The sequence below is a fragment of the Aotus nancymaae genome, unplaced genomic scaffold, assembly GCF_030222135.1.
Source record: "Aotus nancymaae isolate 86718 unplaced genomic scaffold, 86718_ANA_hifiasm-v0.15.2.pri h1tg000108l, whole genome shotgun sequence".
Taxonomy (NCBI): Eukaryota; Metazoa; Chordata; class Mammalia; order Primates; family Aotidae; genus Aotus; species Aotus nancymaae.
The window spans coordinates 10337774-10459669 of NW_026988523.1; the positions used below are offsets into that span (position 1 = coordinate 10337774).

Genomic DNA, 121896 nt, shown 5'->3' on the forward strand with positions numbered 1-121896 from the left:
GGCATGGCCACACTCACATCAAAAAACCCAGCGAATTAGGACAGGGAGGGTCCTCAATTCTCCTCTAACAAACCTTCTTATTTTACAAAGAGGAAAGTGGAGTACAGAGGGAAGCGACGCAGCCAAGGTCAGAGTGGCCTCATTGATGGCAGATGGACGAGACGGCAGGTCCGGATACCCTTTCCAGGGTGTTCAGTCAAATCTAACGCAGCATATCTCAGCAAAAGATGCTGATCAACATCCAGCCCAGCGCCCTGCTCAAAACAGGCTCCACAGCCGGTTAGAAATATGCAGAAGTTTTCCGCACCACACGTGGCAGTAACAAGTGGCTCGGAGCAGTGGTGCCTGAGATGCCTGGGCCCAGGAAAAGCGAGGCAGAGAGTCAACCATGCAAATCAACACCAACACACTTGACTCCACTCAGGAACCCTGCACTGACGTTGCTCACAAAACAGCAAGAAGAAGCACCCACGGGAGTCTGAGGCGTTATTTGGGCAACATTGATGTCTGAAGCAGCTCGTTTGGATTCTTAGAGCCAGATAAGCAGCAAGAAGACTTACCCTTCAAGCCACAGCTATAACACTACCTCTTCCAGGAAGCTCTCGCCAAACCTTCCCTCCATTCAATCAGAAGCAAACCCTCCCACCTCTCAAAACACTCAAGTTGTATCATTTCTGTGGCACCGTATTGCCTTGTATAATAATCACTATTGGATTCACTTTTGCTTATAGTGTGTCTCCCTTTCTAGATTATAGTCTATGTTTTAGGTGTAGATATAGAACTAGAGGCTGGGCACAGTGGCTCACGCCTGTAATCCCTGCACTTACAGAGGCCAAGGTGGGTGGATCACTTGAGGTCAGAGGTTTGAGACCAGCCTGGTCAACATGGTGAAACCCCATCTTTACTAAAAATACAAAAATTAGCTGGGCATGGTGGTGGGTGCCTGTAATCCCAGCTACTTGAGAGGCTGCGGCACAAGAATCACTTGAACCTGGAAGGCAGAGATTTCAGTGGGCTGAGATTGTACCACTGCACTCTAGCCAGGGCAACAGAGCTAGACTCCATCTCAAACAAACAAACAAAAAAAGAAATAAAAAAAGAGAAGAAATAAAGGAAAGAAAAGAAAAGAAACAAAAAGTTACAGATGTAGAGATGTGGTATATATTTTAGATTCTCCTTCAATGTCTAGAACTGGGCCCTGCCCCAGCATAGACTTAGTCAGTATTAGTTGAATGAATATTCTTATGTAAAATCTATCAAGGGAAATAAAAGATTACAAATGATTCAACAAAATAGAATTCAAAGAAGAGAAGTCTTTAAGCATTGATTTTTTCCCCTAATTCCAAAAGCAAATCCTCCTCTTGGAATTCAGAAAGTGACAAGAGTTGTTGACGGAGGAATACGGGGGAAGAAGGAGTTGTTAAATCAATCAGGGATCAGAGCAAAAGTCTTTATTCACCCAAGAGTCCCTTGGCCTCTGCAGGATGCTTTTTAGGAGAAAGAGATTTCACTTCTCAGAGATGATCCCCATAGAAGTGGCAGTGAAATTCAGTTGAAAAGGTAAATAAAAATAAAAGAGTTAAAAGAACACAATTGGAAAGGCACATAGAACTCCCAAGTCAGACTTCTAACTGGTCAGGCAAAATAGGATGGTGAATAGAGCAGAAGGCTGCATTGCAAAAGACCCTCAAGCTGCCAACAGGAATTTGAAATTCTGAACACTGAACACCAGGCAGGTTGGGAAGAAAATGCTACTTCAAAGTTTCCTAGTAAGACCTTTTTTACCCATCTGGAGAGACCACACACACACGCACGCACTCACACATACCCACATACGCCTGGGACGAGAATGTTCCCAGGCCTTGGTAACCTTCCAACAACCATTGTTGCCAACTGCTGTGCCCTTTGGTCCCAAACCACCTGCTTGATGCAACGCAAGCCAGAAATTCCAGCTGAGCATCCCAGGACCATCAAAGTTCATAGTAGCCAGGTGACTTGCAAGCCTGAGGGAACAGCCAGCTCAAACATTTCACTTGGGATCACGCCAAAAAGCAGCTGCCTAAATAACAGGACCATAAGCAGCTCCAATAAGATTTCCCCTCTGTATGAGAAGGGTCACTGCTGCAGCCAGGATATGGGCTGTGAGGCAGGAAGAAATATTCAGGTAAAAGAAGCAGAGAATGTGATAAAGTCTATGTATGTCTTTCTGCGGAATTTCAAACCGTCTCAGACACAAAGACCTAGACATGACCAGTGACGTAGCTTCTCTTTGCCACTCTATAGCTATCCTAATTCCTAAGACGGCTCGAACTTATCCAAGATCGCACAGCTCTGCAACTCTCACTCTTAAGCATATACTATACCGTGTCTCGCCTTAAGATCCCAGGGAAATCCTCATAGTTTTTATCTCACATGCTCTCACTGACACAGAGTAACCCCTCAATCTCTCCACTGGGATATATGCATGTTCCTGAGTATTTATCCAATTCAGTAAATTAAATGAAGCCTTATTCAGCACCTGCTAGGTGGAAATCAGGACTAGATGCAGGGCCAGCTCCCTCTGGTGGCAGGAGTCAGGGCTCGCCTCATCGCAGCTGGCCCCAAGGAGAAGGTGCTTGGGACACCCCTGGCCATAATGCTGGGTGGGATGTTCTGTGCAACGAACAAGAAGTTAAACCCTCTTGCATCCTTGGTCTGCTCTCTGCCTGCCTTGTTTAGTCTCTGTCTTCATTTCCAGATCACGTCCTCATATTTGGTTCGTGTGGTAAATTAAGCCTTCAGCTTCCTACCAACCGCCACAACCCGATGCCTCAGGGGTATAACTTAGGCCAGTTGTGCTCTAGGCTACACTTCCCTAGACCATCTCCCCGTTAGATTCAGCTGTCTTCTTCCTTCCTACCACCAGGGTGTTCAAGATCTGGGGATGGGCTTCAGAACAAAAGACACAGGAAGTCAGTTTTTAGTCCAGTTCCTGAACTCCTCAGGATGCAAAGAGGATGCTGTGACTCACACGTGGTGAAGCCAGCTTGCCCAGGCTATGAGTTCCATGTGGGCTTTTAGTCACCACTCCGTAGTAATAAATAGCGTGCAATTGTCTGACCTCATCTTCATGCATCTTCACCTCAAAACCAGGAGTGGTGAACGGCGACTGAGTGAGGATTCTGGTTTTCAGGATCTCACCCACGTCTATCTCCATTTTAAAGACACAAAGATCAATGAACCATGGTCCTCCCCTTCCTTTGAGGAGCATACAATCTAGTGGAGACATAGATTTCTGGCAAGTAGTCAGATAAAAGGTAGTCTGCGCCCTGGGGACACAGAAGAGGTCAGGACGGATTTCAACTAAAACATTAGAAGAGGTTTCACAGGCCTTGAGGGATGAATAGGACTCTGATGGCAAGGAAGGGAATATGGTCCAGGTCAAGGGAACACACGAGCAGAAACTACGAAGCATGAGAGGGTGCGCAGTTTTGACTCTGACGCACTGGGTGTAGGAAAGTCGACGCACTGGTTGTATGAAAGACTCCATATTAAATGACTTGGCTTTTGTTCTTTAACAAGTAAGCAGACACTATAGGTTTGGAGTATTTATTTTCTGAAAACCTTTCCCTATCTCCCCTTAAACTCTGGACTAGCAAATCCAGCTCATGGGCTTGGCATGCCTCTACTTGTCATGGTCACACACATCTCAAACTTAATGTGTCCAAACTCTTCCTTGTCGCCCCAAATCTGCTCTTCCTGAAGTCTTCCCCATCTTTCTGCTGCTTGAGCCAGAAACCTAGGAGTCAGGTTACATTCCATTCTTTCTCTCGCACTCCATAGCCAATTCATCTGCAAATTCTAATAGCTTTAGCCCGAAAACATACGCAAAACCCAACCACTTTCTACCACCATCCCCATGGTTACCACCTTGGTCCAGTCACTATTATCTATTGCCTGAATTATTGCAAGAGCTTCTTGTCTGCTTACCCAGAGTCTAATCTCCACTCAGAAGCCAGAGTGATCCTTGAAAAATGTAGGTCAGATCGTGTCAGTCACTTCTCTGCTCAAAACCCTTCAGTGGTTTCCCCAACTCAGAGTAATGGCCAAAGTCCTAACCTTGGCCTCTGTGTCCAAAAAGACCTGTCCCTACCATCCCCTCTGAGCTCTTCTCCTACCACAACCTCCTCCTGCCTCACCCCCACATGCCGGCCTCCTTGCTCTTACTCATTCACCAAGCATACTCTGCCTCAGGGCCTTTACACGCGCTGCTCCCTTGGCCTGGCTGGTTGCTCTCAGGTACCTGCACAGTTCACTCTGTCACTGCAGCCAGGGCTCTACTCAATCACCTCCTTGTCGGAGAGACCATTCCCTGGCCTTCACATGTGAAAAAGCAACTCCTCCAACAATCGCTCTCTTCCCCTTACCTTGCTTTATTTTTCTTTGTGACATTTATTGCCACTTGATGTATTATACTTTGTTTTTCATCTATCTCCTTCCACTAGAATGTAAGCTGTATGACAGCAAAGACTGTTGTATTCACAGATGTATCTCTGTGACTAGCATGGTGGCTGGCACATAGTAAGTGCTCAATAAATATGTATGGTGAATAAGCCCAGAAGTACACTCAGTGCTATTTTGTAATGTCTAGATCAAGAAGGTTCATGTCTAGAGTCAGAGACACCATCAAAGATCACCGAAGAGGTTCTTACAATGATCCACGACAGTCATGGCTGAGGTCCGGGGCAGATCCGGGACTTGCATGTGTTTATATACACACTCATGTTATCAGAAGCATAATCTAGTGGGTCTCTGGTCACGTCTAGTAGCTTCAAGTCACAGCAAACCCAACTCAAAGGGACTAGAACACTAACAGGGTTCTTTGTGTCCACCAACAAGCATAGAGAGAAAGCTTCCAGAGACATTAATTTAGCAGCTCACTGATAACATTAAGGACCCAGTTTTTTCCATCTTTCTGTTCAGACATTCTTAGCATTTTTATTTCGTCCTCAGACCTGTTCCCTCATGGTCACAAGACAGCTATGGCGGCTTCAAGCATTACATCCACAACTAGCAATTCCAAGCATCCAGAGACTATTTAAGAGAGAGCATCCCAGGGCCAGACGCAGTAGCTCACACCTGTAATCCTAGCACTTTGGGAGGCCAAGGCAGGTGGATCATGAGGTCAGGAGTTTGAGACCAGCCTGACCAACATGGTGAAATCCTATCTCTACTAAAAATACAAAAATTAGCCAGGTGTGGTGGCAGGCATCTGTAATCCCAGCTACTCAGGAGGTTGAGGTAGGAGAGTTGCTTGAACCCAGGAGGCAGAGGTTGCAGTGACCGAGATCGCACCATTGCACTCCAGCCTGGGTGACAGAGCAAGACTCTATCTCAAAAAAGAGACAGAGAGAGAGAGTATCCCTTTCTCCCTTTCCTAGTACCAGTTTAAGAATGAGAGGAGCTCTCCAGAAATCACAGAGCAAATTTCTCCTTCCATACCATTGGCAGAGTTGAATCCCATGCCCATTCCTAACTAGTGCCTGGCAAGGGAATGGGAGAGCTGTGACAACCCTGGCTTAATCAAGATTTATACTAGGGCTGGGAAGGACCACTGTCCCCTGAAACCAGTGTCTTAGGATCCCTGAACCAAATCAAGGTTCTCTTACGAAGGAAGGAGGGAAGAAGAGCTATCGCCTGTTTGTGACAGAATGAATAACAGCCTGAGAGACATCCGGTTCCTCATCCCTGGGGCCTACAAATGTTGCTTTCTATAGCAAAAGGCTTTGCAGATGTGACTGAATCAAGGATCTTGAGATGGGGAGATAAACCTGGATTATCCAGGCACAGCCAATGTAATAAAAAGCCTTCTTAAAAGAGGGAGGCAGAGGGAAATTGGATAGATAAGAGAAGAAGGCCATGTGATGAAAGAAGCAGAGGTTGGAGTGATGCGGCCACAAGCCACCGGAAGCTGGAGGAAGCAGGGAACAGATTCTCCCCTGGAGCCTCCAGTAGGCCCAGCCCTGCAGACACCTGGATCTTACCCCTGCAAGACTCATTTCAGACTTCCGGTCTCCAGAACTGTAAGGTAATAAATGTATGTTTCGTGAAGTTACCAAGTGTGGCGATGTGTTACAGCAGCCACAGGAAGCTGATGCAGCTGGGGAACCAATGATGTCTATCACAAGTAGAAAAGCACTGGAATCTTCAGGAAGCCTTTCACTCAACACCAGGGGCTTTAACAGAAATTCATCACAGCCCCGCCTGCTTCTGGCTTCCTCCCTAGCGAGATGTTGGAGGCTGAGGCCAGCCCTGGGCCAGTTCTCTTCAACTTGGCTTGGCCTCTTGTATAGCAGTAGCTTTAGGAAATACTATTTTCAGACCTGACATAGAAAAATCATCTTATTTTTTAAGAGCATTTGCATCACTGACCTCCCCTTGACCCCCATCCCCCACCCGACCCCATAGAGGAATTACAGCCTGTTGGGGGAACCCTCTGCTCTGGGTAAATATTAGACTCTTTGCTGTTTGATACCTTTCTTTATTTTTTCCCCAGAGGGAGGAGGAGAAAGAGAAGACTTCATGCCCTGAAGTAGAGATAATTACCTTCAGGATTTTAAGACCTCATTCCTACTGCTTATGCCATTCTGATCAAAGTCAATCACGAATTAAAAACAATTTGGGGCCCTCTATTCACTATTTCTTTAAATAGTCTTTCTTCCTCTCCCCTTTGAGGAAAAAAAAAAAACATTATAATCCGAAGACTACCATTAACCATAATGATCATGTTTCACGTTTATATTCTCAGAGAACATCAGCATCATTAGGCAGTTGATGCATCTGCCACTTTTCTTGGTGAGGCAGGTCAGTACCATTCTTCTCTCTTAGCAACAGCCATGCAGGTGCCATGAGATTCAGCACTCACTCATCAACTTGTCATCCATCAGTCACAGAGTCAGGGCTGGAAACCAGGTCGGCAGAACCTCAGATCTTTCCAACAAACATAGGACCAGTAAGGGTCAACGGCCTCCGGACAAGATTGAGATTAAAAAAAAAAAGTTTATCAATTAATAACAGGATTTAAATGGATTATTCCCATTCTTTAGGAGAGATCAGATTTGTGTCTAATAAACAGAGAATAGAAGACAATGTAAAATCCAAGTGCTACATTGTATGGCATAAGGCAACAGAGCTGCAGCAATTCCGAGACAGGAGACGGGACTGAGGAGGTACGTCCCTGAGGAGTTCTCTTTTTTCCGCGTTTTATACCAACTAGAATTGTCATAGCTCAGAGAGAGCACATATATGTTCTACCTAGAGATGAAACAGCGACTACATCCATGGCAGAAGAGAACACATTAGACGCTGGTAAATCGGGCCTCTGTGCCCCTCTGCTATTGACTGACTTGGATTTAAGAAATTTCCTATGTCTTAGTTATGGCATTGCTGCAAGCCTGTGACCCACCTGGATCCCTGCTCTGAAGAGACAACACAGAGAGGGCCTTGCACGACTTAAAGCATCTTCTCATTTACTGAAATGTGCTATTCCTTCTCAGGAGCCCAGTGTCTCACTCAAGGCCAACAGGTGATTTCAGTGAATTTCCTTCAGAAAAGACAGAATTAAGTCAGTGGTTAAGTCACTGAGTTAAATCAGTGGTTCCAGACTTTTGGATTTTATAGACTCATGAAACATCCTCTCCTCTCCCTCTCAAAAAAATGTGGGTGATTCAGGAACCTGCAAAAAATTAGGAATTTTGTTGTTTTGCCAAATAAAGGGACTTGAGAGAGAAAAAAAGCAGCAGCTATCATCTTTTTAAAGAAGAAACTTTAATGCCAAACAGAGTAAAAGGACCTAGTCTCAGAATTCTAGCAGAGAATACATTTAGCTCTATGAAAATCTCACTCTATTGTTTTTATTTTTTCATCTCATTGCAGATGGGTGAAAACCTTGCAGTGTTCTGGCATGAACGCACACGTGCATTTGGAAACCACCAGGGCAAATGCTTCCTAGGGTCTCTTACAGCTCTTATTTTATAAGATCCCATTTGCCATTTTATATTTTTATACAAATTCAAGAAAAGCCATGCCACATACCTATCTTGTTCCTTCAGGCCACAGAGGCAGACTGTGCCTGCAGAGGACGGTTCCTGAGAGAACACTTTTATCCATCCACTTATCTACTCATTCATTCATTCATTCAACATTTAATAAGTACCTTCCGACCATCGAGGATTATATTAGGAAATGGAGAAGCAAAAAGGAATTTCCAAGTCCTACAGACACACAAATCGTGAAACAAGGAGACAGAGTTGCAGGAAGACCTACAAAAGCGGTGCCAGAGCCCATCCGGGTATGATGGTCGGAAGGTGAGGGGCTTTGGGGAACAGGGAGGGCGAAGGAGCATGTACATTCTGTCCCCACCAAAACGTTCATCTTTCATTGTACATACCCCGGTAGTGACGCTGAGCTGACAGCAGGCATATCTTCAGATAAGCAGACAATGATACATCCCACTCTTCTAATTCTGGAACTGCTATGCCACCTCATTAATATGTGAAAATGTGTTAAAAAGCTGCTGATAAACAGCTGCACAGAGGCAGAAATAGTGGCTCCCATCACATTTGCAAGCTTTAGTGGCTTTCCAACATGGCGTAAGAAAGGAAGCTTTGCCTGCATGTATAAACTGGGTAATGTGCTATAATGCTCCACTTTATTGGTAGACATTTTGCCATATCATGTCTCCCCAACCACAGTTTAAGGACACTTCTGTTTTACACAGCTCTGCAAACTGCCTCTTTCTCAGGAAGAACTGTCATGTTGACTAGCAACGTTGCTTTAATATTCCAATTTATCAATAAAATAGAAGATTGACTAGCTTCCATGCATTGCACAGTTTCTAACAACTGAATTTCTACTTGCTCGGAGAGCATTTGATTAAGGAATTAGGTGCTAGTTATATATGAATCAGTGCAAGCCCTGAGTTGACTGAGGCCGTGGAAAGTGCAGTTCTTAGGCAAGGGGAGCAAAATTTTATCCTAATGCAAGACCGGCCCAAGTTAGAAAAGAGGCTCATCCAGACTGTTACAGCCAGAGAAGATTTTCAAACCTCAAGGGCACCACTTTCCAGCTCCAGGAGCAAAAGTCCCAATTTACCTGACCTCGGGGATGGCTCCACTTCGTATTTCTCCAGCTACACTTCCAGATAGAGAAAAAGTCCCACTGAAGCACAATCCAATTACCTCCTTTCTCCCGCCACCTCTCCCCTTCCTGATGACAGATTGATGGGCTCCTCAGGTGCCTCCTGAGTGTGCCCTGAGACCGGGGACAGAAGCATTGAGCTCACTGAATTGATTTCCACCTGCTACCTATTTAGACCAGCCTGTGGAGGTAATTTTCATCACTGACCTCCCCTTGACCCCCGTCCCCCACCCGACCCCATAGAGGAATTACAGCCTGTTGGGGGAACCCTCTGCTCTGGGTAAATATTAGACTCTTTGCTGTTTGATACCAGGTGGCAGCTGCTCCCTTTCTCCCGGGTTGGGGATTATGTATTTGTATAATTTTTATATTATGTTTGTTTTCTTGGGGGATGTTTATCTCATTATTGGGGTGGCATGGTGGAAAGAAGAAGGGTGTAACTCTAGGGACATGGTCTGCTTGACAAAAGGCCGATCATAAAAATGTGGATTATTTTAACACAGAGAAAGTGAAACTATGTAATTTAACCAAATGCTAAGAGCCTTGGATCCAGCAATTATCCAAGCAATGCTTGGAGCAGGGTCACTTAGAGACAGGATTTTTTTTCTAGAAGCGTTTAGATGACTCGCCTGGCACACACATCTCCTTTGGCCTAGTTCCCCTCAACCCCCACTCCCACTCTACCCCCTAGAAAAGTGCCGAAATGGGCTTATCAGGTTATCCCAACCCCATCTCTAAAAAAATGTGAGTGCTTCCTGGCAGTGCCCAGAGAAGGGGGACTTAGAATTGCAAATACAGCATTCATTTTAAGCCCTTGGTATAAAATTTGACCTAATTAAGACACTAGTGGGGCAAAGCATTCCAACAGCAATTACACAGGTTGTAAAGGGGTGAAGCAGCTTTTAAAACCAAGAAATGCTTTCGCCAGAAATAAGTGCCCCAAGGGTCAAATGAGGAATTATGAATGCAGGACATCACTTGCCTTGACCTCAAGTAGGGGGCTTCCCTTCCCTCGGCTGCCCCAATGTCGCTGGCCTGGGGACGAAGCACTAGACTCTGTCTTCCCTAGACTTCCATCATCTCTTTCATAGACAGTTTCTCAGAAGCTACGAGGAGCCTTTCATTTCACCCGTCCTTACTAAGCCAATCATCCCTTCACGGATTTTGTTTGAGCACTTACCATACACCGACACCTGTATCAGCTTCTCAAGATGCAGAAAAGGATCTAACAAGAGAATGACTTCACGTGATACTCTCTAGACCAAATAGAATTCGTGGGCATTTCTTGCAACTTCTCCTGAAGTTCTCACGATGGGAAATTATTCACTCAGTTCTGTTTAGAATATTGAGCCTTTATTAGGCATGAGTACTGAGCAAGGTGCCAGAAATACAAAAATGAGTAAGTTATAATATCATCCCAGTCCCTGAAAGTTGTAAGTCTAGTGGAAAAAAAGAGGCATACACATAAACACTTGAGACAACAAATAATATCCCTTGGTCATACTTGGGAAAGAGAGGCACAGAGAATCACCCCAGCTGAGACAGAACAAGACTTGAAAGTTCAGTGGTCCTACAGCTTCACCCACTTTAAATTAAGTGAACCAGAGATAAGAGTAGAGGCCAGACTGTATAAATTCAAATACTAGGTCCACTTTCCGTGTGTGGTTGTGGGGTAGTTACTTGCCTTTTCTGTGCCTCCATTTCCTGATCTGTAAAGTGAGCTAATCCAACCCCCTCTCTGAGTTGTCGTCAGGATTAAAGACAACATATGTAAAGCACCTGCCTTGACGCTCGCCCAGTTCCATCATTAGCTGCGTAATGTGGGATGAGTTATTTGAACTCTGTGCTTAGCATCTTCAAAATATCTACTTCCTAGAGCCATTAAGAGAATGTAATGAATAAACACATGTAATCTCATATATAAAATGCCTGGCACAAAATCTCAGTTATTAGTATTGATGTTTTTATTAAACACAAATATACCCTCAGTGTAATAATAAAAAAGGTTTACGTTTTAAATTATGTTCTCCTATTCAAAGGCAAAGACCATCAGCCTGGAAATCAGAACTTTAAGAGGATTTAGGAAAATTGATTCACCTCTCTAGACCACAGTTTTTTCATTGACGGAGTCTCCTCCTTCGGAGCCTTCCTGACAAACTCCTTCCCTGGTAGGCCGAGTTGGGGGCCACCATGACGCAGCAGGAGCACCTGGAGGAACAACTATCCTGGGTTGCACTGGGTCACCTACTAGTTTCCTAATTTATCTGTGAGCTCTTGGAGGGGTGGGACTCTGACGTCACCTATGTATCCCATAGAAGGTCTAAAGAAATGTTTGTTGATAAAGCAAATCCCAAGTTTTCAGCTGAGATGTTTGGGGGCACTGAGAGATTCAACTGACTTAAAGTCAACCATCTAGCTAGCAGAAAATGTGAGCCTGAAAGTCTCCTCATTCTTACTACATCTTGCCCCAAAGCTACAAAGTCAGCATCTACAAAGTGAGAACGAGGAAACGATTGTTTTCTTTGCAAACAACTCTTCATGTTAGGGGTTTAACATCAATTGCCTTTAAATTGCAAGCTACTCCAGTGCATTTAAAAATGAATTTGATTTAGGAAATGTCACTGAGCCTGCAACTCGTCTGTAATATACCTGTTGCTCAAAGCAAATGAGACCAGATCCCGACTCACAGGCTTAATTGATGAGTATTATTAGGATGACTAACACCATCTGTGGGCTTGTGGCTGGTTGGCTGGTTGGTTGGTTGTTGTTTGCAAAGAGAAGCAGCTGAAAAATTAAATAAAGAAATCATAACTGTAAGGCTCTCATTGGTTCTTACTTAATTCATGAGCATTTATTCAAATACTTGAAGTAGAATAAAATCTTGAAGCATAAAACTCAAATTATTTTCACTCCAGGACAATGAGGTTTTCTCATGACCCCAGGTCATGATTGTAGAACATTAAAACAATAAAAAAACAGTGATTACCTTTTACATTCCAAAATGGGCCCTTAAAACTCAGAGACAAGTTTTAAAAGTCAAGGCCTTGGATTTCTAAGAACCCAGTTGTGGGAAACATAAAAATTAGTTAAAATTTTCTAGCCAAAAGTCTGGATGTATTGACACACGATCTGTTCTGTCCTCTGCTGGTAAGTGGGACTTCACGGAGTCTTCATGGTATCGGCCAATTGGAAGATGCTTCATGGAGAAGCTGTCTTCTGGATAATTCTCTCTTGGGAATAAAGATTAATTGTGAGGAAGAGGACGTTAAAGAGGCAAGGACTGGAGATTTGGTGAAGAGAGACATTCTGAAAGGTGCCTCACAGATGGCACCCACGTATGTGCACACACACGAAACCATTTACACTCCTCACTTGGGCCCTTGCCTTCAAACACGTTCCACTGCAACATTCACAGTCCTTTCCTGCCTCCAAATCAAGAGCATGGAGGAGCAGGAAGTTTGGCAATTTGGCAGGTCTAAGTCAGATCATCCTCCTTTCATAGATCACGGCGGCATTTGTGATCACAGTACACTATTACCCTTGTTCATCCACACTTTGTCTGTGTCCACCACAACTTAATGCCACTGTAAACTTGGCCAACAGGTATGCTACCCTACGTGGCTAGCAGTGAACTTCACCTTCATCTTAACCTATAGGGATGATATCGTTCGAACATATTATATATTTCCCCAAAAATTACATAAATCTGTGAAATTCCTATATTATTAAGGGATGTGAAGCCACAAAGTTATCTGTACATATATTTAGTAATAAACAGTTCTCACATTATGCAGAAATTGTATAAAACAGTTCTCACATTATGCAGAAATTTCTGTGTTTACATGTCTGTCTCTCCCACTAGACTAAGTATTTTAAGTGTCAGAACCATCTTTGTTGAGAAAACAGAGCAATGTCTGACATGCTATTCAATTAATATTTGATAGGTAAGTGAACAAATGCAGGCATGTCCAGGGACAATGTGGCTAAAAGCCCAGATTCTGAGACCAGACTACCTAGATTCTAATTCCAGCTCCATCCTTACTAGCTATGTATGTTTGGACAAGTTACCTAACCTCGCTATTCAATTTTTTATTTCTAATATATGTTGAAATCACAATACTATATACTGCATACAAAGTATACGTGCATAGAATGCATGTGTCTGACACAAAGTAAATACTCAGTAAATGTTACACTATTATTATTGAAATCCAGAATGCCTGACCACTGTAGCTACCAAAAGACCCAAAGCATTTGTCTGGCTTAATCTCCAACGCTACTGAAGAAAAGCCCATTTTGTAAGACTTCATTTCTTCAGCTGAGGCATGATTCAAAGGCCTTCCAAAATGTGAACGAGTTCCTAGGCGCAGGTGGTGGCGAGCAGCTGTTTTCCATCTCTGCTGAGGACCAGCTAAGAGTCTGAAAGAGCCACATGAGTGATATGGGTATAAAGTATGAGAAATTGCTTCCTAGTGTTTGAGGAACCACGGGCTGAAACCTCAGAGGAAGCCATGGAATCCCACTCTATGGAGATTCTTAAAAAATTGGGTAGGTAACTGGCTCTCTCTAAGATGGGCAGGGGCCAGGAAAACATCTCACAGTGAAATAACAAGCAGTTTCCAAAGGTCAGTTGAGTTTGAGTTAAACTGCTGTTGGCCTTGATAATCTGGAAACACGAATAAACAAAAAGGAAGAAAGCATGGAAGCAGATTTCTCTATGATTGTAACGAAAACATTTTCATATGCTGTTAGTTCTCATTCAGAATAACTTTAAATCTCATTAAGAAACCATTTCTAAAGGACCTGAAAGAATGATGCCTGGTATAAGCATGGCCAGTTAAGGAAATGAAAACAGGCCTTGTTGAGGCCACATTTAGGGGCAACCTCAGTTAAGTACCTAACATTCTTTTGCTTGCAAATCATGCCTCATGCAATTTCCAGCTTAAGAGAGCAAATAGAAGAGGGAAAAAGTCACTTCTGCTCCACTCTCTGGGGGAAAAAGTGAGAGAGAAACTCATGTGATTGGAGAGACCCAAATTACACACTTATTATTCTTTTCAAGCAGAAGAGGGTTTTGAATATTCCCTCTTGGGTAGAAAATACTCTGATTTTAGTGAAGAAGCAGATTCAGTCTCTTGCTCCTCTTCTTGGTTGCTCCGAGAAAGAGACCAGAAAGAATGCAGCTTTCTCAGGGAAAACAAAGCTAGCAGAGGCTTCGATCCTGAGCGACCTGAAGCCTGAGGAAGGGCTGAACAGAGAGGACACACAGCTGACTGAGGACTCAAGGCTCATTTACAGTTCTGCAGCCACATGTGGGGAGCAGAGGGCTGGAATGGTAGCATGTGATAAAGACCCTGAAACGGAATGTAATGATTTGTTCACTTTCAAAATTATATAACATTAAGTTTCAATGTTTTTATATAAATATTGAATTATATGTACATAGCAGAATTATAAATTTGCACACTGCTACTTAGCTTTCAAGGAAACTGTGGCTTATTTCCTATGACTGATCTATTCTTCCTCCAAGCTTGGACCCTGTTGAGAAGCAGATGAAAAAACAAACTTGCCAATTAGTAATACCTCAGGCTCCTCCCTTTCACACGGTGTCTTTTGGTAATTCCTTTTTTCGAGAGAGAAAGAGAATTCTGTTCACCCCAGATAGCTCATGGTGATGGAAAACAGGGCTGTGGCCTTCACGGTGTGCCCTATGCGTTGCTGGCGGCTGGTCTGGCCCACTCCTGACCTTTTGCCTTTTGGGATCCTACCTATCCCATCTGCCCTTTCGGGTCATTATGCAATTATTCCCTGCTAGAGTCTACACTGCAGCAGGTGCAGGGAGCTCGATGCTGTGCCTCAGATCCCCAAGGCCAAGCTGCTGTGGCTCCCCAGACACACTGGACAAGTTGCCAAGCCAAGGCTGGCTTCTCCTCAGGTCTTGCAGTCTCCCTTCCCAAGGCTACCAGGTGAGCTAGAAGAAAGGGCCACTAGCTCGACGCACTCCCTTTCCTAGCAGTGTATACCCGTCACAACCTGCTCTATTTCCAAGCCTCCGCCTTATAAAAGGAGGAAAACAATATTTTCTTCTGACAGCTGCATTTGCTTTGTTCCACCACCGCACAGCTTAACCAGTTGAAGTTGTAAAGCAACCGTGACCTTGAGCAATACCACCACCCCTCCCCAAACAACACGGATGAGCAACTAAGACCTCTGAGTGACCCCGGTTCCTCAGACCCTTACTGGACCTAACATTCCCAACCAATAAGCAACTGGTCTTGTTTTAACCAAGCAGACACAGATTAATAGACACATTCTGACTTTGCCAGAGTAAAACCTTTCTATTATGAATTACCATAAACACCAGGAACCTCCTCCCTTTCTAGTGCATAGAAACCCCTGACTCTTCCTCTTCAGAAAATATGTTCATTGTTCTGTATTCCTTTGGCTGGGAGGTAACTAAACTCAGTGCTTGCTTTGTTGAGCATGATAGTAGCCACTGGTTTTTCCATGAATTCTCTTAACAGGAAGGGTAAGTGAGGACACAGGCGTCCCACATCTGCACCTTCCTCTGTGGTTCACACTCTCCTCCCCTAAAGTGCTTTTTTTCTAGGAGAGGACCAGTGGATAGGACCCCGCTATGCCATTGTTCCCATGGCACTAAGCCTCATGGCCTCATGTTGGTATTAGAAGGGATGCAGGAAGAGAAACTGACTTGCAATGACACATATTGAGAAGTATTTTTTCATCATTATTCCTGTCATACACAGATATCAAGAATGAAAAATCTGCACTCAGATCTGGCAGGCCAAAAAGAAACCAGTTCAGATCTTATTAGATTGCAAATTAATAATAAAAGACACTATACTATAATAAAGTATAGTTGAACTGTGAACAATGTGGACATTGGGGCACTGAGTCCTAGAAAGTCAAAAATCCACTTACGACTTTTGACTCCCCAAAAACTCAACAACTGATAGCTCACTGTTGACTGGAAGCCTTATGGATAACATAAACTGTCAATTAACACATATTGTATATGTTATTTATATTATATGCTGTATTCTTATAATAAAGTAACAGAGAAAAAAACATGCTTAAGAAAATCACAAGAAAGAGAAAATATATTGACTGTTCATTAAGTGAAAGTGGTTCATCATAAAGGTCTTCATCCTCATGGTCTTCACATTGAGGAGGAGGAAGAAGAGGGGTTGCCATTTTGGACAGGCAGAAACAGAATAAGGTCGGAGTATAAGCAGACCCACACAGTTCAAACCCATTTTGTTCAAGGGCCAACTGTACTTAGCACATACCAGGTCCTTTTAAGGGCCTAACTCATTTAATTTTTGCAATGTCCCCATAAGGCAGGTACTTTGATTATTATCAACTTTATTTTATAGATGAGAAAACTGAAGTGCAAGACAGTGATATAACCTTGCCCAAAGTTACAGGGTGAGCTATGGATGAGCCACGCTGCACGACTAGGCAGTGTGGTTCCTGTGGAACTCACACACTAATGCCACAGCACCGCCACTGGGTGTCAGCATACCGAACTGAGGCAGCAGCAGCCTTCTAAGGAAAAAAGGAGAACAGCATTTACTGAGGGCCTTCCAGGTACAAAACGTTCATGCATACATTTTCTAATTTAAGAGGTTTAAACAAACCTTTTCTGCAACAAAATATACAACACTTAGTTTACTTAGCAAAGTGACTGACTTGCATCAGAAGAGCTTTTTGTTCAAATTTTGTAAATTGGGAAAATAATAACATTAGCATAGACTTAGAAGTTAAGAGGATCTGTCCCTAGATTCCTCATTAATAAAGGGCTCCTTCCAGCTATTCACACTTGATCACACAATAAAACCATTATTAAAAAGACTTCAGGGAAGAGACCACCAATGTACTTTCTTCCTCTGTAAAAATCAGCCAGAGACAAGCATTTGCTATAAAATTATCTGGGTTTAATTACCATCAACATCAGAACTACAGAACATTAAATTTCTAAACCTGTATTTACAATTACATGTATAAAAAATGTTCTTTGTGAGGAGCAATTTCCAGCAAATCTGACAAACAGCAAGTCATTCCTATTTTGGGTCTGAAAAGAGAAATGGAAATTTCCAAGACGTCCCCCTCCTCCCTCTCACTCCAGTGACCCTCTGAACATCAATTTGCAGAGGCCTGAGGTAGAAAGGGAGGTATTAACAATATCAGGACTCATTCTTCCCCTCTTATGAAAGGGATGGATTTTAGGAACCGTTTTCCATCATTTATTATACTGATGTGCCATCCATCTGCATCATTAGGTTCAGTAGTTACCATGACAATATGATGCCTACAGCACTCTAACTTGATAGCCACATGCCAGAATGTGAAAAAATAGGACCAGCTAAGAAAGTGAGAGAAATATAATTAATCTGAAGCACATTAAAAAAATGTGCACAAAACTAGGACCGAGAGGGAAACTGCTGAAATATCATTGAAGAGGAAATTATGAAGGGCAGCAATAATCAAGTTTCAGGATAGAAACTTTGCTAAGTAGAGTCATGTATTGGTCTATTAGTAAGACAAGAAGAAATCAAAGTTGGTCTAGAATATTGTTCTGAGCCCCTGCCCCTCCCCCCACCCTGTTTTCTGCTACAGGACCCTGTGGTATCATCTTTGACTCTAGCCGTTAGGGCTCTAATTTCCCTGAGGCTCTCAAGCCACCACTGTAAGTGCCACCACCATGTCACTCTGCTCATGTGCAGTCTGCTATTAGACCCAGACTTTCCATCTGCTGAAATGATTTCCATCGTTCTGAAGCTAATCTTAAGAGACTGGACTGCGCTGTGTCTTGAGAGATCCTGTCCTGTTGCCTTCTAAGTGCCCAGTGGCGGCATCGGGCTAGCACAAACCTCTCGAGGGTCCGAACATGGCAGAGAGGGGCTGGGAGATTGAGAAAAGGAGAGCAAGAAAAGTTGCACTCCTGGGAGATGAGCCTGAGACGTGTGTTCATTCTCAGCATGGCTGGGTGGGATAGCGGCGCTGAGCTAGGCGATTTGGCCGATTCAGGCTAGTGGCTGTGGGCAGCTGGAAAAGAAGAACAAATATGATACTGAGTACAAGCCCAAACGTGACTCTGCCCAGGGCTGATTGGATGGATGCGCTAGGGCACCCTGAGCCTCCGTCTAGGACATTTCCCAAGGCTGTGTTCTAATTATCTACCTCCACCTAACACCTTCACTTAAATATGGTGAAAAGAAATTTGAGTTTATAAAGAGAGGAGGCCAAATGAGACACCAGCAGAGGTAAGTCTGCCCAGGTTGCTGAAGAACAGGGCGCTTAGCTTCTCCCAAGTTTCCAATGATCCCTTTATCCCCAGGACAGAGTGCCAGTGCACCCACACTACTGATACCAACGCTGACTGTGTCTTCCACATCTCAAGAGCTATTAAAAGTTAAACATGTATTAATAACAACTACATTTATTGGCCATTTTCTGAGTTCCAGGCCCTTCATATACATATCTTTGAGCTAGCTGCTACTAACCCCATTTTACAGATGCAGAAACTGAGACTTGGAGAGGTTAAAGAATTGCTCAGGAACTCACATATAGTAAATGGTAAACTGGGATGATAAACCTAGGTCTCCTTAATCCAAAACCTGTGCTCCTGGCCAGCCCCTCCCCCTGAGGGCTTCCTTACCTGAGGGACCTGAGATGGGTTGTAAAGAGGAACAGCCCCTTTTATGGCAGGTGGAGGAAGCAGAACACCAGGGTTAGAGCAGAGCTCAAAGGAAGCACTCTGTGATGGAAAATCATAGAAAATCCCATCAGTGCCCACCTCCCAGATTCCAGAATGTTGAGGCCTTCAAGAAGCATATCGGGATTATTTGTTTTTTTCTTGATTTCTTTGAGTTCCTTATTGACTCTCCAAAGGACATGAATAGGTATTTCTCAAAAGAAACATATAGAAATGGCCAATAAACTAACAAAAAGTGGTCAGCATCAGGGAAGTGCAAATTAAAGCCACAATGAGATACCACCTTATTCCAGCAAGAATGGCCATAACTAAAAATTAGCCAGGCATGGTGGCGGGTGCCTGCAATCCCAGCTACTTGGGAGACTGAGAAGCAGGAGAAACACCTGAATCCGTGAGGCAGAAGTTGCAGTGAGCAGAGATGGTGCCACTACACTCCAGCCTGGGCAACAGTGTGAGACTCCATCTCAAAAAAAAGAAATCATTATATGAAAAAGACACTTGCACTTGCACAAGTATGTTTATAGCAGCACAATTCACAATTGCAAAATGTGGAACCAACCTAAGTGCCCATTGACTGATGAGTGCATTAAAAAAATGTGGTACATATATGCCATGGAATAGTACTCAGCCATTAAAATGAACAAAATCATGTCTTTTGCAGCAACTTGGATGGAGCTGGAGGCCATTATTCTAAGTGAAGTACACAGGAGTGGAAAACCAAAAACCGTATGTTCTCACAGTGGGACTTAAGCTGTGAGTACGCTCATGGGGCTTCACTCTGTTGGCCAGGTTGGTCTCAAACTCCTGAACTTCTGTGATCCGCCTGCCTTGACCTCCCAAAGTTCTGAGATTACAGGCATGAGCCACCGTGCCCGGCCCATATAATGACTTTTTTGTCTTCGGGCCAATACCCAATGGTGGGATTGCAAAGGCATACAGAGTGACAGAATGGACTTCAGGGATTCAGAAGGGGAAGGGTGGGAGAAGGGTCGGGGATGAAATGCTAAACATTAGGTACAACCCACATCCATGCCAACACTACTGGGGTGATGGGCGCACTAAAATGTCAGCATTCACCACTGTATAATTCATCTACGTAACCAAAAACCTTGTACCCCAAAAGCTACTGAAATGATTTAAAAGAGAAGCATATCAGAAGGGCTTCTTAACAGAACTCAGGGGCTCTCAAGCAGGAAAACATGGTTCAAGTGGACACAATCAAGCCCTGGGTCTGGAGCAGCAATGTGGATAAGAAGACAAAGCTTCAACGAATCACCTTGATACCATCATAAACAGCAACCTAGCCTTCAAAGGACCTAAAATTCTACAAGAGTGTTCTAACCAGGCTTCGAGAAATAAAAATGTTTTCCTAGCAATAGATATGAAATCCATACTGATATGGACAACCCATCAAGAATTTATCACAGCCCTGGCCAAGGTCCCCAATGAACTCTGGCTCCTCCTGGGACAGGGAAAAAAGACAATTCCCCAGCCTTCACCTAAGGAAGCTGTTATAGGTTGAACTGTGTTTCCAGAAAAAAAATCACATGTTGAAGCCCTAGCCCCCAGTACCTCAGAAAATACATGTTTGGAGAAACATGAAAATACAATCTTTGGAGATGGAGTCTTTAAAGAGGCAATTAACATAAACAGAGGTCATATGGACAGCCCAATCCAGTGTGACTCGTGTCCCTATTAGGGGAGGAAATCTGCACACAGACACACTCAGAGGAAAGGCCAGTGAAGACGTAGAAAGAAGACGGCCGGGTACAAGCCAATGAAAGAGGCCTCAAAAGACACGACCCTGCTGACACCTGGACCTCAGCTTTCAGTCTGCAGCACTGGGGAGATCAGGTTCCTGTGGTCTGAACCTCCGTTCTGTGGTACTGTGTTATGACGGCCTGAGCAAACTAACACAGCAAAGAAGCGTTCTTCGTGTTCCCCAGGAGTCAGCGCTGCCCAGGGCACACCTCCAGCCCGCACTGAAAGTTCAGGCCTCACACACAGGTGTCTGCTGGGGTCCAAGCCTCCAGCCCAGGGGCTGCTCACCTCAGGCCCAGACAAGCCTCCAACCCCAGCGCCCGTGGCTGGTCCCCCACTGGATACGGGTCCTCGGCCTTCACCCTCTCCTGGAAAGCAATGAGTCAGAGCTGTTTCATCTGCTCAGGACTGGGGTCCCCACTCCCAGAAGGCACCCCACCATTAGGAGCACTGAGGGGACCACCCATGGCCCAGAGGACATGAGGGTGGCGGTACCTGTGTCCCTGGAGAAGGCGCTAACCGCCAGCAGAGGTGGGGACTCGGGGGAAGGTGTCAGTGAGAGACTCAGGCCAGCCTGGTGGGGAGAAGATGCTCTGGGGGTTTCCTGCTTTGTGGAGAAAGAAAGGCAGCACTGGCGACATTGGTGGTTAACAGATTCACACCCACCCACTTGTGTTCGCACACTCACTATGGCGGCCTGGCTGCAAACCACCGCTGGGTACTCCCCAAAACCCCCTCCTCATTCCACTCTTCTGCTCAGTAATCCACTCTAGCTCCCTACTACTGACCCTCTAAAGTTACATTTCTTCATCCTGACTTTTTAAAGCCCTTTATAATCTGCCTTTGCCCTCACAGGACCATTTTATTTCTCACCATCTGCCATCACAAAACCTCTGTCTCATGTGGCCTGGCATAGAGTCAGATGCCAGCGCGGAGAGCGCGTAGGTGCTGAGCCAACTCCCTCTGAAAGGCCAACAGAGAGGGGCATCATCCCCGCCACAGAGCCTACCTCAGAGTCAGGACTGTCCGATGAGTCCTCGTCTCCAGAGGGCGACGCATTCTTGGTGGGCTTAGACCGAAACCAGCTGAACCAGCCAAACCCTGAGCTCTGGAAGGGGAGGAGGACACTTTATGACCTGTAGGTTTGCTTCTCCCCCTGACCGTGAGGTCAGCCCGCCCCAGTGAGACAGGCAGAGCCCAGACTTCCACACCTGCACCACCCTCGAGGAAGGGAATGGCAGGGGAAGAAGGGCGGGGAGAGAAGAACTAGCCCCTCCACCTTTGTGTGCTCCTTCCCGTCTCCGAGCGTGCCTCTCTGGGCAGTATTCTGGGGAGACTTTTCTTCAGCCTCGTCGGAGGACTCCTCCTCACGCTCCCTGACGGAATTGGTGGAACTCTCAGAAATACTTCGTGCTCTGGCAGCCACTGGTGTCTGGAATTAAAGAAAAGGACTCATACTTGGACGGCACTTGACAGGTCACCAAACACACTTGCATGTACTCCCGCACCTGAGCTGCGCCTAAGGCAGTGGGATTGTCCGTCGGGATCATGTTTTACTGAAGAGGAGGTAAGGCTCAGCCGTGAAAAATGACTCGCCGAAGGCCGCAGGGTAAGGTCAGAGCTCAAGCCCACGTATCCCTCATCTTACAGACCTTTGCCTGTTGTGCAACCTCTCCAGAAACACAGTTTTCAGAGCTGTGCTGAGGCCTGGGACACGGGGTATGGACTGCTACTGCCGGAGATGAAGCGGGCCAGAAAACACCCCACAGAGGCCCACAAGCCCGAAAAAGCAGAGAAGGTAGCAACCGCCAAACCTAACTCACCTGACAGCTCAGTTCCTAACAGACTTGCTCAAGATCAACTGGGAACACATGCACCAGAGGGGGTAAAACACACCCACATCCCTTCACATTAACGTTTTTTGATTGTGGCAGAATATATACAGCATGAAGTTTGCCATTTTAATCATCTTTCAATGTACGCACAGTGTCGTAGGGACCATCACCACTAGCCATGTCCGGAACGTTTTCATCACCCCCGTTACATGACCCCCCACTCCCCTGTCCCCAGGCCCTGGTCGCTGCCATTCCACTTTCTGTCCCTGAGTTTGCCTATTCTATGTATCTCATGTAGGTGGAGTCATACAACATACTGCCTTTTTCTGTAATGTTTACATTTTACACTCTCAATATAGCATAATTGATATAAACCTTAGGAAATACTTTGGCAAAATATAGAAAGAAACTTTATTTTTCACTCAAATGAGTATAGTGTTATTTTGTGCCAGGCACTGTTCTAAGGGCTTTATATGTAGTGATGCATTTAATGCTTACGATAGCCCTATGAGCTAGGTGCTATTATTATCTCATTTTATCTATGAGAAAACTAAGGCACAGAAAGGTTAAGCAACCTGTCTAAGGTCACACAGCTAGGAAATGGCACATCAAAGTTAAACGTAGGCTGTCTGGCTTTCCTTCTAGGAATTTCTCCTAAGTGAATGATTCAAGACACAGATGAGGGCTTATCTGCTGTGATACCCAGCACTGTGTGTTACATATGAGTGAGAAAAGGAAGGAGGAACAGAGGGAGGGAGAGGAAAGGATGCATCACTCACAGTAATGAGCAACAACATGAGAATGATCACCCAGAGGGCAAGCTCCTTACCGTGGTGGTGGAGGCCCCGTCAGCCTGCCCGCGCTGCCCTCCTCCCTACTGCTCCCCACGCTCAGGGCACAGTGACACCCTTGCCCTCCCTTAACTACACCAAGGGAGCCACTTCAGGGCCTTCACTCCTGCTGTTTGTCTGCCTGGAACACCTGTCCCCGGGATATTCACCCGGCTCATTTCCATGCTCCATCCTGACGTCCACTTGAAGGCGTCCTCAGAGACACCTTCCTTGGCCACCCCTCTAAAGTGAGAGGCCTTGTGTGTATAGTTCTATTTTAGTCACTTCCACTAGACTTGAGCGCCTGAGGCTAGGCTTGGTCTGACATGCTGATGCCTCCCCAGTCCCTGTGACAGGGCCTGGCACATTGCAGGAACTCAGTGGATATTTGCAGATGAACAGATGAATGAATAGCGGCACGTTCATACAATGAATTTTGTCATGACAATATTAAAAATCATATTTATGAATGACATAGAAAAATCTCATTATATAGTGTTAAGTAACAGGAAATAAAGCCTTGTATATGCATGTTCTTAGCCATTTAAAAACATGTATGTGTGTGTAATGTATATACAGATATACATATACTTGTGTATACATATGCATATACAGAAAAAATAGTGTAAGAAAATAACCAAAATATTTTCTCTGCTGGATTGAGTGATGTCTGATTCTTTATATGATACTTCACTTTTAGATTTTTCTATAACAATAATGTACTACTTTTCAGTCAGAAAAAAAACAGAAAAGTATTAAAAGTTCATTAAGATCTGTACCCGTTTATCTACTTACTAAAATTGGCCATGTGCTATGGCTCCCGTCTGTAATCCCAGCACTTTGGGAGGCCAAGGCAGGTGGATCACAAAGTCAGGAGTTTGAAACCAGCCTGACTAACATGGTGAAACCCCATCTCTACTAAAAATATAAAAATTACCCAGGTGTGGTGGCACACGCCTGTAATGCCAGCTACTCAGGAGGCTGTGGCACGAGAATCACTTGAACCTGGGAGGCAGAGGTTGCAGTGAGCCGAGATCGCGCCATTCCACTGTAGTCTGGGCGACAGAGTAACACTCTGTCTCCAAAAAAGAAAAAGCGTAGGATGTCACCCTCCAACCAGAGAAGCTGAAGAAAATCTTAGGTTTGGTACCAATGCTGCCCATTGCTGAGGGCAGAGTTACGTCCAATCAGAGCTAGAATGATTCTTCAGACACCGTCACCTCCAAGACCTCACAGCCTAGCTGAGGAGAAAAGACAAAGGCAGGCACTGTCACAGCTAGCACAGATCTTTCTTTGAAATAAAGCCAGGTAAAAATTAAAACAAGGAAGTATCAACAGTCTTCCATGGCAGGGCAGGGTATGGCAAGCGTTTTGTGCAGCTGTGAAAAGATATCAGAGAACAGAGATCAGAGAGGCCAAAATGAACCAGCTCAGCTGCTCCCTCTCTCCCCACGGACACAGGTTGGTGGGGTTGAGTGTACACAGGAAAGCAGCCTCCCGCCCAGCTCCCGGGAGTTGGTATAGGAAGAAGCAAGGCGCCATGTGGAAGAAAGAGCTGCTGCAGCACTGAGGAGGAGCTTGCATGTGGCCTACAAACCAGGCAACCGGTAAAAGTCAGAAGCATTCAGGTGGGCAGCCGCATCTTTTATGCTGTGTGCTCTCACCTGTGGTTTGGAAATGACCTCTTGGCCATCAGGAGGCTGGGAGGTTTCTTGAGACACTGTGTTCTCTCCTGCGTCACAAACAGAAATGAAAATAGCAATTGGAAGTTGCGCTTTTCCCATCTATCCTGAAGAAAGATAACGGGGATACAATCAGCTTTCTTAACTGCAGCGGAAGCTCAGAGCCCGTAACCCTAAGCCAGTCACAGCAAGTGCAAAGAATGCTCGCATGTTCACTCAATCCCAGCCACCCCAGGACATGCTGTTCAACTCATCCTCTACTGTCAAAGCCACTCATCGGGAATCTTGGAAATCAGAGCAACATCAAGCTAGGTCACAGGGATCCTCCACCACCTTGCTCTCCATCTGAGTCTCCAACTTGGACAGGACCTAATCCTGGCAGGTCTAAGATCTAATCATTCTAGGTGGTTTCCAGCATCTCCCTGGCATCGCTCAGCATTGCTCACCCACACTCAGCCCTTGTTGTCGAAGGTCTGATGGACCTGAAAAAACTCGGGACCAAGACAGAAACATGGGTTTCTGCTGGAGACGCTGAGAGTAAGCTCTTGGGTGCGGGATGATTGTAGAAAGAGGACTTGGCCTACATTTCTCCACCCCATAATCTCTCTCCTAGAAACTGTGTAATCATTTGGATGGCAGGAGTGGCTCCATTTGTCCTGCCATGCACAGGGGAGAGATGGACTGTGCTGGAAGACAGCAATCTCCAGATGTGTGCAAAGCAGCAGCACAGTGGCTGAAAACTAGCAGGCCCTCCGTAACAGGCCCAACCCCGCATCCGTGTCTTTCCCAGGTGCAATCCTACCTCCTCTGACTGGTCTCAGCACCTCCCTTTCCTGCTTCCTCCCCACCCAGACCCTACACTCAACGTGGCCCCACTAGCTACCAGGTCTTACCAGGGCCCAGGTGTGTCTGCAGCGTTTCCTCCCAGATTGTTCCTCCAGGAGCCCCTGTCGCTGCCACGTTGCTGCCAGTCCCTGGTAGATGGGTCTCAGGAACTGAGTAAAGAGGTATCGATGCCCCTGTCTGCCCCGCACCCCCTCCTGCTGGGTAGGAACCCGGCTGGAGGGGAAAAGGCTGCTGTGAGCTGGGCTGGGGCAGGCAGTTCTGCTCAGGTGTCAGCCACAGGGCTGAGCGGTACCCAGGGGCTTCTAAGTAGCCTTGACGTCCAGAAAAGTCCTCGTAGAAAGTGTTTTCTAAGGACATAGAGCAAAGGTAAAGAAATGGGACCTGAAATGTGGCATTTGCAGGCTGATCACACCAGAAACATTCCTGCTCATGTCTTCTTTGGAAAGCAGTCACAAGGACAAGCTGTCTAATGTGACTTCCAGCAATGTGATGACAAGTAAAACACAGAGTGATTGGAACACCCTCATTGCTGTTTACAGAATTGTTTCCTTCACTAGCGTAGACTAAACATAAAATCCCAAGCCCCTCCATTGACTGAACAGACTCCCTCTTGGCCAAGGGGACCCCAGAAAAACCTTAAAAACTGAGTTCCCAGCCATAACAGGATGGGAGGTGAGACACCCCTCATTATACCCAGTTCAGACACAACTGACCAGCATTAATGCTAAAACAGAGATCTTAAGACTAACAGAAAAGACTCTGGGTGGCCATAAGATACCAAATAATACACAGAACCTAAAGCCCTGCCAGGCAAGGGTTAAGCCCCGCACCCCTCCACCTTAAGAATAAACTGTGTTCGAACCACCACAAGGTTTTTCTTTTTCTCTAGCAGCTAAACAAGCACTGGCCTTGAAATGAGCAATGTTCAAACAATTACAACTCATTCAGCTCACAAATGCTGACTAAATGAGCCTCTGTTCCACCAGCCATGACCACAGCTTTGATTGGACAAGACTGATTTCAGTAACTTGCTCCAGATAAGACCACCAACCATGAACTAGGGTCTGGCTAGTTTACAGAGGCTCTGCACTTGAGTGCCTCTGTGTCTCAAAAAGACCTTTAGATGCATAGGGTCTAACTGTAATATGCTTAAAGGATAAGTCTCCACCCCAAGGTGAACATGGGTCATATGTTACATGCATGCTAGTTCATGATGCATGTGTGAGGACCACCTTCGTGAATAGTCACAGCTCCTCCTGTAACCTGTTAAATATGTATGTTTGGTCAACCCATTCAACTTAAATTCTTGTCTTATCTCTCCTTCCCTCAAAGTGCCTGGCTATACTTCCCAGACTTCGGGATGGCCACCTTGCAGGCTGGAACAGTTTGTAAAAAATCGTCTCCTTTCCAAATGTGTACATTGTATGACATCTCTTCTAACTTAACACTGCCTTGTATGATCTCTGAGCCTTTAGCCAGTGGGCTGGGGACAGGAAGGGGCTGAAATTACCATCCTATCTAACTCCACACCTTTTTATTTTTTGATCAATTATTTTTGGACTTCCTAATGGACCTGAGTATTTAAAACTTAGAAAGCTTCCAGTTAAAAACCCAAATCGTACCACAGAAATTGCTCTTAAAGAATCAAAGTACATTTGCCCTGGAAGAGCTCTTACTGATAAGAAACTAAGGTGTGGACCTATAACACGACTGGTCACAGGACTGGCATGGGCAGCCGACCTGCCTGCTCCATCGGGCACCAGGAGGCAGGGCTGGGGGAAGCACCAACCACAGGCACCCAGCCTGGCCTTCCGCCACCCGCCACCTTTACAGATCCTGCTACACAGTGAGAAACAGAAGCCAAGGCTGACCCTGCCCTCCCTTCCCTCTGTTCATGCCTGAGGAAGAGAACTGGGCTGGAAGAAAGGAGGGCCCTTTCCTGACCCTGCCGTGGGGGAACCTGGGGAAAGGGTACCGAGTTAACTAGGGATATGGTGCCTGCCAACCCACCACTGGGAAGCATCCCAGGGGAAGAGTAGAGATGCCGGGAAACACTGAAACATACTTATTCCACAGTCATATGGCAATCGCTAGCTCAAGACTCTGAAGGACTTCTGACATCCCCAACACTAACATAAGATACAGATGAACCACAATCTCTGGACTCGAAAATGTATCCAGCTGGAGAGATACTGACACAGGAGAGAGAATTAGCTAACAATACACTGCAACACAAAAAACACTCAGGTATTTAAAAACCTGAATCGTGAAGCAGCAGCCGTTAGACTGAGGGGACTTAGACGTGTCGGGGATGTGAGGCTGCTGGGAGCTGCGTGGAGGAGGTGCCTGGACAACGGGGCAGACTTACGCAGGCAAGGCAGGCACCCTGGGAAGGGAAGGGCGAGTGCTTTCGTGAATTACTTTGTCTCGTAGAATTGGATCCTGAGCGTCCGCTATGGATATGCTCAGTTCATTGTTCTGGGTACCTGTTGTTGTTCCTCTGGCTCCCGAAATATCTGAGCGAGCAGGATGAGGATCCCCGATGTCTCCTGCTACCTTTTGCTGTTTAAAATGAAGTAAAATCTTTTTAAGCATCACAAAGGAAAAACAAGAACAGGGAAACAAAGGGGTTCAAAACTTAAGCCAAAAAGAAACTTCCAGTGGGATTACAAGGTAGGGGAAATGCTTGTATGCTTAGGGGCCTGGGGAGTCATGTGGACGGGGCTGCCAGCTCTGCTCAGAGCAGGCGGAGATGGCTGTAGACCAGTCATCCACCCTCCCCTGAAGGAACGAGCACATGAAAAGAATTAATCTGCAGGCCTCAGCACCTACCGCAGATAGAAGGGGTAGAGGCTGTGTGTGCTTTAAAAATCCACCCTGTCTTTTCTTCAAAGCGGAATGGGAAAAAGAAAATGGAGGAGGCCCTGTTCCAATTACTGTTCCAATTACAACCAGCAGCTTTTGCAATTGTCAGAACAAAAAGAAAAGGCCCGGAAGTCTTTTAAGCAATTGCCCCATATTACATGAAAGTGACACTGGTCCACTGTGATCCATTGTTCCTAGCAGAGATGGGGAAGCTTTGATGGTCATGAAACATATTCTCTGGGGTCCCAGGGAGGGGTGGCAAGAGTGACTGGGAAGAGTGGCATGTGAACATAGGAAAATGCCTTCATACGGGGGACAAGCAGTGGCAGGGAAGCTCAGAGTCTCATGCCCTCCCCAGACACCTACTGTGCCTCATGCGTGATGGGAGAGACCATGGCGAGACACGGGGAACAGGGACTTGCTAATGTCAGCGCCTACCTGTTCCATGTCTAGGGGAGAGAAGAGGGAAACAAAAGCTGACCACCCCCTCACCAATGCCCTGGCTCCTACCCCACTCACCTGCAGCTGCCTCCGAAGTCGCACCAGCCAGTCCGGCTCCAGGTCCCTGTTTCCACTGCGTCTTTCGAAAACCAGAGGATCTGACAGCTTCAGTTTCTCTGCTAGCTGTACCAGGTTTCCAGATGGGTTAGGGGCAGAAAGTAAGACAGAGGAGAGGAAAGAGGGGGAAGAGAAAACAAAGGGAAAGGAGAAAGAGAACCTTAACTTACTTGTAAATTACATTATAAAAAATCATCAAAAAATAGCAAATTCAGCAGATATCCTCCCAAAATTGCAAAATACATAGAAAATTACCCCATCCTGGGTGTTAGATTCTAAATAAAATATGAGGAGAAACACTAACTCAGCTTCATTTCTCTGCAAAGCTGTCTGCTCTGTAACAGTGTTTCTCAAAGTGTGTCTGTGGGAATTTTGTTAAAATTCTAATTGTAAACTTGTTAAAACACTAATTCTGATTCCAGACATCTGGGCAGGGCCTAAGAGAGTGCATTTCTAACCAGCTTCCAGGTGATGCTAATGTTACTTTATATTTTAATGATTTATTCCATAAATAAGTTTTAGTTACCCAAACTTTTCTAATCATCCATTCTGGATCCCTGAGCTCCTTGCAACCATCAACCTGTTGGCAGAAATTTCAGGGTATGGGGAGGCTCACCACCACAAATTTTATAGGTTAAAGAATCCAGCACTTGGGCCTCATCTAAAGCAAAACAAAAATGTAAGGGTAGGCTGCTTTTTCACTCTCTAGCTAATAAGTTTTTCTTCAACTAATTGAAACAACTATTTGTCTGATTGTTGTTTTCTTCCCTGGGAACTAAAGGTTGATATGTTTCTGTTTTCTATTTTAAATGTATCTCACATGTGATAAAATATTCCATGCATTTAAAAGCATTTTAATAAGGATCATTTCCTCTTTTAATCACTAAAGTATATTTTCTAAGCCCAGCTTTTGTAATTAGAATGGTTCACCATAGCATGTAGTTTTACTGTACCAGAAAAGCAGACGCAAGAATGAATTGCTCGAGTAGCACACACATGGCTTCCAGGCTGCAATCCCACCACCGCCCACCCAGAGAGCCTCCTTCTTTCTGTGGCCTCTGCTTATCGCATCTGGGCATGCATACATGGTCAAAGCCGGCCGTGGGCTCCGATTTTACGGCATGTTCAAAGAAGATGAAATGTACAGTCTAAGCTGCTCTACAATGGCTTTCTCTGAATAGTGAAGATAAAACAACTGCACAGAACCCTTTGAGAGGCTCACCTTGATGAGTTCCACTAATAGCACAGGGTGGCTGCTCTCTCCCTGGCCCAAGACAGCTGCACCAATGGCTTCGCAGTAATGCAAGGCCTGGGACACGAGGCCATAATCTGCCAGACGGGAAGCATAAAGGAGCTTATACACCTGTGAAGAGAAAAGGGTCAGCGACTAGTCCACCCAGGCAGGGAGGGAAAGACGGAGAAATGCAGATAAGACTTCTTGGAAGTCAGCTGACTGCCAGCTTACACTAACTCTGGCATCCACATATCAAAAGGCTTGTGCCATTTGGAGCATTTTATCTGTGCATGGGCACAGATCCAAAGCCAGCCTGCAGTTCCGGCGTTACAGAGAAAAGGACAGGAGTCCCATCCGCTCAGCCTTCCTAGGTCCTGGTCACCATGTAAAGTGCACTGGGGTTCTTGTTTATTGGGTAGCCCATATCTCCAGAAAGCCTGATGTACAGGCACAGGACCAGGCACAAGAGGGACATTAAAAGCAGCAAAAACAGGCTGCCACCGTGGCGCACACCTGTAGCCCCAGCACTTGGGAGGCCAAGGAGGGTGGATCACTTGAGGTCAGGAGCTCGAGACCAGCCTGGCCAACATGACGAAACCCTGTCTCTACTAAAAATATAAAAATTAGCTGGGCATGTTGGTGCATGCCTGTAGTCCCAGCTACTCGGGAGGCTGAGGTAGGAGAATCGCTTGAACCCAGGAGGCAGAGGTTGCAGTGAGCCGAGATTGCACCACTGCACTCCAGCCTGGGTGACAGGTGAGACTCCATCTCAAAAAAAAAGCAGCAGCAGCAAAAATAGACCCTGGTGCAAAGGGCATAAAGCTAATGGAGAGTACTGAGAAAAGTAAGCTCTTGTGGAAGCATGAGTGGCAGGGCAGGATCAAGTGTGAGGGCTTTGGTATCAGACAGACCCAAGTTCAAATCCAAGCTCCATGCCAAGTGGGAAACATTGGGCTAGTTACCTCATCTCTCTGTGCCTCAGTTTCCTGTCTACGACATGGGAATACTAACACTACCTATGCCCTTGGTTGTTATGAAGATTCAGTGAGATAATTCAGGTAAAGTATGGAGAACAAACAAGAGATGTGAGCTGATAGCACGTAACACCTCTGGGCCTCTGTTTTCTCTTTGGTAAAAGAGGGTTAATCAGGCCGACCTCACAGGATTCGAAATAATACACAAGCAGTGTAAATGCCACAATGCCGGGCACATAGAGCACATTCAGTAAAACTAGTTAATCTCATTACTATCAGCCCGAAGCAGCACCAAAAGAGCCAAGTGCTGGGATGAATAAAGAAGGGAAAGGAAAAGAGACCAAAGGGCCAGTCAGGGACCTACACAGAGGAGCTCACTGAGCAAGCTTTCGCTGGAAAAGGTGGGTCTTCGGCAAAGCCCTTAAAGAAGAGAAGATGCTATAGGACAAATGCCTAATGCATGTGGGTTTAAAACCTAGATGATAGATTGATAGGTGCAGCAAACCACCATGGCACACGTATACCTGTGTAACAAACCTGCGCATTCTGCACATGTATCCTGGAACTTACGGTAAAAATAAGAAGAGACGATGCTAAGTGGCCCATTTCTCTATGACACAGGAATTCCCTTTCAAGGCTTTGTGTTGTGTGTGCATGTTGTTGTAATTACTGTTGCTGCCGCTGCATGCACCCTCGACACCAAGCACTGAAGGAGAAACGAGGAATTGCTGGAAAAGGTCTCTGCCTAAAGAAGATAATTAAGGCAGGAAGATAAGGTACCTGTGCATGAAAGGCAAGAAAACGCAAGGCAGCGAGCGCTCAGTGTCGGGGGGCCCTGGATTCAGCCGTGGGAGCCACACTGTGCCCGCCATGACCTCAACGCTGAGAGCAGTTGCCGTGTGCCAGGCGCTGTTCTCATGCATTAGAGAACCTAACTCATTTTCATGCCAGCTCCATTATAAGGCACCGCTCTCGTCCCCTTTTATAGCTGAGACCACTGAGGGCTACTATCTCAGTCACACTCGTGAGCGTGGCCCAGGGAGCCTGCATGGAGGAAGAGATGGTGCCGGATGTCAGAGCTCACGGAGGATTTAGACGGAGGAGGACACGATGTCAGCACTGGACTTTACGAATGTAAGGTGACAATGGCATCATGTAGAGATGCTGAGAAGAGAGGGCGGAAGCCGCAGTGTGGACAGCACCCACACAGCTTAAGCCCTGGGAGGGGCGAAGAAGGGTGAGGGCCAGGGCTGAGCACAGAGGGATGTCCAGAGGTAGAGGACAGAGGAGTTCAAAAGAGGCCGAGAAGGAGCGGGCAGCAGAGGGAGGGTGAGCAGCAAGTGGGCTGGGCTGTGCTCCCACTGCCTCCAGCAGGACAGCTGCAGAGGCTGAGAAGAAGAAGGGATTGCTGTCTGGAGAGACAGGGCGAGGGAGCTGGCAGCAGGAGTGAGGTGTGGGCCAGGGCAGCAGGCGGGACGTCCAAATGTCAGCAGTGAGGCAGGAGCCTCCAGCAGAGAGGCCTCTGCAAGGTTTTACCTTCATGTTAGAAAACGCAGAACTTTAAGGGACATAAAAAGAAATCCTACACCCTCCCACGCTTAGGCTAATGAGGAAAAGTTCAGTAGATAACTTAGCCCCAGGTACTAAGTGCCAAAAAGCAAAGCTGGAAATACAGCTGCATGCCGCTGCCTGACACAGTGACGGTGGCCTCATCTGGGCTCAGTTACCTGGAGAGAAGGGATGAAGGATTTGGGGTGGCCCAGCATCTGACAGTACTCGAAGATTTCCGTCCTCTGGATCGCCTCAGTTGTTGCAAATTTCAAAAACTCTTGACTAAAACCAGGGAATAACAATAAAAGAGATTGAGGAGTGGGGGCCGCGGGAGTTCAATCCCAGTGGATAGCCAAACACCAGCTGCAGCCTTTCATGGGAGAGTTTCCATCCTGGACTGATCCCTGTGGTGGCTTCAAGAGAAGAAAAAGACTCTGGGCTCCCAAAGTGAGTGTTTCGCCTCCTCCTCCTCTCCCTCCTTGAGGCTGACAAAGGAAGAAAACAGAACTCGGCAGGAGAGGAGGCGCTAGGAGGCGGAGGCTGTGGAAAGAGGGTGCTGCCTGCCTTCTTGTTGAAGGGTAACTCAGCAAGGCAGGCTACCTTGAAGGGCACTGGGCCCTCCTCTTAAACACACAGAGAGCTGACCCCCATGCCAATAAAGCCTGTCGTGCATCTGTGAAGGGCACCTCTAGTTGGAGCAAATTCACACAAAAGAGGGGAGCCATGTAACACTCCAGGAGCACTGATACCAAAAGGCATGGCAGAGCAGGCGAGCACAGCTGAGCCAGAAATCAAACCAGCGTCCGTACACTGGATATTCATTCCACCAGTGAGGATGAGGATGGAGTGAATGTGATCTGGTCGTGGTAGGTGGCAGAGGGGGGCACAAAAGTCTCATGTGAGCCAAAATCTCTCTCGTCAACAGCTTGCCATGGTGTTCAAAATCACCAGGTTATTCCTGGGGGCTGAGCAGGAGAATCGCTTGAACCCGGGAGGTGGAGGTTGTAGTGAGTCAAGATGGCAACACTGCACTCCAGCCTGGGGACAGAGCGTGACTCCATCTCAAAAAAAAAAAAAGAAAAAGCGGCGGTGGGGAGTGGCTTTGCAGCCTGACTGCCTGGACTCTGAGTCCAACTCAGCCACACCCTAGCTGTACCATCTTAGACGGGTTATTTCACCTCCCTGTGCCTTGGTTTTCCTCCTCCATAAGTGAAGATTACTTCACTTCTTCATAGGGTAAATATGTAACAATTAAAGGAAATAGTGCAAAGAAAACGCCTGGCACGACGTAAGAGCTTAGTGAATCTTAACTCGTATGGGGAGGGGATGGAGAGAGACAGAACAGGCAGGACCACTAGGGAGCAAATCATGCCGTCCCTGCATTCATGCGCTGTGAGAGCTAATCCAGGGTGTCCTGTGGGAAAAGCCTAATGCTATGGCCACAGAGAATGTGACCAGAGGGACTCTAAGTCCTTACCCATAGCTATTTGTAGGGATGCTAGGGCCCCCAAGAGGGACTAAACAAACTTCTTCCACTCTCCAGTTTTGCCCGGGGTGGGCTCTCAGAACAGGCCCAGGACTTCCACACAGAAAACATGGGGTTTTCTTTTTTTTTTTTAAAGGAACAAAGTCAGCTTGTGGAGCCATAATGCCACCCAGTGGGCAAAGGGCACAATACAACACAAAGGCATCAGCCCACCTCTTTTCAGAGCAGGACCTGGGGCCTGAGGCCCCTGCTGATGCTGTAATGTGGGACCCACGGGGCATCTCCTTACACAGACCTGCACAGATAACAATCCCAGATAAGGGGGCCAGCGGTAGCTGAAATTCACATGAGAAAATGAAAAACGCATCCATAAAACCCAACCTGGGCTAAAACAATCCCGTGGAAAACGTCCTTCCCGTTTCCTTCACCCAGGTCACACACCTGTGGCTGCTGCCCAGCAAGACCAGATGGTCAGTCTTCACGGTGTAGTGGCCGAAGGGCACATGAGCCACGAGGTAGCAGAAGTGAGCTGCCTCCACAAGCCCCTTCCCAGCTGCGGGAGGAAGAGAACAAGACCCAGTCACGGAGCACACCCGTGTGGGGACGCATCTTCTGGGTGGATAGGAAAGAGATGCAAGAGTGGCCTCGGGGGTCCGAGGGGAGAAGCTATGGGGGTATAGATGAATGAGCCTCTCATAGCATGAGTCACAGGCCCCCACACCCCACTCCTTCTCCTGCCAGCCCGTGTGGCCTCAGATGTTACACTTCTCTTCAGCCAGGATAAGGCACAATTTCCCCTTCTCCCTAAAGGATTTTTGATGAGGAATTCTCTAAACATTTTAGTCTTTCTTGAGGGTGAAAAATGAAATGCCTGCACCTGAGCGAGGAAGGAGCCTACTGGGAGTGACCGTTTTAAAACTAGGGTTCCTGGGGCACCGTTGCTTTCCCTGCTAAAGTCAAACATAAAAATCACATTCATTACCAACACATTCCCAGTTTTGAAACGTTCCCCCATACGTTCTCCATTGCCTCAAAATTGAGTTAATTCAACTAGATACAATACCTAGCACAGCGCCTGGCCCCCAAGAAGGGCTCAACAAACATTAGCTCCCTTCCACTCAGGGTGCTGCGTGGCCTCCATCTGACTTGGCACAGCCTTACCCATAGCTATTTAACAGAGCAGTATTTTTTAAAGCCCCATGAGAGCACCATGGTTTCTAGATGCTCTGCTTCTTGGCTAAATTTGAGAATCACTGATCTGAAATATTCAATAGCCCCTAAGTGTTTATAAGGCCACATTCACAGAGAGATGATGGAAAGCAAGACTATAGGGTTACCCAGGGTGGTTCAGGCAAAAAAGAATTTTCTATCTGATTGAACTGGGTCACTGAGAGATTTACAGCAACAGGAGGCAAGGTGTCCTATGCATTAACTCCATCCACAGGGAATCTGACCCAGGGCTAGAAAATCAGCTGCCAAGAGGAGACTCCCACCGCAGCAGAACACCAAGTCTCAGGGGCCAGGCCTGCATTCACTCACAGCAGAAATTCCACGAAACAGAGAGGCAAGAAGGACCCGTGTTTCCCTGGAGTTTCTTCCCCAAAACATGGAGGCTCCTGGGTCCAGGAAAAGCCTGGCGCATAGACTCTGGCCCTACCCAGAATCTGAGACTCTAAGGGCAGGATGTTTAAAGCTGGCCTGGACACCTTCCAGAGGAGAGTAGAGGGACAGTGCTGGTGTCACTTACCCAGGGTGTCCCCCATGGTGACAATCGCACGCTGATACAGCTCTGGGTCCCCAGCCTGATTTGACAGAATCACAGCCAAGTGAGGCCTCCAGTCTCCCCACTGCTTTTCTCCACAACACTGAAAAGCAGCAGAAAAATAAATGTACAATCATTTAGGAATGGCCAAAATGTACATAAAGAAGGAGGTTGTCTATTTCCTGGTTCAGAAGTGGTCAGAGAACGCCCACTCTACCACCTGCAAGGCTGCCATTCATTGATTCAGAGTTCTCATCTTTAACAAAGCAAAACTTTCAGTAGGACACAGATAGATACACATACATGCATACATACATACATTCGCAGGGATATTGGAAAATGGATAAATAAAATGACATTGTTCACTTACTATTTTTCACATTTCTCCCCAGTGCCTGGCCCTCAAGTAGCTAGAGACAAAACTCAGAAAAACCCTGATGCTTCAGTGGGAGAAGGAAGATCAAATATCCTTGGCTCATAAGTAGAAGAGGCCACAGCCTGTCACAGAAGTCAGGGGAACACGGGCCTGCTTTAATGTCTTACTAAATGGCTTATGTTTTCTGGCTTTACAAAGCCCATTCACACACTTCCTCTTATTTAATCTTCAAAGCAACCCTATGAAGTCTAGTTCCTATTGCCACTTAAGGAATAAGAAAATCAAGCCAAGTGGCCCAGCTAGGACAGTGCAGAGGCAGCATAATTCCACCAGGGGGCAACAGAGAGTAAGCAGCGTGGTGGAAATGTACAAAGCCCCGCAAAAACGGTGTTTTCCCTACCATCTCTCCCTAAGACTGTTCTACCAAATGAAGAAGAATTTCAAGGCAGAAAATATCAATAAAGAAACAATATAATATAATGGAAACAACAGGCCCCAACTCGAGTCTTGCATCTTACTAGCTTACTTACTTTGAACAAGTTTCTTAATGTCTTTGAACCTTTCATTTTCTCATCCCTAAAACGGAGATCATAATTTCTACCTAACAGGGTTATTGTTGAAAATAAAATAAGATAGTTGTGTAAAGCACATTGCATGGTGCTTCACATTTTGTTTGCACTTTATCAATTACATGTAGATAAAAATACAGACACACATGCACACACACAGTTGGAAGCTCAGCCAAGGAAAGAGATGATTTGCACACCCGTCTACCTTCCAATAATAACTAAGATTTGGAGGTTAAAATTACTTGGTCTTTGTAAGTATCCTGGGGAATAAAAGATGTTTTATCCAACTCAATTTTACACTCACTCCTTGTTGATCTGGTCAATGCAGTGTGAAGAGGATGATGACAATGATGGTGATGATAAATCACAATAATAATAGCAGTTCTCATGTGTCACATAGAACCATGAGCCATATCCTGTGCTAAGCATTTCTCCTACTAACAATCACATGTGCTAAGTACTATTATGACCCACATTTTAACACATAAGCCAAGCTCCTTCTTGCTGGATCTATAGAAACCAGCAAAAGAGAAGGAAATCCCTGGCTAAACACACACAGAAAAACACACACAAAGAAAAACTTAGAGGTCATTATTCTGTCTCCTCATTGGTGATTTGAAAAAGATCACTATAAATCAGATCAATGGGGAGGTGAAGGGGGATGCAGAGGGGAGAGAGAGCGAGAGAGAGAGAGAGAGAGAGAGAGAACGCACACCCAAATTCAATGGGCCAAGGATGGTGGTTGATATGTACAGATGTTTTCTCTCCTTTAATTTTCACAATAACTCTATTAGTTAGGCACCAAAATCCCCATAAGATGCAAAACTGAGGCTCTGTGAGATTAAGAAACAAGGCCAAATTCGCTGGCAGACAAGCGTACGGAGTCTAGGTTAAACTTGTGTGAAATCCACACAAGTCTGTGCTGTCCAGTTGCTGTGATTTTCCACCACCCCATCCATCACATGGAACTGAAGTCCAGCCCTTTAGTAAACACTAAAATGCCGGGAAACTCCCTAAGATCAAATACGGCATTGGCACATCACCTCTGGCTCCTCCGTTTGCTCATCTAAAAATAGGGGAAATTTAGCTAACTCTACTATTACAAAAAACCCAATGGACCATAGCTAATGATATCATTTCCTGCATTTAGTGCTCCGTGACATAATGCCATTCCATTGTGGAGCACAGGCCATTCCGCTGAACTGTGAGGCACACTCTGTGCTACAAAGCAGCCAGTTGATTTGATGATGGGGCATGAAAATCATTTCTCTTTTCTTGGAATTTGCCACAAGCAATAAGAAGGACCAAAAAAGGAAAAATGTGAGGTCGATTCTTATTAAAACTAGTATTCACCAAAAACCCAAGCCTCAAGATCTGAGAAGCAGCAGCCAAGAGTAATGGAGATGGGACAGAGGTGCCTCCACGGGGAAGCTGAGAGGACACAAGAGGGAGAGGACCCCACAGCTCTCCCCACTGGCTGCGGGGCAAAGGCACACATGGAAAACTGTGGGTCCTGCAGAAAATGCCAGATGGCCTGGAATATGGCCTGGTCTGTCCTCTGCACAAACCTAATATAAATAACTGGAAATACATATCCAGGAAAGATTCAACTCCTTTAAAGACACGTAATATGAGAAAACAAGCACAGAATGTGTGTAAATACACCGTAAGACAGAAGGAGGAAGGTATCATGAGAAATAAAGGGAGCGAGAACATTCACCACAAAAATGTCACCACGAAACAAATGAAAAATTGTCACCAAACATTTTGTCATGAATTTAAGTAAAATAATGAAACAATTGCTTATATGAAGCAAGAGCATAAATCTGAGTTATAAGAGCTCAGGAAATAGATGGTGGATAACAGGAGATGAATGGAATGTGCAGAGCTCAGGAAAAAATAGAGGAAAATTGAAGAAATAAAGACAGAAACACAAGAGCATGAAAGTAAGAGACACTGGCAAAAACATAGTGACAGAGGAAGGAAAAAAAGGAGGGAAGAAGGAAGGAGGGAATGAAGGTGGGGAGGGAGGGAGGAAGGAGACAGGGAGGAAAGAAGGGAGGGAAGGAGGGAGGGAGGAGGAAGGAAGGAAGGAAGGAGAAGGGAAAGGAAGGGAAGGGGGAGGGAGGGAGGGAAAGCAAAAGAGGAAAAAAGAATAAAAATTATTAAAGAAAAAATTCTAGGTATAATTCATATGTGTATGTATGTGAAATATGTGTACATGGAATTCCTGAAAAGGAAACCAAAATAATGGAACAAAACAAATATTGAAGGACATAATCCAAGAAAAGGTTCCTGAGCTCTAACATATGAACGTACATATTAAAAGGGCATGCTATATATGCCCCAGGAAGAAACGATTCAAACAGCCAACACCAGGACATCATCTAGCAAAGTGATTGGCCGTCAAAGGTAAGGAAGGAATACACTGGTACCAAAAGATCAAGTCTCCTGTGATGGGAAAGCTACCAAGCTGGCCTCAGACCCTCAGCCACATCAACTCTAGAAGGTTGAGATCAAGTATGTCCAGCTCTGAAGGGCCAGCGTGCAGTGGTGGGAAGCATCCCTCCAGAACTGCCAGGGGAAGCCTGCAGAATAAGCACAGGTCCTCTTGCCGTTCACAGCACAGCAGGCAGCTTTGACATTTTGGGAAGGTCGAGGTCTTCAGAGTCAGAAAAACCCAGACAGATCCTGACCCCACTACTCACTATCTCTGGTCTTGGATAACTTTACACCTCTGCAGCTCAGTTTCCACATCTGCAACAGAGAGAATAACTCCTACCTCCATGCACTAAACCAAATAAGACGCATTAAAGCACTTAGCACAGGGCCTGGCGCATGGTAAGTGATTAACGAACTATTAATATTATCATCACGTTTCTTCCTGAAAGCCATCGCTGCGTTCCTGAGCTGTCCCCACCCCCTCAAGCCCTTGTGATGCCAGGGTGGCAAAGGAATCCTGTCATGGGGTACCGTGGCTGCCTGTGGAATCCTCCCCGACATGAGCTGGAAGAGGGTCTGCAGTGGGTCGTTGAGCGCCAGTGTGCTGGTGAAGCTGTGGGAAGAAGGACGGTCAGTGAGGACTCCGCCCAGGGAACATCTCGACTCACTGTCCACGAGGCTCAGGGCCTCGCAGAATTCTATTAGATTTTGGCAGCTTCCTTAGGCACGTGAGCATCTCCTTGCTTTCTGCTGTGCCTCCGTCATATCCTTTGGGAAGAGATGTCAAGGTCTTCACTCTACCGCACACCCCAGCTAGATCTCATTGTTGGGGGTATTTTCTGCACCTTGGTCTTGATGGCCTAACTCTGGAATAATCATTTCCGTAGGCCTTCTTCCATCACTGAGATGACCCACTGACATCTCAAAGGCCCCTGGAGAGCCGCAGCAGTGTATCCGGAAGCTCTTCTCCATGGGCCCCCCACTCTCAGCCACCCCAATCTCCCACTCCCTGCAGCCCTCCTCCGCGCCAAGCCCACAGCGCTCAGTGCCATTTTTCTGGCTCATCAAGAGCCTGGGTCTGTAGTGCTTTTGCTCACAAGCACTAAATAGCCATTTTCAGTAACCAAAGAGGCGTGGAACAGGGGCCCGAAATGATCCTGCTGATGACAAACCATGGGATATGCTTAACAAGGATATAATAAGCTCTACAGCTGATTTGAGATTTAAGCTTACTCAGTGAGAGGTATTTTTCACAGTTCACTGGGCTCCATCAAAAATCAATGGCCCAAGGCAAAAAAATCTGTAACAGAGATGTATGCTACAACGTGGGGCTGTGGGATGTTCCTTTTCAAAACCCGAAGGAAAATCATACTCAGAACACTATCCTTTATTTAACAACACCCTTGCCACAGGAAGTCCGAGCACGTATCATAATACAACTTTGGTGTTCCTCACCATTGCAGTCTCAGAAGACAATAAAGTGCACCGCGGATCTGCAGGAAGACTGAGGAGTGCAGTCGTCATGAGACAACCGAGGCCATCATTCAGAATGCGCCCCCGCGGTGGTGCAGCCATCAGGCCCCCCAACTGACCTTAATGTGGAAGTATCTTTTTTTTTTTTTTTTTTTGAGATGGACTCTTGCTCTTGTCGCCCAGGCTGGAGTGCAATGATGTGATCTCTGCTCACTGGAACCTCCACCTCCCGGGTTCAAGCAATTCTCCTGTCTCAGCCTCTTGAGTGGCTGGGATTACAGGGGCCCGCCACCACACCCAGATGCTATTTGTATTTTTAGAAGAGATGAGGTTACACCATCTTGGCCAGGCTGGTCTCGGACTCCTGACCTCAGGTGATCTGCCTGCCTCAGCCTTCCAAAGTGCTGGGATTACAAGCATGAGCCACCGTACCTGGCAGAAGTGTCATCTTCTAATTCAACCTTTGCCCAACAGGATTTATGGCCAATTCAAATATAAATGAAGCTGAGAGGGTAGTTTCACAGCTTTAACCAGCACTAGAAGCTAAACACTTTGAGCGAGCATCTTTCTTGTTGTCTGACCCAAGTCTGCCCCTTACAGGAGGGTCCCTCACCCCACCCACACCGTATGCTAGGTGGAGCCTGAAGGGCGCATTCAGAAACCCTTCTCTATCCAGCACCCCTAGACCCGCCAGCTTCATTCGATCCTGGCTCTTTCGCTCTGTTCACTCTGTTTCATGTCCTTATTCCAAACTCCTGGCTACGGACCCTTGCTTCCATCCCTGGCTCATCCTAGTTTGGGCATTTTTCCTGGTCCACGCTGGCAGCCAGATCACAGTGTGCTGGCGTCATTTCTGACTAAGCACACCCCTTCAGTCTCAACACCTCCCACTGCTGACGACGCAGACTTCTGGATCTAATTGCCAGTCCTACAACTCCTTTTCCCACCACAGCTCATGACGCTGCTACCCCACACCCCTACCCTACTCTCAGTATCCAGAACCTCATCCCAAGAATAAGCCTTAGGAATTGCTTACATCAAAGACCCTCAGTCCCAAGGCTCTATCAGGTAAACCGGAGTGATCACCTACCCCTCATTATCGGAACGAGCTACAACAGCCCCTCCCAAAGAGAGAAGGCTACTGCAATGTAAAAACCGACTTAATATTTATGGGAGCCACAGTGGCTAGGCCTGTTGTCCTGGCGCTTGAGGAGGTGAGGCTATGTGTTCAAGGCCAGCCTGGGCAGCATAAAAAACCCCTCATCCATTGAAAAAAAAAAAAACCTACTTAATTTTTGGAAACTCTGACCCAGGCCAATTTTACTAAAACTTTTTATTCAATTTAGCAGGTAGAAAGAATGTATCTGTGACTAAAACAGAGAAATGCTGTGTCCAGCTCAGAAAAGAGAACATGGAAAGATCCCTGGAGTGTGAGGCTCCTCAATGCATCCAGCATTTCTCCACACCCTCATCTTCCACCTTTGGTGAGGAGGCCTCTCTGCCCCACTGGTCTCTTGTTAAGTCCCGACTCACCCACTCATGACCCAGCTGTAGGTCCTTGGGTCCATCTTGCTGGACAGGAACAAGGCGTGACCCCACAAGTGGTTCTTCATGGCCCACTCCAAGGCTTCCTGAAAACCAAAACACCACATTCAAGAGTGCCTTTCCCACCTTCCACTGACGACAACAAGCCCCTGTGCTTAGGCACTGCTGCCGCCTGAGCAGTTGAGGCTGGGCTTCCAGAAAACCCTTAGCGCCTCACACAGGAACGTGGACAGCCAGGAAGTTGATGATGTCGCCTTCACCAGCCTTCACCTTATCAACATCCACTGTGCTATTTCATCAGCTTCCCCTCAGACATGGTTGCTGGTTAGCCTCATCTATTTAGCAAAAGTTTCGTAGCACTTGAACATCATGACTACAGTAAATACCAACGTACAGTATACTTGAAAAATACTAAGAGAAGAGATTTTAAGTGTTCTCATTAGAAAAAAACATGATAAATATGTGAGGTAATATATATGTTAACTAGCTCCATTTAGCCATTCCACTGTGTGTGTGTGTGTGTTTATATAGAGAGAGAGAGAATATATGGTATATTCATATACCATAAATATATACAATTTTTATTTATCAATAAAAAATAAAAGCAAAGGTACAAAAAACAAGAAATTAAATATTTAAATGTAAAAATTAATACCAAAAGTACTTCAACTTCATTTTTATGAATTAATTTTGAAGTAGGAAAAGCCTTTCTAACTATGACCCCCAGAAACTTAACGATTTTACACAGAAAGTCCTAAAAACATAAAGAGCTCCAACAAATCAATAAGTGAGGATCAAAGACTCAATAGAAAAATGCAGAAAATCTATGACAAATTCACAGATTAAAAAATATTCAACTTCACTGAATTCATTTTGAATTGCATTGGATTGAATTGAACATATTCATTTCAATAAGAAATTCAGGCCCAGCACCATGGCTCACACCTGTAATCCCTACACTTTGGGAGGTGGAGGCTCACTGGAGCCCAGGAGTTTGAGACGAGCCCTGGCAAGACACCATATCTATAAAACATTTTAAATTAGCTGATAATTTTTTATTTCGAGACAGTCTCTCTCTGTCGCCCAGGTTGGAGTACCATGCCATGATCTCGGCTCACTGCAACCTCCACTTTCCAGGTTCAAGCGATTCTCATTCCTCACCCTCCCGAGTAACTGGTACTACAGGCTATGCCACCACGTCTGGCTAATTTCTGTAATTTTTGTAGAGACAGGATTTCTCCATGTCGTCCAGGTTGGTCTCAAACTCCTGGCCTCAAGTGAGCCGCCCACCTTGGCCTCCCAAAGTGCTGGAATTACAGGTGTGAGCCGCCATGCTCAGCCTTTATTCACTTCTCAGATTCGCACTTATCAAAGAGTTTGAAACACACTGTGGTGCCAATGTAGGAAAATAGCCACTTTTTTTTGCATTGCTGGTAGAGTGAACTGGCATAACCTCTAAAAGGCAATTTGTCAATATCTATCAAAATTACAAATCATATCCTTTGACCCAACACTTCTTTCTCTAAAAATTTATCTTACATATATTCTCTCATACTGGGCAAAATGACAGTGGTTATTCATTACAACATTGTAATTGCAAAAGATTGGAAGTACTCTTAATGTCAAGCTATAGGGGGTTTAGTTAAATTAATTATAATTTATCAGTAGAAGACGATGCCAACATAAGAAATAATGAGAAAGATATTTACATAGGCTATACAGAGGTCAGCAAAATATAGCCTAAAGGCCATATCCAGCACACTGCCTATTTTGGAACAGCCCATAGCCTCAGAATAGTTTTTACCTTTTTAAGTGATTGGAAAAAATAAAAGTAAATAAATTTCATTATGCATTAAAGTTATATGGTAATTCAAATTTCTATGACCATAAACGAATTGATGGAAACATGGCCATACCCATTCATTTATGTATTTTCTGTGGCTGCTTTCACACTCTAAGGGCAGAGCTGAGTAGTTGTAATAGAGACTCTGGCCTGCAAAATGTAAAATGCTTACATTTACAGTTTTTACATCTGTCCACTTATAGAAAATGTTTGGCAACCCTAATAAAGAGTGTTTTCTGAGATATTTTGTAAAATGAAAAAGGGAAGGTACAGAAATGGCATATACTATGCTAATTTAAAGGAAGAGAAAATAACAATATATGCATAAAATTTCTCTGGATATTTCAGAAAGAGAAATTGGGTGACTAGGGGAGGTGGCAGCATCATGTCCCAATTATGTCTTTTTTATATTTTAATTTTTGAATTAAATTGATTCAAATTTATTTTAATCATCTATCCAAATACTTAAATTTATATGAATTTTGTAAAGTAAAATCTCAACTTCAGAATTAAGCTAGAAATCAATCTTCATCTGTTTAAAGTACGGACAGTCCCTTCTTTGTGAGTTTTTGACTTTACAGTGGTGTGAAATCAATACACATTTAGTAGAAACTGTACTTCAAGTGCCCAGACAACCATTCTGTTTTTCACTTTCAATAACATATTCAATAAAATCACATGAGATATTTAGTACCCTATTATAAAACAGGCTCTGGGTTAGATGATTTTGTAGGTTAAGGTAAACGTTCTGAGCACTTTTAAGGTAGGCTAGGCTAAGTTATGATGTTGGGTTAGGTGTATCAAATACATTTTCAACTTATGATATTTTCTATTTAATGATGGGTTTATTGGGATATAAACATTGTAGTCAAGGAGCATATGTATTTAATATGAATAGGCAAGCCTTAGATATAACAGCAGGGATATTTGTAAACAAATTTCCTAGAAATTAATTTGGTGTATATATAAAAAACCTTTTAAGAGTGCATACCCTTTATTTACCCAATAATTTCACTTCTAGGAATATGTACTAAAAAATTTAAAAGATCAGGAAAGACTTATGTAACAAGATGTACAAATGGTGTAATTTATAATGGTTGACAAAATTGTAAATAGTCTAAATATTCAATAATAGTAGAATAGCCAAATAAAATATGATACATTAATATGATGCAATATTGTGTAACTACTTTTTAAATGGTGCTATTGGAGCATATTTAATGCCATATCATCTTAAGTTTAAGAAAAGAAATATGGCTGGGCACCGTGGCTCATGCCTGTAATCCCAGCACTTTGGGACGCCGAGGCAGGCAGAACACAAGGTCAGGATTTTGAGACCAGCCTAGCCAATATGGCAAAACCCCATCTCTACTAAAACTACAAAAATTAGCCGGGAGTGGTGGTAAGCACCTACAGTCCCAGCTACTCAGGAGACTGAGGCAGGGGAATCACTTGAACCCAGGAGGGAGAGGTGGCAGTGAGCAGAGATTGCACCACTGCACTCCAGCCTGGGTGAAAAAGTGAGACTGTCTCAAAAAAATTTAAAAAGAAGAAGTGAAATAAACAATTATATATGCAATTTTATTTTCTTTTTACTATATATGCATGGAAAAATGCTGGAAGTAAATATATCAAAATGTTAACAGGTATTACCCTTTTTCTTTTTAGTTTTTTTTATTTTTAATTTTTATGGGTACATAGTGGGTGTATATATTATGGAGTAAAAAGATGAGATATTTTGGTACAGGTATATAATGTATAATAATCACATCACGGAAAATTGTGTATCCATCCCCTCAAGCATTTATCCTTTGTGTTACAAACAATCCAGTTATGCTCTTTTAGTTATTTTTAAATGTACAATTAAATTTTATTGACTATAGTTCCCCTGTTGTGCTATCAAATACTAGGTCTTATTCATTCTAACTATTTTTCTGCACCCATTACCCCTCCCCTCCTCCCTCCCACCCACCCCTACTGCCCTTCCCAGCTTCTAATAACCATCCTTCTACTCTCTATCTCCATGAGTTCAATTGTTTTGATTTTGGGATCCCACAAATAAGTGATAACATGTGAGGTTTATCTTTCTGTACCTGGCTTATTTTACTTAATATTTCATTGTCTTTTAATGGTAGGACTATGGGTGTTTTTATTTTCTTCGTTGTGTCTTTCTGAACTTCTCGCATCCTCCCTGAAATGAGTATATGCTATTCACATAATTGGAAAAGGGGTGAGTGGCGGAGAGGGATGGTGATTGCTTTTTCAAAACAAGTATGGGGGAAGGGCATACTTGCCTTCTTCCTTCCATAGTAGAGCAGTCTAGTGAATTTCTCCACCATCTGCACAGGTGTCTCCACACTTGGGGGGATCTCTCCAGTGAGCAGGTTCGGGGTCCCAGAGCTCAGCACTGGCCAGTCCTCATCGGTCAAGCTGATGAGGTTGGCCACAGGGGGCTGCCGTTTGTACTTCTCCAGCTTCTTGCAGTCTTGCATGAGCAGCTCAGCGATGTCAGACCCCACCATGGACTGTGAGGCAAAGAGGATCATCGGGGGAGAATCCTCTAAGTCCTCAAGCTGGCAGCTCCAGCTGGAGATAGAAGGCACCAGAGCCTGCCTTCTTCACAAAGAGGCCAATTATGCAAGCATAAGGCAGTCCTTTCTTGGATTGCTATATTTCAAACTTGAGTATCATTATCGTGGTTGTTTTCTGCCTGTCAGGAGCTACAAAGCTTACCAGGAACATTCACAATTTCACAGGTATATTATTTGGCTGGTGCAATGACCCAGAAACTGTACAATATTCCCAGACCAAGGAAGAAGATCGTCAGGGGAAAGATTTGCGTTAGCAAACTGGCATCAACATTTGAGCAATTTTTTCCCTTGGGGCAATTTGTGGCTTCTTTCATACTGCTTTTCATAATCATGCCATAAACAGAATCTTATCTATCCCAAGAAAACTTAAATTTCAGCCTGCACCTGCTCTCCCACCAAAACAGTAACTCACCCCATTCTGGCGACAGAGGAGAACCAAGAGTTGCCACAGTAGAGCTGAGTCTCTGCTCCCCAGTGTCTCAGATTTGCAGCTCTGAGCTGCTTTCTGCTGGCAAAACGTCATAATATCCACCTTATGTACATCTTCCCTAAATGGAAAAATTTTAGGGAGCGAAGAGTGAGCAGGCAGATACTTCCCTGTTTCGGACCCCAGGCTCCTCCTAAGTGTGCAAGTGCCAGCTGGGCTGAGGTTGAGATGGAAGTCTGACAAGCTAAGGCTAAGGTAATGAGGCTGTAGCTATAGGATAGTTGTTTTCTTATAGAACAGGAAGAAATTTCAGAGATTCTCTCATGCACCCACCCACCCCCATTTTATAGATGAAGAAACAGAGGCTCAGAGACCTGAAGTGACTGCACAGGATAGCAAGTAAAAGCAGACTCTGGAGTCAGACAATCCTGGGTCTAAATCTGGGTCTGCTCCTTCTCTGTTTAGACAAGTTTCTTACCTCCTCTGAGCCTCAGCTTTGTTCCCTAACATAGGGACAGTAAAAGAACCTACCTCCATACAAAAAGAAATTAGAAAATTGTGGGGCATATATTAAGGGATCAGTATGATTGGCATTATGATTTGCTCAAGATCATCCGATAATGTCAGAGCCAAGTTAGGCTTAGTACCCCCCGTCTGAACACCCGACTTGCTTTTTTGCCCTATATCTGTACACCTATGTGTAAGAAACAGAGACAACACTCATTTTTACTTGAAGGAATTGTCAAATACCATATGGGGAATATTTTTGTATAGTAGTGATGATACTTTCCATGTAAGATTAGTCTCAAGCATAATCTCACTTGAGACTCACAGGCAAGCCTTGGATTAGGAAGAGCAGGTGTTACACCACTTCTCAGGGTGAAAACTAAGGTTCAGAGAGGGCTAGTTGACCTGTCCACCATGGGACTCTGAGTCAGTAGGATGCCCTGAGCCTGAGACCCAGGTGGGCTGTCACCCAGCAAGGACTCTTTCCTCAACAAAGGTGCCCTGAGTTACATTTATCAGAAACATGAGACATTTAAAAGCAGTCCTGGCTCAGTACGGCAGAGGGCTCACTTGCACACTGTTCTGTAACTTGAACGCTGCCGATCTTATTTACTTCTCCAGGAAAAAGCCACTGTGACAAGAATTGTTTCTGCTATGATCCACTTGTCAGTGACTTCCCAGGCTATGCTCCACTTTTCTGCTAACATCTATCAGCACATGGAACACCAAAACTTCCTACCATGCAGCCTCTGCAAAATGGAACTGATTTCAGATTTCTAAACTGTCAAGCTAATTTTTCTTTCTGGCTTTCAACTATTGAATGGCTTGTCAAAATGGCTCAGGCCACATTTGGTTCTATCTTGTGGTACAGAGAATTCCACTCCAATAAGGACAGACATTTTTTTCCAAGGAAATCAAGAACAAATCTCCAAAATGCTGATCTGGGCAGGAAGATTCTCTAGGTTTCCAAAGTTCTTAGTCAGCAGCTCTTACAGCATTTTACCTAATCAAGGGTCCTGAGAAACTTCTCATCTCCTCTTGCTCTTCAGAGTCATTAAGAATAACCTGGAATTAAAAAATCAGATTTTTGTCTTTAAGACTGCATCCACCCCGGGCCCCTATTAGTCAAGTCTAGTATCAGACTCCAGGGTCCTAGGATGGTCCTAGGATGTGGCTCAAGGCCTTGTGGAGAAAGCAGAAAGAAAAAAGGAAATCTTGTTGCTAAAGATGAGCCACTGGCAGCTCAGGAAAAACATAACTCTAGCATCAATTCTTTCAGAGAAGAGCCCCTCCCATTCCTGCACCCCCTAATTCAGGGGGTACATGGCCCAGTTTCCCACAAGAGTGTCCCATTCCTGGAGATGCCCCGACTCAGGCGCAGGAAAGCAAGGTAAGCACGTCAGGAGTAGTTAGGTGAGCAGTGTGCTGGCATTTCAGGGACACTGGGTCTTCTTTACCTCCATGCTGTGCACTTCAACAAGGGCTGCTTGCCCGTCAGTGAGAGAGCTGGGACCCACACACACCAACTGACCTCCTGGCCCAAAACTCACAGGAACATGAGGGACGTAGAACTTCATGGGTACTTTGGGACCAGCTGAGGAGACATACTCTGACCAACAGACACAGATGGACATTGTTAGCATTACTTCTATCACTGTTCTTTAGATTAGGAATATGCCACAGACGTATTTCTGCCCAAATTCTGCCTGAACCAAAATAAGATTCTGGGTGGGTTGTGTAATCAGAAGAAGCCCATGTTCCCTGCTCCAGTCAGATTTAAGCCTCTGAGAACATGTCAGAATACAATGCATGGGCTTGATGATTCAGTCCAAATGATAATGCACTCAGCCCAGACTCTGTGATGTTGAGAGCCCTAGGAGTCTCTGGCTTTTGTGGCCTCTATACTCATGACAAGGTTCCTACATCCAGACAAAGCAATGATGCTTTGTGTCTTCCTTTCGCTTTTCCTAATTCTCTCTGCTCTTCACTTGTCTTAAAAGCACCACTGAGTGCCTCCTTCCCCAATCTGATGATGGATAGGGGCAGTGTTCCCTTCCGGGAATCAGCTATGATGCAATTACTACTGCTAGCAAAAAGATAGAAGATGGAACCAAAGTTGACCTCTCTGCCCAGGAAATCTACATAAGCAAATGAGGCAGACAATGATCCATCTTAAGGCTGACTTTCCCAGACACTTGCCACCCGGCCTTTCCACATAATATTCAAGCAACTCTTGTGATCATCTTAGAACCCACCAGCCTGAACTGGACTCCAAGCTGCTAACGCTGGAGGATCATCCTGCTCGGAGGCATCTGTGATGTACTGACTGAGCTCGTAGCTGCTGGAGCTGAGACCGGACTCACGCTGCTGGAGAAGGTTGGACTCACTAGCCAATGATGGCTGAAAGTTAAAAACACATAGCAAGAAGTTTCAGAGAGCTGATCTTCTCAAGCGTTCCTTCAAAGAAACAAAATACATACAGTGAAAGTGGATGTGTTGAAAGAAGAAAAAGAGATAATCAAGTTGACAGGCATTTCCCAAAAAGATGTATTATGACCCAATGGAAAGAGTGCAGGCCTTAGGGTCAGGGGGCCTTGAATTCAAATCTCAGCTTTATCTTATACTCAGCTGCTGTGCCCTTGGACACATAACTTAGGCTCTCTGAGCTCAATGCTTTCATCTGTGATATAATCATATCTGCCCTATATACTTAAAGCAAGTCATGTATTAATTCACCAACTATTTAATGAGCACCTATTATGCTCCAGGTACCATGCTCTCCCTTTGGATGCTGGTGTAAAGAAATTCACAGGGCCAGGTATGATGCCTCATGCCTGTAATCAGAGCACTTTGGGAGGCCAAAGCAGGAGGATCACTTGAGCCCAGGAATTTGAGATCCCAAATTGCAATATAGCAAGACCCCATCTCTACAAAAATAAATAAATAAATTAATTAATTAATTACTTTAGCTGGGCATGGTGGTGCACACCTGTAGCCTCAGTTACTTGGGAGGCTGAAGTGGAAGGATCTCTTGACCCCAGAAGTTCAAGGCTGCAGTGAGATCATGCTGTTATACTCCAGCCCAGGTGACAGAGCAAAACTCTCTCTCTAAATAACTAGAGAAATAAATTCATTGAATTTACATCTTGTGTGCATACAAGTAAAATAATGGGTTCAAAAGCTCTTTGGGCCAAGCACAGTGGCTAACACCTGAAATCCCAGCACTTTGGGAGGCCGAGGCAGGAGGATCACCTGAGGTTAGGATTTCCAGACCAGCTAGCCAACATGGTGAAACCCCATCTCTACTCAAAATACAAAAATTAGCTGGGTGTGGTGGAGCACACCTGTAGTCTCAGCTACTAGGGAGGCTGAGGTGGGCGGATGACTAGAACCAGAAATGTGGAGGTTGCAGTAAGCCTAGATCAAGCCGCTGTACTCCAGCCTGGGTGACAGAGTGAGACTCACCCTCAAAAAAATAAAATAAAATAAAAAATAAAGCTCTTTGTACACTGTAAAGTGCTATACATATGTACATGGCTGCTGTCATTGTATTGTTACTATTAATCATAATACATGTCCTACCCTATTAAGCACTCAGAATACAAAAGAAATTGACCTCAAAAATCATACAGACCTAATAAGAAGACAAGATTAATAAAGACTTTCAAAATTAAGAACCTATCCCTGGCCAAGCATGGTGACTCATGCCTATAATCCCAGCACTTTGGGAGGCCAAGGCAGATGGATTACGAGGTCAAGAGTTTGAGACCAGCCTAGCCAACATGGTGAAATCCCATCTCTACTAAAAATACAAAACTTAGCCAGGTTTGGTGGTGGGCGCCTGTAATTCCAGCTACTTGGGAGGCTAAGGCAGGAGAATCACTTGAACCCAAGAGGTGAAGGTTGCAGTGAGCCAAGATTGCGCCACTGTACTCCAGCCTGGGCAACAGAGTGAGACTCTGTCACACACACACACACACACACACACACACACACACACACACACACAAAACCATCTCTGTAGTATATTTGCCAATTTTTCACAAATCTAAAATTATTCTTAAAAAAAGATTTTTTTAAAAAAGATCTCCATTTTGTGGCCCAGTTGGTGCATACAATAAGATTTTTTGAGGAGAGAGATGAATGAAGATTTAGAAAAGGTTTCAAAGCCCTGCTTCTCAAACCTGAATTCAAAGATGCTAGCAACTTCCCACTTCCTGGGTTAAACCAAATTGCTAGTCCCCTGGGTTCTCTAACACCTAACACCTGGTGACAGCCTCCTCTCTATCCCAGTATGTTGGAGTAAGCTGGGTAACATTTCTTGATCCTGTCAATTTGCTGAAAATGCAAAGGAGTTCAGTTCAGGGCGTTGGATGCATAAGACTGAGGCAGTAAGGAGGTAAAAAAAGGAAGGCACGGGCAGAGGTTCTGTCAAAAGGGAAGGAATGGCCACGGGACACCCATCCCCAAGGGCCCTGACCTGCCACTGCTGACAGTGTCAGCTGCGACACATGGCCAAGTCTCCAGCCCCCATGTCACTTTAGGTTACCTTATTTTTCTGGGTCCCAGCAGGCAGGCTCCCTGGAAACAGCTCCCCAGGCCACTCCTGTCCAGAGCTGGAAGCAGGGCTGTCTTTATAAGGGTTTCTACTGTTAGATCTGCAGCAAAATGACAGGAGCAGTGAGCAGGGTCCTGAGAAAGCCAGCAAGGCTGAGGCGCTCTCCACTAGAGGCTGACCTGCTCCAAAGCGGGGGTAGGTACCATGTCGGCCTGAGTGCCATAGGAGAAAGCATTTTCCTCCCACTTGCCACCTCAGTCTACTAATCCCAGCAAAACAGGAGTGCTTGAGTTCCACAGCTCAGTGGCTGGAAGTGGCCTCAGGCCCTGATGAGAAGGCCTAGTCTCTACAGCTTGACGTTCTGGAGTGACTTAAATCAAAGTGTTTAGGTTGGTGAATTCCAGGGCCTAGAGCACCAGGAGAGATGCTTGGGCAAAACTCTCTTCCCTGTCTTGTCTTATCACAGAGAGATGTCCCATTGCCAGGGCTCAGGAGTAGGCTGAGGAGAAGCACCCCAGCCCAGGTAAGTTCTCATGACCTAATCACAAGAACTTTTGCTAGGCCATATCTGTTCTAAGGCCAACACAGAATGAAAGTTCTCTTTTAGGACAGACCTCAAGTAACCTCCCAGGACTCAGACTCACCAGAACTTGGAGCCTGCAAGTTTATATCTGCTTTACCTAAGGACGATGTTTTTAAAGTTCCCATTCATTCAACAGACATAGTAATAGCTGGCCAGGCCCATCCTGGGATACTCCCATATCCCTGTGCCTAAAACAAAGGTACACGGGCTTCTGGAGGTGAGAGGCCAGCAACAGACGCCGTAAGATTTGCCCAACATAGTCTGAGCTTGACAACATCATGTCAAACTGGCCTTTCCTTTCACACTTACTGGAAGTGGGTCTCACTGTTTGTTCCAAATGAACTGTGCTGGTTGTCATAATGATGTTCATCAAGGTACTTTTGATCTTGGTAATCTTCATGCCAGATATAAGGGCTCCTTTGCCTTGGCACTGCACCCTCAGAGAAAACAAAATCAAGGCAGGTCACTTCCCGTTTCTGAAAGTTCTTAGAAAGATATTAGTGAGCTGTGAGGACTTACTGGAGCACAGTAGGTCTAAAAACATATTTTCCAAATTGAATAAATAGATAGGTGAGAGCTAATGATGAAAGTCCACAGGATGCCTCTCAGTCCCCTCTGAACCAATTAGCATGACTCTATACAACTGCACAACAATGGGGATTTGTGTGTGTGCATGTGTGCGTGTGTGTGTGTGTGTTCAATGTTGAAACAGGTTTATCTTTGCTAGCAGTTCAGAAGCTGCCATTAAGACACACCCTATACCTGTTATTATAGGGTAGAACACTCCTTGGGTGCCTATCTGCTGCTCTCAGGGTGAAGTGATAGCCCAGCAGATGTCCGTAAGAACTGACTTCACTGTTACTTGGTCAAAGACTATAATCTGGGCTATAATGCAAAGTAGGAGAAAAAACGTGGATACACTGTGGATACTACCACAGCACTAGTAAAAGTACCATCATCTATGCATACAAAGGAAGACAACTCCGTTACATCTCAGGACATCTAGGAGGAGTGCTACTGCTGCGGTCTCGTCTGGCCAAAAAAGGATGCCCAAGGTGAGGTCTGAACATGGCTCCTTTGGTCTCTCCCCTGCCTCTTAGACCAGCTGCCCCATCCCCAATCCCAAAGGCTTCTCGGAGACTTTTCCGTACCTCTTTCTTCCTGCAGCCGCTGCGGGGGTCCATGATAGTAGTAACTTCCATAAGCATATTCCTCCCTCAGTACGGGAGAGTGATAGCTCTGATATGAATTCTCATAACCTGGCCTAAAATATCACAAAGAAGGCCGGTCAGTGGAGGACAAGAGTGGTAAAGAGAGAAACCAATGGAGGATTTGACAAACTAAACAGTTTCAGAGGACAGAGTTGTGACCCAAGCTAGAATCTGCTTGAAAGCCATAGTTAATTCTAGATCCTATAAAGAGAATCAGAGGAGTCAGGAGTTTATTGCTTAACAAGAGCAGAATTTTTATAGTAAAATCTTTTTTTACTTCAAACTCTTTTTCTAAAAACATCTTTTTTATTTAAAACTTTTATTTTATAGTAAAACCCTCACTCCCCATATACATACATCTTAGAAAACTCTGTCCTGACATCTGAGAAAACCACTTCCTGAGATGACTGTGTTAAGTCTCCAATATACCATTGTAATTTCCATGCTTGTTCCAGATGGAATTGAAATTAAAAAGTCCAACTGGACTATCTTAAGTCTGATTACTTTTATTGCCTCTGTCCTGAACATGCCTCTCTTTGAGAATTCAACAATCCAAAAAGATTGGGGAGAGGAACATCATAATATTAATGTTTTTATCAATTAGTAATTTTTTTTTTTTTTTTTTGAGACAGAGTCTCACTCTGTTACCTAGGCTGGAGTGTAGTGATGCAATCTCAGCTCACAGAAACCTCCACCTCCTGGGTTCAAGCGATTCTCCCGTCTCAGCTTCCCGAGTAGCTGGGACTACAGGCATGCACTACCATGTCCAGCTAATTGTGTTTTGGGTTTTTTTTTGTTTTTTGTTTTGTTTTGTTTTGTTTTGTTTTTGTATTTTTAGTAGAGATGAGGTTTCACCATGTTGGCCAGGCTGGTCTCAAACTCCCGACCTCAGATGATCGCCCACCTCAGCCTCTCAAAGTGCTGGGATTATAGGCATGAGCCACTGCACCCAGCCCAATTAGCAATTCTTCAGTATTTCTTAGGGAAAAAAATTCTTTATAATAATTGTCGTAATTTCAACCCCAAATCTAAGCAGGTAAATATCACCCCAACTGGAAAAGCTAAAGAAGAACATAGATGGCTTCCAACATTCCATGAAATACTAAGTCCAGTGCTACAGACCAGGGGAGCAGGAATTCCAGAATCTCCAACCCAGATAGAATGACCTCACTGCAACCTCTTCCTTCTGAACTTGGAGCCTGCAAGTTTATATCTGCTTTCCCTAAGGCCAATGTTTTTAAAGTTCCCATTCATTCAATACAGATTACTGGTATGCCTGTTACACTCCGGGTACTGTTGTAGGCACTAGGACTCTTCTTGGTGCTGGTAGCGTCATGCTAATCCCAAGGCAGAGTGGTCTAGTGACGATGAGAAACTCCTTAGAGGGAGCTCCAAGAAAAGCTTTTCCATAGTCTACATATACTACCTTTTGCAATCCCAGAGCAAGAAGGTTCCATTTGCTGTCTTGAATTTCACCACTTTTTCTTCCCTCTACCCCGCCCCTGCTTCACTAGCCCTCAATACCCAATCACATTTTTGATGGCTTCTTTAAGAAGCTCCACTAGGGGATAAAGAGGAAAGAAATACTATCTTTGATATTATCCCCACCAAAAACCAATTTAGGAGAGGACAGGGTTTAGCTAAAGAAATGTAGTAAGAGAGAAAAAGAAAAAAAAAGCGGGGGGGGGGGGGAGGGGGGAAGAGAAATAAAAGGAAAAGGAAGAAGGAAAAGAACACTCTATTCATAAGCGTTTAGGAGAGTTGCATTCATTCCAAGCCCTAAAGCCATACCTTGAGTACAACTGATTGGAATAACCACCTTCATAATAGTGAACCCCAGGCACAGGCTGATGCCAGTCCCCAGGCCTGGATGCATAATAGGGCTGTTGATGGTCTGCCCTGGGCCCCTGCTGTGGCTGGGGGCTCCCGCGGTTGTCTTGCCATTGGTGGAACCTCTCTCCATTGTGCCGAGCCTGAGGGACAGACCGATGATGTCCATCTCTCTGAAACCCGCGGTCTGGATCCTTTGAGGGTGCTGTGGCCCTCCCTCGTGTCTGGGGTGGCCTCTGGGGAGCCCAAAGTTCCATCCCTGATTCTCTGAATTTGTCTTGGGTTTTGAGTTAGTTGTGTAGTTATTTTACCTTCCTGCAGACACAGGAAAAAGGAGAAATCATCATTTGAAGCCTGTATCCTAACATGGTGGTTGATTAGGTTTTGTGAAAAGAACAGCTTATGGTCCTTGAAATCTATCTAAAACAAACCATATGGGCATGGATACTGAGAAATCTGAAAAAAAAAATTCTCAGATACATGAAGCAAATAACAGACTAGACCATTATACTGATATTGCTTAAAAAATTAAAAAGTACATTCGGAACAACGACAGATGTGGGAGGCATGGGAGACAGATAGCAGTAACAGGTACAGCTAAAAATGCGATCAAGGAATCCCAGTTGATGTTTCTTCACATATTCCCCCAGCAAGTGTTTATTTAACACTTACAGTGGAGGCTCTGTGGTATCAGAAATAGAGTGGGTCTTGGAGAGAGCTAGATCAGAGTTCAAATCCTAACTCTGCGCCTTAACTAGCTAGTTCATTTTTTCAAGCTTCAATTTCCTTACCCAGGAAATGGAGACTGTAATAACTACCTTGCAAGGTTATTCACAGAGTTAAGATAACTTATGCAAAGTGCCTAACATATGACCTGGTATACAGTAATTGCTCAATAAATAACAGTGCTATCAAGGATAAAGATTGGGTTGGTATGAGTGGCTGAAGATGTTTATTAAACAACAAAAAAGTTTTCACTGACCTCTTCAAGATGCACCTTTTCTGAATCCTTACATTAATGCCCTCAGAGAATAGAACCTATGTAATATGGTCATATCTGTTCCTCCTCCAGAGGAGCCAACAAGAGGCAAGTTTGGGACTGTTTTCATAAGAAAATAGCCATGTCTCAGGATTCTTCCTGGCTGGAGATTTTAAAACCTGGAAGTCTCCCTACGGCCAAACTAATTTTCCCCATGTATTCCTCAAAATGAGAAACTGCTCCAGGGACTGATTACCTTCCAGGTTCCTCTGCCCATAGCACATGGTGGTGGGGTGTGGGGGTTGCACCCGCGAAAGGAAAGCACACCTCAGACCTTACTCTTGCTCAGGGATTTTCTTGTGTCAGGAGCATCCACAGGCTAGGTCGGCTCCGATTCTTTTCTTCCCTAGGAACTGTTTTTGGTTGCAAGATTCTGATCAAATCAGTTAACTTGTTTCCACTACTGAAGCTCCCAGCCTCATATAAAAATTCATATCAGAACAGAAGGTCAAAAGGGTGGGTGTTGAAATCAAGACGTCACTCTGCTCAAACACCAGGGAGCCAAGAGCTATGAGACAGCAGAACACACAAGAAGAGCAAGGTGCAGAGAGGGCCTCCCGCCTCAAGGTCACTCCCAACCCCGGGGGAACCTGTGGCTTCCTTCCCATGTCAGCTCACTCCCTTGAAAAAGCCAGGTGCAATGACAGCCTTTGCCAGCAAATCCCAGGAAAGGCCAAATGTCCCAGATAAGGGGAAGGGCACATACGCCTTTTCTGAAGGCCGGTGGAACTCAAAAGCATTTGGACCACGTAAGCAGAATGAGAAGAAAGCTGCTTTCCCCTTGTCCCCAGATTGTCCCACTAGGCAGCCCTTCTCCCACTGCAAAGGTGCAACACCCAATCTTTCCACTGAAATCACATCATTTTGCCGTGAAGAGACATCAACTCCAGCAAATTAGTCCTCAGATTGTATTTAAGGACGCCAAATAAATAGCCCCTTCAATTCTCAAAATGAAGGAATTACATCTATGATGACAAATCACACTCACAACATTCACATAAATGACCTTTCCTAGTACCAGTAAGGGCAATATTGCCTTTCCTAATCTGACAGCACAGCACGTCCAGCTCAAAGAAGGAAAAGAATGGAGGGAGTGTTCCCACACACCTGCTCTGACGGCTTCCCACCTTCCTTCAGCGCTGCTCCAGGGACCTAGTCCAAGAGTGCCTCCTCTCCTCTTGGAGATGGTCGAAGTCCAGGTGCCACATCTACCAAGACTCACTGGGCCCTCAGATCTACAGCATGTTAGTTACCTTTGCAACTGCCCAGCCTCCATGGAGCTGATTCATTAGGGCAAAGTACAGCCCAGATACTGCAGTCTGGGACCAGCCTCACTTGACGAATTTGCTCTGAACCCTGTCAGAGACTGGAGCTTCTCTTTGCCTGAGCCTGGGCTGAGCCAGGTTCATTCACATGAGCAATCATCCAAGTTCCCACAGCAATCACAGAAGAGAGACACCAGGAAGAGGAAGCCCGGAAGGCCCCGGGCAGCCTGGTCTGGTGAGAAAAGCACCACATTTGGGGTGTTAACTCTTGGCTCTACCACTAGCTGGTTCTGTTGCTTTACCTCTCCTAGTTTCAGTTTCTTTTTCTTTAAAATGGGAATGACAATGCTTAGCTTATGAGGGTCATTACCAGGATTAAATGTTGGTAAAGCAGCACATGATATATAGATAAGTATCCTCTGCAAATCAGTATTATCTTTTCCTTTCCAAAGAGACAAGTTAATTCCACTGGCTGAGGCCCATGGGGAAGGGGGCACACTCACTGGTGGGAGTAAACACCTGGTTTGCCCAGTGCGGGTTTTTCTCATGTATGTTTCTCTCCATTGGGCTCTGGTTATGTAATAAATTATGTTATCTAGCTAGAAGGCCGATTTATATGACCGATTTTTGAACTGAAGGCACTAAAAAGTTTTCTATTATAACAAGAAATTAGTTTTTCACTTTTGAAATATACATTTCTGGTCAGGCGTGGTAGCTCACACCTGTAATCCCAGCACTTTGGGAGGCCAAGTTAGGTGGATCACCTGAGGTCAGGAGTTTGAGATCAGCCTGGCCAATATGGTAAAAGCCCATCTCTACTAAAAATACAAAAAGTTAACCAGGCGTGGTGGTGGGCACCTGTAATCCCAGCTACTCGGGAAGCAGAGGCAGGAGAATCGCTTGAACCCAGCAGGTGGAGGTTGCAGTGAGTCAAAATCGTGCCATTGCACTCTAGCCTGGGCAACAAGAGCGAACTCGGGCTTGAAAAAATAAAAAAGAAATATATATTTCTTCTGCATTATTAAGGTAAACTCAGAGAAGTACATGACTACTTCTGAATTAACATTTTAAAATTCTGAATCTGCTCTTTTAAAAAATCCCAACGGTTTATTCTTTCTCTCAACAAATGCTTACTGTGCTCCTATTAAGGGCCAGGATTGGACACATAGAAATATAAAAGATACCTAAGCTTTCCTTTAAAAAGCTTAAAACAAATTAGCCTCTCATGTCTGTCATTACTAGTCCGAGGAAAACCACCCCTCTTGGATCTGTCCCGTGGTCGGATAGGGTCATGTATCTAAGCTACAAAATTTTCTCTCAGGCCCTCGGCTGACTCTAGAACCCAGAAACTGAGTGTAGAATTCTCTGACTGTAGCTAATGGTTTCTTTTTTTTTTTTTTTCCAAGATGGAGTCTTGCTCTGTCACCCAGAGCTGGAGTACAATGGTGCAATCTCGTCTCACTGCAACCTCCATCTCCCAGGTTCAAGCAATTCTCCTGCCTCAGCCTCCTGAGTATCTGAGATTACAGGCACACACCACCACACCCCGCTAATTTTTGTATTTTTAGTAGAGATGGAGTTTCACCATGTTGGCCAGGCTGGTCTCAAACTCCTAACCTTGTGATCTACCCACATCAGCCTCCCAGAGTGCTGGGATTACAGGCGTGAGCCACACGCTCTGCAGCTAATGGTTTCTTACCTCACTCCTGGGCTGTGACATTTGGCTCTCTAATGGCTGCACTGTTGTTTTTAATCCTTCTGGGAAGAGGAACTACAGAAGGACACACACATCAGCAGCAGGAATCAGAACATGGGTGATTATTACACCGACTTGATACCAAATTATATGTTCTGGTATATCACAATAACATTCATAAAAGTTCTTGATGTCACTCTTTTAGCATATAATGTGACATTAGTCTTGCCCTATAATACCAGCTGCATTATTAGAATGTTAATTTTGGAAAAGATCTTAGAGGTTATTTTAGCAACTTTGCTTTTTTGATGATAAAACCAAGATCCAAAGAAGTGAAATTATTTACCCAAGATCACAAAGTTAACTAGAAGTTCAGTGAAAATTACACTGGTGTGCTCTAGCTGCCTTGCACTTAATAAAAGCTGATTATTAACTATTCAGGAATTGTGTGAGCCAGTTGTTAAACCATGGAATACTTGAAATCCACCACGGTGGGAGTATTTACACCACAGAAATGGGCAAATGCTACAAAAAGCAAGGTTGTTGGTGGGTTGTTTCTTTCAGAGAACCTGTTAAGCAGCATCCCGATTTTAACCTCCAACTCTTACTTCCTGATTCAGTGTTCTTGCAATTATAGAATTTTCGTTTCTTTTACTAGCCTTCATTGCACATCTCTGGCTTAAACATCTAGACAAATTATTCCAACTGCTTCTTTTGTGACATCCCAGAGCATCTCTAATTATCTCTAGAGTTATTATAAAACTCTTCAAACACTCACCAACCAAAATTAATTCTAATTAGCTTTAATTATTCTATATAGACATATGGCATACAACAGTTATATGGGTCACAAAATTAAATAGATTGTAGTGGGATCTCACTACTCCAAAGGGCTTGGGATTTGTCATTTCCTACCTTTCCAGCCTCACATAACTACAATTACTAAGTCTTTCAACTTGGCAGCTCAATTCTTCCTGATTTCTAAACCAAATTGGCTCAGCTTAACAATACATTAGGAGCTCAATCCCCACCAGGAGGTGGACCAGAATGGACCTTGCCACCCCAGGTCCTGGCTGCAGTGTCCTTGGATAATCCAGTAGGCTCCCTCATGCCCAGATGGCTACGGTCTTCTCATTATCCTGCCCCAAGTGCTCTGTCCTCATACCTGATTCCTGCTCTGCATTCCAACTATGCACCAGGATTGGAGCCCTGGAAGTTTACTAACTTACGTAAATTTCCTTTCCCAGTCTCCTTTCTCTCTTCCAAATGGCAGACAGCACTGTCTAGGGCCTAGCTTCAAACAAGAGAAACTACCTGCTGTGGATTGAACGTTTGTTTCCTCTCAAAATTTGTATGTTGAAATCCTAACTCCCAATGTGATGGTATTAGGAGGTAGGCCTCTGAGAGGTAATTAGCTCATGAGAGTGGAGCCCTTGTCAATGGAATTAGTTCCCTTATAAAAAGTCACAAGAGAGTTTGCTTCTCCTCTCTCTCTGCTCTCTGGTGTGTAAGAATACAACAAAAGATGGCCATCTGCAAACCAGAAAGCGGCCCTCACCAGACACCAGATCTGTTGGAATCTTGATCTTGGACTTCCCAGCCTCCAGAAGTAGGAGAAATAAATTTCTGTTGTTTAAGCCACCTAATCTATGGTTTTCTGTTACAGTGGCCCAAACTGACTAAGATACCACCCTAGTGTGACACCTGTCTAGCAAAAGTATTATCACTGCTCGTGATGCTGCTAACGTCTAGCCACCAGATTAGCGCTGACGGATGTGAACACTCACCTACATCTAGGTCAGGTCTGCCAAGAATCCTTAAGCACTGTGATTTAATGACTGGTTACTCCTGCAAAGGACAGCTCAGCATTTAAGACATCCCCCAGGCTTCATCCTATTTCTTTACTGAAAGTAAAAATTTAGAAAACAAACTGAGAAGATCTACATCAATGAGGTATCAGTAGTTATCTACTGGGTAATGGAATTATGGATGATTTTATTTTCTTCCTATTGTTTATCCATATTTTCTAACTTTTCTACAATAAACTCATATTATTTTAAAAGGCAAAATTGACTAACATTATTTTTAAACAATAGTGTTAGTTCAACCACCAAATGTGTTATTGTCACATCAGTAACTACTTAGGCATTCAAGCTGCTAAAATGTGACAGTGCTCAAAGCTTTCAAGATTGATTAACTGTGCTCAGTCTGCCCTTCTTGTTAGAGGCTGAGTCATTTATTTATTGAACAAGTCTTTATTGAACACCTACTATATGCTCATCATTATCACATGCATTGGGGATACAAAGATAAACAAAAAGAAGCTCTCAATTCAGTAGAACAATAGACACTGAATCATAATAAAATCAATCACAATATAATGTGATCAAAATACAATGCAATCATCATTCTAATGATATATCACTGATTTTTCTAATGGAAGAAGCACAGGGGAAAGCAGGAGAGTAGAAACGGGAGGTGTCCTGTTCAAGGCTATTCCACAGATCAAGCAGGAGAGATAAATGCCTGAACAAGAGCAGCTGTGGGGAGACTGGAGGAGAAGGGACATACAGAATATATATAATATATGTTTATAAAATGTAATCAACATGCATTGATGCTCTGTTGACAGTAGAAGATGAGGGAGAAAGAGAAGTCAAGGATGATCCAAATTTTCAGGCTGTGGAGATGAGATGATGCTGCTTTTTTTTTTTGGCTAATACTCTTAGAAGAGGAGGTAGTTTGGTGGGGAAGATGATGCGTTCAGTTTGGCACATGCTGACTGTGAGGAGCCTGTGGGACACAGGTAAGTGTGGTCCATAAGTAGTTGGCTGTAATAAGCTCAAGAGAAAGGATGGAGGGGAGATGTGGTGGTCGAAGCCACAGACACAGATAGGATTGTTGAAGAAAAGCTTAGTAGACAAGTCTGAGGAAGGAGCTCTGAGGTGGACACAGGAGAACTGGACACAGAAAGATAACATGGAGGTGCCAGAAAGATGGGCAGCAAACCAGGAGAGGATGGTGTCCCAGAAGCCAGACGTGGTGGTTTCAAAGCAGGACAGTGGTGAACAATGCCAAACCTAGGAGGAATATTGAGAAAGGTAACAAGTAAAAGTGTGTTCTCTGGATCACTGGATTGACAATTCAGAAGTTTGATTATCTTAACAGGAACAATTTCAGTAAGGCTATGGTCAGAAGGCGGGGATTAGACACAGAAATCACTTCTACAGCACATGGAAAGTAAGGAAGAAGAGACAGCAAGTTAAACTACTCTTTCCAGAACCCTAGCTGTGAAGAGAAGGGCTGGGCTACCATGAGGCGCTCAGGTTTGAAGAATTGGTTTAGGGTCGACTAGACAAGAGAGAGTTTCTGCTGATTCATATGGAGAGACTGGAGATACACAAACACTGAAGAAAGAAATCTCAGAGGAAATGGGTCACATGGGATTCAGAGCACAGGAGCAAGAGGTAAACCTAGCTAGGAGGAAGGGCACATGCTCCTCTAAGACAGGGAAAAAGAGGTGAAGATGGGCATAGGTGGAGACAAGTTTGAACATTAGGGGACCAGAAACCAAGAATTCCCTGTGGAGTAGAATGCCAGGTTCTACTGGTGTTCACAATACAATGCGATCACAATACAATGCAATACAATACAATGCATATTGGTAAGAGACGTAAGAAACATTATGAAGGTTTGGAATGGCCAGTGTGGGATACGGGAGTGGGCTTTAACTAGGAACCTGTGCATAGAGTGACAAGTGGGCTGAAAATGCACCTGTTATTGGACACCTCTAGGCTGACTTCAAGCTCCATGGGGATGTCAGCCTTCTGTGCTTTGTTCCATGCTCTATTTGCAGTGCCTTGTACAGTGCCTGGCACATGACAAGAGCTCAATAAAGTTGTATTTATAAATGAATGGACACCTTATATGTACAGCAGCAACAGTTTGTACTGTATGACTGTACCCAATAGTTTTCATAGCCTGAGTTTAGAATTAAACATTGAAAAGAGTTTCCAGAGAAAGTAAAGGAGAATGCTGGGGCAGTGAGTTTAGGGGGTTGACCCAAGAGTGGATAAAGGGATGCCATGTGGGATATAAATGAGACACAAAGAGATACAAATTATCTGCATACTTTATTAAAGTGAAGTCCCTAGCTATACTTAAGAGACTCACCCGAACAAGACAGTGAAAGACATTACATTATAATAATAATTTATTTTTAATTCTTAACCAAAGTGGGAATGATGGGATAATGGCCACACATGTATTTCCAGCAACATCTGATGCACTGCGGCTCTTTTTAGTCAGCAAGCATCTCATATTTCTGACTCTAAGAATGAATCAAGGGGTGATGGTTTAGTGCAGAGCAGCCTCTTGACTCCAGCTAAGCTACTCTCTGGAAAGAGTCTGGGATAAGAAGCTCATGGCCTCAGCCAGTGTTGGCCGCCAAGACTTCAGCCCCTTGCTTCAGGTGGCTGGGCGGCAGACAAGATGCAAAGCATCCTGTGCTGCTCAGCTGTTCTAGTTATTAGGAGGAGATGTGCCAGGAAAAGACGGTGCCTGTGCCAGAGACAATTAGCCTGGCACAGGCACTGTAAGTTACCAGTGCCAGTCCTGGGATTGTGACTCTTACCACAACCTTAGAAGTGAAGGTTTAGGCACAATGCAGGCTTCCTACAGGACCAAGGCACCCTGTGGATATACCTGCACAGGACTCCTTCAAATGCCACCTCCATAGCTGCCTGTAAACCTGTCTGCTCTGCATCCACTTCTGCTGCCAAGAGCTGGAGAAGCAGTCTATCATTCAAGAAGAATGACTCTATGCTTCCTTATTAGCCCTAGGCTGGCAGAGGTGGCCCAACCTCCTCCTGTCTTCACCCCTCCCATTTGATTGATGCCCCTGAATCAAGAACAGTGGGCGGCAGATGGATGCTGCTGTGACTTCTGACCCCACGTCAAGCTCCAGCAGGCAGAGGTGACTCATAAACCCACTAAATGAAGTAGGACTGGAATATTCTTGGAACGTTCTCTCAGCGGCAGGCTGAAAGGATGTAAATTCCCCAAAGGAGCAAGACAACTTGGTGGACCTGGAATAAAGCTGTCCAGGTGGGAATCCCAGCCCCACTATGCCAGCTGTGTGCACTTGGGCAAGTTACTCTGCACCTTCTTTTCCTCATCTGTAAAATAGGGATAATAACAGAACCTCCTACCTCACAGAGTTATTATAAGGGTAAAATTAGATTAAGGCCCTACAAAGTGTTTGGCAAATCACAAAATTCACAATAAATGTTAACTGTTATTATTTCCCTGGAAATATCATAAATTGCCTAGGAAGTATTCTGCACAAGTCATCAGTAAGGGATTAACTGATTATTCATCACTACTGTGAAATCTACAACTCCTCCTTGACACTTAATCCAATGCCCCCATTGAGCCATGAGATTAAGAAGAAACAGAGAAAATGGGTTTTCTCAATGACACAGAAAAAAAAAATAAAGGGCTAAGGCGAAGACAACAAAATTAGAAACTTTAAGAAAAGGCAGCTCAGTGCTTCTCACACTGGAGTACTTGCTGTTTCAGGAACAATTCAGAATGCCACGGGATACTCACCAATTTTATTTCCTAAGCAATTTTAATAATATCTTCATTTAAAACAAATACAAATGTTTTTGAATGAAACTCAAATGTGCATTAATTTTAAAGATGAAGCATGATACTTCAAAGAAATTTTACATTTGCAATGGGACAGATGCATATACACACACACATACCCTGTACTCCCAGAAGTTACTCCCTGCCATTTGATGGAAAATTTTGAGAGATGCACTCTAAACAGAAGCAGACTTCAGACATACAGAGCCAATGAGCTGGAAAGAATCTGTGGAAAGTCTCCACCTCTGCAGGTGAACCAGTGTGTAAGCCAGACAGACTCAGGCCAAGGTCCTCATGCACACACAGCTCTTTCATTTACACGGTCATAGAACTTCAACTACTCTCTACTGCTGGGTAAAAATTATCACATTACATAAGACACTCGAGGTACCCAAGGGGCCAGTGACGCTCTCAGTTTACCTGAGATGGGTAGTGTTTGTCCTTTCCTTAGTCATTTTGGGAAGTAGCAAAGGCCCAAAGGAAACAAAACAGAAATTAAAACCTGGATTTGGTTGTAACTACACCATTTGCTAGCCACGTGCCTTTGGAAAAACCTCATTTAAAAGGGCTGTGATGTGGATTAAATACAGGAGTGGGTTTTCAATAAAACTTTGCTTTTCTCTCTTTCACGTTTCTTACATTCTGTTAAAGGTGTAACAAGCTAAACTATATTCAAAGCTCATGACTTTGATACACTATGGGAGTTGAGAGCTCAGGCTTTGCAGTCAGAATTGGATTTGGATTCCAATGCCTAAGCTGATTAGCTATGAGACTTCACACAAGTTATTTAACCTCTCAGGCTAAGGGTCCCCACTTGCTAAATGAGTGTATAATAATGGATGTCTTCACAAGGTTGTTGTAGAATAAATGAGATAATGTACTGTGCATGGCATGAAGGAGGTGCACAATTAGTATTTGGCAAATACAAGAATGCATGATCTAGGAAAGGCACTCAGCCTTGGTAAGTGTTCAACAAATGCTTGTTGTCAATGTTGTTTAAAACAGCGTAGCACTTTTTCTAGTTGGGCATTGTGGCTCATGCTTGTAATCCCAGGAATTTGGGAGCCAGAGGCAGGAGGATTACTGAGGCCAGGAGTTCAAGAAACCTGGTCAACACAGTGAGATCCTGTTCCTACAAAAAAGAAAAAATTAGTTGGGCATCGTGGCTCACATCTGTAGTCTTAGCTTAGGTGGAAGGATCACTTGAGCCCAGGAGTTCTAAGCTGCAGTGAACTATGATTACACCATTGCACTCCAGCCTGGGTGACAAAGTAAGACGCTGTCTCAAATAAATAAATACATAAATAGCAGAAGAGTTAGTTTCTAGGCTGTTCAGAGCATATGTTCTTATTTAGCTTTCATTATAGCAGTTCATATTTAACTTTTATCTTAGCTATTCTTTATTATTGACATAATCTAATCTGAGTTATTGTTTTTAATTTTTATTCTGCCCTCTCATAATAATCCATTGCAGTCATAGCTTATCTTTCCCAGAGATGCCTATCCTTAGCTCATTATTTTCATTACCCAGTGGTATCAGTAGACTGTCCATTTTAGAGGCAATAAAAGTGACACTTTTACCAAATTCACAGAGTGTGTCAACATCAGTCATCAAGTAGAGGAAAATCAACCACAGGACTTCTAGTGGAAGGCTTTTGCTCAGAAGAGCATATGGCTTAATGATAGTCATGTAATATATTTAACACAAAAATGCAATTATTTAAAATCTATTTCATGTGAATATAATAACTATAACCTTCAAGGTTATTAGTCAGTGTAAACAGGTTCATTCAACCTGAGGATTGATAGAGTAGATAGATAGATATTTAATTATAAAAACAAGAATTCAAAGATTAATTTCTGACAAATGGGATGATTTCTCCTTGTCCCATTTGTCGGTCAATAAAGGCTCATACCATTTTGCAGGTTCTACTGCTCTGCCCACTGTTCCATATACAGAAATGGCCCACGTGTGTACAGTGTGGATGCAGACGTGTGTTTTAACGCCACTCACATCCCTTGCTCTCTCACTCTGGAATGAGTGACTGCAAATATACCAAATCTCCCCAGCAGAGCTGTTCTAATGCTAAATTTAGCACATCAAGGCAATTTCCATAGAAGCCATTTACGATGCCAAAAAACAAGTTCAAGTTTCAGGTTCTGGAGGACACTAAAGGGTACAACAAGATAATTTTCTAAGTGTATTAGTCCGTTTTCATGCTGCTGATAAAGACATACCCAAGGGCAGGCACGGTGCCTCACTCCTGTAATCCCAGCACTTTGGGAGGCTGAGGTGGGTGGATCACCTGAGGTCAGGAGTTTGAGACCAGCATGACCAACATGGAGAAACCCTGTCTCTACTAAAAATACAAAATTAGCCAGGCATGGTGGCACACGCCTGTAATCCCAGCTACTCGGGAGGCTGAGGCAGAAGAATCACTTGAAACCAGGAGGCAGAGGTAGCAGTGAGCCGAGGTCACACCATTGCATTCCAGCCTGGGCAACAAAAGTGAAACTCCCTTGCAAAAAAAAAAAGACATACCCAAGACTGGGAAATTTACAAAAGAAAGAGATTTAATGGACTACAGTCCCACATGGCTGGGGAGGCCTCACAATCATGGCAGAAGGCAAGGAGGAGCAAGTCTCACATCTTATGTGGATGGCAGCAGGCAAAGAGAGGAGCTTGTGTAGGGAAACACCCCCTTATAGAACCATAGGATCTCCTGACACTTACTGGCTATCACGATAATAGCATGGGAAAGACCTGCCCCCATGATTCAATTACCTCCCGCCAGGTCCCTCACACAACATGTGGGAATTCAAGATGACATCTGGGTGGGGACACAGCCAAAGCATATCACTAAGCATACATGTCTGCAGTCATTACAAGGGAAATGGCTGAAGTTCACTATTTTCTGGGAGCATTTCATAAATGAATGTTGTAGATTCTCTGCATGCAACAATGCTCCTGTGATGTAGTTTCTGTACAAGCTTGCTAGAAGTATTCCCTTTTACACTTAGGATGCAATATTCTGTATGCCCCGTAACATTATGACACTGTGACACCGTGTCCTAGTGCTGATCCAGATGTCATTAAATAAATTATGTCACTAAATGAATCTAACTGTGGTATAATTTCATGCCTGGGAGAATTTTTTTAAATTATCTTTTTCATTCACCAAATAATATTTTAGAATATATTAATTCACTTATTACAAAAAGTATTCACTTATTACAGAAAGAATTTTCTCCCATATGAAGTGAATCTCCATAGCTCCTCTAAGAAAGCTGCTAAGCCTCAAAACTATATGGAAGAAACCCAAAACAGTTTGTGCTCCTATTTAATAACCAAGATGGGTGGGAAACCCATGAATACTTTATTTATTGTGTATTCCTTGGGTATCTACTATGTGCCAATCATCATTTTAGGTGTTAAATTCAGGCCACACTAAGTGGACAAGGTGAATTCGCTCCTTATCTTCTCGGAGTTTAGCGCCTAATGGGGACACAGCCTAGGTAACAGGCAATTCCAGTGTAGTGCTGGGAGAGGATGACAGTGAGAAGCAGATGTAATGCACAGCAAAGGTGTCAACCCTCGCCAGAGAAGGTTTCTCTGCTGTGTCAACTGAGACCTGAAGGATGACAGTGCCTTATCCTGGAAAGAGAGAAAGGAGAGCAAGAGAGAATGTGTTGTGGGCAGAACAGACATAATGAGGGCTAAGAGGCAAAGGAAGACCTGGTACATTTGCAGCATCGTAATGGGTTTTATGCTCAATGTGTTTCGAGCTTAGAATGCAAATAAAAGTTGAGAGTTGATACTGAAGACTGTCCCTGCTTGGCACCTGGACAAGAAGAGTGGAGTGTAGAAATGGCAGGCATTCCTCATAAGCATGTGCAAACCCCCTAGCTTTTATCATATAATTGCTGTGATAAAAGCTAAAATTGGATCATATGATATTTTTATCATATACCTGGTATGATAAAAGCTAAATGGGCAGCAGAGGAAGTACCTGTCCCTGAACTAGATGTTGAGCTAAGGCATTGCTGTGTGACAAGCTGTTCAGCAAGGGGAAAATTCACACTAGGTGAGGAATCAATTACTGAAGAGGGTATCCACTGAAGAGCTTTGCACACACTTATGATGAATACCTGCCATTTCTGCCAGCATCCTACACCCCGGCTTCTGGTAATAAATTATCAATTTTCCTTTTATGAACTTCCCTGCCCCCTCTCAGTTTAGTTGTCATGTGTGAGACTTGCTCCATCTCTTGCTCTAAGAATGGGCACAAAATTTACACCTGGACAGTAATAGTCTTGCATCTCGCTGGCCATGGGATTAACTCAGCAGTCAGCACATATCCAGAGACATTCCGAAAAGCATGTACCCAGAACTTATGCTTGAAGTACGGGGAAAGAAGGATGTTTCTCGATGGGTTGACAGACATAACAGAATGTCAACCTAGAGCAGCAAGCAGCCATCTGCCCACCATTTATTCGTTCAATAATTGATGACTGAATAACTACTATGTACCTCGTGTTGGAGGCATTAGGAATACAGAAATAAAGACACAATTCTATTTCTCAGGTTTTCACCATCAACTGGAGAGGCAAATAAAGTAAACTAATCACTTCAGTAAAATGTGGTAAGTGTAAGGGTAGAAGTTACATACATTATTATATGCAGAGGGAAAAGCAGCCAACTCAGAGAAAGCTACGTTCAGGATAGGCCATGGTGACTTGGGGTGTCTTAGGCAGTGAATTTGAGTCAAGAGTTCCCAAGAGAAGTCTGCAGAGACACACATCTGCGGTGAGCTGTGTTCATTTGTTTATACTTCGCTTCTCTCCTAAAGATTTGTGTGCTTTGATTTAGGCATTATCAGCACACAAGTCATAATTAAAATCACAGATATAAATGAGTTTGTCAAGGAAGAGCACAGACTTCAAAGTAAGAAAATAAGAGTTTAAGGTAAAAAGTAGAGGAAGAGAAGTCAATGAAGACTAAGAAGACAAAGTGAGAACAGCATCAAAAGCAACCAAGGGAGGAGAGACTGTCAAGAAAGGGGTAAAGACGACAAACACAGTAAGACATCAAATTACCTAAGAACTCCAAGTGCCCACTGGAGTCCACAGGGTAGGTGAAAGTGTCAGAAGAGGGAGAGAACAGTAAGGAGGGATTGTTTTTGTTCGTTGGCTGGTTTGGTGGGTGGTTGGTTTGCATGTTATAAAATGGGAGAGACTTGAAGATGTTTTTACCTGTGGTGAAAAGCCAATGGAAAGACTGAAGACACAGAATAAAGGAACCGAGTGATGAGTGTGGTGGTTCCAGAGGAGGCTTATGGGGATGGGTAATCCAAGAGAAGGGATTTGTCCCGGGTCAGGAAGTACACCTCTGTCTTGGGGAAAGGAGGGAGGCAGCAAGGGTGTGACTGCCCATGTAGATAATTTTGTGAGCTAGGCTAGCAGGGCTGATGGACAGTAAGTCTACATACAAATTGTGCTTTTTAAAAATGGATTTGATCCATCATTCTGCTAACATGTTATGAATCTCCCATAATTTCCAAAGTCAAAAAGGACTGAACTGATGGCCGCACTGCACCGCTTCCAATGGTGGGTATTTTCTATTCTACTTGAAACCACAGCCTGGCTGATTTTTTCTTTTTTTTTTTTTAGACTCGGTTAAATTTCTTTTAAATCTTAAGCCTGTGGGTCACACTTATTTCAAGCAATTTCATTTTCTTAAGAGTCAGGCTTTTGTGTCTTTGCCTCTCAAAAGTCAGCAGCAGCTGAAAAGGCACTTGTTCCCATCAATAACTCAATAACCATATGAAAACAGAAACAGATATTTAAGATGAGTCTGTGTGGAATTGCTACCTTTAAGACATCTTCTTCAAAAGCATCTATTCCTCCTATCAACATTGCACTGTAAATGGGCCCATCTAGGAGAATCCTTTAAGTTTCTGTTATAGAATATCTCAATCTGATGAGGCCTGGCTGGTGACACGTGAGATCTATTTCAGAAATAAAGCGCCTGTCCTCAAATTGGATGTGGAGCTAAGGCAATGCTGTGTGAGAAGCTGTTCAGCAAGGGGAAAATTCACACTAGGTGAGCAATCAATTACTGAAGAGGTTATCCATCCCAATGCATTCATTTTATAGCACATAAACTGAAGCCCAGAGTGCCATATGGTTCACTGGGATCAATGCCAGGACCCGAATCCAGGTCCCCCGACTCCCAGCCCAGTGTTCATTTCTCCTCTCAGAACATCTGCTGTTCCTGCTGGGCAGCAGACTCCGCAAGGGCAGTGACCTACCTTTTCCATCTTGTTCACTTAGGTATCCCCCGCACACAGAGGTGACAATCAAAAATATGTTTGTCAATACGTTAACCACACTCAGGTTAAGCCACTGTTGGTCACTTATGAGATTTTGTGCAGAGCCGAACATCAGAGTTAAAGGTCTCGACAGAAAGGAAAAGAAAATCACCAATCCATAAACATGTGGTTTATGAACTTTGAAAATACTAGAAACTCTAAATATGACTTCCAGTGTGGAAGCCTTGGCAACAGAAGCCATAGAGCCACCTCTTGTAAACAGATCCAAGCCGGAGTTTCATTTGTCATGGGGTTGGCAGGCACCACACCCCTAGTCATCTATATAGCCTGAGAACAAAAGTTTCCACAATGCCCCTAAGTCAGTTTTAACCAACTTGAATCCTCCTTAAAATATTTAACAGCCTCTCTCCTCTCCCCAAGAACTGTAACTGCTAAGCCTCCTTTAGTCTTCCCATAATCAAACCTGCTTGAAGTTTTCTGGTAAGTTGAAATCACGTGCTCTTTCGAACATTAACAATACATTCCATCCCCCAGGGAACAGCCTTTGCCAGAGTATGAAGGAACTCCAAGGAGTTAGGGTTGGAAAGTGGCATTGCCACAGTTGAAGTTAGTTTTTTCAAGCAAAACCCTGTGAAGTTCTTCGTTTTGCTGAAAACCATGTGCTGGCTTAATGCCTTTTTATTCTGGTTGAGACCAAATGTTTCTCAAATGAGTCTGCTAGAAGGGTCTCCAATGAGAACTATATTCCCTCTTAGCATTCTTCAATTTGCATTTGGTTTGCGTTAATTGGTTAATGGTGAAAATAAGTACTTACATCGATTGCCCCTAAATCAGGAGCTGCTGCTGCTGCTTCTGCTATATCCCATCATCACAGCCTGCTGTTACTCACAGCTGGCAGATACTGTAAACTGTGTTGCCACGTCAGCTGCCCAGAACCTTTCTGCTTCAGTAGCAGTTTCCCATCGGAATGACTTAATATGCAGCTCCTGAGGCTGGAAACATCATCTGACCACCATGTTGAGAAGGTCTGAATAAAAGAGGCCACTCTCTGAAATTACAGAAACCACACACTCTCCTTTGTGTTTCTAAATGAGAATTCCAAAGAGAACCTAACTATTACATTGAACTCCTAAACAATCAGGACAGCAGGTTAATAATTGGCAAAAAAAATATATATATATATTGCACCAGGATTAAACATTGAAAAAGTGAAAATTAGGGACTCAGCATTACAGATGTTAGTTCATTATAAAATTATTAGTTTGGAGTGGCAAAAAAAAACTGAAAAGGTGAATGCTCATAAATAAAGAAATAGTTGGATAAATAGTGGAATATTTATGTTATGAAGCATTAGGATACCAAATAACAAATAATAAAGCTATGCCAGTTGACTTGGAAGGGTTTCTATGACATATTATTGAGTGAAAAGGTGTATTATCCCTCATGCCATTATAATGCATACACAGAATTATTTCAGATTATTTATGAGTATGCAGGTATTAAGGAAGACACTTTATTTATGTAATCAGAAGAAATAATAAAGCTGTCTTTATTATGTAAGAATCATTGACAAATGGTAACTTGCCTGAATTCTTATGCTTCCAAACCCTCTGCTGAATCTTAAATGGATCTGGGTTTTTCCTCTCCCTGTTCCAAACACACAAAAGATTCCTTAAAGATGTCTTCTGCTTATCTGGAAAAGAAAAGCCATGCAAAAGAGAAAATGTAAAATCCTCTTCTAGCCCAGACCTCACACAGCCCTTCCCTCCTTTGAGCTTGTTGTCAGAGGCAGGTCACCTCTTCACATCCTTTCTACAGAGGGAGGGACCCCAGAGCACGTTGCTGACTGCTGTTTAATCCATACTATCTCAGATGGTGCCTCCAGGCGTGATTCAGAAATTATTTTAAAAACTACCAATTGAGGAAAAGAGACTTAGAATTGATCAACCAATCCCTGCATTTTAGCACCAGCCAAAAACTGAGAAATAAGCATTTACTGATCAATGACCAAATAACCAACACATCTTACATAATTAGAATACAAGAGAGGTCACTGTGTATTTCTTGGCCACTTTTTTTAAGTAAAATGAAGTGAGCTGGGCAAGGTGGTTCATGCTTGTAATCCAAGCACTTTAGGAGGCTGAGGCGTGATGATTGCTTGAGCCCAGGAGTTTGAGATCAGCCTGGGCAACATGGCAAAACCCCATCTCTACTAAAATCACAAAAATTAGCCCTGCGTGATGGCGCACACCTCTGCTCCCAACTACGTGGGTGGCTGAGGTTGAGAGGCGGGAGGTCAAGGCTTCAGTGAGCCAAGATCACACCACTACACTCCAGCCTGGGTGACAGAGTGAGACCTTGTCTCAAAACAAAACAAAACAAAATTATGTGAGGCATATGAATGTACCTGGATGTTAAATTATCTTAATTATATAGACAATGGAAGTTTTTTTAATTGGGAAAATTATAGAAAATTCAAGTTGTTCAATTGCCTTAATGGCTGTGTATGAAGTATATACAAGTATGAAGCAGAAGACATATATGTATTAGGTATTTATTAGCCTGGAATGGAGGAAGTTCTCAATGTTAAATAGGGAAAGGGCCTGATTTTGGTAAAATTTCTGAACTGTGGAACTATTTTCAAAAGAGAAATGTTCTTTTACTTCAACTACAAAAATAATTCAAAGTAGAGTCCTAAAAATTTTTTGTAATCCTGAAGGATCTTGTCTCAGTTTGTATGGGCTGCTATAACAAAATACCACAGACTGTGTGGCTTATAAACAACAGGTGTTTAGTCCTCTCAGTTCTGGAGTCTCAAAAGTTCAAGCTCAAGAGCATGGCAGATTCAGTGTTTCAAGAAGACCCATTCCTCATATGCAGACATCTCACTCTAACCTCGCATGGTAGAAAGGATGATTGAGATCCCTTACACCTCTTTTGTAAGGAAATTAATCCCATTCATAAGGGCTCTCCCCTCATGACCTAATTGCCTCCCAAAGTCCCCACCTCCTGATACCATCACCTTGGGGGTTAGGATTTCAACATATGGATTGGGGGGAAAACAAACAATAGCATTTATCTCGAATTCAACACATCATTTTAGATAAAAATTAATTCAGGTCAGGCACGTGGCTTTTGCCTATAATCCTAGCCCTTTGGGAGGCGGAGGCAGGCAGATCACTTAAGCTCAGGAGTTCGAGACCAGCCTGGGCAACATGACAAAACCCTGTCTCTACAAAAAAATACAAAAATTAGCTAGGCATGGTGGTGTGTGCCAACTTGGAAGGCTGAGGTGGGAGGATCACTTGAACCCAAGGGGTTGAGGCTGCAGTGAGCTGTGATCACACCAGTGCACTCCAGCCTGGGCAACAAAGTGAAACCCTGTCTCAAAAAAATAAAATGAATTAGAGATTCAGAAAGGTTAAATAACTTGCCAAGGTCATACAGTATAACTCAGGGCTTTTGGCTCTCAAAGATCCCACAACATTGCGCTGCAAATATTAAAAGCATATCTTGTGAAAAGTGGCTTGTCATAATTAGAGAAGACACTCATAATTACCATATTCTTGCTTTGTAGGCAAAGAGCACTTCCTGAGATTTATGCAAAGAATAATTAAATATGGCCTGCATTTGCCATCTTGTCTTGCAATTATTCTACTTTAGGTTGTTAATAATTACTCAACTAGATGAAATTAAGGATACAAGTAGATATCTACAAAGAGCGGAATGTAAACAAATGCCAAGTGTGTGATATCAACATTAAGTGCTATGAGAGGTCAGGAGTGGGCGATGAATTCAAATTAACTTGGGGTAGTGAAGAAAAAAGATTAGTGAAAAAAGAAATAAGGAGGGATATTAAAAGATTTGTTATCTGTGAATGTTGCACATATTTAAGAACACCTGTACTACACATGCTCTTATTGATAATATTGACCTTTAGTTTACATGGAACTTGGAACCCCCAATTCTAAGACAATATTGCAGTCTCATTTCCCACACATATCCCCTACTTAAAAAGAGATACACTTGGAAGATGTGCATAAAGCATACATCCACATACTCACAAACCTGCATTTTCTTTGGTTCACACAGCTTGGATAAATTAGGGAAGTTACTAGATTTGTCTGCATGTAACTAAACAATAGAATAAAAATGAAAGCAGGAGACTGAGGCAGGAGAATCACTTGAACCTGGGAGGCAGAGGTTGCAGTGAGCCAAGATCATGCCATTGCACTCTAGCCTGGGTGACAAAGCAAGATTTCATCTCAAAAAAAAAAAAAAAAAGGAAAAAAGAAAAAAAAAGAAAGATCGAGCATGGTGACTCACGTAACCCTAACATTTTCGGAGGCCAAGGCAGGAGGTTCGTTTGAGGCCAGAAGCTTGAGACCAGCCTGAGGGGCATAATGAGACCCCCATTTCTACAAAAAAAAAAAAAAAAAAAGTGAAAAATGCAGTAACTGATGTGCTTCTAAATACACACCTTTTGAATTTCATAGGCATATCCTTTCCAATGTCACCAGCAGATTGGAAGTATTAGCTCAGACTTCACTAAACCAAACCCATGGCAGAAAATAAGTATAAATGTTTCTTCTTGAAAGAATTTTAAGCTCCACTACTTAAACTAAATTACTTATTTACAATAGATGAGAAATCTCATGTTTACCCACCATAAGACTGAGTCAAGTATTTGGAAAACATCTTGAACTCCCCAGGAATGACTGTAAAACGTAAAAAAGCCCCTTTTTAGAGCAAAGGCAGTATATCACAGTGGTTATGTGTGTGGGCTCTGAAGCCACACTGTCAGGCTGGGTCCTGGCTCTGCCACTGTCTAGTTCCATGATGTCAGGTAAATCATTGAATCTCTCTGGACCTCAGCTTCCTGATCTGTGATATGGGGTTAACAGTAACTATCTCAAAGGTTGTCGTGAAGACTGAATCATTACCAGTAAAGCATTTAGACAAGCGCTGCAGCCTACGCTCTATACCTCCAACCTAATAGTAATTAGTAAATTGTTATGCTATTATTTAACAATTGTTGAGTGCTTACAGTTTGCCAGCTTTGTGCTGTTTCTTATATGTATATAATTTTAGGCAATCCCACACAGCAGCCCTTTGATGTAGCTTCCATCATCCATCCCCTTCTATTATAGGTGAGAAAACCGAAGCTCAGAGAAGGTGAGTACTTTGTTCAATGGCCCACAGCTAGCAAGGATAGAACCAGAATTTGAGTCCAGGTCTAGTATGGAACAAGAGCTTGAACTTTTTAATCCCTGTTTATACTTCCTCCCAAGTCAGCAGTTCAAAAATACTTAACATAGACCCATTGCTCGGCTCATCCATTAGCTGGTTCATTTGCTGAGAGCCAGCTCTATGCCAGGCACTATTCCTGGTGTAGTAGATGTAGAGGTGAACCAGATGGACCAGAAAGGCGCTGCCTACATAAGCCTAGGATCTAGGGAGGGAGACAGACAAGTGAACAAAAATAAACCCATCATGTAACGCCAGCGGGGGTAAGTGCATAGGGAAGAGCCAGAGGATAGAGAGCGTCAGGGCCCGGGCGGGAGGCTATTTTAGGCAGAGGAGTCAGGGAATACTTCTTTGAGAAGTGGAAATGAATCCAGTGAAGGGTTTTTCATGGCAAGAATGGCAGAGGGAAGTGTGGAAGACAGAGTGACTGTAAGTGCAAATGTCTGGAGGCAGACGAGCTGGGCCTATTGGAAGAGTGAGGAGGCAGAGATACTAGAGGGAGTTGGTTTGGAGACAGAAGGTGTAAAATAGCCTCTCAAAGAATAGGAAACTGAATTAACTAGGGCAATGAGGCAGCACCACTAGGCACCACTGAGAATCCACTTGAGCTCTGTGCATAAAATTAAGAGCAGTAAGCCAGCTATGTATTTTTATCCAGCCACATTCTGAGATTTGGTGCCTGGATACAGACCTGAATCAGTGGGTAGAGTTTTAACAGGTCTGGGGTTTGCCAGAGGAAAGCATCGGAGAAACACGAAAGCCAGGGAGTTGAACAGGGACCACAGACCCAGGCTGGCAAAGGAAGGATGGAAGGGGAGCCTGAGGGTCATGATGGACAATGAAAAGGTATATGGATGAGTGAACCTGACGAGGTCAGACGATGGTTGGAGTTGGGGTTCTAGAGGGAGGGAGCTGGAGTGGGGAGGTGGTAGTCAGAGTGGGATGCCAGAAATCAATATTTTTGAGGTTGGAGCAAGAACTAGGAATGCCAATCACCACAGCATGACAGAGTGAGTGGCTGAGGCAGGAGGAAAGGCTGCTGGCACCAAGGAGGCCAAGAAATCAGGAGGCCAGAATACTACTTGGATCATCAGCTTCTGGAACCTGGCCACATACTAGAATGACCTGGGAGCTCTTAAAAAATATGAATGCCAGCCAGGTGCAGAGGCTCACACCTGTAATCCCAGCACTTTGGGTGGCCGAGGCAGGTGGATCACTTGAGGTCAGGATTTTGAGAACAGCCTGGCCAACAGTGAAACCCCATCTCTACCAAAAAATACAAAAGTTAGGCAGGCATGGTGGTGTGCACCTGCAGTTCCAGCTACCTGGGAGGCTGAGGTGGGGAATCGCTTGAACCCAGGAGGCGGAGGTTGCAGTGAGCCGAGATGGTGCCTGCACTCCAGCCTGGGTGACAGAGTGAGACCCTGTCTCAAAAAAAATAAAATAAAAATACACATACCTCCAACGCCCCAAGATTCGGGCTTAATTGGGTAGAAACGGGGAAAGGGGAGGAGAGAAGTGTAATGCCAGGCATTTTTAAAATCTTTCCAAATAATTATACAGCCGGGGGTGGGCCTGACTGACATACGTGGACAATCCATCACCAAGAGAAGAGGTGAGGAGCGCAAAGGAGAGCCGGCAGGGGCTCAAAGCTTCAGACCACAGCACAGAAGACTTAAGCAGATTCCCATGGCCTGTGATTCCAAGCTGGGGGGCGGGTTAGGGAGAAGCAACAGCCTGGGAGTGGCCATGAGGAGCAATGCAGATACCTACCCCACCTTCAGGTCCTGGTACACTTGAGGGGTGTCCCCCTGTGCCCAGGAGTGAGTCAGGCATCATTTGGAGCACAACAGTGAGGTTGAGGATATACAGGAAGGGGCTGGGGGTCAGGAGCCTGGGAGATGAAGTCAAATAAGGAACCATAGCTGTGCAGGGGAAGGGCCTGGGAGCCCCGTACTCAGGTAGTCACCAAGCAAGGCACGGCGGGATTAGAATCAAGGCCTTACAGGGGAAGGTGGTAGTCGATTCTAATTAGAGCCTCTCTTTTACATTTTGACTCTTGGGCAGCATATTAGTTTCCTGTGGCTGCCATAACAAATTACCATAAACTCTGTGGCTTAAAACAACAGAAATTTATTCTCCAAGAGAATGCAGTCACCAGGAGAAGACGTGAGGAGACCAAGCAGAGCCAGCAGGGGCTCAAAGCTTCACTCGGTGGGAAGAGTGACAAGAATGACGGCAGGCTGGGAGGAGCCCACAGCACGGGAGGCGGAGGCTTACGCAGATTCCCATGGCCTGTGCTTCCAAGCTGCGGGGAGGGTTAGGGAGAAGCAATAGCCTGGGAGTGGCCACGAGGAACAATGCAACCTAGAAGTCTGGAATCGAGGTGTGGGCAGGGCCATGCTCTCTCTGCAGCCTCTAGAGGAGAACCCTTCCTGCCTCTTCCCACTTCGGGCAGCTCCCAGACAGCCTTGATATTCCCTGGCTTGTAGCTGCATCAGCCCAATCTCTGCCTCCATCTTCACATGACCATCTTCTCTGCGTGTGTGGCCAAATCCCTCTCTCTCCTTACAAGGATGGCAGACACTGGATTTACGGCTCACCCAATCCAGCATGGCCTAATCTTCACTTGATTACACTTGCAAATACCCTATTTCCAAATAAGGTCACATTCACATATGCGGTCACATTCACACCACTGGCTAGGACTTCAGCACATCTTTTGGGGGACACAATTCAACCCACAGCAGGCAATTGGTAAAAGCGATATGACAGCTGGGAATGGGGGTTCCCACCCAAATAACACCGGCTCTTTGAGCCACTATGAATTCCACTGAGAATATGCCACAGCCAGAAGAGGGTCAGCCATAGGCCTCCTTTCTGGCCCTCTGTGTCAGGGCAGGAGAAAGACAGTCTTGGCCGGCACACACACAGCTCCATGGGCCTCCTCCAACCTGCTTGAGAGAAAAAACAAAGCTCCAGCGGGAAAACCCATCGTCACAGAGGGCCAACAAGCCAAACAAACTCTCTCTGTTCATAGCAGGTCAGCAGTGTCTTTGAATACACATATATTTGATGAGAAGCCACAATTAAACAAGAGAATGAAAGCCTAAAAAATGTCTTGCTATCTCATCATTAGCAACAGGCAGTGAAACTGGACCAGTCAAGACAACACAAATAAGCTGTGTTGTGTGGCAGAACCCAAATTTCATTAAATGGGTAACATACTCCATCCATCAATTATCAAGAATTAAGTGCCTAATATTGCAGTGTTAGCACAAGAAAAATAAAATCCACAGCACCCTCCTGTGCTTAGCCACCAGCTGGGGATGTGAAGAAAATGAGAGCCACATATTAAAGACAATGTATAGTTAATTGTTAAATTGTATGATGTAAATAGACTCAATAACAGAAATATAAAAATAGGAGAGATCAGTGATTGAGGATTACTCATATTGGGCCTTCTGGAGTTTGGTATTTCCATTCTGTATATTCCAGTCACCAGGCTGGCTGGACCCTAAACCCTCTACATTCACTCTGTGAGAGTCTCAGCATTCCTGATTTACAGGTGAAGAAACCAAGATTCACAGACATGAAGTGGCTTGCCCAAGGTCAGACAGTATAAATTTCCAAGTCGAGAACTGAACACAAGTCTTTTATCCGCAACTCCAAAGCTTTTTCTACAACGCACTGAAGGATGAGTAGGGTTTGGATAGGTAAGGAAAAATAAGAAAAGTGTTTCATGTATGGGAAATAGGATTAATATTTTATTATCATATTTAGCTCATCAGCTCCTGAGAGCTGGCCTGAATCCCCAGATGAGAAGCGGCTGTCAGTCTCTTAAAATACCTGCTCTTAAAATATCTGGGTCAGTGAGAAGAGGATCACAAGGTCTCTTTGCGGATATTTTTAACTTAAAAAAGATAACCTTTAAAGCAAAGGAGAGGATAAAAATGAAATTAATAAATAAATCAGAATTTTTACAAGCTGAAGTCAAAAGAGAACTGTTCTATAAGGAAGAGCAGGTTATTGACCCTGACTTGGAAGCTGTAGGGAGATATCCTGGTGGATCTCAGTGGTTCCTGGCTCCAACAGATCTGTAAAGGGTGGCCTGGAATCAGAAAACAGACCTGAGAAATGAGCAGAAATGCCAAGCAGGAGACGTGCGAGGGCTAGTGCCACTTCCTCACACTGCCTCCAGAAAGGCACTGCCCTTCACCCTGTCTTGAGAGAAGAAAGGGGGAAAGAAATTCAGCAAACCTATCCCAGCTTCTACCACTGGCTCTCACAATTTTCAGAACAAAAGAAAAGGAAGGAGAATCTTTTAAGCAAGCATGGCACATTACGTGAAAGTGGCACCAATTGACATGTAAATGCTGTTTTAATATTGAGAAAGGTATTCTGAGCGCTGCTTTGTTTATTGTGACAAATTAGCAATAACACTTAACACCCTGCACAGCTTTCCCATCAGCTCAAAGGTACTAGGAATGAGGAAGGAATTCTAGTTGTAAGTGCCAGAAAATATGTCTGCCAGGTCCTCAAAGCACCCCACTGTGTCACATGTCAAAGGCAGCACATGAGAACAGTAGGTTTCCCTCAGGTCTGGGGCAAGACAGGCACTTTGCTGCACTGAATCCCGTGCAGGGAGAAAGTATCAGATATAACAGCAGTCCTGCATCTAAGGAATTGACTCCCTGGTCGCATCTCTAATCCAAGACCTGGATCATTTCACCATTTGCTGAACATCATTGAAGGACAGGACTAACATATACAACGCAGCAAGTCAAATATGCAAATCTATGGCTATCTGAGGACTGAATTGCTGTGGGAGTTCTGAGGAGAGAACGATCAACATAAGCTGGTTTCACTGAGGGAATGACAGAATCTTGGAACAGGGAGACTTGCTCCTCCAGGCTCTGGTGTGCACCACAGACACAACGGTGCACAAAAAAGCGTCCCAATCCCCACTTCCATAGAGCTCATAGTCTAGCAATCAGTCTCCCTACAGAAGAGGGTACTGGTGGGTCATGACAAAAGCTGGCACTTATCTAGGGTCTGTGATGTGCCAGGTATTATGCTAAGTGCTTCACAAATATAATCTTACTTTATCCTCATAGCAACTCAGTGATACGGCCATTACTATTATCATCATTTTATGCATGGGAAACTGAGCTCACAGAGCTAATTAGTGGTGATGCAAAAAATCCAATCCAAGGTTTCCTGGCTCATGAGCCATTCTCTCTCCACTATACCACATGGGAAACAAGATCAGATGAGATTGTATGATGTACTGCTTGAAAGCCAGGTGAAGCAGTTCATATCTGCTATGGAGGGGATAGGAAGTTATCTGCTGTCAGTTCTCTCTTCCTGCTGCTGTGTGCCCCCTCTGTGTGTCATATTCCCAAGAGATACACATGGAGCTCAAAGGATCCTCCCCTGCTCCCAGATCTCCTTCAGCTTTCCTGCCTTAGTGAGCTGCAGAATTTTTCTCTCTCCCTTAAATCCTAAACCAGTGATAGCCATAAGAAACCAGTCCTCATGGTTTTTCTCATCCAGCCCCTGTACTAGCCTTTTTCAGGGTTCCTAAGATCCACAGGAACCCTGGAAGTTACCCAAAATCAAACACCCCCCCATCTTTTAAGTGGCATCTTATCACCCAAAACATCTAAAGGAGAAGAAAGATGTTTCTCCCTACCTTTAGTTCTTTAGTTCACCCACCAGATCTTCCCAGAGAGGGAAAGGAGTATCAGAAAAGGTGTGTCTGCATTCTCTCCGCCTCCCTAGAGGACCAGAGATTCTTCTCTGCCCTCCATCCTCTCTATGTCTGAGTTGGCAAGTACTGCTCCCTAACTAGGCTAGGGTCAGGAAGGGCCCGGTAAAGCTCATCCCACCTGAAGGGCATAGAACTGGAAATGCTACAATAAAAGAGGAAATTCTTACATTTGAAGGATAAACCCATTTATCAATGGCAAAACATTTTCAGAAACACCACTTCATTTGAATCTCTCATACTAGTTAGTTGATATTACCTTCCCTCCTTCTTTTTTAAACAGATGAGTAAACTGAGGTACATAGAAGAGAAATGATTCTCTAAGGTCACAGAGGTAATACTTGCAGCCAGGCCCCTGAGCCCAAATTCTGTGCTCTCTGCTCTCCAGCATGTACACTCAGGAATCTTGATTTACATAAGGATGCCAGATAGAGACAGCAAAGTTTAATAGTCATTCCCTATGGTCATCCTAACAGATTAGGGAGACTTAACCAAATAGTTTTGGCTTCATTTTATAATCTCCTATGAATCTATCCTCCAACAATATAAATCTCTTACAATATTTGCTTTTAGTCTTAGCAAACTTTAAGAGTAGTAGGTTCTATATGTTTACTCTCCTTCTATTAAAAAGTGCTACTTTTACTTTGCCCTAAAATATTTCTTTAAAATGTTAAAGTTGTCCTTAGTTCTTATGCTGTGGGATTTAATAAGTTCATATTTTTATCCTAGGTTTTCATTATCCTATAAATCTCAATCATATTCCCCTCTCAGCCTGTGTCTTTCTTTCCAGAATGAAGAGTGCTAATCCTTTTATTATCACTCACAAAGAATGTTCTCTATCCTCTTGATCAACTTATATGTCCTTCTCTAGACCTTGTCTGGCTCTGTAATTCTTTGAGGTACATCAGATCACTGGGCTCCCATCACTCCGTCTAATCTTCTGCATAAAAGAGCACAATAGCTTTAGCTAAAATGTAAAAATATTTGAGAGACCATTTTAAAAATCAAACAGTTCTTTCGCTCCATGTCAGCCCAGCTTATGCTGAAAAAATATACATTTTTTTGCTCCAAGAAAATGAAATGAACTCTGAAATGAATTTAAATACACTGGTAAAAGGCAATCTTATAACCTATTATGAAAATAACTTGCAAAGCACTTTTACATACATTATCTCATTTGACCCTCACATGAACCATGCAAGGTAGAGAAAACATGTGATCCTTATTTTTCACATGAAAAAAGTAAAAAGGTGACTAGACCAAGATCAAAGAGCTAGAATTAGAGCCCCAGTCCCTGGCCCTTCATCAAGAGAATAGTGCTTTTGCAGCTGTGCACTGCATCCTTCCTTATATTCACTTGCCACTTATTTTAAACCACAAACTACCCCTTCTAAGACGTTCGGTGATAAACAACACAGTTATGAAATAATTCATGGTTCTGTTGAAAGGAAACATGTTCAAGCCTAGTCTATACCCTATTCTTTTCTGGCTCTACACACTCTCCATGGATAATCTCAGCCACACCACAGGTATCAATATCACCTCCATGCAAATGATTCCCAAAGTTACATCTCTAGGCCACACCTCTCTTTGGAGCCCCAGACAGGTATTTAACATGTCCTGTAAATCTCAATAATTACAAAACGTAACCTTTTGCCCCATCATAGCTTCTCTCCACTGCCAAAACCCAATTCTGATGTCCCTTTTCTCAAACATCTGGGAGCTAAGAGTCATCTTGACATTTCCCTCTCCTTCCCCACCATACCCCACATCCAATTTAACATCAAGTCCTTCGACCTTCATCTCCTGCATTGCTCTCCCTTCTGTTCATTTCTCTCCTTCCCCATCACACCACCTTAGTCTAGGATACAATCATCCTTCATTTGGACTTTAGTGGACTCTTAACTGTTCCTCTCTATTCCCTTCTCCCCACCATAGCTGGAGAGATTCCAAAAGGCCATTCCGGTCATGCTGCCCCTGTCCCACCTCTGCTTACAACACTTCAGTGGTACCCCTTGCTTTTAGCATAAGTCAAAACTCCCATAACTTGTCTGAACATCCCTGCCTAACCTGGTTCCCACCACCAGCCTCATCTCACAACTGTAGCCTTCATTTCTCAAGCTTCAGCCCCACTAGCCTCCTTTCAGCTCCATTTATTCGTTGAGCTTTCACTAGCCACAGTGTCCTGGAATATTACCTTTCTTCCCCTTCTAAATCACTAGGATTAAATTCCTAGGAGCTTCCATCTTCAGATAGAGGCTCAAGGGTCTTTCCTCGAGGAAGTTTCTTGACCTTCCTGAGTTGAATTCCTCCATTAGACCTCAGATGGCACCAAGTTAGAATGATTTTATATATTTGATCAATGTCTGTCTTCCCCACTAGATTTGTAAACTTTTGCTCACACAGAAGCACATCGATAAATGCTTATGTGAATAAGCCCACTAATGAGGAAATGATTATATATCATATACCTCATTAGGGAATACTAAGCAGCTGTTAAAAAGAGATAACTCTATATACTAATACTAATGTCTATATTATTAATTTAAAACAGCACATTACAGAACAATATGCATACTATTTTTAAAACTTGTATGTGTATATATTAAAAAAAAAAAAAAAAAAAAAACCTCTGTGTTTGTTGGGGGGGTGTGGGAGGCTGTATTTAAAAAGGTTTGAAAGACTCAAGACTAACACCAAATTGCTTGAAGTGCTTGCCCTGGAAAATGAAAATGAGACAAGGAAGAGGAAAAATAGGATAACAATTTCTACTTATAAATTTCTGGGTGGTTTGACTTTTTCCAGTGACCATATGGTATTGTTGTAATTAGTTTAACAATGCCATTTTAAAATAATGCCATTTTTAAAATAATTATACAGTTCACCAAAGTTCAGGAAACTGACCATTTCTAAATACAATGAAAAAAAGGGAGAAAAGCCACTTTGTATGATCCTCAACAAGGATACAGTTCTAGAAACAAGCTAATTTCCAAGCCAGACCTTCAATCCAGCAGTAAGTTCTGATGAAGCAGCAAAATGGAAGAGAACAATTGGAAATGCCAGAATTTGTTTAATCAAGTCTTACATCACTTTCATAAACAAAAGAGATTTCAAAAATTCATTGCTGTCCTGGCATGGTGGCTCACACCTGTAATCCCAACACTTTGGGAGGCAGAGGCGGGCAGATCACTTGAGGTCAGGAGTTCAAGACCAGTCTGGCCAACATGGGAAAACCCTGTCTCTACTAAAAATATAAACATTAGCTGCGCATAGTAGAGGGCACTTGCTACTTGGGAGGCTGAGGTATGAGAATCACTTGAACCCGGGAGGTGGAGGTTGCAGTGAGCCAAGATCATGCCACTGCACTCCAGCCTGAGTGACAGAGCAAGACTCCATCTCAAAAAAAAAAAAAAAAAAAAAGGCATTGATTCCTTTATATAAACTTGGAAGGAAAACTAGAAAAAAATATAATAGCATGAATTTTTCTTAGTTTACTACAATTGCTTTAAATTAAATACAATTGAGTACATGAAAGTACCTTGCTATCCCTCACTTCTCAAATAACAGCCCTTATTATCTTTACCATAACTCAAATAGAAAAGGTCATTTTTTAAATTCACACAGGTTACAGAGGAAAGAGCAGGAACAAACATACTGGTGGTGCACAGATAGGATCATTCCACAGATAATGGCAGAAAATCTCACTTTGGTTGTGCAGGTGGAGAGACCCACAGTTTCTGAAAAAGGGCAGGTGGGCGTGTGGGCCTGATTCCTCCAGCAGCAGCCTATGAGGAAGAGCTGGGAAAAAAGTCTGTGAATATAGAATAAATACTGTCACTTGGAGCTGCATTGATTCTTTTTTCAGACTAACTAATGGCTCAGATGGTAGAACAACCAAACGATGACTAAAATATGAGTCAAATGCTTTCAAATCAAATCATTCCAATGAAACAGGAACAGAGGCAAGCAGAGAACAGGTCATTAGAGGTTATAACCAAAACTTGTTAAATCTAAAAAAACTCACTCTCCTAAATGACTGCCTCTTTATATCTAAGTCATTTTGATGTTAGTGAACTGGGGACAATAGATCTTTATTACTTGTGACACCTACTGATCAGCTCTCAGCAGCGGAAAAGGCAGCTCCTGGCTGGGCTCATATACTTTTCCCAATCCTAATTTGTCTTCTCTCCCACGATCTATCCAGCATGTCTTCAGTGATGCCAAAGTCTGTTACAAAACTCTAAAATAAGGCTCAAAGTTTACTTTCTTAATATTTTTGAAAACCAACTTTCATTTAAATATAAAAATAGCTCATATTAAGATGAAATGGGGTTGGGGGAAGGGAGGTGAGAGGAAGCCTATTATGAAATGGAATCACAGGGCATGAAGCTCCCAGAAGGCTGAAACTAACCCCCTCTGACACGGAAGAGGCGGCAGCATGTGTGCTGGCCCTCGTGGAAGTACCACGTGGTCCACAACACACTCGTGGGTGATTTCCCTGACATCTTTCTCCTCCCCCTTCCTTCTGCTAATTTCTCCGTTTCAAATTCTTTCCTCAAACGTTAATCCCTATCTTACCATTCTATTATTCCAAAAATATATATATTTTTCTAAACAAAGCCTCTTACCACATTTATTGGAAGCAGACTTCATCAAGAATAAGTGGAAGTACCCACATGTCTCTGTTGTGTCAGGTGCCTGTTTTTATCCCTATGCCACCTCCTCCTTTTTGAGAATTATCACTCATGCAGTAGGAGGAATAGAGCACAATGTTTAGCACCCAGCAAAAGTACAGGACCTCTCCCAGCAAACCAGGATGTCGGCAGAGACTGGAGCTGACTTTAGCCTAAGCTAGGCAGGCTACACACATTCCCTGTTCTCTTCCCTGAATGGATTCACTTAGAAAGGAGGATAACATGATTTTTTTTTAACATTTTTTATTGCTGTAAGTAAGACATACATAAAATTTATCATTTTTACCATTTTTAAGTGTACAGCTGAGCAGTGTTAAGTACCTTCCCATTGTTGCACAATCATCATCACCACACACCTCCAAAACTTTCCATCTTCCTAAACGGAAACATTGTATCATTAAACAGTAACTCTCCATTCTCTCCTCCCCAGCTTGCAATTGCCATTCCATATGTTGCACACTGAGTATCCCTTATCTAAAATTCTTTTTTTTTTTTTTTGAGACGGAGTTTCGCTCTTGTTACCCAGGCTGGAGTGCAATGGCGCAATCTCGGCTCACCGCAACCTCCACCTCCTGGGTTCAGGCAATTTTCCTGCCTCAGCCTCCTGAGTAGCTGGGACTACAGGCATATGCCACCATGCCCAGCTAATTTTTTGTATTTTTAGTAGAGACGGGTTTTACAAAAATTCTTTTTTTTTTTTAAATGAGACAGAGTTTCACGATGTTGGCCAGGTTGGTCTCAAACTCCTGACCTCAGATAATCTGCCTGCCTCGGCCTCCTAAAGTGCTGGGATTACAGGCGTGAGCCACCATGCCTGGCCCTATCCAAAACTCTTGAGATCAGAAGTGTTTTGGACTTCAGATTTTTTCAGAGTTTGGAATATTTGCATTATGCCAGTTGAGCAACCCAAATCCAAAAATCTAAAATCTGAAAGGTTCCAATGAGCATCTTCTTGGAGCATCATGTCGGCATTCAAAAAGTTTCAGATTTTGGAGCGTTTCCCATTTCAGGTTTGGGATGTCAACCTGTACTTTCTGTTTCTATGAATTTCACTACTCTAGGCACTTCATATAAGTGGAATCACATAGTATGTCCTTTTCTGTCTGGCTTATTTCACATATAATGTCTTCAAGCTTCATCATACTGTAGCACGTCAGAATTTCATTCCTTTTTAAGGCTGAAACATATTCCATTATGTGTATACCACATTTTGTTTATCCATTCATCCATCAATAGACATTTCGGTGTTTCCAGAGCAACATATTCTTAATTTAATCCCACAATTCCAGACTTACAGGTAATTTAAATTCAATTCAACTTACTGAGCATTTACTAAGGGTAACTCACTATGGGAACTACTGTGGGAAGTACAAGGGTAAATCATACATGGTGCCTGCCCTCAAGGAACTTACGATACACTGGGAAAAGAGAAGAGAAAGCAGTAGAATTTGCTAATTGCCTGCCATGTGCCAGGTGCTTTACCCAATCACTGCATGTATAGCTCCCAATGACTCTGCGAGGTAAATATTGTAATATCCACTTTATATAGGAAGAAAAATGAAGGCACTGAGACCTTAAGTAACCACCTCCAAGGCTGGGATTTAAACTTACATCTTCGATTCGGAGGCCTGTGTTAATTCCACTACACACGTTGTTCCTTATGATTCAAGACCAAATGTGACAACTCCTAGGGGAGAAGCTACAGGAAGGTACAAGAGGAAGAGAAGAGATTTCCCCTTGCCTGATGGTAAAGGCACATGACAGGGGTAGGTGTTAGAGGTCAGGAAGGTTTATGTTTGACAGAAATGGAGGGAAGAAAAAATTGCACAAGCAGAGCAAAATAAGAGAGGCAGGAAAGTTCAGTACATACTTCAGGCCCAGTGGAACTGTGGGCCATAAGGCTGAAAAGTGGTGCAGGGAAAAGTCATGGTCATAATGAAATGCTAGCTCAAAAAGTCTGAACTCCACCATCAGGCAATGGTGAGCCACTGTAGGTTTTCTGAGATAGGACATAGTCAAGAGTTATGCTTTGGGAAGATCACCATGGCAATAATGCATCACAAGGATGGAGGTGGTGAGAGTAGTTTAAACGTAGGAAAAGCAGTTAGAAGGTCACTGGTGACAGCAGATGAGGCATAAATAGAATGGAAAAGAAGATAGGGATGTGAGAGATATCTAAGAGGTGGGAATGACAGAACTTGGCAATAGTGATTTCATAATGCATTTCATAAAGCATCAAGTAGGCTGACCATACCTTCTGGTTTGGCTGGGGTATGTTTTCCTGATGTAATGACTAATGGCATCCTTTCACTCTCAAAAAGGTCCAAGTTTGGACAATAAATTATATAACCATATTAATTAGGAGCAATTAGTAAACAGAATCAAAGGTAACTCCAAGATTTTAAACCTGGATTGTAAGGAAAGTGGTAACACCTTTGGAAACACAGAAGGGAAATCAGGTTTCTGGGAAAGATGTTGAGTTTTGATCTGGACATGTTAACTTTGCTGCTGAGGTGAGGATTTATTTAAGAGTGAGCAGCACCTTGCCCACGGATTTCCCCTGTATCACATGAAGGAAGGCATCATTGACCTAAAACGAAATGCAAAAGAATGTAGTCAGATTTGCATATATGAATATTTCAACAAACATTTGTTGCTGGTTCAGTTAGTAAAATAACTAACATATTAAGATGTATCTCCAATGAACTATATACAACTAACTATGCAACACTAACTAATTATCACAAATGCAAAGGAAAACGATAACATTCAAGAATAACCCAAGCTCAGTATTTCTATCTAAATGTGTAATTCTCAGTGTTGTCAAATACATGCCAGACGGTAAAAAGTCCTAGACCTGTCCATACTCCACTGTAATAGTTCTTCGTTTTCTGGCTTTTGAAAGAATGGAGCCACTGGCAGAAGAATCAATATTTTTATGTTTAATAATTTTTGTCTTTTTATTAAAATTGCCCTGTTTCCTATGTATCTGAAATTGTAATCTATCTTGAATCTTTTTTAGGAAGTACAAGGTTACAAAACATATTTAAAGCAGCTACAGTAATCAAGGCATTGTCATATTGGTGAAAGAACAGACAAACAGATCAATGGAATAGAACAGAGAGTCCAAAAATAGATCCATACAAATATAGTCAACTGATCTTTGACAAGAGAGCAAAGCAATTCAATGGAGACAGAATAGTCTTTCAACAAATGGTGCCGGAAAAACTGGATATCCACATGCAAAAATATGAATCTAGATACAGACCTGATACTCTTCACAAAAACCACCTCAAAATGGATCATAGACCTTAAATGTAAAATGCAAAACTATAAAACTTCCAGAAGAAAATATGGGGGAAAATCTAGGTCACCTTGGTTTAGAACTGAGTTTTTAGATACAGCACCAAAAAAGCACAATCCATGAAAAAAAAATTGGTAAGTTGTCTTCTTAAAGTTAAAAACTTATGCTCTGCAAAAGGCATTGTTAAAAGAATAAGAAGACAAGCCACAGTCGGGGAGAAAAATCTCTGCAAAACACATATCTGATAAATGATTTGTATCTAAAATATACACATAATTCTTAAAACTTAACAATAAAAAGCAGGTAAAAGATCTGAACAGACACGTCACCAAAGAAGATATACAGATGGCAAATAAGCATATAAAAAGATGCCCAACAGCATATGTCACTAGGGAACTGCAAATTAAAACAATAATGAGATACCACTACATACCTGCCAGAATGGCTAAAATCCAAAACACTAACAGCAAATGCTGGTGAGGATGTGGAGCAATAGAAACTCCCATTTGCTGCTAGAGGGAATACAAAATGGTACAGTCGCTTTGGAAAACAATTTGGCAGTTTCTTGCAGAACTAAACACATCCTCACCATACGATCCAGCAGTTTCACTCCTAGGTATTTACACAAATGATCCAAAAACTTATGTCCACACAAAAGCCTGCACATAAGTGTTTATAGCTGCTTTACTGACAATTGCCAAAACTTGAAAACAACCAAGATATCCTTAAATAGGTGAATGGAAAAACAACCTGTGGTACATCCATACAATGAAATATCATCCTGGGATAAGAAGAAATAATCCATCAAGCCAAGAAAAGACATGGAGGAACCTTAAGTGCATATTTCTAAGTGAAAGAAGCCAGTGTGAAAAGGCTACATGCAGTCTGAATCCAATCATATAAATTCAGGAAAAGGCAAAACTGTAGAGAAAGTAAAAGGATCAGTGGCTGCCAGGGATTGAGGGACTGGGGGTAAGGATGACTATGTAGAGCGCAGGGGATTTTTTTAGAGCTGTGAAGCAATTAAATCTAGACAAAAAGCAATTAAATCTAGACAAAAGTGATAGTAGCATGACAAATGTGGAAGATGAATTTTGCAAAGTCTCAAACTAACATCTAGAGCTTTGCTACTAAAAGGGTGGTTCAAGAACCCCAGGCTTCTGCATCACCTAGGAGCTTATTAGAAATGCGTGATCTTGAGTCCCATCCTATCCTCATTGAAGCATAATCTGAATCTTAACAAGATTCCCAGGTGATTTGTATGCACATCAACGTTTCAGAATACAACAAGGAATGTTTGCAACTTAGTAAGAAAAAGACAGGAAGGCCAGGAATGATGATTCATACCTGTCATCCCAGCACTTCAGGAGGCCAAGTTGGGAGGATCACTTGAGCCCAGGAGTTGGAGGCCAGCCTGGGCATCACAGGGAGACCCCCATCTCTATTAAAAAACTTTTTTAAATTAGCTAGGCATGGTGGCACATGCCTGTAGTCCCAGCTACTCAGGAGGCTGAGGCAGGAAGTCACTTGAACTTAGGAGGATTGCTTGAGGCCCAGATGTAGGCTTCAGTGAACCATGATCACATCACTGCACTCCAGCCTAGGTGACAGCGCAAGACCTCATCTCAAATAAACAAGAACAAAACCCAAAGAGACAGGAAGCCAAATAGAAGACTACACAAAGAGCTTAAATTGCAATTCAAAGCACTGGAAACCTGAATGGATACCAAATATATAAAGAGATGCTTAAATGTATTAGAAATCAGGAAAATTCAAATGAAAATAGTAAAATGCCACTTTACGCCTTATCAGTTTGGCAAAAATCTGAATGTTGGACATACCAACAGGATGGCAAATAGACAAGAATTCTCACGTGCTGCCGATAGACGCACAAACTGGTCAAGTCATTCTAGAGAGTAATCGGCAGTCAAATTCAGTATGCATACATCCTATGACCCAACAATCTACGCCTGGGAAAATAACCCCACACTGACCTTTGCAGAAGTCCCTAAGGTTACACATATAAGGCTGTTTACTGCTGTACTGATTATTATGGCTTGATTAGGGAATCAAGTCAACCTCAACGTTCATCAGTAGAGAATGAATCTGTAACTGTGGTGGATGCACATCATGCACCACGATGTAGCAGTGGGAAGCAATGAACTGGATACAGGAACAGCAACACAGATGGATCTTAAAAAGACAGTGCTGAGAGAGTTTATGAAACAGAACAAGGTCTAGTGCCTAATACAATTTATGTAACTTAAAAAGAAATTAACACACAAATTAACTCTATTTGTTTTACAAGGAAATGTAAATCCAAAGATACATGTCAAACTCATCACAGACTGGCTCAGAAGGAAGGAAAAAGAGTGGGGAGAGGCAGTGGGAAATGAGGATAAAGGGAATAAGTAAATACAGACATTCATAAAATTACCGACATAAAAACTAAAGATCAGCTTTCCATGATCCAACAATGAAAATGTGCTTTGAAATGAAGATTATGATTAATCAACCCTTTCCATTTGAGATTCTCCAAAAAAAAAAAAAATACAAAAAATAAAGTAAAATAAGTACAGGAACAAATCAATCATGGCAATCTCTCTGCCATACGAAATCCCTGGTTTCAAAAACATCTATCTTTCAGAGCTCTGTGCCTTACAGAGACCTTTCCCATCTAAGCAAATTTAGACTCTTGACAAGGAGGTGGAAGAGGTCTAAGACAGATGTTTGAAACACTCATCCCACTTGTCAGTCATTTCCAGGTGACTCACAGCTGCATCACTCTCCCTGTCAGTTAGAAGTCACTTGTTCCCAGAGATGTGTCATAACCCAACAATAGAAAATACTTGAGAAAATAAATATTATTAAAGCTAGTGATATGTTTTTGCCTGGCATCCTAAGGGAATGAAGGATCTTCTGCAAATAAATGTTAACATAAAAAGAAAGCTGTCCCCTCAAATGCTCAAGCTAATTTTAATCATGTTGCATATGAATCTTTATTAGAATGTGTCACATATTTCTGTGACTTCTATAACAGAGAATACTGGGGGAAAGCATAATCTTCTTGTTCCATGACTTGAGCATTTCAAAATTTTGAACATCCATTATTTTACCTTCTGTTTTTGCGATATTCTGTCACCTCTCCATGTCCAGTTGCCACTTCTGTTGTAACTGTAGCTGCTTCTAAAAATAACCCGACTCTGTCCCTTTCTACCTGGTGGTCTCTGTCCAGGCTGGGAAAACAGACTGACTCTCAGTGGTGTTTAAGGACTGGAAGTTTAATCAAGGTAATAAGGATCTGAGTGAGAAATGGAAAAGTAAAGTGTACAGCTTTAGACCAGTCTTTTGATAGCTACTTCAGATAGCCTAGGGACACTTTCCTCCTGGATTCTGCAGGCTGTGTTACAGAGAGGAAGACTGCACAATACTGATGCCTAGATATAATAGATACACAGGCTGTTCCCAGCACCCTGGTTTTCTGCTTTCAGTTGGATGAAGCCATAATTAAATTTGTCTCTGGAGAAATGCAACCTGGCATTTGGAGCAGGATAAGAACATTGCTTTTGTTTCAGGATATGAAGCTTCTGCTGTTGGAATTTTTAACTAGTTCTTCAATCAGGAATAATCAAAGTAACTTAGAGTTTTCTAAATATATCATATTGATGTGTGCATTCATTAGAAACTGGCTCTTCCCTTGAGATCTTCCCAACTAAAAAATAAACTATGAGCAAGACTAAATCTTACTTTTTATTGACTGACATACAGTGAATGTTTGATGAATAAAATAAATCATGAATTAATGAATATATCTGAGATGAGTGGGACTGGGTTTTTTTCTAATAGTTTTTGAAGTACAGGTGGTTTTGGGTTGCATGGATAAGTTACTTAGTGGTGATTTCTGAGATTTTAGCGTACCGATCACCCAGCAGTATACCTGGTACCCAATATGTAGCCTTTTATCCATCCTCACTGCAATCTTCTGCCTCAAGACCCCAAAGTTCATTAATGTCACTCTTATGCCTTTGAGTCCTCATAGCTTAGTTCCCACTTATAAGTGAGAGCATACGATGTTTGATTTTCCATTCCTGAGTTACTTCACTTAGAATAATGACCTCCAGCTTCATCGAGTTGCTGCAAAAGGCATTTTTAAAATTTCTTTTTGTGGCTGAGAATTCCACGATGTAAATATACCACATTTTCTTTATCCACTCACTGGTTAATGGGCACTTAGGTGGGTTCTGTATCTTTGCAATTGCAAATTATGCAGCTAAAAACATGTATGTGCATGTCTTTTTCATATAATGACTTCTCGTCCTTTGTGTAGATACCCAATAGTGGGACTGCTGGATTGAACGACAGTTCTACTTTTAGTTCTTTAAGGAATCTCCATACTGTTTTCCATAGTGGTTGTACTAATTTACATTCCCACCAGCAGTGTAAAAGTGTTACCTTTTCACCACATCCACCCCAACATCTGTTGTTTTTTAACTTTTTAATTATGGCCATTCTTGCAGGAGTAACATGGTATCTCTGATTTTAATTTGCATTTCCCTGATTATTAGTGATGTTGAACATTTTTTCATATGTTTGTTGGCTGTTTGTATATCTCCTTTTGAGAAATGTCTATTCATGTCCTTCCCCCACTTTTGATGGAATTATTTGTTCCTTTGTTGCGGATTTGTTTGAGTTTCTTGTAGATTCTGGTTACTAGTCCTTTGTCAGATGCATAGTTTGCAAATATTTTCTCCCACTCTGTGGGATGTCTGTTTACTCTGGTGATTATTTATTTTGCTGTGCAGAAGCTTTCCAGTTTAATTAGGTCCCATCTATTTATTTTTCGTTTTCTGTTGCATTTGCTTTTGCTTTTGGGGTCTTAGTCATGATTTATTTGCCTAAGCCAATGTCTAGAAGAGTTTTTCTGATGTTATCTTCTAGAAGTTTTTCAGGTCTTAGATTTAAGTCTTTGATCCATCTTGAGTTGATTTTTGTATAAGATGAGAGATAGGGATCCAGTTTGTTTTTTCTACATGTGGCCTGCCAGTTTTCCCAGTATCATTTACTAAATGGGGTCTCCTTTCCCTAATTCATGTTTTTGTATGATTTGTTGAAGATCGGTTGACTGTAAGAATTGGGCTTTATTTCTAGGTTCTCTATTCTGTTCCATTGGTCTATGTGCCTAAACCAGTAGCATGCTGTTTTGGCAACTATGGCCTTGCAGTATAATTTGAAGTCGGGTAATGTGATGCCTCCAGATTAGTTCTTTTTGCTTAGTATTGCTTTGGCTATGTGGGCATTTTTTTGGTTTCATATGAATTTTAGGAATTTTTTTTCTAGGTATGTGAAGAATGATGATATTTTGATGGGAATTGCATTGAATCTGTAGATTGCTTTGGGCAGGAGGTCATTTTCATAATATTGATTGTTCCCATCCATGAGCATGGGATATGTTTCCATTTGCTTGTGTCATCTATGATTTCTTTCAACAGTGTTTTGCAATTTTCTTTGTAAAGATCTTTCACCTCCTTGGTTAAGTACATTCCTTGGGTTTTTGGAGGAGTTTTTTGTTTGTTTGTTTGTTTTGCAGCTATTATAAAAAGGACTGAATTCTTGATTTGATTCTCAGCTTAGTCACTGTTGGTGTACAGTAGTGCAACTGACTTGTGTACAATGATTTTGTATTCTGAGAATTTACTGAATTCGTTTCTCAGATCTAGGAGCTTTTTGGATGAGTCTTAAGGGTTTTCTAGGTATACAATCATATCATCAGCAAATGGCAACCATTTGGCTTCCTCTTTTCCATTTTGGATATCCTTTATTTCTTTCTCTTGCCTGACTGCACTGGCTAGGATTTCCTGTACTATGTTAAATAGAAGTACTAAAAGTGGGCATCCTTGTCTTGTGCCAGTTCTCAACAGGAATACTTTCAACTTTTCCCCATTCAGTATGATGTTGACAGTGGGTTTGTCACATATGGCTTTTATTACTTTGAGGTAAGTCCCTTCTATGCCTGTTTTATTGAGGTTTTTATCATAAAGTGATGCTGGATTTTATCAAATGCTTTTTCTGCATCTATTGAAATGATCATATAGTTTTTGTTTTTAATTCTTTTTATGTGATGTACCACATTTATTGACTTGCATACGTTAAACCATCCCTGCATCCCTGGGATGAAACCCACTTGATCATGATGTGCTATAGTTTTGATGGGCTGTTAGATTTGGTTATCTAGTATTTCATTAAGGACTTTTGCTCTATATTCACCAGGAAAATTGGTCTGTAGTTTACTTTTTTTGTTATGTCCTTTCTTGGTTTGGGTATTAGGGTGATACTGGCTTCATAGAATGACTTATGGACCATTTCCTCTTTATCTTTTGGAACGGTTTCACTGGGCTTGGTACCAATCCTTCTTTGAATGTCTGGCAGAATTCAGCTGTGAATCTATCTGGTCCTGGACTCCTTTTTTTTGTTGGCAATTTTTTTTATTACTGATTCAATCTCTCTTCTTGTTATTGGTCTGTTCATGGTTTCTGTTTCTTCCTGATTTAATCTAGGAGGACTGTATGTTTCTAGGAATTTATCCATTTCCTCTAGATTTTCTAGTTTGTACTAGTGTTCACAGTAGCCTTGAATGATCTTTTGTATTTCTGTAGTATCATTTGTAGTATCTCCAGTTTCATTTCTATTTGGGCTTATTTGGATTTTCTCTCTTCTTTCCTTGGGTAATTTTGCTAATGGTCTGCCAACTTTGTTTATCTTTTCAAAGAACCAGCTTTTGTTGCATTTATCTTTGTATTTTGTTGTTGTTGTTTCAATTTCATTTTGCTCTGCTCTGATCTTTCTTATTTCTTTTCTTCTGCTGGGTTTGGGTTTAGTTTGTTCTTGTTTCTCTTGTTCCTTGAGTGTAACACTGGGTTGTCAATTTGTCCTCTTCTTTTATGCTTTTTGATGTAGGCATTTAATGCTATGAACTTTCTTCATAGCACTTCTTTTGCTGTATCCCAGAGATTTTGATAAGTTGCATCAGTATTATTCATTTCAAAGAATTTTTAATTTCCTTCTTGATTTCATTGTTAACCAAAAAATCATTCAAGAGCAGATTATTTAATTTCCATGTATTTGTATAGTTTTGAGGGATGCTTTTGAAGTTGATTTCCAGTTTTATTCCACTGTGGTCTGAGAAGATACTTGATATGATTTTGATTTTCTTAAATTTATTGAGACTTGTTTTGTGATCTAAAATATGATTTATCTTGGAGAATATTCCATGTGCTGATGAGAAGAATGTAGAGTACTACAGTTGTTGGGTACAATGTTCTGTAAATATCTGTTAAGTCTATTTGTTCTAGGGTATCGTTTAAGTCTATTGTTTGTTGACTTTCTGTCTTGACAATCTGTCTACTGCTATGAGTGAAGTACTGAAGTCCCCCACTATTATTATATTACTATCTCATTTCTTAGGTCTAGCAGTAATTGTTCTGTAACTCTGGAAGCTCCGGTGTTAGATGCATATAAATGCAGGATTATAATAACTTACTGTTGGACTGATCCTTTCGTCATTACATAATGTCCTTCTTTGTATTTTTTTTTAACTGCTGCTGCTTTAAAGTCTGTTTTGTCTATAAGAACAGCTACTCCTGCCTGCTTTAGGTTTCCATTTGTGTGGAACCTCTTTCTCCACTCCTCTATTTTGAATTTACATGAATCCTTTTGTGTTAGGAGAGTCTCTTGAAGATAGCAAATATTTGGTTGGTGGCTCTTTATCCATTCTGCCACTCTGTATCTTTTAAGTAGAACATTTAGGCCATTTACATTTGATGTTAACATTGAGGAGGTGTTAGGTACTGTTCTACTCATCATATTAGTTGTTACCTAGATACTGTTTTTTTCATTGTGCTATTGTTTTACAGGCCCTGTGAGACTTATGCTTTAAGGAGGTTCAACCCCAGCCTACAGAAATGGGATTGTTTTTAAAAGGTAAAAACTTTTGGCTAGCAGTATGTTGTTAAGGTTAATTATATTCATCACATCACTGATCTAAGTTTATCTAAATCTTAGATCCTCTACAAATCTAATGAAATGGCGAACATTCAAGGAAACAACTGACAAGACTAAGTTTTGGCAGATGCAGAGCGACTGGAACTCTCATACACAGGGAATGCAAGATGGCACAAGCACTGTGGAAAATAGTTTGCCAACTGATTAAAAGCTAAACATGTAGTAGCAAACCAATACAAGCAAAATCCCAAAATGTTAAAACAGACAGCTCAACTTTGGGCACATTTTTATGCCAGAGCACCAGTTTCTAATCCAGAATACAGCAAAAGAAATAGAAAACCTGTGTGATACAGGCTTTGGTAGGAATGTGGTATCAGTGGCCTTGTCTTCAAAGTCATAGGATATGGAGACTGAAACAGAATTGATATTGAATAACTGAGGCATAGAGAAAGAGCTGCTGATATCGTTGAAGTTGTCTACTTTTGAAGGGGCATCAACATCTGTTATTTTTAGAATTCTGCACAGATTTATTTTAACATTATCATTCAGAAGCAGTTACAATTCAATCCTTGCCTCATATCATTCTTGCTTCATGATGTTATCTGGGCAACACTGGAGAATGAGGAGAAAAGTAAAATCAATTAAACATCTGTGCCAGGCGTGGTGGCTCAAGCCTGTAATCCCAGCACTTTGGGAGGCCGAGGCGGGTGGATCATGAGGTCAAGAGATCAAGACCATCCTGGTCAACATGGTGAAACCCCGTCTCTACTAATACAAAAAATTAGCTGGGCATGGTGGCACGTGCCTATAATCCCAGCTACTCAGGAGGCTGAGGCAGGAGAATTGCCTGAACCCAGGAGGCGGAGGTTGCAGTGAACCAAGATCGCACCATTGCACTCCAGCCTGGGTAAAAAGAGTGAAACTCCGTCTCGAAAAAAAAAAAAATCTGTGCAAATTGTTTTAAACATACATCTAGCATATAGCCCAGAAATTTCAGTCCTAAAATACATAAAATCATATGTCTACACCTGTCGTGAATGTTTATAGAAGATAAATTTATAATCACCAAAAACTGAACACAATCAAATGTCTGTATACTGACGAATGAAAAATTTTACAACTGTGGTACATCCATACAATGAAATACTACTCAGCAATAAGAAGGAATGGATTACTGACACATACAGCAACATGGTACACCTCAGAAGCATTACACAAAGAGAAAGAAACCAAACTCAAAAGGCTACATACTGTATGATTTCATTTACACGACACTCTGGAAAAGAAAAATTATGCAGGAAGACAACAGGTCAGTGACTACCAGTAGCTGTGGAGAAGGAAAAGGAGACTGATTACAAGGCACACAAGGGAACTTTTGGGGGTGACGGAAATGTTCTTATATCTTGACTGTGGTGGGGTAGCTATATGCTCTACAGGTTTGTCAAAACTCAGAGAACTGTCCATCTAAAAAGGGTGAATTTTATTATATGTAAATTATATCTCAACAAACTTAACTTTTTTTAAAAAGTCAGGCAATGTGGTACTAAACATAAAAATAAATAAATTTTTGAAGTTGAGCATCAGCCTGGCCCTTAGAAAATAGAACCTAATCAAAAGTTATGCCCTAATGCATCCCTAAGGGTTGCAATCCCAGAGAGGCAAGAGTAAAGGAAAAAGTGAAGCAAATCAATGAAAGAAGGAGAGAAACTACAGGGCACTGTGTTACTGATTTTGAATTGGTTGTAGCTTCAGGGGGACATGCAGTTGGCTGTTGTTCTCACGGGACATCTATAGAGAAGCCACTGGATAGTAGCAATGATTGTTCACAAAAAAAAAAAAAATGCTGGGTGCAGTGGCTCACGCCTGTAGTCCCAGTACTTTGGGAGGCCGAGGCGAGTCGATCACCTGAGGTCAGGAGTTTGAGACCAGCCTGGCCAACATAGTGAAACCCCATCTCTACTAAAAATACAAAATTAGCCTGGTGTGGTGGCAGGTGCCTGTAATCCCTGCTACTTGGCAGGCTGAGGCAGAAGAATCACTCGAACCCAGGAGGCAGAGGTTGCAGTGACCGAGATCACGCCACTGCACTCCAGCCTAGGCAACGAGAGCAAAATTCCATCTGAAAAAAAAAAAAAAAAGAAGCGGGAGCCATATGAAACAGTCAACAGGGAAGAGAAAAAGCAAACGATTTATCTCCTTTCATTCCTCCTGATGAAAAACTTGCTCAATGGAGTGAAATACCCATACTTCTGGACTGCATTGCCCAGCCCCTGCATACAGTTTCTGGGAAAGCCAGAGGCTTCAACAGGTCCATTTGGATCAAACCTCTGCACCAGAGCTGCAGAAGCTCCTGTATGATGAGCAGAATAGAGCCCTTGCCTCTAGGATCAGCTCCCAACCCAGGAAAGCACGAGGCAATTAACGATGTTAGGAGCTGCATCCCAGGGATAGTGGTTTGGGCTGTATGAACCATAGGATCAGCTACAGGAGTCATCACTGGAAAAGCGTGATAAGTGGCCAAGACCTGGGGCAGGAGGGGCCAGCAGATATGGAGAGTTTCACAAACTGGGTCTAGAACAATGGGTTATAATTAATAGACCTTCTAAATTAAAAGAGTAGTTTCATTTTTAAGAATATGCCACAGATACACAGAGAAAATTTCAAGCAAACAATTTCTATCCATTAACAATTTCTATCCATCTGTTCATATGATGATCTCACCTGACCTTTAAATAATAAATAAGTTCAGATCTGTGAGGTTAAATACCATGTCAAGCTGACATGTTCGGGGACCGCTCCATACAGAAAACAGACACTGCACATCTAAATAATGCCCTCCTCTGGACAGATCACAGGACCAATTCATTATCCACCCACCACAGAATGGATACAATCCTTCAGAAAATAATAAATTCTAAGTAGCATTCAAAATCTAAAGACTGTCTTATAATCCTTCCCTCTGAGATATCAATGCAAAAATGTTACAGTTGAGGGGAACTGAAAAAGCTCAACTCCATATTTTAACATGGCAATATCTTATGCTTTTAAAAAGTTACTATATTCATTAAGTGCTTTTACACGTATCATCTTATTTAATCCTCATAATCACCCTAGGAGGCAGGGTATATTGCTGCTCCTGTTACAGATGAGAAAACTAAGGCACAAAGATGTGTAATTTGCCCACAGCGTCTGAACTTTGCTGGTCTGAGCCCAGAGCCCCACACTCATACACAGTCATTCAATAGATATGTGAGTGTCTGCCAGAAGCTGGAGACATCGAGGTGCAGATAGCACATGACCCTACTTGCACAGAGTTTATGCTCTATGGGAAAGACAGGCACTGGACAAGTAATCACAAGTAAATAAAGGAGAAGCAGAGTCCTACGTAAGTTCACACCTTGTGCCTACTCAAAAATCTACGGTGCAAAGTTTGTGGTCATATTGATATCAACTACTAAGGTTAAATCTGCAAGTACACATATTCAGGAGAAAATACAAGCCAGTCAGATTCACTAGTGCTTTTTAGTTTGTATTTTCTCTATATACAGTACAGTGGTCATTTTCCAAACCTAAACAGGTCCTGATAAAAAACTTTTTCCAGTATGTTAAACACTTTACATGTTTACTAATTTGCTCATTTCATATTTTTCTTACCCAGGCTTTAAAGTTCAATGAAATTAATTATATATCCATTTAACCATCTTCATTTTCAAAAGAACAAAGAACAAAATATATAAATTCTGGTACTGCCCAGGAAAATATAAGAGTACTGGTTATTTTAACTATAACATCGTTCTTTCACACAGCTAATTCTATGATAAATAAATAAACTTCATTCTATAAAATAAAGCTTCTCAGAAGTGACTTCTTGGCTTGTTTGAGGAGAGAGTTTGACACAGTCATAAGAAGCCCAGATTCTGACATCAGATGGACCGAGACTAGATTTACTTCCTACCTATCACTGGGCAAGGCTCCTAGCCTCTAGAAGTCCTGATTCTTTCATCTGTAAAATGTAATAAAGTTGCTGAGACCTCAAAGGGTTGTTGTGAAGGTTAAAGGAGATAATGCATGTAAAGTGTTTAGCATAGTTCTTGACCCGTAGTAAGCACCTAATGTGTATGAGCTGCCATTCCTATTATTAATCCTCTAAATGGTTTGCATAGTGAAAGAAACAGAAAAAGAAGAAACGGTAAATGGATGGTGTATGAATGAGATGCTTGAAATGTCTTAGGGAGCATGGCCTAAAGAGCCACCCAATTACACCAAGGGCAGCAGAGTGAGAACAACTCTATAAATCCCACATGCTGAGCCCTCACTGGAAAGGAGAAAGGCAAATGGAAGCTGACCGGTGGTTAGTAATTACATAGTCAATTCATGTTTACAGAAGAGAGAGAACTTCAACCGGGATAATTAAAACGATAATCTACCTCTGGCTTTCATTCCTGCCTCAACAGCACCTAAAAGACCTTGAGGGAGAAGAGACAGTTCAAACTGACACTTGTTTCCACTTCCGTATACCTGATTGTCCTTAGCCCTTATCAACGGGTATTGCCTCAGGTAAAGCAAATGTCCAGTTAGAAGTCACATGATAAAAGCCGCAGGATGGACGGGGACTCAGAACTTGGGGTTTTCAAGTTTTCAAGTTTTTAAGACCTTTTCTTAAAAGTTTGAACAAAGTAGTTAAAATGTGCAGCTACTCAAACTCCAGCAGCGACGGTGTCCCAGGGAACAAGCAGCTCACATCTACACCTGCTGCCTCCAGCCCCACATCCCTGCTGTGGCTCCTGCAGCACGGTCTGAAAACTACTCATAACATCCTTCCACTTAATTTTAGAGAGGTGGAAACTGAAGTTAGAAAAGCAAGGGGACTTCCACAAAATGACACGGCTGGAGGGACGAAGCTGTGACTGGCATCCAACCAGTATTCTACTGGCGAGTTAGGTTCTCTTCACCACTGAACACCATCTTCCTGACTTACATACTAAAAAGACAAAGAAAAAAGCCATGTTTGAAAAGAATGTGTCTCCTCACAGGAAGAAACAACCATGGAAGGCTGGTTAGCCATGAAGTCTGGCACCGACAGCTTGGACTCCACTAATCTGCATTTGAACAAAACATCACCTCCATCTATGGCTGACAGGAATTACCAAGACAGTTTTTTGAACATTAAAACAAATTAAGTCAAAAAAATAATAAAGACTTCACAGTGAATGCCTAACAGATTCACATTTACAACTATATTGCATATGCATGCTTACAGTTACACTTTGGAGGAAGTATAAGCCACATTAATGAGATTGGGCGGAAAGAAAAAAGGGAGTGAATAGCCAACAAAATTAACTACAGTGACTAATGGATGAATTACCGTCTCATGATGCCAGGCATGATTTAGTGTTCTTCTCACAGAACCCCAACTTAGATCATCTGGTTGTGCTTTAAAGCATCTATATTTTAAAACCAAATGTCACACCAAGCACTTTCTTAGACTTGTATGTTGTAGAGTTCAAAGTTCATATCAACACGTGTAAATCATGTTCTAAAGTACCGTAACTTTCCCCTATTTGAGAGAGCAGGGATGCAGACAGAGCCCTCAAATTTCAGCTTCACATGGCCTTTAGGGATTCAGATTCACACTGGGCCTGAGTCTACTGCCATACAACCCAGAAGACTGGGAAAAATTCAGTGGCCCCAACTCCTGTGCAATTCCACTAGTTTGTGCTGCATTTTCACCTTATTTTATAAAAGGAGGATTTATAGCATCCAGAGATAAATTTATGCCCAACAGCTTGACACAAAGTATTTCCTGGCCTCATCTGCATCACATCCCTTAAGTACGTCTCACCTCCTCCAGCTTGAAAACCATTCCGACATATGGTTGTATGCGCCCTTGCTGGCAGTACTGAAGCAATGAAGACAGGCTCTTGGAGAAGACATGGAACTTTGTTACTTTGTATTGACCATAGTGCAGGCCCATGGCAGAGACATTCTTCAGGAGTAGAAGGTTGGCTGGCACAGAAGCAATGTTTCCTCCAGCAAATCCCACCACCACAATCCTGCCCTCCCATGCCAGGCTGAGGAGACAGAGAAGAAGAAAAAGAAATTATAAAAAAGCAACATACATTCACACCCATTAGTCTCATAAAATAGTAAGTGAAAAATGTTGGCAAGGGAAATTTAAGCCCTTGAGCACTGTTGGCAGGATTATAAAATGGTGCAACTACTACAGAAAACTGTATGAAGGTTCCTCAAAAAATTAAAAATAGGTTTAGCAATTCCACTTCTGATATATAACTAAAAGAACTGAAAGCAAGGTCTCAAAGAGATACTTGCATACCCATATTCATAGCAGCAGTATTCACAATAGCCAAGAGGTAGAAGCAACCCAGTGTCCATCAACAGATAACTGACAAGCAAAATGTGATATATACATATAATGAAATATTATTCAGGCTTAAAAAGGAAAGAAATCCCGTCACATGCGATAACATGGATGATCCTTGAGAACATTATGCTAAGTGAAATAAGCCAAACATAAAAAGACAAATACTGTATGATTCCACTTACAGGAGGTATCTAAATTAGTCAAAGTCATAGGAAAAGAAAGTGTAATGGTGGTTACCAAGGGCTTAGAAAAAGGAGGAAAGGAGAGATGTGGTTTAATGGCTATAGTTTCAGGTTTACAGGATGAAAAAGTTCTTGAGATCTGTCACACAACAATGTGCATATAATTAACACTACTGAACCATACATTTGAAAATGGTTAAGATGGAAAATTTTATGTTATTGTTTTTTACCATAATAAAAAAATAGGAGAATGAAAAGAAAAAGCAAGGTACATTAATTTTCACAGAGAAAGAAAGGGCAGAGTTTACCAGGGGTTGGGGAAGGGGAAAGAGGCAGTTAATGTTTAACAAGTACAGAGTTTTTGTTAGGGATGATTATGCAACATTATGACTGTATTTAATACCAGTGCATTGCACACTTATAAATCATTAAAATGATAAATATTAGGTTATGGCATGTTTTACCACCATTAAAAAAAAAAAAACCAACATGTATTAAATCCACAGCTGGGAACTCCTCTTGACCTTGCAAACTGGCAGGAGTGAACCATCCTTTATTACTTTGGGTTTCTCAGCAAAAATATATATATATATATACACACACACTTTAATGAGGGAAGAACCATTTGCCTCATACAAAGACTTACTTTAGGATTTAGGATTCCTTTAATGCATGTGTCTCTTCAGAGAATTTTAAATAATCTACAGAAATTCACAAGTATTCTGCAGCCCAGTATGAAAAGTCCCCTACAGTACCATTGAGCAATGAGGTACAGAAACAACTTCTGCAAACATCTTTGATATAAAATGTGTGTATATTTGTTTGGTTTTTGCTTTTTGCTTTTATTCTTTAGAAGGGAAATGAGAAGCTATTGCTAAAACACAATTATCCAGAAGGCAAGGAGGAAGGCAAGAAATGGGAGAGTTTTACCAGCTCTCTCTCCTGGCATTCCACTTGAACTACACACTCGCCTTGCTTTTTCTCTAAGCACAGCACCAGGCACGGTGCAGTGATGAACAAACATATAGACTGCCTGCCATTCAGCTCAGGGGCTAGAGAACCAACTGGATCCCTTTTGTGGGTCGGCTGCTCTCTCTGCTTCTGCTGCTCCTACTTGAAACTGAGATAAACTACAAAATTACGCTTGCCAGGATGACATGAGAAATGAAACCAATGCTATCAGAGTCTACTCCAGAATCCTTGGTTGAAAACAGAATGAGAACTGGTGTGATACAACACTCCTACTAAATCTCCAGTTATATTTTTTAGATAAAACAAGTCAAGGAAGTATCTACACTGCTGGCTGCTTTAGAAAGCAGTAAGATCAGAAGAGCCTGTACGCTGGTCCACAGTGAAATGGGAAAAGGGGAATTGCCACCCCAGTAATTCTAATATCTGAACAATACCCTCTGCAAGAATTGCCCACAGACATGGATATAAAGTAGTTAGTGGGAGCTGGCATAGCTGAATTTAACACATGCATAATTTCTAAAGCATTTGGCATTGCCAACTAGAGAGTCTGCAGTCATTTTTTGGATATTTTCCAGTTGGGTATTTTGTTTTTGCTATATATAAGCATTTCCTGATTTTCTCTGCTTCTATTCCTTTTCACCCACCCACTCAGCTGTTCTCGTTGATGCTGATGCCTACAGGAGAAGTGAACAGCAAAGATGAGAGAGAAGCAAGGCCAGAAGGAAGGCAGAGATCAGGAAAGGTTTCAGCTCGAGCTCACTCTCGGCAGACCACCCCACACACCTGCGGAGAGCCTCCAGGAAGACGTCTCCTCCCACCATGTCGATGGCCACATTCACCCCGCCCTCGCCCACCAGGTTCCTCACTGCATCCTTCAGGCTGCCCTGATTGTAGTTCACACTGGACTGCGCACCCCTCTGCAGCACCAGCTTGCACTTCTCGTCACTTCCAGCAGCAGCTATTACCTGCATCAAGAACATAAGGTATCTGATTACCCAGAATGTGTCCCAAGAAAGGGGCACCCCACCTACCCCAACTCCAGCCAAACAGTGCTACTCAAGGAAATCACTGTGACTTTGCTGCCCTGGCGTTGGCCTTGAGCCCACACATCAAGTCCAACACACAGACCATCCTACTGGCCCCTCCATGCCCTACTGGCCATGAGGTCCACATTTCTAGAAATCCTGGAACCCTAATGGGGTAACTAGAAGGTGGTTTGAGAGACACTCAGAAAGTCTTCTCAGATACAAATGAAAACCACCATTTATTGAGGCACCTACTATGAATTAAGTAGTAAGGATACAAGATGGATGCTTTAGAGCTAAGAAAGCAAGATACAGCAGAGTGATGGGGGAAATACAGAGGGGTCCAGAAATGTAAACAAAAGGCACCCAATCTAGATCTAGAGGGTAAGGAATGACTTCCCAGAGGGTAAAACATGATTCAATAGAAAAATCTTGAGGTTAGAGAGACCTTAGTCCAAATCCTGGCTTTGCCACTCACTAGTTATGTTACCCTAGGCAAATTACTTAGTAAGAACTAATCCATTTTGTTACTATTTGCCAGTTACTACTCTGAATGTTTTACATATATGAATAACTCATTTAATTATAATAGCCCAATGAAATATACAGTATCATTATCCTGGTTTTGTAGATGAAGAAACTGAGGCAAAAGAAGTTAAGTAACTTGTTACCCAAGGAAGGTGACAAAAAATGGGAGACAGGCCGGATGCGGTGGCTCACACCTATAATGCCAGCACTTTAGGAGTCAAGAGATCGAGACCATCCTGATCAACATGGTGAAACCCCGTCTCTACTAAAAATACAAAAATTAGCTGGGCATGGTGGCACACGACTGTAGTCCCAGCTACTCGGGAGGCTGAGGCAGGAGAATTACTTGAACCCAGGAGGTGGAGGTTGTGGTGAACTGAGATCGCGCCATTGCACTCCAGCCTGGGTAACAAGAGCGAAATTCTGTCTCAGACAAAAAAAAAATGGGAGACAGAGCTGGAGCCCAAACCCAGGTAATTCACCTCCAGAGTCCATGTATTTAACCTCCATTCTGTTTGCTGGCTTCTCAAGGTTTCAGTTACCTCATCAGTAAAGTAAGACATTTTAAAAACTATCTCCAGGCACAAGCTCAAGAGAAAAAAAAGAAAAATAATTAAATGGTACACTGTAGATAAAGCACTTGGAAAACAAAGTGTTAGGTAAATTGAAGCCATTGTTACACATATGCAATCATTTATTCTATTTGAACCTCATAAGAACATTATCAAGGAAGTATAATTACTACCATTCTGCAGGGACACAGACTCAGAGAGGTTGAGCAATCAACCAGGGTCGTCCAGGTAGCAGGTGTTAGAACTATTCAAGCCCACTGCTGCGTTACTCCAAAGCCCATGCTTTTCCACTCCATCAGCCTAGGAGAAAACCATACCTAAGGCCAGACACAGATGGCATAGATGGTGGTGGGCCATACTGTGGGGAAGTCTAGGGTTTGGAAGTCTTCAGAAAAGCTGCGAACACTCAAGTATTGCCTAGACGTGCCTCATGATGGGGCAGCACCCACCAACCCAAGCACTTTAGTCTCAAGGTGAATTTGCAATGGAATACTCCAAGAACACTGGTGCCCTTGAAAGATTCCAAACTGACTCATAGCTATTTGAAACTGAATGCTTCCCTCAAATGCTCCCTGGTGGAACCCTGAAATAGCTGCAGTTCACTGAGGGCTATTAGCACACAGTGACACAGTGGGCAGACACTGCTCTAGGGTCAGGCACCCGAATTGAATCCCAAGATTCTCACTGGGTCTCCATGAGACCTGCAGTGAACCATTTTCTCTCTTGGTGCCTCGCTTTCTTGATTTGTGAAATAGGGATAATAAACACTTACACTACCCATTTCCCGGGGGCTTTTCAGGATCAAGGGTAAGATAATTGCTGTGGAGGCACTTTGGAAGCAATATGAAATGCTGTAGACTCAAGGTGTAATCAAAATGACCTGTTCCACATAGGTGGCATGGTAACATTTATATTTTTGTTTGCTTTTGTTTAAAACCATTATTGCTGTTAAAGAAAATACAGCATAGATTAATTTTAACATATTAATTAAAGTGAGCTTTTCTCTCTACTATTTATAACAATTTATAACTATTTAAAACAATTTGTATAATTTTATCTTCCTAGAAATGTTAAATAACCAATAGCTCTAGACAATAAAGCCAATTACAGTTTCTTCCCCAAACAGGAGCTAAAAGCTCATCCTTTTAACGTGAAATGTGTTGATATCACTTGAGGAGCTTCCTGATATCTATGATTACTTTCAGAACTCACATGTCCTTCCCAAATGGAACTTAATATGAGAAAGGAGAGATGTCCCCTAAAGGAGTTCCAGACCAATCCAGTTATCTCCAAACCTATATATACCTAGCTGCCTTCTGGATATCCAACTGCATGCTCCACAGGAACCTCACATTCAACACGGCCAAAACCCAACTCACTCTTCCTGCCCGTGTTCTCAGTCTCAATAGATGGCAACTCCACGAGTTAACTTAGTTTGCTCCTTCCCACTCAATGTCTAATAATAACAGGATTCTTTTTAAAGTGATTCTAACTGACATGCCCTGCCCTCTAATAGGCATTGCACGTGTAATCTCAATATTCCCACAACAACTTCACGGAGAAAGCATTCGTTTACAAGGGAGAAAACTGACGATATTAAGCTGGAGGCGGAGCTGGAATTTGAACCTATGTCAGGGTAACTTTAAAGGCCTTGTTCTTTTGACTAGAGCAGGATGCTCTCCAGGTACCAAATTATCTATTTTTTTCCATGTCAGTATCTCTCAATGCATTGCTTCCATTGTTGGTTCAGGTATCCCATCCTAATCCTGGCTTGGATTGCTCCAAGAGCCTGTCCTATTGCTTCCAGACTATGCTTGACCTTTCCCCTATCCCTCATCCCCATGGCTACCGGATTGAACTTTTCCAAATGCAAAAATATCATGTCACTTCCCTACTTTAAATCCTCAAATGCTCCCAATAGCTTCCAATAAATGTTCAAATTCTTCAGCCCAAGCAAGGCCCCTCATGACCTTATCTCTGCCCTCCTCTCTAGAGTCACCTCCCACCATTTCAACCCAGGTCCTTGGCTCCAGAGATGCTATTTGCAATTCTCTGAATGTACCATGCTAGTTCCTACTTCTCTGTCTTCTAATAAGCCCTCCCACCACTAAAAAAGGCCTTCACTTCCCTTCTTCCTCTATTCAATTGCCACCCATTCTTTAAGTCAGTTTAAATGTCCACCTTCTCCAAGAAGTCCCCCTTTTCCAACACTCACAGCTTCAGAAAGATGCTTCTGAAGAGACCTAAGTCTTTTTCCATTATTCATTCATTCATTCATTTAAGAAATAGTGAAATAGTTCTTGAGGGCCTACTGTGTTCTAGGCACCATGCTAGGTGCAGGACTACAGGGATGAACCAAAGAGACACTGTCACTGCCTTTATGGGGACTACAGTCCAGTAAGAGGGAGACAATAACCCAATAATGACACAAGTAACCACACCCTGAGCTCTGTATTATGAAAGAGAAGTAGAGGGTGCTATAAAATTATATGTACAGAGGAGGGAGAGGGGACTCACCTAGACTGAGGGACAGAGAATACTTCTCTGAAAAAGTGATGTTTGAGTTTAAATCTGAACGACGGCTCTGAGCATTAGAGGTAGAGAAAATAGCATGTGCAGAAGGCATGAAGTGAGTCAGACCTTGCCAGGGCCTAGTAACTGGAAGGAGGAGTGATTTGCTTCTAGGCCCCCTCCCTAGTCTGTAAGAAAATAGATGGCAAGACCCTGCTCTGGGTTACTTTATATCCCCAGTGCCTTGCACATGATTTTTAACCAATGAATGAATATGTTGTTGGAATAAATATATGTATGTTTGAAAACTGGAGTTAGGATTTTTTTTTAATGGAGACTCTAACATACAAATACCTTGGCCTGAAGAACATTTGTTGCCACATCTATCACTGCAAGGCCTGTGGCTCCAGCCGCTGCTGTCACTAAAACAACTTCTCTGTGCCAAAGAAAGACGAATGTTACTTCAGAAACCTTCAAAAGTCAACCAGTAATATGATTTCACAAACATTTTCAACATTTTAAAGCAAGAATGTTAGAGATCATTTCACTCAAACCTTCATATACATCTGTTCTCCACCCTGTAGGTTTATGGATGTGACTTCTAGATTCATGCTAATTTGGTTCAGATTTGAAGACTTCCCAGGAAAAAGATGCCTAAATCTCTCTAGGTAGCCTATCCCTCATATCAGTGGCAACCCTTTCTTTGAGCTACCATTCCAATTTATTCTCCAGAAATTCTATTTTAAAATCCTTCTCTTATTAGATACTGCCCAATGTTAGAAGGTGATGATCATGTAATGGCCACTGCTCAACCAAACCCACCTCTCTGAAGCAATTCTGAGTCAGCTCTCTGAAAACATCAAGAAGCAATATGTATGCTCCAGGTAAAGAGTCAAACGTCAGCACCTTTTCTTCTGAAATATCCTACCTAACATACTCAACAAGGCCTCACAGGAACAAATACCACGGGCCTCTATTAAAGTCAGGGTAAAATGGGTTTGAATAAACCAACTCTCTACACTTTCATGCTTTTTTATGAGATGATCTCCAGAGTGGTCACGTTTAAGAGAGGTATTTCTCCAAATTCACACTGGCCAAGTTCATGGTCTATCATTTCCTCTCAGACAGAAGGATGTCCTCACAGTCACAAAACCCCAGTCTCAAGTGGCTACCTCCCTTTGGCCTTTCCTCGGCCAAAGGAAGGGAAGGGAAGGGAAGAGGTGGTGCACGGCCTTGCTGGACACTTCTGATATCAAGAGAAGGGTATTTTCTAGCCTGGTGTCATCTACACGGTCCTTACCCAGGCTGTGTATGGGCCCGATGCTCAAGAGCAAAAATCGCAGTACCATAGGATATAGGGAGGACAGCAGCTTCTTGTAAGGAGACCTTTTCTGGGATCTGCCACAGGTTCTATAAAAGAGATAACAGTGACTTGTGGATTAAGCATATGTACCTAGTCATAAAGGCTGCTCAGTAAATATTAGGATTTGTTTCAGTGACTGATTTGCAAAGGGAAACACTTGCCCATAACCAAGCCCAGTGGAAGTCAAGACTAAGCAAGCTGTGGCAGAGTTCAGAACTCGAAGGCATCAGACTTCAAAACCCCAAGGCTGGCATCTGGCTCAGGAAGGAGCCAACAGGTAGAAAATGGAACACAGATCACTCTACTATGATGGATGAATGGTATGATGTGTCAGTTTTCCCTTAATAAAGATGGCAGAGGGCGGTGGGGCAGGGGGTGGGGAGAACAACTGTGAACTGTTCATCGCCAGGGGGCACCATTCACACCATGCACAACCATACTAGACTACCCTGGCTGGCTCCATTCCCAGGGTGTGTCTTTCATAAGCTTTGTGTGGGGAGAAGCCCATTACATCCAGCTCAATGCCCAAAACCAGTTTTTCTACTAAAACTACCCAGTCCAAATGAACAGCCAGCTCAGGGACTCAGAAAGCAAAATGCTGTTCTTCATTAAAACACTCAACACAAACAAAGCTCTGTGCAAAGTGTTGTCATGTTAATGAAGAGGAGTTTAACATTTAAAAAAATGAAGTGCTTAACTGAGAAACAAGACATGACCAAATAAATACAAAGAAAAAGAAGGAGAGGGGAAGACTGGAATGAGGGATAGGTGGAAATTAAAGAAAACAAAGGAGAAAAAAATTTCCAAGCATTAATCTTGAGCGGTACGGATACCTTCTGATCAGTGATGCATTCTTCAGCCATACAATTAAAGTTTCTCATGCCAATAACTCTATCTCCCTAAAGGAAAAATACCATTAAGGATATGTGCAAATACATGACCTTGCATTCCCTTTTCCTGAATTAATCAAAATAGAAAAAAAAAAATGCACATCTCTGACTCCATAAGACACAGACTGGTCTTAATTATCTATTCAGAGTTAATGTTTAGTAAATAAAATAATGATTGTCTCGGTACCACCACCAGGTTGCCAAGCCAATTTGAGTGAGAACATTTGAGATGATGAGACAGAGTAAGGGAAAGGTTGATTTGAATTAGAAGCCCAGTCTTCATTTCACAAGAGGCTCAAATTCTCTGTCCTCTTGGTTAACGACCGAGGTGTTGCCTTTTATTCATAATAAAAAGTTTAAGGCAGCCAGGCACTTCCAGTGACTTATTTTACCCAATTCAGAATTGGTTTCTTGCCTTTCTATTTAGGTTTCCCTTTGGTGTCTGCAGGCAAAAACCAGTAGAAGCAAGACCCTTTGGCTACAAATAAAGTTAGCACATTTTTCATAGCTACATATATATTGATTCCCTAGACTTCAACTAATTTACCTCTTTAACTGTGCTGACATCTGTGCCTGTCTCCAATACTGTCCCAGAAAACTCCAATCCTAAAAACATATTGTTTAAAGATTAGGTTATCTGTAAAGTACAACACCATGGAGATGAGAAAACAGACTGACAGGCCAATCCATCAGCTTTTGGAGCTGAGAGAGTTTAGGTGCCCCTCCTCCTCTCCATATGCACGTAGAGAGGTAAGGGTGTTATACAAACATAAGATTTCATGATCACAACCCGGGAAGCTATAGCAGTCCCAGTCTTCCCATGACACAAATGAAAAGTTCAAGAATGTGCAAAAGCACAGAGAATCACAGGTACCAGGTACTTCTGACCCTAATCACTGGGACCTTACCTCCTGTAGCACCCAATGATGACGATCATCATATTTATCTGTTTTCAAGTCTCTTCTGCTGACTACAGGGCCCTCAAGGACATTGAATTGTGTTTATTCAGACAGTATTTGGCTCAACTGGATGAACTGGTGCTTTCTGCCCTTTCCTCTTTCACTTCTGAAATTTCTGAATTAATGATCATGGTTCCTACTTCAGCTGCCCGGGGAATAACTCAATTGAGTATGACATCTTCCCCTGCAACCAGCATTTCAGCAAATGCAAACAGAAGGAAACGGTTCCAACTGTTGAGACACAACCAAACACCCTGAGACCAAAACACGGTAAGTATTTTACAATCACTATATCTTTAATAATATATATCTGTATAAAATATGCATGTGCTATATATTTACTAAGCTATACTTATAGCCCTTTAAATAAATTTCAACAACAAAAATCAGTCACTTGGTCACATGTCTGGATCTAGAAGTAGATTAGGAACAAAAATCAGAGAGTGGGCTGCCAAGAAACCCACAATCTTTTCTTCTCTCTGATCTTTTGGTATTAGGTTTTATTGGGAATGTGTGAGTGAGGCTGCAAGTTTTAGCTTCAAACCAATGTCTGTGATCCTTCGGTGAAGAAACAAAATTGGGGCAACATCAAGCAAGGAAAAGGAATGACTAGGACCAATGATAATTTTAGTGAACAGAATTTTGGTGAAAATTCATTTGTTCATTTATTCGTAGAGTATTTATTGAGCAACTACTAAGAGCCACGTACAATGCTAAGCTGGGGGATATAATGTTGAGCAAGACAGGCGTAGAATCTGCCCTCATGAGGCTCACAATCTAGTGACCCTAATTCACAGTCAGACGGACACATCCAACTGAACCATCACTGATGGCAGGCAAACACCAACAGAGCACTGCCTGAGATCAAGGGTATGGTTCTGAAAACCCTGTATCTTCTTTTTCTCAAGCAGTCTCTTGGTCTCCCCATACTTACCCGGTGTGAAGGGAAGATGGGGCTTTTCCTGATATTGACCACGGCAGACCAAAATATCAGCAAAGTTAACGCCACAGAAATGGACATCAACTCTGACCTGCAAAGGAAATAGAGCAGCAAAGCAGAACACTACACATCCATGGAGACAACGTTCATTCAATTATACCAAAATAGTTACTGAATGACAACGATATGCCAGGTACTGAAGTAAGAGCTGGGATACACTCATGAGGCAAAATGGGCAAGGTTTGTGCCTTCATGAAGCTAAAGTATAGCAGAGAAAACAGACATCAACCAGATAATAATGAAGACACATTTATTAAAACTCCAATACAATACACGGGGCACACATGTGTTCTCAAGCCACTCCACCTAGATTTAAGGATGATTCGAGGATGAATGTCGTTCAGCATGTGAATCCAGGAAGCAGATAGGCTGCCATCATGTGCTCATCCAAATAATCTATGTTAGCTCACAGGCTCCATGCCAGTGACACTTCAGGGCTATGGCCACCTTTCTCCCTCTCCCTGGGGGTCTCCAGCACTGAGGCCCACTGCCTGTTTGACGCTGTCTGAGGTTCTCATCTCCACACCAGATGGCACAGTGTTACCAGAGAGGTCAACAGGCAGGGCCAAAGTGACGTCCACATTTCAGTAGAACAGCTGCCCACATCCCTAAACGAATCCAATCCCAAATCTCTGCAGTACACCAGAGGCATATGTTCACATGGAAAAACGGGGGTTACCGGGCTGGTTTGGGGGAGGCAGAGGCCAAATAATTGGATTCCGGCACTTAACGGAACGAAGCAAAGGATGAAGTCCATGTACCTGTGTTAAACCAGTAACTTGCACAACAAAGTCGTGTGCAAATCAGAATTCTGTTTCTAGGGCAACAGCTCTGAGCATTGAGAAAGAGGCCTATAGGCGTGTTTTGGGGAAACAATCTTCCTTTGGCACTTTGGACCTTGGAAAGGGATTCAACCTCCTAGCCTAGGACGAAGTTACCCTCCAGTCTCTCGGTCGCCCTCTCGTTTGGGAACTGGGAACTTGATTCAAGAAGGAAGCCTGAGGGGAGTGTGTGGTAGCGGGGAGAAGGGGAGGGTAGAAGGGGATAAGCCAGCCCCCTACCTCGTGAGGCCCGACGGGGCGGGGGGCCACGTCTTCAATGGTCAGGGGCTTCTTCAACTCTGCGCAAATTGCGGCGCGGTAGTGCCGGCCGCAGCCCTGCCAGGCTCTCCTGCAACACAGAACGAGGGCCGCGTCACTGGGGCAGCCCCGCCAGGGCACCCCGGGACTGCTTGCGGGACTCAGGGAGGAGTCGGAGTTGCACCTGCAGAGCCACGCCCGAGGAAGGCACTGCCTGCAGAGAATCGCCGCCATGCCGAGGACCGGGCCGAGCCAGGGGCGAGGGGGCGTGGCCAGAGCGCGGCCGGAAGGGCCGGACAGCGCCGCCCCGCCCCGGGAGAGCGGAAGGGCGTCCTCCGAGGCCTCCGGGCTACGCTCCCCGGCTGCCAAGACCCAACGCTGGCGGGGCAGTTCCGGCCCAGGGCGCCCGGCTTCTCCCGCTGCAGAGCCAGAACGAGCGCACGAGCCCCCTATTGGGCGTCTCTGGAGGTGGAGCGGCTGGAAGTAGAAAAAGGAAAACACTAGGAAACGAAATTAGATTACCCGAGATTAACGTTTGTTGGCATTTTTTGTAACAAATTTGGGAGACTTGGTTTTTTTTTTTAAGATTTCAACTTTTATTTTAGAGGGGCTACAGGTGCAGATGTTACCTGAGTATATTGCGTGATGCTGAGGTTCGGGGTACGAATCGTCCTGTCACTTAGGTGCTGAGCCTAGTACCCAATAATTCTTTCAACTCTTGCCTCCTTCAAAATTGGGAGACTTTTTAAACTACACTTGGCGACATTTAAATAGTAGTTTGGGGCTGGGTGGCTCACGCCTGTAATCTCAGCACTTTGGGAGGCCATGGCAGGCGGTGGCCCGCGTCTGTGGTCTCAGCAACTCAGGAGGCTGAGGCGGGAGGGTCACTCGATCGTAGGAATTGGAGGCTGCGGTGAGCTATGATCACGCCACCCTGGGCGACAGAGACCTTCTCTATAGATTAGAAAGATAAGATAAAGGTTCTTGGGTCCTTTGCAGTGCAAAATCCTAAATGCACAGGTAAAGGCTTGATTTTATTTATTTACTTATTTATTTGTTTTATTTTTGAGACAGGGTCCCGCTCTGTCACTCAGGCTGGAGTGCAGTGGCACTATCTCAGCTCACTGCAACTTCCAGCCACTTAGGGTCAAACCATCCTCCCACTTCAGCCTCCCGTATAGCTGGTACTATAGTCGCACGCCACCACATCTGGCTTTTTGTCTTTTTTTTCTTCTTTTTCTTTTTTTTTAAGACGGGGTTTCACCATGTTGGTCAGGCTGGTCTTGAACTCCCGACCTCTGGTGATCCGCCCGCCATGGCCTCCAAAGTGCTTGGATTACAGGTGTGAGCCACCACGCCCGGCTAACTTTTGTATTTTTTATAGAGACGGGGTTTCACCATGTTGCCCATGCTGGTCTCAAACTCCTGGCCTCAAGCGATCTGCCCACCTTAGCCTCCTGAAGTGCTAGAATTACAGGCGTGAGCCACCACACCCTGCCAGGTAAAGCCTTTAAAGTCAGCATGTGAACGCCTTGTTAGAGTTCAATTCTTGTTACTAATTTTCTCACATTTACAGGATCATTTACTAGTTATTAACGATCCAATGTTGAATGAGCCTACACAAATCCAAAGAATACTTCCAATTAAAATCAAGCTAAAGGCCGGGCGCGGTGGCTCACGCCTATAATCCCAGCACTTTGGGAGGCCGAGGCGGGTGGATCACAAGGTCATGAGATCGAGACCATCCTGGTCAACATGGTGAAATCCCGTCTCTACTAAAAATACAAAAATTAGCTGGGCATGGTGGCGCACGCCTGTAGTCCCAGCTACTCGGGAGGCTGAGGCAGGAGAATTGCTTGACCCCAGGAGACGGAGGTTGCGGTGAGCCGAGATCGCGCCATTGCACTCCAGCCTGGGTAACAAGAGCGAAACTCTGTCTCAAAATAAAATAAAATAAAATAAAGCTAAAGCCCACCACAGGGAGAGTGGAAGGCCATTGGTTCTCATGTCCCCAGTGCCTGTATTAGGCTTGGCACATAGTAGATGCTCAATAAATGTTTGTTGATTCGCAGACCAACACAGACCATTTGCACTAGGTGAATAAGCACACTCTGGAAGAATTGAAAATATACAATATAATCTGTGAAATACTATAAAACTGGGTAGATCTCTATTGCAACAGTAACCAAATATTTATAGGCTAGCTATATAAGAGAAGCACACATTATCCTGGAGAGAATATTTCATTTGACAGTAACTTTTAAAGACAGCTTGATGCCTTTAAAAGACATCTGGCAGAAAAGTAATCTCATATTCAAGTCTATCTCTACCACTTGTTTGCGTGGGTTTGACATTGACACTTGTTGGCTCTCTGCCTCAGTGAACTCCCTGTAAAGTGAACACATTGGGCAGAATAATCCCTAAGTTGCTAAACTATTTCTATTTTTTGACAGAAACAGAATTCCCAGATAAAGCATGACCTGGAAGGCATGATCAGAAATGGAATAAAGGGAAAATGAAAGGCAAAAATGAAGTAAGAATGAACTTCTGAAATTATGGCCTAAAGGCTCCGGAGGAAAGAAATCTAAGAGCAAGGTCCTCACCTTGGATATACAGTAGAGCTTACTGTTATTTTAATAGCACTCACAAGGAATTTGAGAAGTCATTTGAGTCCTCTCTCCCTTCCCACAAGAGGAAGACTAGAACAATGACTAGAAGCTGAGAAGATGAAAAAACTTGTGTTTCCAATAAGACATGAAAGCACTTTGTGAACTGTTAATCATTAGGCATATAAAATCAAACCAGGAATAATGGAGAAATACTAACATTATCATCAAAGTGAACATTTTGGTTGCCAAATAACAGTGAATGGCTGGGCACAGTGGTTCACATCTGTAATCTCAGCACTTTGAAAGGCTGAGGTGAGTGGATCGCTTGAGGCTAGGAGTTTGAGAATAGTCTGGGCAACATAATGAGACCCCCTCTCTACCAAAAATACAAAAACTTAGCCAAATGTGGTAGCACATGTCTGTAGTTCCAGCTGCATGGGAGGCTGGGGCATGAGAATCACCTGGAGGTTGCAGTGAGCCAGGATTGTGCCACTGCACGCCAGACTGGGTGACAGAGTGAGACCGTGTCTGAAAAAAAAAAAAAAAAAAAAAAACAGCAACAAGAAAGTGCACATTTATTAAGTATGAAACCAGGATTTATTGTTCTGAGGATGAAATGAGTTATTACATATGGAAAGTGTTTTGTAAAATATTAAGTATGTATACAAGATATAAAGCAAGCAGCTCTTAATTAAGCTCCATGAAAGCAGCAATCATTTAATCTCCTTTATGTTTTCAGTACTTTGCACAATACCTGACACAGGCATTTAATACATGTTTATTTAATGAATTGTTCAATAAACACTGAGTTATCCATTATCAATTTTCCACATACAAAAAGTATCTTTAAGAATCAAACTTATTTTTAATTATTTTTATGGAAAATTTCTAAATTATGATTTTCATAATATCCTTGTCTTTCTGAAATAATATGAAAATATTTGGGACAAGAATATTTAGAGAAATCAACTAGTTTGGAGAAATCAGTCAAGACTGCATTCTGCATTTATAACAATATCTGAAAAAAATAGTAAAAGCCCCATTAAGAAGAATCTTGGAGGCAGATGAAGGTATTTTCGGTAATTGAGGTGATTTTAAACACATATGCAAAATAACTTTCACATTTCCAAAGAGAATCAAAGGTATGTGACAAGACATTTAATAGTAGTTGCTATAGTAGCAAAAGAAATATTTGGTCTAGCCATCAAAGTGCTGCCACCACACCCTGCTATCTAGTTTTGGCGATTGTTTCTGATTATTTTATTTTATTTAAAGGGAAGATGGAAAGGGGACAAGAAGAATAAAATTTGAGTCCTGGGACAGAATCAGACCCAGCAGCTAAATCTGAAACATCTATCCTCTGGAAGAAAAGAAAGAAAGGATAGATAGCTGCCCTGCAAACCAGCTTGAGGGCTCATTAAGGAAGTAGAAGAGTAACAGATGACTCTTCCTTCTGGTACAGCTCACATGAAGAGATAATATTTAACATCCAGAAGCTGCTGGAGGGCTGAGGGTGGGGAAGCAAGCCAATGCTGAATACACAAACAGCTATGTTTTCACAGAATAATAGACAAACAATATATAAACAATGTAAGCACCATGCAGGACTATGCGGAAAATATAAAATTATCCTCCACAGTCAGAATGATTTAACCAGCAGATTGTCAGTCCCTTGAGAATATAGACTGTCTCAGTAGCCTCAGAACATACCACCACTCCTGGAACATTGCAGGTTCTCAGCAAATGGTAGGAAGGTGTGAGTTGCTGCCAGCCACAACACAACTATCCAAAGCCACGAATCCAGACAATTTTAAGGGTTATTGCACCCACTTCCTTAGCTAAGTATACAGATGCTGAACATAATCTCATCTTCTTTATGAGTAGTTCAGTATTGCCATTTTAGATATAAATTCTCTTCTGCCACAATGATGTCCCCCCAAATTCCTGAGGTGGGTAGGAGTAGTTTCCTTTTTCACTGCATTCCCCTAAGAAGGCTCTTTCTGATTGTTGCAGTTGGGGTTAACTTTTATCAACTTCAGAAATGTACTTTGGCCATTAATATATAATGCATATTGACATACTCTATTCCAGGAAATGTGTAAGATTTCTACGTAAGTTATTTGCTCCAAAAGTCATGGAATCATAGAATTTTGGAGCTGGAATGGGTCTTCGAGATATTCTAATCAAACTACTTCATTTACAAGTAAAAAATCTGAGGTTAGGGGAGAGGCTGCTCTTAATACCATGCTCTTTGGATCTTAATCCTCAACAGTATTCTTAATAGTGATAATATTTCACATTTTCATAGCTCTTCATAGGCTTCAAATCACTGTCACCCGAATTTTTTCATCCTGCTAACCATGAGAATAATAATAATCACAAGTAGCACCGGCTAGGTGTGGTGACTCACACCTATAATTCCAGCACTTTGGGAGGCCTTGGCAGAAGGACCACTTGAGGCCAGAAGTTTGAGAACAGCCTGGACAACATAGTGAGACCCCAAATCTATTTTAAAAAAATAGAAAAATGAGACATGGTGGCATGTGCCTGAAGTCCCTTCTACTAGAAAGGC

At 43.1% G+C, this 121896-nt stretch overlaps 2 protein-coding genes across 4 annotated transcripts; both read right to left on the reverse strand.

Annotated features, from left to right (window-relative positions):
* Positions 1-14641: 14641 nt before the first annotated feature.
* On the reverse strand, positions 14642-99456 carry SEC16B (SEC16 homolog B, endoplasmic reticulum export factor). Of its 3 annotated transcripts, XM_064370539.1 has the most exons (28): positions 94371-99456; positions 73825-73932; positions 73054-73287; positions 56217-56570; positions 54366-54478; positions 53524-53644; positions 52623-52731; positions 50329-50473; positions 49531-49682; positions 49077-49138; positions 47552-47687; positions 46843-47073; positions 42694-42791; positions 40219-40300; positions 36286-36403; positions 34980-35091; positions 33229-33334; positions 30516-30656; positions 29255-29359; positions 28357-28432; positions 25918-26217; positions 25007-25074; positions 21957-22109; positions 21687-21785; positions 21173-21284; positions 20966-21045; positions 18860-18958; positions 14642-18246 (listed from the first exon to the last, which is right to left on the reverse strand). In XM_064370539.1, the coding sequence occupies exons 4-28, from the start codon at positions 56510-56512 to the stop codon at positions 18175-18177; spliced, it is 3186 nt and encodes a 1061-aa protein (XP_064226609.1). In that variant the 5' UTR covers positions 56513-56570; positions 73054-73287; positions 73825-73932; positions 94371-99456; the 3' UTR covers positions 14642-18174. The 3 variants fall into 3 exon arrangements, with proteins under 3 accessions (XP_064226609.1, XP_064226608.1, XP_064226610.1); XM_064370538.1 differs by lacking the exons at positions 73054-73287; positions 73825-73932; positions 94371-99456 and adding an exon at positions 58402-58837; XM_064370540.1 differs by lacking the exons at positions 73054-73287; positions 73825-73932; positions 94371-99456 and adding an exon at positions 58402-58837 and having other exon boundaries at positions 18077-18246; positions 21173-21281.
* LOC105711753 (quinone oxidoreductase-like protein 2) lies at positions 89085-117016 on the reverse strand. The gene is made up of 10 exons (XM_012444625.2): positions 116900-117016; positions 116698-116806; positions 115571-115667; positions 114225-114283; positions 113621-113686; positions 112725-112834; positions 111779-111860; positions 107572-107753; positions 105095-105323; positions 89085-90540 (listed from the first exon to the last, which is right to left on the reverse strand). The coding sequence occupies exons 1-10, from the start codon at positions 116947-116949 to the stop codon at positions 90472-90474; spliced, it is 1053 nt and encodes a 350-aa protein (XP_012300048.2). The 5' UTR covers positions 116950-117016; the 3' UTR covers positions 89085-90471.
* Positions 117017-121896: the final 4880 nt, after the last annotated feature.

Bases quoted from the DNA above. Each gene is read 5' to 3' on its own strand.
- SEC16B (XM_064370539.1), bottom strand. From the start codon at position 56,512: ATGGAACTTTGGGCTCCCCAGAGGCCACCCCAGACACGAGGGAGGGCC. The intron at 49,683-50,328 runs GTGGGTTCTAAG...TCTGTTGGTCAG, and splicing joins TTGGAGTCCAGTTCAGGCTG to AGTATGTCTCCTCAGCTGGT. The intron at 36,404-40,218 runs GTACCCCATGAC...GCTGCTTTTCAG, and splicing joins GGATTCCACAGGCAGCCACG to TGTTGTGGAGAAAAGCAGTG.
- LOC105711753 (XM_012444625.2), bottom strand. From the start codon at position 116,949: ATGGCGGCGATTCTCTGCAGGCAGTGCCTTCCTCGGGCGTGGCTCTGC. The intron at 112,835-113,620 runs GTATCCGTACCG...TCTCTTTTATAG, and splicing joins AATGCATCACTGATCAGAAG to AACCTGTGGCAGATCCCAGA. The intron at 90,541-105,094 runs GTGAGACGTACT...ATTTCGTTTTAG, and splicing joins TGGTTTTCAAGCTGGAGGAG to GTCAATGATGCCTTCCTTCA.